Source organism: Lepidochelys kempii, chromosome 6 (assembly GCF_965140285.1).
Source record: "Lepidochelys kempii isolate rLepKem1 chromosome 6, rLepKem1.hap1, whole genome shotgun sequence".
Classification (NCBI taxonomy): domain Eukaryota; kingdom Metazoa; phylum Chordata; order Testudines; family Cheloniidae; genus Lepidochelys; species Lepidochelys kempii.
In genome coordinates this window covers 66809054-66932980 of record NC_136385.1, presented here as the reverse complement: position 1 = coordinate 66932980, position 123927 = coordinate 66809054, and the positions used below count along the sequence as shown (strand labels likewise).

At 44.1% G+C, this 123927-nt stretch overlaps 2 protein-coding genes across 3 annotated transcripts; one reads left to right on the top strand and one right to left on the bottom strand.

Moving 5' to 3' along the window:
- Positions 1-23365: 23365 nt before the first annotated feature.
- LOC140912978 (uncharacterized) lies at positions 23366-27750 on the bottom strand. Of its 2 annotated transcripts, none has more exons than XM_078853318.1 (2): positions 25713-27750; positions 23366-24745 (listed from the first exon to the last, which is right to left on the bottom strand). In XM_078853318.1, exon 1 carries the CDS (start codon positions 27260-27262, stop codon positions 25739-25741), a length of 1524 nt encoding a protein of 507 aa, XP_078709444.1. In that variant the 5' UTR covers positions 27263-27750; the 3' UTR covers positions 23366-24745; positions 25713-25738. The 2 variants fall into 2 exon arrangements, with proteins under 2 accessions (XP_078709444.1, XP_073204597.1); XM_073348496.2 differs by having other exon boundaries at positions 26537-27748.
- A 15648-nt stretch (positions 27751-43398) lies between these two features.
- On the top strand, positions 43399-121764 carry LOC140913860 (deubiquitinase DESI2). The gene is made up of 5 exons (XM_073350669.1): positions 43399-44864; positions 80640-80712; positions 84469-84562; positions 85653-85794; positions 119210-121764. Exons 1-5 carry the CDS (start codon positions 44826-44828, stop codon positions 119450-119452), a joined length of 591 nt encoding a protein of 196 aa, XP_073206770.1. The 5' UTR covers positions 43399-44825; the 3' UTR covers positions 119453-121764.
- Positions 121765-123927: the final 2163 nt, after the last annotated feature.

The window sequence follows — 123927 nt, the reverse complement described above, 5'->3', positions numbered from 1 at the left end:
AAGCGACAGTTTTATGTTTGTGAAACTTGCAGAGAGCATGAATCTATCAACTGGATGCTCAGAAGTTTGGTACTTCCAAGATAGAAATGGAAAAGCAGATGTCAAACCATTGCTGGAACAGAAGAAAATATATGGCCCTGCATCATCTGAAGGTAAGATGGTGTTACAGTCCATCACTTGCAGGAATTGCAAAATAATTCTTAGTTTGACCGGCATTTGTGTCAGCAGTCAATAGCATAACAAGGATCTAGATCACTAAGGAAATAAGCAAATAAGGAGATTATGTAGAGCAAAGGAGCTCAAAGTGTGACACAATGCCCTTCCTTCTCCTCCCTGTGGCCAAATGTGATCTGTGGAGTCTGAAATATGTCCTATGACTACTCTCCAGTTGTGTATCCAATACGTAGACTGGCTTATAGAGAGTAATAGGGCAAGCTGAAGTTACACCAGGCATGAATTGGACCCATGAACAGAGTGCTGTGCACCGCCAGTTCCTGTGGCAGTTGCTCTTTTTCCTTTTGGCTATTTTTAGTGAATTCCACCAAAAAGCAATTTCTGTTCATAAAAGATGAAGCAACTAAAAGCAGGTATGGGGGGGTGGGTCTTTAAATATGTGCCTTTGTCAGTTAGGAGCATCTATCTGGCTCCCAGTTATCTGCTAGGGAGACCTATCCGCTTCTGAATACCCCAGGGGTATATTTACACTGCAATTAACCTGTGGCTGGCCCATGCCAGCTGACTCAGGCTTGTGGGGCTGCTCAGTTGTGGCTCTGGGACCCTGTGAAGTGGGAGGGTCCCAGAACCTGGGCTGCAGCTCAAACATTTACATGGCAATTAAACAGCCCCTTGGCCTGAGCCCTGTGAGGCTGATTCAGCTGGCACGGGCCAGCAATGGGGGTTTGACACCCTGAGAGTCCAAGGTATACATCTTTATGTAGTAGTCAAGAATGCTGACTGACCATCCTGGAGAATAGAATTGCTTGTCTATCCCCCAAAACAATTGCAACATGGATAGTGCTTGTTCAAGCTACACCTCCACTGACCTTTGCCAGTATGTGTCAAGCCAGAACTGTGGGGGAAATCTCTAAAGGGAGCGAGGCCACGAGAGGAAACTGGCTTTATTTTCTGTCAGCCCTTGCCCTCTCTGCTGAGACTGGCTTACAAAAGTCTGAAAGTGGTGTCAGTTGTGTTAGGGGTGTTACAGAGGACTGGGTGGAAACCAGCAACTTCTTCTATGGCTGCTTACAAATTGAAGAGGTGTGGACTACATTTAAACTGAGACTGAACAAGCGAATAGTAGGAGCAGTGAAAAAGCAGGCATGTGAAGGTCGTCTGGTATCCTCCCCTCCCCTCCCCTCCCCTGCATGCGTGCAAACACACGAGGTGAGCTTCAAGACAGTGAGTGTGTGGGAAAGGGCCATGCAGAGTGAGGCACTGAGGGGAGTGTCAATGCTCATTTGATCTAAGTGAGGCACCCAAGGAGCCGATGCTGAGAGAAGGTGCCCTGTTTATGTAAATTGTAAAGAATTTTTTTTATGCTGTGTACGAGGGACTCTGGCAAACTGTAAAGAAAGTGCTGTGTGTATTGATTCACAGAGTTAAAAGGGGTGACGGAAGAATACTTTCTTAAAATGTTTTTAAAACGCAAGAAAGAGGAATTGATTAGGGGAAATCCAAGGGGGCCCATCTAGGAGTAATGCCAAGAAACAAGGCAACAGAAAATCTAAGGTTGACTATCATGACCAACATCTCAGTAAGATATATTCGGCTCTAGAATAATCACTCCAGCTGTGGTGGAAACCTGCTGACTGGAGTCATGTGACTTCTCAGACTGGGAGTCACTTGTTCACTTCCTTTATCAGTGAACAGGAATCTTGCTTCTGCCTACCTGGCTGTCAGCTCTGTCAGCCCCTGAAGCACTCTCTTTGGGGCTAGGCCAGCCTTTACTTTGCCTTGCAGGTTAACAGTAGGTGCACCCATGTCCCAAAGTCTCTTTGAAGCATTCCCCTGTGATAGCCAGCTCCTGGTGCTGGCTTCTCACAGAAGTACCAGACTTCTTGTTCCCAAAGGAACAGTGTACACACCAGCTTCTGAGATTCAGCTGAAGGCTAGCACTTATCTTAACACCACAGCACTGAGTTATATTAATAGTAAAAACACCATTTATTATCAAAGTCTAGAGTCAGGAGATAGTAAAGAGATTGAAAACAAGTGGCTGCCTATAAAACAATCACTCTTTCCAGAGAGTAAACATAACTAACAGGTTAACTTTTTGTATAAAGATTATCTCACCCAAAGTCCTTTTCAGCATTTTCAATCAAGGTTGAGATTCTTTTTTTCATAAAGGTAAATGCACTGCTCATTTACTTTGTAGATGAAGGATAAGGGAGTGTAGTCTTTGTCTCTTATTACCCCCCCACACACACACACAAGTTCATTGTACTCAGACAGGATAACCACCCATAGCTCGTTTGTTTTTTTTTTGGGTGGTTTGCTAATATCTGACTTAATATGTAAATTCTTTGGTGAACGAGCATGTGCAGACCAGTATTGGGATGTTCCTGTAACCTCCCTTGCCAGCTGGCATTAAGGGCCTATTGGGTCACGTCATTTAAAATGACTGCACAAAGCACTGGAGCAGGTTGCAGGACCATTTTACCTCTGCCTCTAGTGGAATAACCCCTCTCTCTCTCTGTAGAGTTGCAGCCAGCTTCCTTTAACTTCCCTCCATCCATCCAAGCATGACTGTTACTGAAGCCAGTGGAAGAAGTGACAGAATAATTTTTATCTCCATCCAAACTGGAGACTGCTGCTTTCACAGAAGTGAAAGGAAACACTCTGAGCAGGACAAGTTATTGCTCTACACGCTCTTTGCCCACGTTTCTCCACTGCCTACAGGGAAATTCAGCCCTGTGCCAGCAATAAGGCTGACCACAGGACAGAGGGGAGGTGGCTTGTGCTTCCACCATTTAGGGGCAGTCTCAGCCCCAAGTGGCCTAGAGCAGCCCTCAGGGCTCTCCGAACTGGGTCTGTGCCGCAGTGCGGAAGCACTGGAACGCAGCACTGCTTCAGCCACTCCTCCTCCCACTTACATGCGCCTCCAAAAGCCCTCTGCCCCAGCACACCCTGCAGGAGAGAGGGTGTGGTGCTGGCTCAGGCCTCTTACACTGGGAATTTTCCCTGTGTCTCTGGGTAGCTGTTTTGTGGCCCCTTAGCTGGTGCAAAGGAGCTTCAGGGCCACCATCAATGGGATTCCCTGAAGGAAAATGTGCACAGGTTTATAGTTCAGACTCAAAAAGTTACCCAGGAAGCTTGATGCAGAGCTGGGAACTTATTCTCAAGGATGGTGTAGGCTGGCAGGCTGTTTTACCACCCAGGGAAAGGAAGCAAACTCCATGGCCAAGTCCTCTTTAAAAGCCCTTTCCTCTGAGCCAGGTTTATTTATAACAAAGGAAAGAAACAGCTCAACTGAAAAGATGCTAGTCACAATCCCCAGAAGCTTTTCCTGGTCATAAAGAGCTGAGGAGGGAAGAGGTATCCTCTCCCCTGGACCCAGCTTCCTCTGTTTTATATACCCCACCCAGCCATGTGATAGGCAGGGATCCCTTAACCCTTTCCAGGCTACTGCTTTACTTTGTCTCGTTTATATATTACTCAGAGCATAGAGCTTCTCAGATACCTCAGTTCAAATCTCTACATCATTTACCCAACTCTAGAATGGGGATAGTAATGCTCAAGGTCCTTTGTCAAGTACTTAGATATCTATAAATAAATAACCACTATTGAACTCCAAAGCACTCCAAACTCCATTTTGTTTTTGTTTTGTTTGTTGTATTTTTAGAAGCGGCACTTGGGGTATTAGAGCTGTGTAGTGAAAGCTAATTCTGTCTCATGGAGGATTTTGGAATTAGATTTCACTCTGATTATGAAGGGAACTCTCTAAATTTTGAATTTCTCCATTAAAGGGAATGGAGCCCTGGCTCAGGGATGGTCTGAGTGGCTGGCTGCTCCAGGGCTACGTACCCTTGAAGCCTGGGCTACCAAGGAGGTGGGTGCACAAACTGGCAGCAAACCAGGCAGGGTTCTGTCAGCACTTTTAGCAAAACTAGGAGTGGCTACAAAATGGCCCGAGTAAAACAATGCTCTGTCAGAAATTTTCTGTTCACCTTTAGTAATCAAGGTTCAGAGAGCTTGGAGGGGATGCACTATGGCTTTGGAACCAAGAAATCTGGACTGTAGATTCAGCTCGGAGGTTTACTCGGGGTTTATTTTCTGCACTTTTTACCAGCACTTAAAAGTGAAGCTAGATTGTGCACGTATAGCAAAGTTTTGTGTAGAGACCACATATATTTTTGTCAAGCTGTGCAGGGATCATGATTAGCTTAGGCCCTGCTGCTCATGCCTGTGATTGTTTGTTACTCTGGTGACCTGTTCATCCAGTGGTGTGTAGGTTGTCCTTTTTTGTTTGTTTGTTTGTTTTGTTTAAGTATATGTTTACTGATCCTCACTAAATTAAAAAACAAGATGAACAGATAAACTTTGAAATCCCAACACAAACTTGGCTTCAAAAGCCAGTTAAGGTTGGTAAGGCACTTTTGCCAGGATAGCTTATTCCAATACAGAACCACACAACACTATAAAAGAAACAGAAATGACTTAGACAAATGCAAGTCATACATATAATTGTATTATAAGCTGATGTGTTACACTTTTCCTGTTAAACTACTTGTGATATAACTGAAAGCCCTTGCATGGGTGTAATTTATAAAGTTATATATGGAAAAGTCTAAAAATTGGGCAGTAACAGACTGCAGATCTCAGGGATGACTGAAGCGGTGATATTCTAAACAAAAAGAGCTCTCCACCATGCTCAGGGCTGTTTTCTTCACTTCAGGCTGACTCCATGGATGTTCCAAGCTTCATAGTGACACAGACCAAATCCTGGAATGTTCTTATAGCGTCTCATGAAATAGCAATTGATAAATAGGATCTATCAAGGGTTACCATAGTTGCTTAAGACAATATTTAGATAGTATAAAACAAGCCCCATAATTGGTGAGACAGTTGTGCTGTGATAAAATATAAATCTCTTGATGAGCATAAAAGCTAGGAAAGGAATAAATTAAGGACATCAGATTTTAAGTAATTGAGTTTTGTAAATAATGCTTGTGACGGGTTCGGTCAGAGACCCCCTTGGGACTGCCACCTGATGGGCTCAGAGTTAGTCTCAGCACATTTTCTTGGCCAGTTTGGGCCTCCAGAACCCTGCGTTGCTGAGCCAGACACACCAGTCTGCTCCAACACAGACCCAAGGTCTGAATCACACACCCCAAAGCTGCAGACTTAACTGAAAACAGCTTAAGAAGTGCTCCTGTCTCCAGCACCCAGATACCCAGCTCCCAATGGGGTCCAAACCCCAAATAAATCCATTTTACTCTGTATAAAGCTTATACAGGGTAAACTCATAAATTGTCCACCCTCTATAACACTGATAGAGAGATATGCACAACTGTTTGTTCCTCCAGGTATTGATTACTTACTTTGGGTTAATTAATAAGCAAAAAGATTTTATTTAAGTATAAAAAGTAGGATTTAAATGGTTCCAAGTAATAACAGACAGAACAAAGTAAGTTACCAAGCAAAATGAAACAAAACATGCAAGTCTAAGCCTAATACATTAAGAAACTGCATACAGTAAATCTCACCCTCAGATGTTCCAATAGTCTTCTCTCATAGACTAGACTCCTTTCTAGGCTGGGCCCAATCCTTTCGCCTGGAACAGTCCTTGTTCCAGGTCAGGTGGTAGCAAGGGGATTTCCTCAGGACTGCCAGCCCCTTTGTTCTGTACCACCCCCTTATATAGCTTTGGCAGAAGGTGGGAATATTGTCTCTCTGGGTCCCGCCCCACCTAAATAGAAAAGCTTCAAGTTTTAGATGGATTCCAGTACCAGGTGACATGGTCATGTATCCTGTGAGACCCAAAGCCTTCATTCTTCCTGGCCTGAGTCACAGGAAGGCTTGCAAGTAAACAGAGCCATTTGTCATTATGCAAGGCACTGCATTTAGCCGTATGGAGTGGAAATCTATCAACTGCATGAAAAAACTTGTACAGATACAGACAGACATCATCTTCCTTTCCAAATGCAAACAGATGGACATAGTACCAAAAGGACTGAAGGTAAAAAAATCCATTACAATCTACATACCACACAGACTATGCTGACAGCTTGTGCCACACGCTCTCAAAGAAACTGCAGAACGACCTGATCAACATCCTCTACAGCAAACAGGGAAAGATAAAGAATGAGCTCTCAAAAATGGATACTCTCATAAAAAACCAACCTTCCACACAAACTTCCTCGTGGCTGGACTTTACAAAAACTAGACAAGCCATTTACAACACACACTTTTGCTTCTCTACAAAAGAAAAAGGACACTAAACTTTCTAAACTACTACATGCCACAAGGGGCCACAGCAATGGTTCCCTCAACCCACCCAGCAATATTGTTAACCTATCCAACTATACTCTTAGGACAGCTGCTTCTGCTGGGCTATCTTGGGACCTCTCCTTCTGCCCCTCCACCCCCACGAACGTGATACGGTTCTGTGGTGACCTAGAATCCTGTTTTCGACTCAAGGAATATTTCCAAGACACCTCTGAACAACATACTAATCCACAGAGACGTCCCTACCACCACTACAAAAAGAAAGATTCTAGGTGGACTCCTCCTGAAGGTCGAGACAGCAGACCACACTTCTACATAGAGTGCTTCCGCCAACGTACACGGGCTGAAATTGTGGAAAAGCAGCATCACTTGCCCCATAACCTCAGCCGTGCAGAACACAATGCCATCCACAGCCTCAGAAACAACTCTGACATCATAATCAAAAAGGCTGACAAAGGAGGTGCTGTTGTCATCATGAATAGGTCGGAATATGAACAAGAGGCTGCTCGGCAGCTCTCCAACACGAGTTTCTACAGGCCATTACCCTTTGATCCCACTGAGAGTTACCAAAAGAAACTACAGCATTTGCTCAAGAAACTCCCTGAAAAAGCACAAGATCAAATCCGCACAGACACACCCCTGGAACCCCGACCTGGGATATTCTATCTACTACCCAAGATCCATAAACCTGGAAATCCTGGGCGCCCCATCATCTCAGGCATTGGCACCCTGACAGCAGGATTGTCTGGCTATGTAGACTTCCCTCCTCAGGCCCTACGCTACCAGCACTCCCAGCTACCTTCGAGACACCACTGACTTCCTGAGGAAACTACAATCCATCGGTGATCTTCCTGATAACACCATCCTGGCCACTATGGATGTAGAAGCCCTCTACACCAACATTCCACACAAAGATGGACTACAAGCCGTCAAGAACACTATCCCCAATAATGTCACGGCTAACTTGGTGGCTGGACTTTGTCCTTACCCATAACTATTTTACATTTGGGGACAATGTATACCTTCAGATCAGCGGCACTGCTATGGGTACCCGCATGGCCCCACAGTATGCCAACATTTTTATGGCTGACTTAGAACAATGCTTCCTCAGCTCTCGTCCCCTAACGCCCCTACTCTACTTGCGCTTTATTGATGACATCATCATCTGGACCCATGGAAAAGAAGCCCTTGAGGAATTCCACCATGATTTCAACAATTTCCATCCCACCATCAACCTTCAGCCTGGTCCAGTCCACACAAGAGATCCACTTCCTGGACACTACAGTGCTAATAAACGATGGTCACATAAACAGGACCCTATACTGGAAACCTACTGACCGCTATTCCTACCTACATGCCTCCAGCTTTCACCCTGACCACACCACATGATCCATGGTCTACAGCCAAGCTCTGCGATACAACCGCATTTGCTCCAACCCCTCAGACAGACAAACACCTACAAGATCTCTATCAAGCATTCTTACAACTACAGTACCCACCTGTGGAAGTGAAGAAACAGATTGACAGAGCCAGAAGAGTACCCAGAAGTCACCTACTGCAGGACAGGCCTAACAAAGAAAATAACAGAAGGCCACTAGCCGTCACCTTCAGCCCCCAACTAAAACCCCTCCAACGCATTATTAAGGATCTACAACCTATCTTGAAGGATGACCCAACACTCTCACAAATCTTGGGAGACAGGCCAGTCCTTGCCTACAGACAGCCCCGCAACCTGAAGCAAATAATCACCAGCAACCACACAACAGAACCACTAACCCAGGAACCTATCCTTGCAAGAAAGCCCGTTGCCAACTGTGCCCACATATCTATTCAGGGGACATCATCACAGGGCCTAATCACATCAGCCACACTATATCAGAGGCTCGTTCACCTGCACATCCACCAATGTGATATATGCCATCATGTGCCAGCAATGCCCCTCTGCCATGTACATTAGTCAAACTGGACAGTCTGTACATAAAAGAATAAATGGACACAAATCAGATGTCAAGAATTATAACAGTCATAAACCAGTCGGAGAACACTTCAATCTCTCTGGTCACACGATTACAGACATGAAAGTTGTGATATTACAACAGAAACTTCAAAACCAGACTCCAGCGAGAGACTGTTGAATTGGAATTCATTTGCAAATTGGATACAATTAACTTAGGTTACCTTGCATAATAACTTGGCCACTCCCAATCTCTATTCAAGCCTATTTCCCCTTGTTTTTTCCTACCCCCCCCCCCAGGCGTTCTTGTTAAACCCTGGATTTGTGCTAGAAATGGCCCAACTTGATTATCATACACATTGTAAGGAGAGTGATCACTTTAGATAAGCTGTTACCAGCAGGAGAGTGGGATGGGGGGAGAGAAACTTTTGTAGTGGTAAACACCCATTTTTTTTTTCATGGTTTGTGTGTATAAAAAGATCTTGTGTACTTTCCACAGTACAGATCAAGTGCATCCGATAAAGAGAGCTGTAGCTCACGAAAGCTTATGCTCAGATAAATTGGTTAGTCTCTAAGGTGCCACAAGTACTCCTTTTTCTATTTGCAACAAATTGTCCCAGTTGATGGGAGCCATCAAGATTCCAAACCACCTTAATGGCCCACACTTTGCATAATTACAATAAGACCTCAGTTATTTCATATTTCTAGTTTGATACAAGAATGATACATTTATACAAATAGGATGAACACACTTAGTAGATTATAAGCTTTGTAATGATACCTTACAAGAGACCTTTTGCATGAAGCATATTCCAGTTATATTATATTCACACTCATTAGCATATTTTAATAAAATCATATGGAATGCAATATCACAATGCTACCTTGTTTTCATTTATCAACTTTACCTGTGTGTGTGTGTGTTTTGTTTTTAATTAAGGTCTATGTTGTGGAAAGAAATCTAGATATGAAAACGCCTCTTAGTTTTCTAGGCAATCCTCTGCTAATTGCACCATTATTCTCTACTGGGAAGGCTAATAGAGAGTATATCTGGCTGTAGGACCCTAAACAATCTGCTCCAGAGGTAGTTTCTATTCTGAGAGAGTGTCAGAAGTTTAACATCAGACCCTGTGGGCAGCTGCTGCTATGTAAGGGCATATCTATACTAAAAAGGGGTGTGGTTCCCAGCTGGAGGAGACATAACCACCCTAGCTCTCATCAAGCTAGTGGACTAAAAATAGGGCAGCCATGGTGGTGTGAGTGACTTGCTGCCCTGAGTACATGACAAGAATGGGGGCGGGTGAGTCTTCCAGCTGTCTGTTACTCTGCTAAACATTCTTTCCCCTGCCTAATGTGTGTGCTTGACCTACATTTTTTCACTATGTTACAAAAGCAGTTGCCTTTGGAAAGCTGCTGCTGTTTTTGTTACTTGTCAGCAGATCATGATTTTCATTCATTCAGCTCTGTTCCCCCAGTGGGTTAGAGGCCGATCAAATGAAGGTGGTGGATTCCCAACCCATACTCTCAATAGGCTGCCAAACTTGTTGTCTCTAGTTTCTTCCTTTTTAGTCTTCCCCTTTGGAATGTACAAATGGGTTTGGCACTCTCTGCTTTCACGCGAGCTAGGCTACATTTAGCTTTAATCAGTTATTAAATGACCACTTGAAAGGCATGAGTTCAGTGCAGCTGCACTCTGGGGCTAGGTCTACACTAAAACATTTTGCCAGCACAGCTGTGTCAGGAGGGATGTGGAGAAAAAAAACTGCTTTCCAGCCAACACAGCTATGCTGGCAAAGCCATCGTGGATTTGCTGCTTATACCGGCAAAAGAGCCTTTTGCCAGTATATGCTCAGTCTCCACTAGCATAGCTGTGCTGGTACAGTGTTTGTAGTTTAGATTAGCCCCTAGTCCATTTAGGACCAAGCCTGAGGCTACTTGATCATTATTAGACAATCAGTCTTCTCTGGAAGGCCTCATCCTTATTATAAACTTATACAGGGTGGTGGCAGAGATCCACTTTCCCTGGGCTAGGTGGCTGCCAAGGCATGGAACGTTTTAGGCCACAGCCCCAGAGAAGTCATGGTCATGTGTTTGATGCTGCCTGACTAGTGCTCTGGTGATGGGCCTGGGGCGAGTTCAGTGGCTTTGGGTAAAGATGATGGATCCAAGTAGTATGGAGGAAGTGGGGTTTTAGAAAGGCGACTGCCCTGCTGCTTTCTTCTACCACCTGCAGGACTGCGGTAAGGGCTATCCAGTGTTCTTGGATATTTGCCAGTCCTTATATGTTAGAGGATGAAAACCAAATAGTGAGAACCATGGAATTCAACAGGCTTATAACTGAGCGGAGTTTGAGATATACCAGAAACGATAAAGTGGCAGCTGCTGCTAACTGCCCCTAGGCCTCCTGAGACCAGCCTCCTGATGGTTACTGACCTTGGAGAAATTGGGGAGGAGTATAAGTAGCTCTTATTTGCACCAGCCGTGGCTGCTGGTCCTGGGATTCCTGCGAGTCGCCAACATCTGCTTTGCGAGATGTGGAGAAAGCGGTACCTGTGTCCACTTCTTCCAGCCTAATCATTGAAGTGGAAATGATGTGCAGGAAGTGAGGGTAAGGGGAAATGACAAGTATTTTGAAAAGTTTCAGAGTAGCAGCCGTGTTAGTCTGTATTCGCAAAAAGAAAAGGAGTACCTGTGGCACCTTAGAGACTAACCAATTTATTTGAGCATAAGAAAGGATATCTTTGTAAACATTTGATCCTCCACTTCCTTTCACCTTGAATAATCACTTACAGCAGTGCAGAATGTATAACTCAAGCCAGTCAAAAGGGCAGTATTTTCAAATACACACTTTCAGATGTAAATCAGCATGTAAGGTATAAGGCAATGAAGAGTAGGACTTATACCGGGCAGGTTAGCAACTCTTTTAGGTAGGATAATTGAGATATTAGGAAATCTGACATTCAGCAGTTGTGAGTATTGGGGATTACAAGAAGGAACTGAAGATCACGTTAAAGAAATTCCTATCTTAACTGATTAAAATAGTTATTAAACATATAACTTCAGTACAAAGAATATTTTGGATCCCAAAACAGCAAGATTAATTAGTAGGGTATCAGCAATGCAAAATAATTTTACAGATTAATTATGTCTCGTAATGTTGTAGGGAAGTGTTTCCCCCCCATATGGTGAAAAGAGGGAGAATTAAAAAAATTGTATTTTCAGGGCATTGTGTCCATCTTTCTAAATGTGCAAATGCAACACAAAATAGACTGTTATGGGGAACTCATTGAAAAAGGAATGTAATTTAATTGATATTCCATGACCATAATGGTTGGTGTCTTTTACTATGCAAATTTACACTCAAGCTGTGACAGTAAATGTGATATCTTCTTTGATTTTGATGAAAGAAAGCAATGTTTAGATCTAAGATGCTCTGAGGCTAGATCCTGTGGTTTAGCCAAGATCTGGGCAAAGGAACAATTTGGGATGGGAAAACAAAGGTCCCTAGTGTAATTAGAGCAGCCTTCAGACTGCTCTATTTATGCTGTGCTGCTTCACTGAGATCAGGGGCATACAGTAGCATCCTGGTCCTGCCACTTTTACTAGCCCTACTCCCTGTGGCAGAGGCGGTGATACAGGAGCTGCTAAGGTGGTCCTGCACTTATGCTGCTCAGTTCCATAGGGTATATAGCTGCTTTGCACCAACAAACCTACATAAAACAGTGTGTCTGAGAGTCCGGCCCTTGATGTTCAAGAAGAAGAGGGGAGAGTACCTTTTTACTCTTGCAGAATTAGTACAAAATTCAAATCTGCCACAGCTGAATGATTGTGTCCTTTTTCCTCTCTGAGTTTGTATTTTCTCTAGATGCTATGTCAATCTTGTGATTTAATTAGCAGTGATGGATGAAAATTCTTTGTTTAAATTATTTTAAGGGATATGATCAAATTGTACACTTCTTCCCACTAACTTTAATTAAATTGGAATGGAGTTGAATCTGTTTATAGTGAAATGATATCTTGTGAGGGTCCATGATCTCCCTTGTATCTTTCTTCTAATGTGCAAATATTTTAAAAATCCATTAACATGAGATATGAGAGCACCATACAGTTGAGTTAGATCAAAAACTCAATTCTGAAGTTGCCCCCTGAAACTAGAAGGTAAAAATCATAGACTCACTCTCCCGCAGCACACACACTCTCTCCCCCCAACCCCTGCTCCTTGTCACACACTTGCTCCTCCCTCCACTTCAGTTGAAAAGTGGCTGGCAATCTAGTAGGATGCCCATGGAACAATGGGATTGAGAAACCTGCATCATGTGATGCTATACCTGCCCCATGAGGCATTGCAAACCCTTCGCACCCTGTGGCTAGTTTCATAGTGGGATAGCTACCCACAGCACACTGCTGTCTGTGCCTATGCAAGAGCTGCTAGTGTGGGGGCAGTCTGCCAACACAAGGAGCATAGTGTGGACACGCACCAGCACTTTAAGTAAAACGCTTTAATTTAAATGGCATAACTTTTGGTGACAAAACTCTGCAGTGTAGATTAAACAATCTGAATGAAATTATGTTGCTCAGCCATATTATGATATGCTGATAGCTGTTATTGTTGGAGGAGCCGTTTCCTAAATGCTAGCTAGCACAGGTGCTTGCTTTCTCCCGGCCCCTGGGGTGCTCAACCCCCTGCCCCCCACTTTGTCCCAGGTCTCACCCCCTTTTCCCCAAGTCCCCACCCCGTGGCTTCCTGGCCAGTTTTGCCCCCGCCCCTGAGTGGGCTCCATCCCTGCTCCTCCCTCCCCCTCCCAGTGCCTCCTATATGCCACGGAACAGCTGATGGGAATGGGTGGTAGGTGCTGGGAGGGAGGGGGAAAACTGGCTGCTGGTGAGTGTTAAGCACCCTCTAATTTTTTTCTGTGGCTGCTCCAGGGCTGGAGCACCCATGAAGTCGGTGCCTATGGTGGCTCATGCAATTAAGGGCTATCATTTGAAGGCCCTTTTCTTTAGCCACAGGTTTTCACAATGCAAACTGTTCAGTAGTGGAAGATCATTGCCATTCATTCACAGCTGCCAATACCCATTGCAATGAAAGGGACACAAGTGACTGGTCACTAAGCCAGCATGCAGCGATGAGCTCTGTTGTTTTCTATTGGCCTAGCTGATTCATATGAAGTAATGCAACTCTATCTAAAAGAATGGATAGATGATGCAAGAATAAGTGAGACCGAAGTGTTTGAGTATCTTATCATTCATATATCTGCAGCTTTGCATCAAAATTCTCTTTCCTCTTCTCACCCAGCCTCCACTATGGCAGTTAGGCTGTGTCTATACTGCAGAGAGTATACCAGTCAATATGCTGGAGCTTAGATGCAGCCTGCTCTGACAGAAGGAGTTTTTCCATCAGTGTAGGAACACCACCTCCCCCCTTTCCTCACCCAAATTAGCTATGTTGACGTTCTTCTATACTGGGGTTAATCAACACAGCTGTGTCAGTCAGGGAGGAGGGCTTTTTACACCCATGACTGAAGTAGTTATGTCAACCTAACTTTTAAGTGTAGATCAGCCTAAGATACCATGGTGATGGGCCTATTAGAAATAGCCAGTTGGCAACACTGTGGTGAAAATCCACTGGTCTCTAAGCTATTTTATTTTCAGGGGAGGGAGGATTCCTCTCTGTCCCCCTTCCCTCAGAATTTAAACAAATTTTAAATAAAATTTCTCCCCCTCTGAAGGGCCTGTATTGGGCTGATCAACCTCTCAGGCAGAAGAGGACTAGCTGTGGCAATTCTCTCAGTAGGAACTGGTGGAGAGGACAACTGCAAAATAGAGATTTGGGTTCAAACTCTGCCCAAGTTCAGGTATATTTGGATCCAGGGTTTTGGTCAAACCCATCACTAAACTGAATAAAAACTTTAAAAAACTAAATAATGCTTCCAAACTGTAGCCTGGAAAAAAAATGTTTTTGACCAAAACTATTTGGTAAATTTCTGTCAATTTGCAAATAGTTTGTTGACTTCCAATTGCATTTTTGGCAAATTAATTGTTTGTCCAAAAAATGTCTCCCAACTGATTTGGAGGTTTCTTGTGTCAGGCAGGACACTGGAAACTCTACTTCTGGGCAATCACAATAAAAAGCTGATCAAGTAGCCCTTTAGAAGCTGCACCAAGAGAACCTATGCCCAAGAGGACAGAGATTTAAACGTGTCCTTCTAGAGCCCATCTCTGGGGTGGGAACCCTACCACAATAGCAAGTATTATGTATTGAATCTGGGGAACATCTTCAGGCAAGTTCTACAGTACGAAATTTCTGCTAGATACTTGCAGGTCATTCTCATTAACAACGTAGGCTTTAAGAAGACTCCTGAGGGGCCAAGAACTTATGTTGTCTGCTGAAGCCAAATTATGAAATACATCAGACACCATGAACTTCTCCATTTCATTTCCCCAATGAGGAAAACAAACCCTAGATTTTTCAGGCTTTGGAGGCACAAATTGGCTGTAGAGTCAAACCAGAGTATTGCTACTAGATAGGCTAGCTACAGAGAGCTGTTCTCCAGTGAGACTAACCAATTTATTTGAGCATGAGCTTTTGTGAGCTACAGCTCATCCGATGAAGTGAGCTGTAGCTCACGAAAGCTCATGCTCAAATAAATTGGTTAGTCTCTAAGGTGCCACAAGTACTCCTTTTCTTTTTGCGAATACAGACTAACACGGCTGTTACTCTGAAACCTGTTCTCCAGTGTTTCAGGAAACACAGCCATCCTTCAAAGTGACTCTTGGTTACAGCCCATTGCTATTAAAAATACAAAGCTGTATTGTGTTCAGAAAGTTAAGGGGGAAGCTTATTCAAACCTGTTGGATATTTAAACAGCAGTGTCCCCATTAGAGAGAGTTAGTGGTTGAAATGGCTAAGCAATCATTTCAAGAAGGCTATAGACTTAACAGAAGGGAAAATTAAGTCTTTAACTGGAAAACCTGTTAAGAGACTTGTATATTTTTAGCTTGCCTGCAGTTTGAGTGGTGTAGGTACGTAAGCCAAATTGTTACCTGTCCCTTTCTTGCTGTGCTCCAATTTCTATTGACTTTCAAGTTAACTGATTGCTCAATAATGAAACTGAATGGAACAACTGAGCTGTGGATGCTCATTTTAGAGTTGATGTTTAGCAATACAGAAAATAGTTTTCTGGTGATTGGTGGAGTCGGCTTCTGAATCCTGAACATTAGTTTTGTTTAATAACTAGGCAAAGTCATTGCCAAATTGCTCACTTAAAGCAAGTGTGATGGTGGCGAAAGTTTGTTTCAGGGAGGGGAAAAGCCTTCTCTCTCTCTCTCATTCTAAAACAAATTCTATTTAAAAAAGGGAGACACTGTGGTATATGTTGCTATGACACTGAAAGGAACATAGGATTTGCTATACTGGATGAGACCAGTCGTTCAACAGTGGCTAGTACCTGATGCTTCAGACGAAGATTCAGGGTCCCCTGCTGTAGGTAGCTGTGGGATAATCTTCCTCAGGGATGTTTCCTCCTACTCCCCAAAAGGTAGAGGTTGTTTTATGCTCTGAAGCATGAGGGCCCTACTACAGATCCTCTAAGTCTTTTCCAGGATTGACCTACATAACTTTGTGTCATCTGCAAATTTTGCTACCTCAGTGCTCATCCCCCCTTCCAGATCATTAATTAATACATTAAATGCCACTTGACCTGATGTGGAAAGTTGAGGCACCCCACTATTAGCTTTTTTCCATGATGACAATTAACCATTTATTTCTATTCTTTGTTTTCTGTCCTTAGACGGTTTCTGATCCATGATGATACTTTGCCTCTGGCATCATAACTAACTACTTAGTAACATTAGTAGTCTCTTATGAGGGAATTTGTCCAAGACCTTCTAAAAATCTAAATAAATTATATCAACCAGTTCTCCTTTATTCATTGTTTTTTATTGAGACAGTCAAAGAATTGTAATAGATTAGAGAGGCATGATTTTCCTGTGCAGAAGCTGTGCAGGTTAGACCCTTTTCTATCATGATCTAAGTGTTTTATAAGTCTATTTTTAATTATCAGTTCGACCAGTTTATTAGGAAGATAAGTCAGGCTCATTGGCCTGCAGTTCCCCAAATCACTTCTAGTGCCTTTTTAAAATAATGGGTACATTTTCTACTCTCCAAGCCTCTTGAACAATAGATGATTTTAATGAGATTGCATATTTCTACTAGCAGCTCAGCCACTTCATACTTGAGTTCCTTCTGAAATCTTGGATGTATAAAATCTGGGCCTGCTGACTTTGTTGCTTTTTAAATGATCAGTTCATTCCAGTACCTTCTTTTTTGGTAGCTCAATCTCTGATAGTACTGTCTCTCTGTTGTTGAGCTTGATGTTAGCTAAACTTATCATGTCTCATGAAATGAAATATCTTCTCCTGGTTGAGAGTGCTGGTCTCTCCCCCTATGAAGATCTGCTCCCGCTTGAGATTTGTGATCCCTTCTTCTCTCCCTGAATGCCTCCACTTGCTGGGAATCCTCTTCTGCCTGCTTTTGGTTGAAGTACTGAAGGAGGAGAACCTATAATGTCAGGAACTATATTTTTCATTGACATTTTATTGTATGTCAGGAGTAAGATCAAAAAAGTCCCCCTCTGAAAGTCAGCGTGTTTCTTTTTAAGGGACTCTTTTGAGCGGCTGGCAGTGATCACAGTGGGAGATCACAGATCGGTTTTGTGTGACTCTGTCAGCCTCTTGCAACTGTATTGCAGTCAAAGACATCCTTTTATAATTGACAGTGCCTGCAAAAGCCCAGTAAAATGCAATCTAATAATCTCACAAAGAAGGGAGTGGAATAACTCCCATCCTAATAGCTTGTGCTTTGCCTACATAGGTGTCAAGGTTCCTTTCCCACTCTGAACTCTAGGACACAGATGTGGGGACCTGCATGAAAGACCCCCTAAGCTTATTCTTACCAGTTTAGATTAAAAACTTCCCCAAGGTACAAACTTTGCCTTGTCCTTGAACCATATGCTGCCACCACCAAGCGTTTTAAACAAAAAACAGGGAAAGAGACCACTTGGAGACATCTTCCCCCAAAATATCCCCCCAAGCCCTACACCCCCCTTTCCTGGGGAAGGCTTGATAATAATCCTTACCAATTGGTACAGGTGAGCACAGACCCAAACCTTTGGATCTTAAGAACAATGAAAAATCAATCAGGTTCTTAAAAGAAGAATTTTAATTAAAGAAAAGGTAAAAATCACCTCTGTAAAATCAGGAGGGTAAATACCTTACAGGGTAATCAGATTCAAAACAGAGAATCCCTCCAGGCAAAACCTTAAGTTACAAAAAGACACAAAAACAGGAATATACATTCCCTCCAGCACAGCTTATTTTACAATTTTATTTTATTTTATATATTTTTATTTATTTTATTGGGGCCGGCGATTTAAAAGGGCCCGGGGCTCCGGATGCCGCTGCCACTATGGCAGCAGCGGCGTCCGGAGCCCCGGGCCCTTTAAATCAACATGGGAGCCCTGGGCGGCGTGGGCCAGCCGGACTGGAAGGGCTGGCCGGGGGACGCTGACCCCCCCAGCCCTGCCCCTTCCACCCAAGGCCCCGCCCCTTCCGGGGGCCAGAGCCACCCCGTACCGGTAAGTGGCCTCAGTTACTTTCACCCCTGCCTCTAGGCAAAACCTTAAGTTACAAAAACAGGAATATACATTCCCTTCCGCACATCTTATTTTACCAGCCGTTAAACAAAAGGAAATCTAACGCATTTCTAGCTAGATTACTTACTAACTTAACAGGAGTTGTGAGGCTGCATTTCTGATCTGTTCCCGGCAAAAGCATCACACAGACAGACCAAAGCCTTTGTTCCCCGCCTCCAGATTGGAAAGAAACTTGTCCCCTCATTGGCCATTTTAGGTTAGGTGCCAGTGAGGTTACCTTAGCTTCTTAACCCTTTACAGGTGAAAGGATTTTGCCTCTGGCCAGGAGGGGTTTTATAGCACTGTATACAGAAAGGTGAGGTTACCCTTCCCTTTATATTTATGACAACAGGTAATTTAAAAAAGCCATAATAATACTGTAGCAAAAGGGGTCTGGAACCCATTACAGGTACTGTAATCTGTTATGAACACAGAGCATGAAGTAATTGGGGCCAATCTGGTTATCTGCCCTATCTTAAGATTGTTCCATTATCGTCCCCAGTGCAAGGGAGGAGAGTATTTAAAGATAGTGGCATATAAAATCCTTTTATTCACAGAATGTCCTCTCGTATTCCTTGACTCAATCTATCCCTCTTTCAAATATCAAAAGTCGTGGTCATGGGAAGGCTGGAGGAAAATAAGCAGCTGGTAACCTTCCTAATGGGCAGGAATGCACGCTGAAGTCTCCATTGAATTCAGCAGCGCTGTGGAAGCTTGCACTCGAATGGATAACATTTGTGTAGAGTACAGTTTGAGCTTATAGTGTAGCTGGATTTAATGATGTGAGATATTACTCATGCTAAGTTCTCTATCAGCGCCAAACAGTGTGGTGCATATACACCAGGACTAGTTTTTAAATGGGCTTCACTCATTCTTAAAAAATCATGTCCAAGCAAAGACATTGATAGAGACGGGCCTGAGCTGCAAAATTTAGGCATAAGTACTAATGGGGGTTTGGGGATTCTAGTTGGCTCACACATAAAGTGAGGCCCTAATTGTAAAACTTGGATCTGGATTCAGGTCCAGTTTGTAAAACTTAGATCTGGGTCAGGATTTCAGACTTCCCAAGAACTGAGGGGAATTTGGATATGAATATATTTGTTTCAGGGCTTGGTTGCAAACTCTCCTCCATTTCGGTTGCTTTGGGATTCTGTGTCAAACCCAGGACCCTCTCTAGATATAACAGCTGGTTTTTCAGAAGGCAAGCTGCATTATGTTATAACACATCTGTTAGTGTAACTACTGAGAGCATCTTCGTTTTGGATTGATCACAATTTTGTTGTGTATATATAATGTTTTACAGACAGTAAGCTAATATAGTGGAAATATTTGGTATCCTGTCAAGATGTTTTCAGCCCCAAATTTAGGTTTTGTTAAAATGAACAGGATCTGAGAAAAGTTATTCATGATGTAATTTTACTAACTTTGATAGAAAGAATGAGGCCTTATATGATTTTGTGAGTGTGGCACAATCCAAAAATCTGATCCTAATCCCAATTTTTGCCTGAAATGTAGGGGAAGTTTGGATCTGGATTTGAATCCAAACTCTCTTGTTTGGCTTTATCTGTCTAATAGTCTTGAAGGAGACCCTGAATCCAAATACCTCCACATTTGGGGAATTCCAGTTCTGAACTTCAAGGCCTTCTCTAATTATTGACAAGATTTTAATGAAATAAAAAAAACAAAGCTGCATGACTACAATAACTTGAATTAACTCCTAGACTACTTAGTAGTGATGTTAGTCAGCTGAGATCTATGCTGGACGTGAAATGCTTTGAGTTCTCCGTTTTCATACAGGGTGAGTGGGATGGGAGCCATTTTTTCCCCTTCTTTTTTAGTAAAAGTTAAGTTTGGAGGAATACTAATTAAAGACCACAATTTCAGACTCTGTCTGAAAGCACAGCCTGCAGCAGAGCCAATCTCTGCCTCCGAGCCTGATTGGCTACAGGACCCGAATGACTGGAAGAGTCAGCAGACCAGCTCTTAAGTCCAGCAGCAGAGGCGATTCAGCAGCTGCTTGAAGCATTTGCCCATGACTGGGATAGCGCTGTCTCCTATGCCTGCTTATTCCAACCTCTCCTCTGTGTTGCCTCACTCCAGGTAACCCAGGTCTGACCCTCAGCTGTGAATCCTGACTTTGGCTCTGATGCTGGTTCAGGCTCTAGTACCTGACTACCAACTCCTACTCCAACCATTGGGCATGACTCCTGCTCTAACCAGTGGGCATGACCATCCACATCCTAGTCACGGGCTGATGTTTGCCTTGCCTCTATTTGCATGCACACAATTTACATGTAAAGCTGGCTTGCATCTGCAAAGAGCAGGTGCACACAGTATAAAAATAGTAACACCTCTGTGCACCAGTTGCAATTTGTACCTGCAACCTCCATTTGTCTGAGAATTGTTCCAATCAAGGTATTAGCATGGGCACAATGTGGGAGCAAGAGAGCGTGGGGGTATAGGCATGTGTGCACATAGAGTTTTGCAGTTGCACCAGTGGAAGCTGCAGGACATGGATTTAACCCTAAAGCCATATTCATGCTGCAGTTAGACCCATGATTTGTGTAACTGCTTGTGGACATGACCAGCTTAACTGGCTTCCAGTTATATGGCTTGGTTTGTGTCAACAGAACAGCTCTTCTGCCATCACAACACCTAGTACTCTGCCTAATTGTATTTTTTTAAGAATACATTCTGGGCAGCTTTCCCGGAGTGCCCCAGGAGCTCTTGTCAGCAGTAAGGGCTATGGGCATTTTAGCAGGCTCCTTCTGCCTCTGATCAGAGGACTTCTTACTCCAAACCCATAATCCCCCCTGCTGCAGGAGTCACAGTGGCCATCTGGTATCATGGATCCTTCCTGTCACTGCAGGTTGTCTCCAGCTTATCGATTTTCATGCTTGACAGTCTGGAAGCAGAGCAGGGCAGAAAAGGTAACAGCCTTCAGAGCACTCTGAGGTGAGACCTGAAAAGGAGATTGAAGTTTGTGCCTGATTCAACCTGAACTGTGAGAAGTCCAGACTCTGGGCCTGGCCAAGTTCCCTCCACTCGTGGGACAAAGTTGGGGTTGTCTGGGGACCAGTGTGCAATCAGTGAAGCTTTTACCAAGTGGGGTTTCCTTGGTTTTCTATAGAAAGAGCTGTTACCATACAACAGGGGGGATAAACATTTCAAAATAATTAATAACATTTTTAAATTGCACAAACTGGTCCAAAAAGCTGGGTCAAAGTGCAGCTATGCTGCTTGCCTACAGCTGATGGGTCCCAATTGGTGGTGGTTCTCACTGTGCTCAAAGTACCTACAGGAAGCAGATTTGTGATTTTGGGGCTGGTAAGAGCCACCAGTTTGGGACATGAGGAAATAGAAATCATTGCTATTGCACAGGGGGTGCTGGTGACAGGAGATAGGGCTAGAATGCAGCCTTGCATCTGTGGCCTTGGACCAAATGGTGCCAATGTCTCCAACACCACTTGCATTGTATAAGCTGGGAACAAATGGTCATGCTGCTAACACCCCAGCCAAATTACCTAAATACATTAATTGACTGTATAACAGTGTCCTTATAGATTTTGAATACTCTATTTGTATGAGCCGTAATGAGGAAATGGGTCATATGCATTTGTAGGGTTGAAGGGCCCTAATTTATCATCCTTGTTGGCGGAAAGGTGAAGGATTAAGTGGGTAACAGTGAGAACTCCCTCTTGCTCCTTGGGAGTATTCCTCCAAGTTAAGGTTGAGTCACGTTGTGGTGCTACTGTGGAAGGGAAGCTTGCAGAGTTGTTGCTTGGTCTGTGGACTTCCTTTTATGCAGCTATCACTCCAGCTTCTTTCCTGGCAACTGAATTCACATTTAGTAATTAACACCCAGAAACTTTTAATACGTGAATTATACCCTATTTTCTTGATTTGCAAAGCCTTATTATTACCCATGCCAGAGGTGCTATGAACTTGTACATTACATCAAAGCTTCAGTCTACCAGCAAAACAATCATGTTTTTTTTTTCCACGGCTGTAAATGTGGCACAAAAAATGTCCCTTCAAAAACGAACAAAAAAATAAACAAACAAAACTTGCAAGTGGTCTTCGTTGTAGGTAAGATCGTTTCAGACAAAGTCAGTAAGAAGAATTTACAAAAATATCTTTAAATCCGGCTCCATGCTTCAAAAGGATTTGGTAAGTAACTCCAGAGCTGTTGGTTAACTCAGGGTATACACTCTTTTCCCCCGCGCGTTAAAGGGGTCTGAAAAAGTAGGTGGTTCTGCCGCTTTCGATAGAAATGAAAGCGACCTCAGTTCTGTCCCCAGCTCTGAGATTAGTTCTGCCCCCTCAGCCTTCCCTCCGCTCCACCTGCAGCCCCTAGGGTTCTTCGTTCCCTTTTCCCAGCCCCAGGGTGCCCTGGGAGACACAGAGGTTCTCTGCTGTCTCTGTTCCTCACAGGAGGGGAGGAGGGAGCTGTTGTGCTCTTTCTGCTCCCCCCACCCCTCCTGTGAGAATGGTGTGGGCTCCTAAAGGGATGCGGGGAGAGCTCTGCCTGCCTCCTGCAGCAGCCCTGATTGGCTGCTTTCCCCCACTGCTCCACCTCTTTGGGAAGAGCAGCCAGTTGGGGTTTTCCCTCAGAAAAGGCCAAAATGTGCACCCCTCAGTGACTTGGACTAGAGTCATATAAATGTTACTTGCTGGTCTGTGACCCCTTTTGACCCGGCGCTTTTTGAGCACGACCTTTCCCAATATCCTTTTCCACAAATATACAGGCTGGTGGTGATCCAGCTTTTCATAGTGGGAGCAGTGCCATTGCAATTACCCAGGTGCCATGGAGAGCCGTGGCTGAGACTGGTTAACTGAAGGAGTGTTCAAAGTAATTAAGAGGCACTGAGGACATGACCCTATTTCTGATAACAGGGGGTTTCAGGGAACTGCTGTTTAGAAAATCAAGGTTGTATTAATCAAGTGACATTGATTTGCTTTGATATGATGTTGTGCAATGTACAGTACCATAATTGTAGCCTGAGTAGGATCACTTTATGATTGCAATGAGGAGTTGATTGAGGGAACAGAAGTCTAGAAAAAGCAAATCACGCAAAAACGTTTTAAAAATATGAAATGTGCAGAATACTGTGGATTTTAGGGGTGGAATGTGAATTTGTGTAACCCAACATAACCCAATCTGCTCAGCATCACTCAGCTAACAGATCATCTCCTGGTGTACAAAAATCACATTTGAAAAATAAACACCCTAAGTGAAGTGTTGCGGTTCAGTGATGAGACAGAACACAGCTTTTTGCAAGCAAGCAGGCTGGTCAGCGGAGATGGGCTGTTCTGCCCCCCCTGCCTTCCACCTTCTCCTTTTATTATATTTCTCCCCCTAAGCATTACACACTGCTACACAAAGGAATGTATGACGTTGATTCATATGCTTAGTTACCATCCTCTATCTACTACAATCCTGGTTCTCAGGCCTTGAGCCCAGGCTAAAGAAACCTCCCACAGTTGCTGTCCAAACTATCAAGTTCTCAGGGTTCATATCTAGCCCTTGTCCTTGGATAGAGCAATGTGTGCATTGCTCCTAGGAAACAGTCAGGGTGTGCCCCGCCTGCTTCCAGGTGGAATAGCTAGACATTAACCCTTCATCTCCCCTTTTTTGTTTATTGAAGTTGGCCATCTCATGGTAGCCGCCAATTTGTTTGTCATGCTAATTAACTCCCAGACAGACAAGGACATAACCTGGGGAGCTTTCCAGGGCAAAAATTTTACAAAGTCTTAACAAGAAAGGAATACATTGTACACAGCAGCAACAAAAAATAAGCCCAATAATTACAAACACAAAATAACCAAAAACTTAACATCTGCAATATAATCATCTAAAAGGGGTACACTTCTTTTACTACAATTGTAACCAGCAAAAGGCAATATAAGTATCATTCTACTAAGACAGCAAAGGGTGCCATCACTTAAATTTGCAGGAATATAATTAAAGGTGCATGAACCACAAGTAAAAACCCATCCTGATGGTAGGATGATATGGCCATAATTATATGAAACATTAACAGCATGGGAACAATTTAAAAGGGATTGAGAAATTTTTGACAGCCCAATGGCACCTTTGTACTAGTGCAGTTAACTACACGCGCACAGGTGACATTGTGAGCCCCGGCCGGGTACGGTGTGTGAAGGAATATAGCCGTGCGAGGCAGAGTATAGTTGGCCGGGCCCCAATTAGCCATGCTAAAATACTGGGAGAAAAGATTAGCATAAGCAAAGAGCAGTATCTTATTCTCCTTCGGGCTTGTAACGGGGGAGGCGCTTCCGAGCCAACCCCTACAGAAAATAGCAGGCACAAAAGGCACACAATCATCACAGAATTAGCAGTGATTTGGGCGAGAATCGCCACAAACAAAGTCTTAGGAGTTTCTGGCTGCTGATCTGCTGCCAGTTTTCGTTGAGCCGTGGCGACCAATGCTTTTACTGCTCCCCCTGTCACGGGCTGGCTTGGGACGTTACGCCTCCTCCGTTTCCGTCCCGCCGTTGTCGACTCGGGGGGCAACGCGGTCTCCTCCAAGGTCAGCTGAAACTCTGGTATGGGATTCGACAGCCCCTGGTGCCATGCCATGTTGTTTAAGTGCTGGTCGCACGCACCGGGCTGGAACCCACAACGGTCCTGCAGGGAGAAACACAGCAGCATATCCCCGACCCCAAGTGATTAGAGGTGCTGGGCCCAGCCACTGTGGATCGGGCAGCTGACGGTAAAAGACACGCGGTCTTTCCAGTACCTCAGATTTGTGAAAATGCCGATCCGCAGGGGTCTGCTGATCTGCATTCAGTGTTAAATTATTTAAAGTAAACAAGAGGATATACATTTGTTGTTGAATGTCTCCTAAGGTTCGGAGATGCAGCTCCCCTTGTTTTAATTGTTTATCTAGCAAGGTTTTGAGTGTGCGATTGGCACGTTCAACAATGGCTTGGCCCGTGGAATTATAAGGGATTCCGTGTTTAAGACGGACGTCCCAGTGGGCACAAAAGGTGGAGAGGGCTGCAGAGCAGTAGGCTGGGGCATTATCTGTTTTAATTTGGCAAGGGCGACCCATAACAGAAAAGCAGGCCAGCAAATGGTGAATAACTTTGTTAGTGGCTTCCCCACGTTGTGGGGTTGCCCAAAGGAAGCCTGAATAAGTATCAACGGAAACATGTAAAAATGAATAGGGGCGGAATTGTGGCACATGAGTAACATCCATTTGCCACAGCTGATTTGCTGCGGTACCTCGGGGGTTAACGGCATAAGAAAAAGTAGGAGCAGCAGCAGCACAGTGGGGGCAGGAACGAACAATGGAACGTGCATGATCAGCAGGAATGTGAAACTGCTGGGCCAAAACAGAGGCAGACTGATGAAAAAAGGCATGGCTTTCAATGGGGTCAGAAAAAAGGGAATTTACCTGACCACGCAACGCGTGATCGGCGCGTGCATTGCCCTCAGTGAGTGGCCCAGGCAGAGGGGTATGACTGCGAATATGAGCAACAAAGTAAGGGAAATGACGAGTGGCAAGAAAATGCTGTAAAGACAAAAACAGGTGAAGGAGGTCTGCATCAACCTGAGGGGTAATGAGGGCAAGGGGTAAATGATCAATTACCTGATAAACATAATGGGTATCCACAATTAAATTAAAGGGACAATCAGCAAAAAGTTGAAAGGCCAAAATAACAGCAGCCAATTCTGAACGCTGTGAGACGGCGAGTGAGACAACGTAGATCCAAAGCCTCCTCCGCCCCGAGTTCGATCCTCAGCAGCTGGCACCTGATAGGGGACTAAAATCAATTGTGCAATTGACCGTCCACGCAGGAGCGACTGTGGAAGATGAGTCCACACCTGAACCTTAATAATGCCAGTGTAATCAGCATCAATGACCCCTGGAATGACAAAAAAGCCCTGTTTCCCAGCATGTGAGCGAGGGAGAACAAGACCTACAAAGCCGGCAGGGAGAGGTCCCATCACCTGTGTAGGTATGGCACAGACCTCCCCTGGCAGCTGAAAGTCCGTGTCCTCCTGCAATCTGTTGGTAAAATCCAAAAAGGACTCTAAGGCACCCTGACGGATACTGACAAAGCTTTTGGTAGGCTTGCCTGAATCCGGGACCTTCTTGAAGGCATGCTGGGCACAGGTGGAGATAATGGGGAAGACGGCCTGAGGGAGTTGAGACTGCATCCCAATAGTAGCAAACTGGCCCTCCCCTGCCAAATGCTCATAAATGATACCTTGCTCTCTATATACCTGGGCTTGGCGTTCTGCCATCTGCCGATACTCACTAAGCCAAATAACATACTGACTGGGTGACAACATCATGCGCAGCAGCGTTTTCCAATCCTCAGGGATTAGGGAGTACCCAGCACCCATCCCTTCAATGAGACCACGCACAAAGGTGCTAGTCAGGCCAAATTCACGAATTGCTTCCTTTACCTCTCTAACCACCGAGTATGGCAGAGTGGTCCAGGTGCCCACGGGGTTGCCCTGGTCATCATTCTGCCAGGTCACTGGGCAAACGGAGACCAGATCAGCCAGCTCCTCTGCTGTAAGATCTGATCGAGCTTTCGCTGCGTGAACCATTTGTTGCACCAGCGAAAGCTTCTGAGCAGATGCAGATGACTCTCCGGGGGGCCCCATGGGGGGAGGGTGATCACACACCGGCTCCGGTGGGGAAGGCCAGGGAGGCGGTGGTAATAGAGGCACTGGGGGCGAAGCAGGGGGAGGGATGGCTGCAGGAGCGGACGGGGGTGGCAGGATCGGCAGCTCCTCTGTTGGTGCTGAAGAGGGCCTTTCCAAGGCGACACGCTGTGTCGCATCGCCAGGAGGGGGGATGACTGCAGGGGCGGACGGGGGCGGCGAGAGCACCAGCCTCGCGAGGGAGGGTCTGTCTGAGGCGACACGCTGTACCATGTCGCAGCAGAGGTGCCAGGCATGTAAAGCCTGCACGGGTGCCCGAGGCTCTTTGTGCAATGTCTGGCCCAATCGCTCCCAGTCCGCTAACTTAAGGCTTCCAGCTTCAGGATACCACGGGCACTTGGCACGCACCTCCTGTAGCAGGAGAGTGAGTTCTCGAGCCGGGCAGTCATGCTGAGCCTTACGCAGCAAATACTGCAGCTCATTACGGTGTTGCACTTGCAAAGCAGAGAGGGAGCTTCCCATACTTACCACAATGAAAAATACTCACCGGGATCCACGAAGTGGATGAGTGACGCGTCTGAAACCCTTGCCGGGCGAGGTGAGTGCTGAGGGCCCCACGTTTGGGCGCCAGTTGTTGCGGTTCAGTGATGAGACAGAACACAGCTTTTTGCAAGCAAGCAGGCTGGTCAGCGGAGATGGGCTGTTCTGCCCCCCCTGCCTTCCACCTTCTCCTTTTATTATATTTCTCCCCCTAAGCATTACACACTGCTACACAAAGGAATGTATGACGTTGATTCATATGCTTAGTTACCATCCTCTATCTACTACAATCCTGGTTCTCAGGCCTTGAGCCCAGGCTAAAGAAACCTCCCACAGTTGCTGTCCAAACAATCAAGTTCTCAGGGTTCATATCTAGCCCTTGTCCTTGGATAGAGCAATGTGTGCATTGCTCCTAGGAAACAGTCAGGGTGTGCCCCGCCTGCTTCCAGGTGGAATAGCTAGACATTAACCCTTCAGTGAAGAAAGATGGTGGCATAGGATGCAGTCTTTAGTCTTATGTTTTGCCTCCAAGGGTAGGTATTCAATGATTTCTGGGTGGGGAGTCTTTTGTGAGTTGTTTTAAAAGAAATGTATTAAAGGAGTATATGTGCCCGAGATTTCAGTGATCAGGAGCTTGATGTTGCAAGGTGCTCAGTACCTCCTGACAGATGGTGAGTGTTCTCAGCTCCCTCTGAGGGGTCCTCAGTACTTTGCAGAATTGGACCTCTGAGGCATCTTGGGCCTGATCTTAGACTCATAGACTGTAAGGTCAGAAGGGACCATCATGATCATCTAGTCTGACCTCCTGCACCTTGCAGGCCACAGAACTTCACCCACCCACTCCTGTAATAGACCCCTAACTTTTGTCTGCCCCAAAACATGATTTAAAGACTTGTACCACTGTAGTCAGTGTTGGCTTTGTCATTCACTTTGAGTACTGCAAGATTGGGCCTTTAAATTTAAAAAGAAAATAAAGATCAGGGGCTACAATCAAGTAGAAAAAAGATAGTTAAAAATGTTACTATTTCATAGGGTTGCCAACCCTCCAGGATTGGCATGGAGTCTCCTGGAATTGACATTGATCTCCCAGTGACTATTGAAAGCAATACGAGAAATTTTAATAGGATATTTTAAGAAAATATTATGTCATGTTGGGGGGGGGAGGGATCTCCCGGAACAGCTTCAGTCAGAGTTGGCAACCCTACTATTTTCATTATTAAATACTTTAAAGCTATAGATATAAAAATAAGTATGAATATAATTTTTTTAAAAAAACCCAAAGCATAAGTAAACTAAGCACCTTAACTATAAATAAGTGCTTATGCACTAGAAGCATGCTTCCGTCTGATATGACATTTATTTTTTACTCCTGAGGAGACAGGTGATGAATCACTCATGATTTTTCCCCTTGTGAGGTACGTATAAGTCTCCTCATGAGTGAACGTAAATGTTACAGACTACTGTGTTGGAACAAGATACAAGTATTTTGTCTGGTGGGTATGGCTGATTCAGGAAATAGGCCTGTATGTGGTACACACACACACAAAATCTACTCTGCTCCTTTTAACGCATCAGTTCCTTGGGTCCCAGTCCTACAGGGGGAGTGGCTAAATATCCTCATCTCTCATTGAGATCTAGGGTGTTTACTTGGGGGGTTAGAAGTGGACACCCTACATTTGGCTCTCTGTCAGCAAACTGAGGTAGAAAAACACCTTTCTCGTTTCACCTCCAAAGGTTCAGAGGCACAATGTGAGCTGTTAGAATTCAGCTGCCCCAGGCAAAGGGTTTGTGAATATCCCCTGCTCTAGGACCAAAGGGGAAAGAGATTCTTAAAAGAGATGGCTACAGAAATGAGCATGTATCATTATCACCATAATTAAAACTCTAGGTGTGGAGTGTGGTGGCTTTAGTGTTTCATGATTACAATGGGGAACTGATAGAAATGGTAAGCTTCCCCATGTCTCTTAAGCCATGCAACTCCAGTCTCTTCTTCTGTGTCTGATTTGGCCCTCTGAAGGCTGATTTTTCACCCACAACTTAACACCCACAACTCTAATGAAAGTCAGTGGGAACTGTGGGGGATCAGCATCTCTGAAAAGCAGGCCCATCTTGACTACTCATTTGGGACTGAGCTTTCAAAATCACAAAGTAAATTATGTGAGTAGGCCCACTGATTTTTCAATGGGATTAAGTATGAGAGTAAAGTTACTTGTGGGTGTATGTGTGTGTTTTTTGTAGGATTTGGCATCTTTTGTACCTTTAATGTATCCACTAGTTTTTTGTTAAGAACACCAAACTCACTTCATTCATCCTCATAACAAAAAGCTAGTCCATTAGCCTATAGTGCCATCTAGCCTCCTTGTCTTCTCATCTTTTGGAAATTTCGTAAGTGTGGTATGAATATTTGGGAAGAAACATCTGATGATATTCATGGGGCCATTTCTTTCTTAATGAAAATATATTTATTAGTGCTAGTAAAAAAAATGTTTTATCAATATTTTGAAAAATGTTGACGCTCTATTAGCTGGTTGAAAAACAGGAAAAAAAGTGAGAAATTTACTTCAAAACTTTGAAATTTCTTGAGGAGCTCCTGTAATTCTCAAACTCCACAAATCTGAGCAAACTATAAGGAAGAAAGCGGACAAGGTGTATGACTATTTTATATTTCCAGTATGATTAATTCCTAAGTGCTTTACAAATGTGATAGGAATCACATCAGAAGCATCCATCTCTGGAGTGGAATGGTGCAGTTGTTAGTAGCATACAACCATATTTCATAGCTCTTCATAACAAAAAAAAGCAGAATAATATTATATGTGAGTTAAAGTGAAGGGAGAATGTAGGGTGGGGGGTCCAAGATTAAAACTGTCAGATGACCCAGATTAGCATCCCTACTCTTGGGGGGGGGGGCGGCAAGTGCCACAAATCTTTTAATAAGTGGCCAGAAAAAAAGTGGGTCAAATATGGTGAAACAATCCACTTCTCTTCAATGCACTTATTTACAGTTCCAACGTGTCAGAATTAACTTTCACATACCAATTAACAACATGTACATTTAATCAAGGATCCTTAATTTTCTGCAGTCCTGTGGGAACAGACATACACCTTTTCATCTTGTCTTCATTAGCCATAATGCTCCTCCATTCAGAATAGACAGAAATTAGCACACAGCCCTTTTCTGAACAGCTGCAAATGAAGGCTAAACCTGGCAGGGGGGCTGCGTCATATTTTGATGTAAACAAAATAGATAGGAACAGAAATCATGTGTGCACTGCCGCAGGCCCTCTCTGTTCTGTGGACTATCTTCCAATTAGTTTTATATTGCAAAGTAACACTGCAAAATGATCTCATGAAAAACCGGATTGTATGAGACAGTGTTACTAGGACTCTTATACAAATTTCAGCTTCCATTATAGTGGTATCCACTAATGAGTATAGACAAATATGCTATGTACACCTGGGCACACAATTTTAACTTCCTGAGGACAATTCTTTCTTTGTTCCTCATCAGGCTCTTCTGCTGGATCTGTTCCTCCTGTCTAACTCTTCCTCCTGTATTAGTGGTCTTTCTGTATGGAAGCAAATCTAGCTGGTGTACTTTGGGTTGGCAGAGAACATCTATCAGACAATCAATGTATGCATTTGCAAATTATTAGCTATACACCTGTCCACTATCACTGATTATACGTAGGCATCTATTAGAATTTCCATTATAAACCCTAGATGGCTCACTGGATTAATACAAAAGCCATTCAAAATTCTTGTAAAGCCAGACTAGTGCTGTATGCCCTGAGAGATGCTGTGAATCAATTCAAGGAGCTAGAAAATGAATGCATAATCTCATTTGTTGCCCCTAGGGAATGAGCTGCATGCTTTCTGTGGGTAACTAATCAGAAGGTGAGGTACTTGTTTTGGAGGGAGATTAAACGAGGGCTGCCACTTTGTAAATATGGATCAGTATCTCATTCCCTAAAATTAAAGTGGTTTTTGTTTGTTTGTTTGGGGTTTTTTGGGGTAAAATTGGAGGAAATATATGCACCAATTGCCTTTGACACAGGTTTACCAGCAGGTGGTGTTGGATAGGATATTTTAGCAGTCTTTAGTACATTGAAAGGCTTTTCTACAGTTTCTCTGTAGAGTGGCTAGTGCATCAACAGGGGTTCAATACATTATTGACCAGAGTCTGCAGCAGTTCAAAGATTTTTCATGTTATCTGAATGATATAACAGCTTTGTAGAAATCCATGGAAGGGCAATTGCGTAAATTGGAAAATAATCATTCAGACTAGGCTATGGGATGGTGTCACAGGGCTTCTCTGTCATTACCCTGTGTACTTCACTGCCTGGCCAGTTCATGTGGCTGCATGGTCACAAACACAAACCAGTTTGTTATCTTTCACCAAGGTGTGTATTCTTTTCTTACAAAGTAACACAGTATAATGCAGATTTAGGGCAGAGGGCTTCCCTCCAGCCTTTACTTGTCAGCCCAAACTCATTCTCTGAGCTTCCTTCAGAACTATCCCCTTTGCTGCCTATTCCTTTCACTTAGAGTCTCACAATTACCTGGTTAGCCCAGTGATTACCACCCAGGTGCTCATAATACCCCAAGGGAAAAGTTAACTCTGCCATCTGGGACCTGCAGACTTCTTTAGGCTGCAGCAATGTCAGGTGATCAGGGTGCTGCTGATCATGCCCTGTTAAGAAAGGTGAAGTAAATTGTATTATCTTGAAAAAATGAATTTGGACACCAATATGATTGTCAAGAAACTTATTCACTGAAGGGGAAAAAAATGGAGCTAGCATGCTACCTACCAATCTTACTGGACTGCAACATTTCCTTGCAAAATGCTAAAGAAAAAAATCATTTTATGCTTGCCTGTACTGGTAAAACCTCTTTCTCATACGTAAAAAATGAAAGTTAGGAATGGTCATGAGAATGCAAAACAGCATTTAATCCAACTAAAATGTTATCATCTGCACTCATGTTTTATGCAGAGATTGCAAGAGACTTTAGATGTAGTATTTGGACTAATGAAATTCTATTAATACAGCATAATACCTGAACACACATCCTTATATTTCTTGACTCAAGACTTGGTATTTTTTTCTAGAAGCTACTAGACAGTAGCAATAGTGTATGATTTTGTTTCCATATCGCTATGATGTTGATTTAATAAATTAAGTGTCCTGTCTTCTGGAGAAAACACTGGTCTTTAAAATTACAGGGAAGGAGGATAAGGAGGAATTTGCTAATAAAGGAAAGTTTAGCTTGGCCTGATTCTATGCTCAGAAGAAGAAAGTGGGAAACATGTAGAGAGTCAAGTATAGCAGATGCTAGCTAAGCAGGTGGGAGACTGGTAAATCTGCAGAGATCAAAGGGACAGTGTTAATTTGAGAAGCTTCAAACACAAAGTCTCTGAAAAGGGGAAAGGATGGTTTTGTGGGTTTGGCACTGGGCTAGGACTGAAGAGATCTCTGTTAATTTGCTGCCTGTGCCACAGGCTCTGTATGACCTTAGGTGGATTACTTAACCCCTCAGCTCCACATCTGAAAAACAGGAAGAATACTTCCTTTCTCCCAGCCTTTGTTTGTCTTAGACTACCTTTACTTTACTACTTAGCTTTACTAGCAGGAACTGTCTCTTCCTGTGTATTTGTGCAGGGCCCTTTACAATGAGGACCTGATCTTTTCTGGGGCCTCTGGGTGCTTATCCGAAGAAGCAAGTGGTGAAAGACCCTCTAGAAATACTAAAAATATATCTGCTCAGCCCAGGGGTGGGCAAACTTTTTGGCCCGAGGGCCACATCTGGGTGGGGAAATTGTATGCAGGGCCAGGGCAGGGGGTTGGGGTGTGGGAGGGAGTGCAGGGTGTAGGAGGGGGTGTGGTGTGCAGGAAGGGGCTCAGGGCAAGGGATTGGAGCAGAGAAGGGGTGTGGGGTATATGAAGGGGCTCAGGGAAGGGGTTTTGGGTGCAGGAGGGGTGCAGAGTTCAGGAGGAGGCTCAGGGCAGGGTGTGGACTGTGGGAGAGGGCTCAGGGCAGGGGTGCAACAGGGGGCTCGGGGAGCTGGGGTGCAGGAGGGGTGTGGCAGGGGGCTCAGGGCAGGGGGTACAGGGTGTGGCAGGGGGCTCAGGGCAGGGGGCTGGGGTGCAGGAGGGGTGTGGGATGCAGCAGGGGGCTCAGGGCAGGGAGTTTGGATGCTGGAGGGGTGTGGGGTGCAGGAGGGGTTTGGGCTCTGGCCCAGTGCCGCTTACCTAAAGTGGCTCTGGGGTGGCAGTGGCGCTCACCGGGGCCAGGACAGGCTCATTGCATGCCTGCCCTGACGCCACGCCGCTCACCACGTCCCTGCACGGTGCTCCACACACTGCCCTTGTCAAGCCTCCAGATACCTCCCCTGAAGCTCCCATTGGCCATGGTTCTCCATTCCCAGCCAATGGGAGCTGCGCGGGGCAGTGTTTGGAGGCAAGGGCTCAGCCTCTGTGATATGTAGTGTGAATTATTGTTACCATGCAATCTCTTTATCCATGAATTGTGATGGCTCCTTTGAAACCATTACAGTTTGTGCTGTGAATTCATAATAATTATAATATAAATTATATAAATATACATTATAATAATTCATAATAATAAGCTGTATGTAATTTTGGTGTTCAGGAGTGGGTGTTAATACAAAGGTTCAGCATTTATATGTCTATTTTCAGATTCAAAAAAATCACTGAGACCCCTTTTCATTTGGAGATATATATCTATTGATTTACAGCAACCTTATTACAATGCTGTGTTACAAATGAAAAGATAAAAGCCCAAACCTTGAAATCAGGAACCTGTATCTGGAATTAAAAAACAAAACGGAAACATCAAAGTCTGGAACTACTCAGTGCAGGTTTCAGCCAGTGCTTAAGTTGTGATGAAAGAGGTGCTGGGGCTCAAGCAATTTTTTTACATTGATAACTGACACGGCAAGCCCAGAGGTGCCTGGGCTATGAGCTGCCAAGCTTAGAGGTACCCTGCAAAGCCCTGGCACAAATTAAGCACTGGTTTCAACACAAAATTAATTCTGCCCTCTTATCCTCAACCACTGTCCTTCATTTAACTTTAAGCCACAAAATGTATCCCGGATAAAACCCTGCAAATTGACCCATAAACTGTGAAACCATCCAATAATAAAAGGCTGGGGACCTTTTTGGTATAGACCAGAGGCCACAACGTTTTACATATTGCCTTTCACAATGGTCTAGACAAACCATCCCAGTCCTTGGCTGGATATCCCACTCCCATTCACCCTTCCAATATTGGTCAGAAACCCCATACTCAAGATTCAGGTCAGAGATCAACTAGCTCCGTAAGAGATATATGGTTACACAATGGGAGGTGAATATAAACATCTCTTAAATAATCACAGTGAAGCCTGTAACACTCCAAGGGCCAGTCTACAGAGCTCAAGCACTGATCTATGAGGTGATTTACTACTGTAGATGGAATAAGTGAAACACAACATTTTGCTCCTTCACAAACACTGCAACCTTCCTCAGGAATCTGATGAAATCTTGCCTCCAGTTTTTAAACTCTATTTCATGCTGCTTTTAAAAAAATAGAATCCTGGCTAATGTACTTAGAATGGAATAATAATGACAGTTGTATGTAGGCAAGAGTATTACGTGGAATCCAAAATGACAAGTTGTCAAAAATAGTCATGGACAACTGAGAGGTGCACCTGACATGGTTATAAGACACATTAATGGTGGCTTGGTGGAACAGATGTAGAAAATTACTGAAGGCATCTTTTGCTACTGGTAACTGAGACACTATTATCTTCTCTGGATCTATGCATAAAGTCTCCCACAATGTTATGTTGTCCCTTTAGTTCCCAATGAAATAGCACACAAGTTTTTATAGTGTGCTGTAGTGCCATCTGGAAGGAACCTGAGGAAGACATCAAGTGAGCCAAATATTATTGTTCCTCTTCTCTCATCTACACTGTTAATCAGATTAATAGGTAATTACTGAAGTTCATTGTCTGATTCTTGTTTTTCTAAAGAATTTGTTAGATGTTGAGATTGATTATTGTTTATTAATAACACCTTGGACTTCTTTGATATTCATGAATGGATAGTGCTATAGCAGTTTATAAATACTGTTTCAGTTTCAAGATACAGAAACTGAACCACAAAGTCAAATTGGCAAACTTGGCTGACTAAAGTTAAACACATAAATACAATTTTCCTGTTGGGGTATATCTACACTGCAATAATAGAGTGGAGGCACAGCTGAACTGCCTGGGTCACTTGACTTGGGCTGCAGGGCTATAAAATTGCAGTGTAAAATTGCTGGAGCCCAGCTCTGGGACCCTCCCCTCTCCTGGTGTCTAGGGCCCAAGCCCTAGCCTGAAAGTCTACACTTATTACTGGGAGAATTCTGTGCCACTGCACATATGCAGAATTGATGTCCCCTGCAGATTTTTTCCCCCTGCAGAAAATAGATTCTGACAGGGAGGCACTGCAATTATATCTTTCAACCACCAGGGGCTGCTGTGGCACCAGGACAGAGGGCAGCCAGCCAAGGAGAGGGAGGGGGCAGTGGCTGTCTTCTCACAGTGCCCTGGCACAGGATATGGCATGGGAGGGAAGATGGACAGAGCAGAGTACATGGGGCTGCTGGGAAGTCACCTAGACTGGGATTCAGAAGGGCTAGTGGGGGGACAGACTGGGGCAGGAGCTCAGGAGTTAGTGGGGTGACAGTATTGAGCCAGAGGCTGAATGGGAGTGGGGGTGCAGAGACACATGAGGATGGGGAGAGGAGAGGTGACTGAGTGGGGGTGCAGGGACACATGGGGATGGCTGAGTGTGGGTGAAGGGGCACACGGTGACAGGAACAGATGTGCCTGACTGAATGGGAGAGGCCAGGGTCTGCATGGGGAAGGAACCCCAACTGCCTAACAATCCCTACCCCCCAAAAAAAACTACTCCATATCTCTCCCACACCCAACAACCTCCAGGTTCACTCCCAGGCTCCTTCCCAGCAATTACCCCTCTCCCTCAGCTCCTCTGTTACCCCGACTCTCCTAAGTCTTTGCACTACTTCTGAGGGGTGCAGGAAATATGTTTCTGTATTGTAGTTTAAATGAATTATTACTCAGAGTTCTGTATTAATATGCCTAGTAAGGAATCTATTTATCAAAAAACATTTCCTGAATCTTTTTTGTTGTCTGTATTGTTACAGACATACTTGCTTACAGGCATTTTGAAATAAATTACCAAAATTGAAAATCGTGTGATTATATTGTGTTATTTTAGCCAATAAAATATGCAGAATTTTAAAAGATTGTATACGGATATAGGGGGGCAGCTACCCCATTCCAGTAAAGAGGGGTTAAAAGCAGTCCTGGAGAGGGCTACGGCTGGGAAGAAGAGTGAAAGCAGCTGAGGGAGTGTCTGACCACAGGTGTGGCTGGCCCAATCAGGGCCCAGCTGACCCTGATAAAAGGAGCTGCAGGGCTAGGTTGTAGGAGTTTTACTCTAACTCTAGCGTGAGAAGGGCTAGCTGCCTGGGAGCAAGGTATCTGGAGCAGAGCTGTGCTGTGCTGGGGAAGGGCAAAAGGGAGCTAGGGAGCTCCAGCCTGGTAAAACCCCATTTTGCAGACCTTGTTGAAGGGCTGCAGAGATAGAGCCTGGGGATAGGACTTGCTGCCTTTGCCTAACCCCTTATCAATGATGAGTGGCCATTACACTGCAGTCTGCTGCAGTGAGCGGGGGCTAGATGATGACTGGCGGTAGCCACTGAGGCAAGGTGGGTATAGAGGGTTGGGGGTTCCCCTGGGAGGGGAGACCCAGAGTGTGAGGGTCCTGCTGGGGAAGAACCCCAAGGTAAAGGGCACTGGGGTCAGTGGCAGGTGTGACACCAGCCTGCAGAGGGCATTCTGGGATGGAATCCTGATAATTCTCTGGATAACCAGCAGGAGGTGCTGTACCGGTGAGTCTCAACCTCACTACGACAGAATTTAATGTTTTGGCGGAGAATTTCTTGCAGGAGTACACACGGCAATTTTATAGCCCCACAGCCGAAGTACCATGAGCCCGAATCACCTGACCTTGATCAGCCATGCATTGTTTATTGCAGTGTAGATGTACCCTTCATGTAGTATGGGAACTCTGGCTGCTCGGCAACTCTGAAACTTGGGTATTCTTTATTTGCCTAGGTGCCTAACTATGAATTTATGTATCTAACTTTAGGCACATTTGTTTGAAAATTCTGGTATAAATTATTTGCTTGAGGTCAACGAGGCACAAACCCAGATCTCTTGAGACCCAGTCTCAAAGGTCCTATCCATGAGTTTTACTATCTCTTCATATAATACACACTATTCATCTAAATCTTAATGCATTCAATGGGCCCAAATCAGACTCTGGTTTTAGTGAGCACAATTCTATTGATTTCAGTGTTAATTTGAATTCAACCTGAAGTCAATGGACTTGCATCCATTAATAACTCCTTCTTGGACCAGCTAGTCCTGGAACCCACAAGGGGAGAGGCAATTCTTGATTTAGTTCTAAGTGGCAGGTGAATATCGCTGAACTGCTTGGTAATAATAATGTAATTAAATTTATCTTCCTTGTGAAGGGGAAAATAGCAAAGAAACCCATCCCAGTAACATTTTACTTCAAAAAGGGGAACTACACAAAAAGGAGGAGGCTAGTTAAATGGAAATTAAAAGAAACCGTCATAGGAGTGAGATGATGGCAAGCTGCATAGAAACTTTTAAAAATCACCCTACTAGTCTCAAACTAAATGTATTCCAGAAATAAAGAACAAAACAAACCCCAAAATGCCACCATGTCTAAACAACAGAGTAAAAAATGTGGTTGGAGACAAAAAGACATCCTTTAAAAAATTCAAATCCTGAGGAAAATCCTGAGGAAGTCAAATCCTGAGGAAAATAGAAAGGAGCATAAAGTCTGGCAGGTCAAGTGTAAAAGTATAATTAAGCAGACCTAAAAAGAATTTGAAAAGCAACTAGCAAAAGACAAAAATTAACAGTAAATTATTTTTAAGTACCTCGTTTGGCTGGTTTCCTGCCTCTAAGTAGTGGGGATACTGGATGCTCCAGATGCTAAAGGACTACTCAAGGAAGACAAGAACATAGTGGAGAAGCTAAATAAATTCACTGTAGAAGATGTGAGGGAGATTCCTACATTTGAACCATTCTTTTTAGGTGATGACTGAGGTGCTAATAGAGGAGGTTTTGTAACAAATTGATAAATTAAACAGTAATACATAACCAGGATCAGATGGTATTCACTCAAGAATTCTGAAGGAACTCAAATATGAAATTGCAGAACTACTAACTGTGTTACGTAACCTATTGCTTAAATCACCTCTGTACCAGATGACTGGTGGATAGCTAATGCAACACTATTTAAAACAAACAAACAAAAAAGCTCCAGAAGCAATCCTGGCAATTTATAGGCCAGTAAGCCTAACTTCAGTACCAGACAAATTGGATGAAACTATAGTAAAGAACAGAATTGTGAGACATATAGATGAACATAATTTGTTGGGAAAGAGCCAACATGGTTTTTGCAAAGGGAAATCATGCCTCACCAATCTATTTGAATTCTTTGAATCAAACATGGGAACAAGGGTGATCCTGTGGATATAGTATACTTGGATATTCAGAAAGCAGTTGACAAGGTTACTTACCAAAGGCTCTTAAGCAAAGTAGGCAGATATGGGATAGAGGGAAGGTCCTCTCATGGATCAATAACTGGTTAAAAGATAGGAAACAAAGGGTCATTTTTTACAGCAGTGAGAGGTTAATAGTGGTGTTCCCTTGGGGTCTGTACTGTGACCAGTCCTATTCAGCATATTCATAAATAATCTAGAAAAAGGGGGGGAAAGAGTGAGGTGGCAAAGTTTGCAGTGATACAAAATTATTCAAGACTGTTAAGTCCAAAACTGACTGTGAAGAGTTACAAAGGGATCTCACAAAACTGGGTGACTGGGCAACAAAATGGCAGATGAAATTCAGTGTTGATAAATGTGAAGTAATGTACATTGGAAAACATGATCTCAACTATACTTACAAAATGATGGGATCTAAATTTGCAATTACCACTCAAGAAAGAGATCTCGGTGTCAATGGGGATAGTTCTCTGAAGACATCCACTCAATGTCCAGCAGCCATCAAAAATACTAACACTGTTGGGAACCATTAGAAAAGGGATAGATAAGAGGGGGAAAATATCATGTCACTATATATATATCCATGGTACACCCACACCTTGAATACTATGAGCAGTTCTGGTCACCTCATCTTAAAATATATATTAGAATTAGAAAAAAAGTACAGGGAAGGACAACGATTATGAGTGGGGGTATGGAACAGCTTCCATATGGAGGAGAGATTAGAAAGACTGGGACTGTTCAGCTTGGAAAAGCGATAACTAAGGGGGATATGATAGAGGTCTAAAAATCATGAATGGTGTGGAGAAAGTGAATAAGGAAGTGTTATTTACTCCTTCCCATGACATAAGAACCAGAGGTCACCCAATGAAATTAATAGGCAACAGGTTTAAAACAAACATAAGGAAGCACCTCTTCACAGTGCACAGTCAATCTGTAGAACTCATTGCCAGGGGATGTTGTAAAGGTCAAAAGTATAACTGGATTAAAAAAAATTAGATAAGTTCCTGGAGGATAAGTCCATCAATGGCTATTAGCCAAGACTGTCAGGGATGCAACCCATGCTCTGGGTGTCCCTAAGCCTCTGCCTGCCAGAAGCTCGAACTGGATGCCAAAAGATGTGGGTCACCTGATAAATTGCCCTGTTCTGTTCATTCCCTCTGACGCATCTGGCACTGACCACTGTCTGAAGACAGGATACTGGGCTAAATGGACCATTGATCTGACCCATTATGCCCATTCTTATGTTCTAATTTAAATCAAGCCCAAAATTAGCCCACATTGATTCCCATTAAAGTCACAAACACCTTCTGTTTGTTAGTAAGATGTTTTAGTACAACTGGAAAAAAAACACAAGGAAATGAAACAATAATAACTGTTTGAAGTCATTTTACGGAACTGATCTCAACTTACAAATGCAGGAAACTCAGTTCTGAGACTGGTTTCAGAGTGGTAGCCATGTTAGTCTGTATCAGCAAAAACAATGAGAAGTCCTTGTGGCACCTTAGAGACTAAGACATTTATTTGGACATAAGCTTTCATGAGCTAGAACCCACTTCATCAGATGCATGGAGTGAAAATACAGGAGCAAGTATAAATATATGAAAGGATGTGGGTTGCTTTACCAAGTGTGAGGTCAATCTAACGAGTTAATTCAATTAACAGCAGGATACCAAGGGAGGAAAAATAACTTTTGAAGTAGTAAGAGAGTGGTCCCTTACAGACAGTTGACAAGAAAGTGTGAGTAACAGTAGGGAGAAATTAGTATTGGGGAAATTAAGTTTAGGTTTTGTAATGAGCCAACCACTCCCAGTCTCTGTTCAGGCCTAATCTGATGGTATCCAGTTTGCAAATTAATTCCAGTTCTGCAGCTTCACATTGGAGTCTGTTTTTGAAGGTTTTTTTGTTGAAGAATTGCCACTTTCAGGTCTGTTATTGAGTGACCAGAGAGATTGAAGTGTTCTCCTAACATTCATTGTATCTCAGTACTACAAAGGTCTGTAAAGAGCAAATAACCTTTCAATTATATTTGTTCACTAAAGGCAACCACATGAGATTAAGGATGGACTTTTAGCTTTAAATCTGACACCCCGCACTTCCCGTTTTTCTGACCCTTAATCTAATTTAAAAATAGAACCATTGGTTTAATTTAATTACAAGATTTTTAAAATCTAAATTATTGTTATCTTTAGAAATGTCTTTAGGATAAAAATGAATCAAAGATTGCAAACCATGATCAATTTACTTTAAATCAATTTTAGTATTTCTAATAACCCATCTCTGTAATATGGCCTGCTCCAAAGTCTTTTCATTGACTTCAGTGGACTTCGATTCAGGCTCCGTGTGAGCAGCAGATATTGTGTATCAGATTATTTTATTAAGTAATATAGTATAGTGTGTAGATAAGCTATGTTACAAGGTGATGAGCCCATTTAAGAGGAAATGGGACCAGCCCCTTCTGTGCCATAAAATTAGCTCCTTCCCAACCTGAGGGGGTGGGGCTAAGAGGGATCAGTTGATGCTTTAATGGGCCTTAAAAAAGGACTCAGGGAATTCACTCTGGGAACAGAAAGATAGTGAGTAGGCATGCTGGTTCCTGTGGAAGGCTTTGAGGTAGGGTCCTGGTAATCTAGGAGAGCCAGTCTGATGCTGGGTGTTTGATACCAGAAGAAGGGGACATACTCAAAGGTAGCCCAGAAAGGGGCTGAGAACAGTGTGGTTTTAAGAACTGTTTTGTTTCTGGGACCTTCTTAGTGGAATCTTGCAACCCCTGCCAGGGTTAAGTTTGGTTGATGTGGGTGGAGGGCTAAGACACATGTCTAGCACTAATCTTTGTGTGGAGTTCATTAAAGAGCCCTGAACAAGAGGCACCCTAAGGAAGGGTGCTTACAGCCCATGAAGGGGTGCTTGAGTAGCAGGTGTCTTCCCAAGGACCTGTTGCCAGTTTAGCAGGAGTGTGATGGCTGCTTTTTGGGCCCTATCTCTTGTGAGGTTGAGTAAATAATTCTATTTGGAGCTTAGGATATGCAATAACTAGCAGGATAGAATCTTTAACTTTCATTGCATGATATTTAAAAATTTAAAGGTAAAGGGGAAATCCATATCCAAGCTCTCAAACCAAGAATCGGAACTCAAGGAAGAAATGAATGGGGGAAGGAATCTCTCTCTCCCCCCCCCCCATGGAGTAGCTGCTACGGCAGTCCAGAGGATGCAGTAGGCCTGTGGGGTGTTTGAGTGCCAAAGGATGCAGATAAATGCCTATTGGGATTTTCAAAAGTGCCTAGACTCCCATTGAAATAAATCTGGACTCTGATTTGCCCTTTCTGAATGGAGTGAAGACTTCTGCAGAGCAGCAGGTCGTCTGACTCTAGGCCTTCCTGTGCTCTGATACACAGGAAGCTTTTATGGATTAAAGGGTATCCGTCCTCCATCTAGCCTGCCCTTTCTTGCACAGCAGAGGTGCATGGGTTCTTCTGCTAGGAGACTCTTTGAAGTGTAGAGGCAGGACCAGGATTTGTCCCTAAAGGCTCACAACTCTATTTGCTTGTACTTGTATCTTTCTAGAGGGATGACTAGAAATTGCTTGTTGGCTGAGAGTTTACAACTCATCAACTCTGGCCTCACCTCTAGTCTCAGCCAGAGGGTGGCAACAGGTACATTTTAGGAATCTGCCTTTAGGCTGCACTCTTGAGTTCTTGTGCTATAGTAAAGCTGATTATATTTTAAAAAGTCCTTACTGCAGCAATAACAGGAGCAGAAAACAGCACCAACAATACCCCCTTGATGTAAATTATCCTACCCAGAGGGAAAACGGTGGGGACTTTAAAAGCAAGGCTGCTGGTGTTGCTAGAACAGGCCAGTACTTCAAACTGTCGGACGTGTTCTGTCCTCCCTTGACAAGCTGGAACGTTGTTGATTTCCTTGCAAGCACTGGGGTACTTGTGTGAAATTGATAAGCTCAGCAGTCCTTAAACACACACTGAAAATACAACACTTCCCCTTTAAAATACAGTCTGGAAAAGGTGTTAAACATTAGGCACCTCTACTGAACCCCGTTTAACACAGAATTTGTGAAAGTTTCACCTCGAAAGAGAATAATGAAGGGTGGTTAAAAGATTTTAAAAGCAAATTATTTTTTCACCCCCCCCCTTTCCCTAACACACACCGGGTTACTAATTAATGGCATAATGAACCATCTAGGCAGGCAGGTGCAGTACTTTGACTCCCAGGCCATCAGCACTGGGGATATTGTCACCCCAAGAGACCTTCTCGTTTATTGAGTGTTTCCCATGCGGCGGAGGAAAGCATTCAGCTGTTGCCTGTGGAGGGCCAGGGAATGCTGGGCTTTGCTGATGTAACGGGCTCCTTGCACTTTTCATTCAGATCTGGTTGGCTGCAAGCTGGCAGAGAGCCTGAGCGACGCCTCCAACTCCGATGAGGTCATCCCAGCTCCCTTTTTTGGCTACTACAGGCAAGGTCTGCGCTGCCTCAGCATTAAGGTCAGCTCGCTGCTCCCCCGGGAAAACTGATGCCTCTACGAAGCCCCCTGCCGCCCTTCCCCCAAGCCCAGCCCCCGCGATTCCCTTAAAGCCGGAGCCGGAGGGGATTGACCGCAGTGGATGTTCTCGTTTGCTCGGATTTGAACGCTGTTTGCGAGTCGGTTGCAAGAAATCGCGGAGCTGGTAGTGCCCGGGGCCCGCCTAACTAGGGCCAGGGCTGAGGCAACTCCCGAGCTCGCTCAGCCCGCTCCCCAATTCGTATCCACCCCACCCCATCCCCGGGCGGGGATGCATCGGCCGCGCAGGGAGCGGCGCGGGCTCCATCAGCTCTCGGTCCCCGGAGACTGGCCCCTCCGGGACAAGCGGCTCCTGAAGTAGGGGTTGCAGCTCGCCCCACACTCTGAGTGGCGGGAAGAGCAAGGGTTTCCCGCGCTGGGCGCGCTCCAGCCCGCCCTTCAGCACTCGCGCAGCTCCCTGCACGCCGGGCCGGAGACAAACTCCTACGGATGCGGTGGCAGAGTAACTCCAGGGCTCGCTGAGCAGCCCAGTGGCTGGCCTGGCCTGCGGCGCGTCCCTCTCCTCACCCGAGAGCCGGGCGGGAGCCGGAATCCCGCCGCAGCTCCCTGCCGCGGCTTCCGATGCCCTTTCGGCTCCGCAAGGCTTCGCCGCCCGCGGCCCCAGAAGAGACCCAGAGAGAAACTTCAGCACCCGGACAGCTGCCCTCGAGACGCGGGGACAGCAGCACCGCGGCGGGCTCCGCTCCCCGGCCCCGCCGGTGCGTCAAGCCACGCCCGTCCCGGGTTTCGCTCCCCGCCTTTGGGAGCGGGGACCCCGGGAGGGTGAGGGCAGCGACCTGGACCTGGTTCCACCCGCGCCAGCACAGCGATGGGGAGCTGACCTTCCTCCGCCGGCCGCGCGGCTCCGCATTCGGGTGCTGCATGTCAATGCCTTCTTCGGCCGGGAGTCTTCGTCTCTTTCGCTAGTTCAACCCCCCTCTCCCCGCAAATTTTCTGGAGAAAGGGGGGCTGATATCTGTGCAAAGAGCCTGCCCTGTCTGTCGTTTGGATTGGCAGTGCCAAGGCTGGAGGGTGCCTGGGCAGTGTATTGTACCAATGCAGCAACCCCGATGAGCTGCAGCGTTAGAAAGAAACCCAGGATTGACGCTGCTGTTGGGGGGTGAAAAAAACTTTGGCATCCGGGAAAAGCGTGTCTCTTCCCCCCTCCCCACCCCCCAGCCAAGCTTCTCTCTTCGGCGACCATAGAAAGAAATTTCCCCTCCTATGTAGCTGAGGGTAAAAGCGTACCCGGGGGGCAGCGCCACATCTGGCAGGGATTTGGGGGTTAAAATCCAGTGTCCGCCGCAATCAACAATGGCAAATGAACCGGTGATTCTGAATGTTTATGACATGGTGAGTATGAAACAATCTTAAGTTTGGGGGTGGGGGTGAGGGAGGGATGACAGCGTGCGATTGGTTGCAGAAAGACTAAGATGAGGAACGGGGCATCTAGACCTGGAGAGAGGCTGAATTTTCCAAGCTTGTCTTGTTCTGGATGACGGGGGTGGTGCTGGCTCTGGCTTTTTTTGCAGCACATCACAGCAGATTAACAGTAAAACTGTGCTGGATTTTCTGCAGATTAGGGAAATTGACTTTTCAATTTACGAAGCCCCAGCTAGAGAGAGAGAGGCGATCGCCTCTCCTATTCCTAGAACTAGATGCCCTTGACTTTCAAGGCTATCAAGCATCAGGCTGGAGAGAGAGCCCTGGGGGGAGGAAAAACAGTTTACAAAATATTCCTTTAATGTTGTTAAAACTAACAACCCAAATCCGAATGTCACATGTTTAGAACGGTTGAACAGAGGCTGTCATTAGGAAAAGGCTTGAAGAAATGACCTGAGTAATTTTTTTTTAAGGTGAATAGTAATTGCTTGAGTAATAAGCAATTTTAACTGATAAAGCTTCGGCAAGGGGGCATAGGAAGTGAAGTATTCTGCACTCCATGATCATGCCTGGGAATGTTCTCTTAAAGTTCACAGCATATTTAACAGCTCTCCTTACCATCCCTTTGTGGCAGGGGGAGGGAATTATTTGTGTAAAATCAATAAACAAAGCAGAAATCTCAAATACAACCTGTGCTACAACTCAAAACCATAAGAGGGCTTTGAAGAAACCATTTTATTTATGGTTCCCCCATACACTCATGAGAGTTGTACCCAGCTCCCTCTTAAATGATTGGCATTGAGTAGCATGCAGAGTGGGGACATTTTGATGGGGAAGCATTTCACTTGATTTGTCCTTTATAAGCCAAGAATGTGAAATTCCATCAGTCCCACAATTTTTAATCAACTTTCTGTGGAAAATACCACTTTATTAGGCCCAACATCTGACTTGATATTAACTATCCAATCCCATATTTTAAGAATTTATGGCATGACCCTTCATTTTAACTCCATACAGTGGTAATTAACACTAACTTTTAACAGAGTCCATGGAACATATAACACTCATATGCCAAATGAATTATGATGAGGAGATTCATAATGAATGCCAAAAATAGTAATAATGGAACACTTTAAGTGTTGGCATTTACAGCAAAGATTAAGTGATTCTCTGTCAGCTGGGAAGCCTTAAAGTACTCCTGTTGGGGGAGAAAAGTGCTATTTAAACTGTAACGCCTAGATCTAAGGACACAGAGGAATCCAGCTAGACTACCTTGGCATATACAATACTGAGCCTCACCTGAAGGCTCTCTCTGTTTTATGAACCACGCTGACATAAATTCATTTATTTTGGAATGCACTCTGCTGTAATCCATGTTTAATTGGTTGGCAGCCCAAAACAGTGCCTTATTTGTGAGACTGTAGTAGGCATCATTCTATCTAATGCCTTGGAAAGGTGATGTGTCAGAGGATGGTTCATTCCAGAAAGATTCAGACCAACACCACCTCCATTTTTTGGTTCCTTCATTTTTTTTTAGTAAGTGAATTCCCTGAGAAGGGTGTCAGCTTGACATCCCTGCAGGGTGAATTCTGCTGATTCTCCTTCCCAATGCTACAGCATGGGCAGCAGTGTAAGGTTTCCTTTGGTGCCCCATTCTCAGTATGCCTCAAACCTGAGCTGAAAGGATCGCCTCCAAAAGTGAGGGGAACCCAGTTTCCATGGCCCATTCAGTCCTTGATTGTTCTCCTGTGATTGTCACCAAAGATGATGCCTATTAAGGGCTTTTTTTTCCTCCACCAGTTTTGCATTGTGATGTATATATGCCTGTCCACAGGGAATTGGGTTGAGGCCACAAATTTAATTCAGACTGAACAAGTTCTGATCTCCACCAAACTGTGAAAGTCTCCATACCTCATTGTTAATCCCCTGGGTTACCCCTAATTTAATGACTTTACATACAAACCATTCTGATTTCATATTCCAACTGTTTGCCTTATTACTGAGTTGCATACAATTCCGTTTCTATATTATAACTGCTGGGGCTACATTCTTTTGACTGGTGCTATGATTTTAATGCCATACAGCATGGGATATGGCCATGCAGTTCATTCCATTGTGGTGGTAAGTTATGGTGCAGCAGGGAAACAATTGCACACACAAATAACTGTTTTAAAATTGGCATTAATAAAAGGGAGGGGAAAGGCAGCCGTGGATAACAATTAACTATAATTTAAAGCTCTGCTTTCCTGACAAAGAACATGACCCCGGTATGGCATCAGGGAGCACTTTAGCTACAGGAAAGCTTAGCTTTGGGGCAAAAGTTCAATTAAGAACCCCCTGTGCAGATATGAAATATCCACTTTGTGCAGTCTTGAGTATTGAACGATTATGGCCATTTATCTCTTACCCATTGTATATATATAGGGTGTCTTTTGAAAGTAATGCTGGTATTTAATGAGGTGCTTTGCCAAATAGCTGCAGTGTGTAGCTACGTTTAGAAGCCTTATTTTTTTCCAGCACAAAATAATTGAGCAAACATTGTTCAGTGTTTCCAAGTACTCAACTTACTATCAATAAAAGCAATTCTATCCACCTACAATATGGATGGGGATTGTATTATATTTTGTCTCTGCCTAAAGAGCACAAAAAATAGGAGGATGGAGAATGTACCTATTGAGACAGAAAACTTTAAAAATAGAATAGGTGGGCTGTTGACGTAGTGATTTAAAAACATGAATCTAAAGTGATTGCATGGCTCAGCGCCTGGTCATGGGGTTCAGAACCTTTTAACCTCCACATGCCCAGTTTGAATCTGTTTGAGAGTGTAGTTGATGGATACATGAAATGAGTTGGTTTGTGCAAGTTCTGAAGGGGTTGGCTGCTGCCTAGATAGTACTGCTCCTTTAAAAGGGTAAATCAGGGCACCTTTCAGATTCAGATGGGGAGAAAAAAAAATAAACTGTGTAGTGCAGCCCAAACATTAGTGAGATTATAAAATAACTTGGTTCAACCAGTCCATCTCTGGGTCTATTGACTGTCTGGGAATTTCCTTTAATTATTTGTGGTTTATTTTGGGATGATCACCTAAATCAACATAACTAACTTTTAATAAAGATCAAGATACTAAATCAAAGATGTAAGATTGCAAATATTTTAAAGTGTTTAACTCTAACAGGTTAACTACATTGACATGCCAAAGCATTTCTCTAAAGAATAGTCAGTTTTGCACAGACTAAGGTCATCAGACAATCTCATGATGTTTTCAGTCAGTTACAGGGCACATGTCTGCTTTTAAGTTAACAGCTGTTCATGTATATCATTGCTCTCTTGCTTTATCTTTAAAATTGTCATGATTCTCCACTGCCTTGCACCGTGTGTCTAGCAGAAAAATGCTACCAATCTCGCCTGATGGCATTTGGTACCCACTGTGCCCTGGTGTCAATGATTCACCATTGCACTGCACCTGGTGTAATCAGGCCTGGTGGCTGCAGTAAATGTAGAGCTGTAACACTTGATCTCTGTATTTCCTGAGAGCGGGCCTGAGTTTCCTCTCCGTTACACTAGTGCCATTCCACCAATTTCACTGGAGTTACTCCTGATTCTCATGGGAGTAAATGAGAATCCAGTGTGTTCTAGGCAAACTTGATCTTACATTTTCCCCATAATGAGAACCTTCAAAATGGTAGCCAGAATGTAATTATTTCACTTTGGGGACCAATTGGCTTCTTTGCATTTTCCAGATATCCTTTAATCAATTGTAATCCAAGTGGCTGATAGTCAATTGATAACAAGGGGCTGACACTGAAAATCTATGCATAGGTCTCTCATTTGCTTAGCTGATTATAGAATGACAGTGTCTTTTATCGATGTTCTTATATGGCACCCATCACTTTATTTGAGTGGCTCATGAAATTGCAAAGCGAACACACACGTTTTTTCTCTCCACTTCAGTCAGCCAGGCCTAGGGGTGTGTGTGTGTGTATATATATATATATATATATATATATATATATATAATATGTGTATATAATATTTGTGGTATTCTTGTGGGAAGCCATCACTGAAGAAGGGATTGCATATTGCTCTGAAGATGCTGAGGTTTGTGGTCATCCTCATCTTTTCCAGGAGTGAGTTCCAGCGTCACAGGTCAGTTGCCAAGAAAGCTCTGTCTTCTGTACATATGAATCTCACTCTTGTGTTCCATTGTTCCCATGAAACGCAGCTGTTGTGGGAAGTCATGATTATGCAGGGTGAGGCAGTTTGTCAGGTTAGACTTGAAGATGAGAGCCAAAACTATGAGTGATGTGGTATTCAAAGGAAAGATAGTTAAGAGATTAACTCTGGGGTGATGTCGTCTCCATGTCCTGCCTTACTGAGTAAGGAGCTGCTGTTCTATACCAGTTGCTGCATTTTTAAGGTTGTTGGTTTCATATGTAGGTACAAAAAAATGCAGCAATCAATTCTAGAGGTCACAAATGCATCAACTACTCTGGCTAAATCTGAATTTGACAGCATCGGGTGCAGTCTCCTGGCCAGCTGCAGGTGGAAAAAGGCATTTTTTCACAGCTATGGCTATTTGTGTCTTCAGAAGCCCTGAAGGGTGCAGGTGGAGACTGAGGGTGTAGACTGTCTAAACAATCTGAAGGCAGATGCCTCCAGTGGAGGATAAGTTCTTTCCACACTACTCTTACCATTTTAGTCTTTCCACCATTCAATTACAGCCAGATATTCTTCATGGATTTGCATTGGATAAAATGATAGAATGGAACTAGACATCCCTCTTCTCTCGTATATTTGAGGGAGGAAATCAATCAAGGAAAGTAAAGAGAAAGCAATGTAACTGCGTCCCTTAGTTCAAGTAGAAGGAATCAAAAGCATGTTGGGTATCTGATCTAAACCTTACAATAATAAACCAATTAGAAGGCTAAAAGAGTAAGTGACATGGTCTGTGTTAATGAGTCCAACAGCAAAATGTGTCCCTTTATGCAAAATAAATGGATTTTTGTTGTCTTAGCAACTGCCAGGAAATGTGCCAACTATCAATGTAACAATCTGTTTTGTCAACAGGGTGACAAGTTAACTACCTGTCCATGGTATATCCAGTTATACACATATCTTCTAGCTGACTGCCATAAGCTTGTACACCACCTATTTAATTTCTTGCAACCGTTCAGCTTGTTTGGACACACGCAAGCTAGATCCACAAAAGGATTTAGGCACCTAACTACCACGTTAGGCCTAAATCCAAAAGTTAGATCCTCATACCACCCTGCTCCCACCACCCAACCCAAGAGGTGCTTAAATTTCTGCCAGTGGGCATGTGCAAAGCCATCTCAGTCCTGATGCCCAGCACCTAATCCCTGGCAGAATACTCAAACTAGGTGTTACCTCTACCTATATCACCAGAACTTGCACTAAACAATGGTTAGAGCACTCACCCAGAATGTGGGCGAGCCAGGTTCCAATCCTCACTCTGTCTGATGTGGAACAGGGACTTGATCCCAAGTATTCCACACCCTAGGAGAGCACCCTAACCCCTGGGCCATAGATTGTGTAAGTCAGCATAGCTCCATAGAGCAATGGGGTTACATCAATTTACCCCAGCTAAGGATCTGATCCCATATCTCTTTGATGGGAAGAAGAGAACTCAACTCTGAACTTCCCCAAAGTTTGGAGTGTTTGGATTTGGCATGTTAGAGAGGGAGGGGTTCAGGTGGGGATTCAGATCCAGGGGTTTGATTTTGGCCCATGTGTAATGTAGAACTTGTATGAAACACACACAACCTGAGCATCTGGCCCACAAAGTTGAGCTCCAGATGCAAAATTCAGGCCTGGGTTTATGGTTTGGATCTCCCTCTTATAGTTACTTTCATTTATATCAGCATCTGGGAAGGTAGAGATTCTTTGAACATATGAGACAAATCCATGAAAGCAAGACGGACTTGCTCATACTCCATTCAATCCTTAGCTTCTGTGCTATTCAGCAACTGGTAGTATTCTGCAGAATGGTCACCTGCCCACTAGCAACTGAACTGAAGCCACCAACTCATTGCCGATGGGCCCTGAAAATCATCGGATCTATCTCTTAATATGGTGATGTATGGTATATCTGGGTATTATCTGATAATTACATTGGGTCACTAGTGACCTGGGCTGAATTTAATTTGGTGTCCTAGCCTCTGTTAGCTACTCCTCTATCATCCAGTTTTCTCTTGTTTGATCAAGGCTGGATTTTTTTGACCTTCTTGTGCTCATCAAGAACAGGATGATGCAATTGTCTGAATCTTGAGAGATGGTTTGGGGAGGTGAGAGGGAGAATCAGCCACCAAAATGGATTTATTTGTCTGTCCAGGAAGGGGAAAGAGAAAAGTAAAGTTCCTGTGTTTTTTGTATCATTTCATTACTGAGCTAGCCTATATTGCTGGAAAAAACTGATTAACCATATCCTGTGTAAATCACGTCTTCATGAAGCTGATAGATTTATTAGCAGGGTGAAGGCAGACACTTCCTTTTGTGGGTTCACATAGCAAGCCTGTGAATCGATGGCATTCCTTATGCCACAGCAAACTCTATGGCTGTGCACAATATGGGCTTTTTTTCTAAGAGTAGAAAACTGTTTAACTGATAGCTGGTAATCTAGGGTTCACTGCTGGGAAAGCAGTATTTATTTATTTAGCATTTTGTGTATTCACCGAGCCAAGCAATAGCATTCATAATGGCCAAATGGAACTCTTGGAGCCCACCGCTGAATTTGGTTCCTTGACAACGTGTATCATTGTTAGATCTGTACCATAGCTTGGATTGTCTCAAAGACCCCAACAGTGCTAGTTGGCTGTACGGAGGCCTCGCCAAGTTTAGAATGGGTTAAGAAGGGCCCACTGATGACATGGCAGGTCGAAGCTGAGTGGGTGAGCAGTAGGGTCTGTGACGAGGAACTGATTGGTGGTTGGTGAGAAGCACCAGTCTTCCTGCCACAGGGACTCTGCTATCACGTCCTGGCATGGCAACCTCAACCACAATGGGTGTTGTGATAAAAGATGTGTAGCTGGTGGGTTTAAAAGGTCTTTGAACAAGGGCAAGTTTGGATTAGCACGTATCTTCTCAAGCAGCTTGTCTGTTGCAATTTCCTTCCTGATATAAGGGGGAGCAATGTGGCTCAGAACTGGAAGTTCTGAAAGATGAGTCAGTTGGAGAGTTTCTGTGATATGCATTGTTGAGTTACATATCAACAAGTTTTGGTGTGTACCAACTGACTCCATCCTGGTGCACAGTACTCTGCTATTGAGTATAAGATGGCAAGGGCCGAGGCCCTTAGGGTTGGAGCATTTGCTCCCAATGAAAAACCTTCCAGTTTGCTGAGAAGGTTGTGGCATGTCTTGATCTTTGCTGCTATCTTGCTCAGGTGGCTTTTGTATGTCGGTGTTCGTTTGGGGGTCATGCCTAAGTAAACTGGGTAGGCTTCATGCTTTAGCCTCTGGCCATTCATTAGAATGCTTAGTTCTCTCTTAGAATTGGCATGGTGTAGGAGGAATGTGCTAGAGACTGTCTTGCTGGTGCTAGGCTGAAGGCGTCATGTCTTGCAGTAGTCGGCCAGCTTTGCAGCGTCATCATTCAGGGTCTTCTCCAGCCCAGAGGAAGTTGGACCCTGTAGCCCGCAGCAGATGTCGTCTGCATAGATGAACTTCCATTACTGGGTTGGTGGCAGGTTCGTTGCCATATAGATTGAACAAGGGAAAGCAGTACTAGGGAAGGGCAAAGTGCTGCTGTGTTAAAATGTTCTCCTAGAGCCCCCCTCCCCCCCACATTTCATTCTGGAGAAAAGCAGGCTTAGGGTGCTCAGAATGACAAAAGTATTGCAGCCTGTCTGGTAAGTGGCCCACTCCCTCAGTCCAAAATACAGGGCACTTATCAGACAGCCATGAAAGATCTGTCATTGGGAACAGGCTGGGGCAGATCTGCCAAGTAAAGACAGCATGCTGTGAACTGTGTGTAACATGGCTTCCTGGCCTTCAATCCCAGATCTGCCACTGTTTTTTAGCCTGGGATATAAGATTTCCTTTTCTACTCTCCTCAACACCTTCTGCAAGCAGTTTTTATAAGATCTTGATGTTTTAAGAAAAAAAAGTTTTCATTACCAGTACTAATCATCACTGTAGGATTTTGAGTGTGTGAACAATTGGCCAGGAACTCTTCTTAGAATATAGCATGACCTGCATCTCAATAGGTCAATAGAAAGAATTTCCCCGGGATTTGTGAGAGAGAAAATAACTCTAGTTATATACTACCAGAGTCAGTTATTTGCCCAAGGCCAGAGAGTTTGAATCTGGTCTGTTTTTAGGAACTTCTGGTACTTCTTGGATGGGGCAAGCACTTAAGACCCTCCCTTTCCCTTTCCCTGTAATTATCTCCCCCACCACACACTATTTGATGGCTTCCTGAGAGAGAGAGAGATGGGACAGGAAGCCAAGAAGTTCTGTCTTCTGACCCTGACCCTGAGTGATCTTGGACAGTTCATGCCTTGTGAGATAGTTCCTACATGTTCTAGTGATATGAGAACAGGCCTGGGAGCTAGGCACTTCTGCGTTCCAATCCCAGCTCTGAGAAACTCTCTGGCCTACCCCACCCTGCCCTCTGGCATGCTTGCTGAGTTTAGTTTTGGTTTTAATGCTCAGTGTTCTTGGCTGTAATGTCATCCGCTATGCTGTTCATTTTAATTTTGATGGATATCCGTTAGCCAAGACAGCTGGCAGTTTTCCTTCTGGTGGCCACTTGGGATGCAAAATGGAGCAACTCCAATTTACCCCAGCCAAGGAACTGGCCGTGTGTGTGTGTGTTTGTATATATATATATATACTTGCTCAGTTTAAGATTAATGAGGCCAACGCCAACCCTAAGTCATCCTTTCTACTTGGTTGCATAAGTTGCCATATGACTGTTGGATGCTGACGAGCTGCCTTATGGGCGCTTAATCATGTGAAATTGCAATAGAGTGAGTAATACGCACAGTATGTCATGATGGTTGGGAAAACTTAAAAACTGTGGGAGCATCTTTGTGATTGTGACCTAGTTTGCTGTAATTTATTGTATATGAGTGGGTTTTTTCCTCCTTTACTTCAAGAACTCTGTCTTGAATGAGTGTTCTAGTGTGGGTGACACTGCAATGCCATTCAGTGGCCCGTCCGTCATTGAAAGAGAGATCACGCTTAGCAACACTGCCTGGCAACAAATCAGCAGCATTGTGTGCTATGGAAATGTCATTTCTGCTGAAAATAATTTGATATTTAAAATCATATGGGGAGGACTCTTTCAGATATGCAGCCCATGTACTGGCTCTCCCAAAACTGCACAAGCATGTACCACACGTGCAAAAATAGGTTGTGCACAAACAAATGATGTGTGTGCAATTTCCGTAGGGCAGATGTAGAGACTTTTTTTTTTTTAAGTGTATGTGTGTGAAATAAATATTTGATCATCATTTGGGCTGAACTATGCAACTCCCTGCTGGATTAGCTGTTTATCCTGAGTAATGCAGCTATTTCAAACTCATGCCAATAAAGCTTCCAAACCAACCCACTGTATATTCTCTAAGTGTAAATACTTAGAAATATGTCTGAAATGACTCCCCTAGGAGTGACCAATCAGTTTCTTCATGGACGGGTTCATCTAATAAAGATACAGCAGAACATACTCATTATGTTGGGGGATACTTTGGTGTGACTTCTGAAGACCGGAGGTTGCTTAATGGTACCTTGTATAAGTTTCACTGTGACTATTTCTCTTCCTCTCTCATCATTGTGTTTCACAGTGTAACATGATTTTATATATACAAACTATATGTTCCATACTGTAGATATATCTTAGCTCCTGTTTATCTTAGTGTAAAGGGGCTGGCCTTATATTCATACTATGGTATGTAAATTGCCCCATCTGCCAGTTCTGTCAATACCTGGCCAAAACCAGCACCTGCGTGCAGACTAAATGGCTAAACTGAACCCCAGGGAGATTTCAGTGATGGCAGGAGGAAGAGAAAAGATCTTGGAAAACCATGTCTCCTCTAAAGCATTCCCCATTATTGAAGGCATCTACCCTCAGAGGAAGTCAGTCCACAGTTTGGAGTCTTTTTGGCCTCCTTAGTGCATCTGAATTCCCAAATGGCCATGTCAGGAAACGAATGCCCACTTCAACTGTGTCTGGCCAGGCAACGGCGCCTCATCTTATGGGCCAGGGCAGACCTACCCACAGTGATCCATGAATATGTGACCCCCAGACATGATTACTGCAACTCAGATCTAGGGATGGTGCTGCACACCCTGAAAAAGCTCCCACTTTTGTTGATACAAAACATAGTAGCCCATTTGCTTAGGAACAAGTTACCAGGCACACATCGGCCCAGTGCTCCGCTCTTGATGCTGGTTCCCTATTGAATGGTCTCTGCCCTGATGTCCCTCTGTGGGATTGGCCCTTGCTCTTTGAGGGATCACCAATCTCTTTCCATAATCATGGTCTCCACTGGCACTATGAAATTGTCAACCAATAGGGGAAGCTCCTGAGCGTGGGAGAGACAACTTTCATGTAATAATATCAGGGCTGGACCTAGACTATGGAACTCGCCCCTAGAAGAGATAAGAATGGCCATAGAAATAACAGCAAAACTAATTTCTTCCACTAAGCTTTCCCTCACGGAGTTCACACCCACCCACTCTCTGTTTGCGTTTACTTGCTTATTTGTGTGTGAGAGACCAACACAATCTATAAACTAATTAAACTATTTAACCTACAGAGTGGGAGGGAAGAAAGAGAGATTATTTCTATTTTTATATACTTGGGAGGTGCTCTGACAAAGCAGCAGTGGGAGCCATGTAAGTACCTAGTGAGATGGATAGATCTGTGCCTGGTCTCTATTCCCACACTATGTTTCTGCCTCAGTTAGATGAATGTTTGCTAGAGATAAACAATTTATCATACAAATAAGCTCCCCTGATTACTGTATTTCATCTTTCGAGACACTTTTTCTCGTGCTACCAATTTTGCATTTGGTACTTTGTGAAATTTCTCTGATCGTACTACCTATTAATACCTCGCAGCCCTGCTCAGCCTCTCTTCCAGTAAAAGAGAAACAATAGTGTATGCAGCCACTGACGTGTAAAATCAATTTATCCATCTCTACAGAGAGAATAGACTATATACAGGATAATACGTTAAGGACAAACTCCTATCTCTGCATCTGTGAGGCACATCCTTCTTGTGAAGAGTGGGGGTTGGTAGAAAATGTTATGACATGAGCTTCTCCCTCTCTTTGCATTCTTCTGACAATTCAGTAGCCTTAGCCACTGGTTGAAAGAAATTAGACTGTAAACTGTTTGGGGCAGGAACCATCTTTTAGTTCTGGTTTGTACAGGACCTAGCGTAATGGGTCCCTAGGCAATACCTTGGGGATTCCAGATGCTTTGGTAATACAGATAGTGACAGTTACATTAAGAGAGATATCTGAGTACAATATTTCTTGCATACTGTAAGTAGGAGAGGGGGGGTATCGTCCTCTGGGAGCAGATACACTTAAACAAAGATTGTACATATTTGTATGTGCATATATATCATATGATGTATAATTCAGCTTTGGACAATATCAGTTTGTATAGCTTTCTATTATATAATGTGGTGTTCAACTAATGATAAGCAGGGTGTTGAGGCTATATGAGCAAGAATGACTTGGACACCTGTTTGTCTCCACTCCTCCCCCTCACCCCATCCCCACTTCTGGAGTAGCTCCCTGGACATTAATGGAGTTGCTTCTGAATTACACTGGTGTAACTGACACCAGAATCAGGCCCAAAGCTATGAGTGAAAGAGGTTTAGAAAGGTGCAATGCCATGGTTTAACTTTGCAAATATATTCATGGAAACAACTTTCTCACAACCTTTCTCTTTCTCCCAGCATAGCCACTCATCCTCACAGCAACAGTGGAGAGTCACTGGAATCATCAAGCCCATCTCTCTCAATAGCTTATGTGGAAGACAGTGTCCTTAGGAGAGGTGAATGCAAAAGGGAAGTGCATCCTCCTCTTGGTTCATCTCCTCCCTTGTTTTGTATTTATCTTTCCTTTCCCTTGTGTTTGTAAGACGTGAGCCAGTGAGAACAGGTGCAGCAGCTGGACCTGCCCCAGCATCAGCACAAATCTCCCTATAACCAGACACGAAGAGAGATTGCTGAATGTATAAATACCAGCCGCCTACCAAGTTGCATTTCTCTCTGGCAAATGGTGATCTCATCTTCCTTTTTAACCTGTTTATCTCATCATTGCGTTAGTGTTCAAGGGAAGTACTGATTTGCACTGGGATTCGTGGGCATGTGTTAATCTGGAACTGCCTTGCTGCCTCTTCCAATTCACTCCCCTCTTTCCTTCTTCCTTACTGAAGATATATGTTCAGAGGCTTCCTCTTTGCAAGATGGGAGGGAGGAAAGAAGATGTGAAATGTAAGTGCAAGGAGCCCAAATCTGAATTAGCAGATTGGGGAGGGCATGTGTGTTCTATACAATGGTGGTGCTAATTTGTAAGAAAATGCTTGTTTTCAGGGGGAAGGAAGGGCCAGAGAGACTCAACATATTCAGTGGAGGGGTGGCAATAAGGAGACCCTCTGGAAGATGTTTGGAGGGGTGCTGAGGGAGAACCCTTTGGAGAGAGTGTGAAGGTTTCTATAATTCAGGGACTTTTTGGGGGATGCCCAAGCACTTCTGTACATTTTGGATTATGAGCGAGTTTGCCATGGTAGCAGGCCTCCACTTGAGCACAGGGACAGAAAAAGTTAAGAGTTGTGTTAAATAGTGTGGCCTAAAAAATAAGGATGGGCAAACCTCCAAGTGTTTGAAGGCTCAATTCAGAGAGACCGGGCATGTCTGGGATACTTATCTGACCTCGCCCAAGTGTTTGGGTCTGAAAAACTGTGCAGGGAACCTGGGAATCTCCTGAGGACATTGTCTCTTGTGTGGCTTCTGGTCAGTCCAGAGATAAAGTAAGAATGGCCTCTCTGGCATTTCTTATAGTTGGAGAGCTGAGACATGTAGTAAAAACATTAAAAAAGGGGCTTGCTGTCATTCAAGTATTATGTGTAACCTAAGCAAAAATATATAATTTTAGGCAAATGAATTCCCTCATCTGCACCTGTGGAGAAAATGGCAGGAGGAATTCCGCAAAATGGCAGGAGGAATTCCCCCCAGAAAGGAATGGGCAAGGAAAGCTTTCATTTCAAGCTCCCATCTGGTAGACCACATGTGTGTTCTGTGGGTGGTTGAGAAGGAAGCTGTCCCTGTCATCAAGTAGTCAGGATACAGTTTGAGCAAAGGTTTCTAGATGAAATCATAATTGACCAATTAGCTCTTGCTTGCAAAAGGGATTTTCTTGCAATTATCCATGTCCAGTGGGGTGGAAATCCAAATCTCTCTGCCTGCTGTGGATTTACTCTTCTAGTTCATCAGGATTTTTTTTCACCACCCACATAATTGTCAGGGCCAATTTTTCCCTGTTGCCACATGCTAAGGTTATAAAGATGATTGGTACTTCCTAGTGGCAGTGAAAAACATCTTTATCCATATCACTGTGTACTGACAGTTGCATTTTTTTCATTACAGTACTTCCTTCCCAAAGGGTGCACTCTAGTTGCTATTTCCAGAGCAGGTGTCTGCACGTAGCCTCGGCTATTGCACATCTCCAATATGTCCTCCCCTGTAATGCTACTATGTAAGGGCTTGTCTATACAAGCATCTTGGTTCCCAGCAGGCTGCTGGGTAAATCTATCCCGCGCCAACCGACAGTACACTAACTGTCCATGCTGCTGCTGCATACTGAAAGTTTACTAGTCCATTTTGATCTACTCCCATTTCAAAGTGCAATTATCTGTACAATGGGGATAGTAGCGTTTTCCTATCTCACAGGGATGTCGTGAAGATAAATATATTAAAGACTGTGAGGTTCTCAAGCCCTGTGGTGGACAGGGCTAGCTAGTGCTCTATGTTGTATTCTTCAATGATTTATCTTCATAGTCAGGATATTTCCTGACCACATGGCTTTGAAATTGGTCACCATTTGAATGAGTATTTTAACATGTCTCTGTGTGTGTAACACATGCATATATAAAATTTGCAGGTAGCCATCTATAGTTACTTGGGCTTTGCTAATGAAATGAAATATGCAGTGAGTTGAAACTGTTTCCTCCCACTTCCTCTACCCCATCTCATCTGGGTGTAGTGAAGTAAAAAGCTCCCCCCGAAATCAAACTTCAGCTGTCACAAAGCCAGCAGTCCCCATGCCCTAGTGAATCTCTCTGCTAATGAAAGAAATAGAGGCTGCAGCTAAATGCTTCATCTGCCATATGCGGCCAAAGGCCAATGAAAACAAGGGCCAGGAGCAGGTGTGGGGGTTGCCTCCCAGAAAATTTGATATTGATAAAAGGAAGCTCTAGTAAAAGAGATCAAAGCAGCAATGCCAAGAGGAAATGAGAATCCCAAGCTCAAGTGGTGCTATATCAATCTTCCCACCCCTAGGCAAAACTGTGGGTGGGGTGGTGAGCTCTAGTCAAAAGAATGAGTAGCAATTGCTAATTAGAGAGCTTGCTCCCATGTCACAGAGTTGGAGTAGAGTTTTAAGGGCCTGATTCTGCTCTCATTAAATTCAGCTGGAGCAGGACTGGCCCTCAGAGTGCGGTTTAATTAAGAGCACTTCTATTCTCCAGTCTGGTAAGAACTGGTGGTATGCACTGGAAAATTAGCAATGCTTTGCATTTGCAGAATCTCTGAAGAAAGGGAGTGGGAGGAGAAGAGCCACTGCCTTGCATGGCAGGCAGCTGTAGCACCTGATTCTTATGAGAATTACATGGATTTATGCAGGTATATTTTATATGTAATAATAGATAGTACTCAGGTAGCATTTTTAATCTTTAAAGCATTTTACAAATGCCCATCCCATGAGAGAGGGAAGTATTTTCCTTCCTGTTTTACAGGTGGGGAAACTGAGGTAGAGAGCGTTCCTTGATTTGCTAAAGGCATAGACTGAGTTGGAGCCAGCCTGGATTAAAACTCAGGAATTTCTGGCCCCCAGGTTTCATTTATTTTAGATTAAGGCCCAAGTATGAGTTTCATCAGTGGGGTGACACAATCTAATAAAGATTAGTAGTATTCAGAGCCATTGATTCACACACATTCTAAGCACTTGTATTTTTCTCCAACAGCCATTAAAGACAATTTTGTATTTGAAACGGTGGGAGGAAAAACATATAGCTTGTGTATATGTCTGTCTGTCATTACACACAAATTAAGGCAGATCTCTGATTATGACATTCATCTTGACTAGAGAGGAAATATAAGAGTGCTCATTTATGATTATGCCAGTCATTGGATATCTGTCATCTCTTCACTCACAAAGATAAATGTCCTGTCCGAGATCATCTATCATGGTTTTTTTTAATACATGATGATACATACAGTGTAGCATACAGCTAACTGGAGACTGTGTACATCTTGGGATCCTAATAACACCATGGGAACAATGTAGAGTGAAACCTAAATTCTGTGCACAGCCTTATTTGCAGTGTGATCATTTTATGTACTTGATGGATCACCCAAGTAGTTAACAAGGAGAATCTTTTCCCCTCATTTAAAATCTGGTTCTTACCAGAGATAGCCTTTTGAGGTGTTCTGGCAAACTTTTAAAAATGGGTCAGAGGATAAGTTTGTTTAATTGGAGTTTCTGCTGTGACAAGTGCAGACTTCAGATTACAAGACTGTTTGTATAATAAAGGTGAGAAGTTCTGTCCTGCTGTATCATCTAGGAGTATGGCATACCCTCCCATTTTAGAGTGCTTAAAAATGTACCATGTTATGAAATGATCCTACAGAGAGAGACAGACCGGGGAACAAATTCATCCCTAGGAGGGCTTGCCCCAGGGATAAGTGCATAGGATTTTAGTCTGTTTTATACATGCTTCCATGCACCATGGGGGTGTCTCCTCTTTCTCTCTTCTCCACTCCTCCAGAATAGTCCTAATTAGAGATGAGCCTGAACCGAACCAAACCAAACCACTGCATCAAAAAATACCCAAAGTTTGAGGAAGTTTGGATCTCAGTGCAAACGTTGTGGCTATTCTCTATTTTAGAGTTTACTAAATTGCCCATCTCTGCTAAATCGCTGTCTCTCTAGTGGGCTCAACCAGAACCTGAATCTGAACTCTGCGAAGGTTTTAGATCCATATCTGGATCTGAAATTTCTGGCTTGGACCCATCTCTATTTATAATGGAATGGTTCAGTGCTGGAGACAGCATTTCTGCCAAAGGCACTTGGCAAGGGCAGTGCAGAGGGGGACTTTTGGGGGCTATAGCCACCCCAAAATTTGCCTTAGCCCCTCCATAGCCAGACCTGCCAGTAAAAAGGTCAAACATGATGCAGAAATAAGGGTGGCACGGTATGGTATTGCCACCCTTCTCTGCTGCTGGCGGTGGTGCTGCCTTCAGTGCTGGGCACCTGACCCGTAGCCGCTGCTGTCCAGCTACCCAACTCTGAATGTTGGTGGTGTCCACGGCTGGTCTCAGCAAAAATGGTGCAAATGCGGGGTGAGGGGGAAGCTCCTTGTATAGTGACGACTGGAGTACGTACAGAGAAAAATTAGCAGGTGCTTAGCACCCACCAGAAGCCAACTCCCTCCCGCCCAGCGCCTCCTGCCAACCGCAGATCAACTATTCCATGGTGTGCAGGAAGAGCTGGGAGGGAGGGAGGAGGATGAGATGTGCTTGGGGGAGGGAGTGGAAAGAGGTGGGGGAGAGAGCAGGGTGGGAGTGGAAAGAGGTGGAGTGGGGCCTTGGGGAAAGGGGTGGAATGGGGGCAGGAAGGGGTGGAATGGGGGCAGGAAGGGGTGGAATGGGGCTTTGGGGAAAGGGGTAGAGTGGGGTGTGAGCAGGGGTTGAGCACTCCCAGGGAAATTTGGAAGCTGGCACTTGTCACTCTGTGCTGTTGCTACATTTTTGGGGGTCTTTTTTTGGTAGGGGGCTAAGAGGTTACAGTACTGGTCTCTTCCTAGTAGCGAACTCTCTGGTTCAAGGCGCTTGGCCGTAGACTGCACGCACGCCTTCTTGTGAAACAATCTCTCTAGGTATTTACACTGTTTTCATTGCCATGGGATCCGAGTGCCTACAATCTGTCGCTTCATGGGGCCAGCTCACTTAGCTGGGATGCATAGTTGGGAACTGAGTTCATGTGTTTAATAAACTTTACAAGCATTTTTAATGGTACACCTCTGAGTCTGCCTGGAGGATAATGATGGAGACAGTTAGAAGCACTCTTTACATTCTTATGTGCGTGAGAGGTGGAATTAAAGTTCCAAGTGTAATTTTTTTTAAAAGTGCCTGTTAGAGGCTATGAAATTGTTCTTTACATGAACTTTTAAAATTTCCACCTGCATAAATTTGTTTGATCCAGTAACAGCTTTAACTACATCTAAATTGACACAAATTGAGACAATAAGCCTGGAATTACATATTGCCAAGTAATTACGTATTACAAAGTGACATCTTGAAGTAGATCAGTAATGTGCGATATTATGAAATGCTCCTACAGAGAAAAGAGAGACATATACACGTGCCAAGGGACCAAAATCCCCCCGGCATAATGTCATTGGCTTTAATGGCACTTACAACAACAGTTGAACTTGGAGGACAGGGTTTTAGCTGGTTTTTAGTCCAATTTGCATTTTTAAATTAAAAGGAAATAGTCGCTGGCCTCTTCCCATCACTTTCTTCTCTCTCTCTCTCCAAAAAGAACTGAGGCACAGGAATTAAGTGACTTCCCTAAAGAGAGACACACAGTCTGTGGCAGAGCTGGGAACTGAACATCGGTCTCCCAAGTCTCAGATGAGCACCCTAACTACTCAGACATCCTTTGTCCCCTCTACACTAATGTCTGAACAGGATTCCACTTTCTGAATGATTCCGAGTGCTATTTCTTCCAGAGGAATTGTCCTCTATTCCCATTTATAATAATGAATGGAACACAAGAGTTGTTCAATTGCCTGTGCAATTCTTATTCCTTCCTTTAACTCACATGATGATGGAAGGGATTTCTTATCCTTTTGTGATGACTATAGTCAAGACAACTTGGTTGCTATCTAAACTTTCTCCAAGTAGTCACTCCTGACTTCTGCTGAGTCCTTAGGGAGTTGCTTTATCTGGTTATCTTCTTTCCATGGTGTTGACAGGTGCCGCCTTTTTGAAACCTTAAGAGAGACTATTGTCCCTGATGAAAATCAAGGTGAATGTAGTAAGGCATGCAAGATGAATGCTGAGGCTAATGCAGGCTTGTTGCTGAGAGACTTGAATCTTTTCTTCTTCACTAGCTCTTTTAAGGCTAGTATTCCACCGATGAAATTAACAATCTCAACACAGCTGATGAAATTGAGTTTTTTGCTTTTTACTCGTACGCTCTTTTACTCTTGCCATCTGAGGGAGGCAAGTACCCTTTGGATGGGATCATGATATTCTTGGCAAAGGAGGCCAATATGGTGTCCCTTTTTGAAAGGGTAACTACAGTAGATTGACTTCATTCTTTTGGACTTTATAGAACCTCATTATGTGTCTGTGTAAACACTTTCCCTTGCTGAGGCATTCAGTTTCCTTTTGACAGACAGTATGGATGTGTAGGTAAACACAGGCCTTTGAGTCAGGACGTCTGCTTTCTGTCCCCAAATCTGCTCCTGACTCACTGGGAGACCTTGGTCAAGTTGCAATCTCTCTGTGCCAACATTTTCCTGTTTTTAAAGTGGAGATTATAATGTTTTCCTGCCTCATGTGAATGTTGCAAAGCTTAACAAATTAATGCTTGCAAAGTGCTTTGAAACCCACAGATGGACTGCAAAATAGAGGTGAAAAGTGTTTATTTAATCCCCTACTCTGAGTGAAAAGAACCACTGACTCTCTCAGAATTTATAAAGAAGCATTTACTTCAACATTCCTCTTTTCTGTCCAGGCTGGGAATTCTCCTCCTCTTTATGATTTCTCAGTATCTACCTTGGAGTAGCCTTCCTTTAGTGTCTCCTGAGAGACTAAATCAGAGAGCTCTGCTCCTCCTTTAGAGAGAGGCAACAACCCAGATGAGGATGAACCTGCACCTTCTGTCCTTAGCACACTCTATCTTTTTATCTGGTTTTTCTTTCTTAGGTATTTGTAGCTCTGAGTCACTCGTTGCTGAATTCCCTTGGTTTAGCTGGTCTCTTTTTGTGACTCACCTCACTTCCAGAAATTCTCTCCTAATCCTCTCACAGGCCCAGTGCAGTGGTTCTTCAGAGCGAGGCTCTTCAGACAGCGTGTCTGCAAAATAATGCTGACAGGGACTTGTCCACAGTGGATCTGCATTTACCCACTCACTCCATAGGAAGACCAACTTTGCTGTAGCAGATAACACCATTGGTCTACCAAGTCCCATCCTCTAGCACTGGTCACAGCCTGATGCATGAAAGTGCTGCCTTCCTCTCTCCCCCACAAACACCTGGCTAATTACACAACTGTTTTTGTGGATGGTTTGGGGGACAGTCTCTTCTGATCCTGGCAGGTGAGCGCTGATGCTCTGAAGTGTGAGATTTGATTACACTTCCCTTAGTACAGTGTAAACAGAGGTCAGAGTGTGACTGAAAAAATCGTGAGGCAGGAGGCTGAGCAGGTTTTCCATTACTCCAAGCCATGAAACTAATCTAGATGTCAATGGGATTGCAAAGGGGCAGGCTGCTGTCATAAAAAATAGTTGAGGAGGAAGATGAAGAAATCTTCTCTTAGAGGGAGACTTCAACTTGCCTTAAAAATAGATAGCCCCTACTGATAAGATGTTACGTTAATTGTAAAACACTGGTCAGATGACAGCTCAGCTGACCGTAATGGTGAATAATTCAGTTCCTCGAGTCCAGTATCTCTGTGCTGTGGAAAGATGGGGGTGCTGTGGAGCAATTACATGATGGATAATCCGCCTGTACCAGCTATAAATTCCCTCGTTGGCTGGCCAAATTTATTCTCCTGTCTTCCTCAAACTGCAAAGGTAATGTAGTGACGTCTAATAATGGTAGGCAGGACCCATCATCTGCCGGCACTGCTCATCCGGGTCTGGGGAATGAGAAACTGCTTAGAATTGCAACAAACGCTATTGTTCAAGGGCTTCTGAGTGAACAACCTGAGCTTGAGAGGAAAGTTTTCACCTCCACCCACCACCATGACTGTGCAGAGTTCCTGGCTTCCCTCGCCTGGACGGTTCAGTGTCTGTAGCTTTGAAGGAGAGAGCTACCCTCTGAATAGCTAATGTCTCAGGTGGGCCTGCTTTGTCACTGGATCAGACGATTGGTGTCCTTTAGTTCAGCATCCTATTTTTGACTGATGCTAATACCTGAAGCTTCAGAGGAAGGCCAGAAGGCCCCATCATGTACCTATGTATGTGCATGGTAAGTGGCAGGGAGAATTCAGTCCTGACCCCCATTGCTGATCAGCCTACACCCTGAAGCACAGTATTTGATTACCCTCATTATAATACATAACCACAAATGGTGGTGGTGGCAGCCATGAAATATCCCAGTTCTTTTAAAACCCAAGATCACTTCTGTGGCCTACAGTTCCAGAGGCTGACTACATTTCTGCACAAAGCAGGAGTATTTCATTTCACTTGGTCTAAGTTTACTGACCTTAAATTTCTTTAGATGACTTTTTTTTGTCCCCTTTTTAGGGGAGCATAAAAAGAAGGATTCAAGGTAGTTTTCACTCCGCCCTTGAATACCTTTATCAAGTCCCCTCTAACTCTTCTCTTCTTCAGTCTTGGGGGTTTACAATCTCTCTTCCCATGTAAATTTCATCCTATTGCTACTCATTGTCATTGCCTTCTCTGGACCTTTTCAGTCTTTGCTGCATCTTTCTTAAGATGAAGTAACCATGAGGCCTGGACACAGGGCTCCAAAAGAAGGGAAAAATAGCATTTTATTCAATAGGAGGTAATACTGCTCTGGCCTCTGCGGCTATGGATTTTCCCTTGGCAGCAGAATAAGTACAGTTCTGTTTTTCAGGAAGGAGGGCAGGTTTCATGCAGGGGATGTACACTCTGTACAGAGCATAGCTCAATTTCACAGCAAGTGGGGCCAGGACCCACGCAAAGTCAGGGCTGCGGGTATTGTGTTATTTTCTATCCCATTTTTAAAGTGCCCAGGTATTCCATGTTTTTTAAAAGTACTGCAGCTCTGCACAGTGGTAAACACTCCCTTTGGAGTGACAGAAGTTGATAACAGTGGTGTACAACAGGAGGCATTAAGCCTGAGTCCCAGTGTCCCTGAGCCATGGGACATTGCCCCTTCTATCACAGAGATTGTTCAGGATGCACATGATGGCCCTGTTAAGCAGTACTTCTGGTAGAATCATGGAACTGTAGGCCTGGAAGAGACCTCAGTAGGCCATCTAGTCGAGTCCCCTGCACTCAAGGCAGGGCTATGTGATAACTAGACCATTCCTGACCAGTGTTCTCTCAAATTTTTCCCACCCATGTGCAGAATGAATTTTATGTGCAACAATACGGAAGAGATGTGTGACACATAACAAAATTCATGTGGTGGGGGTGGGACCGAGGGGTTTGGAGTGTGGGGGGAGGCTCAGGCCTGGGGCATAGGGTTGGGGTGTGAGGGCTTCAGCTGGGGGTAGAGATTCTGGGTTGAGGCCTTGGATGAGGGGTTCAGGACTGGGGCAGAGGGTTCTTGTGCGGGTGGGGGGTGAGGGTGAGGGCTTTGTGGTGGGGCCGGGGATGAGGAATTTGGGGTGTAGGAGGGTGCTGGGTGTTTTTTGTTGTAACAGAATGGGATCTTAAACTAATGTGATACCAAACCAATGTCAAGGTGGCCAAACTTGCATCATCACTAAACACTTCTTGCATCTGTTGGTTTGGAAAGGATTAATTTATGTTTACCTTGGGTTAAGGTTCTGAAAGTGTTAGTGAATAACCTGCTGGACACCTAACTTGTGTCAAATCCACCACTATATTAGGCCAGCAAGTGCAGCCTATCTAAGTAAAGGCAGAAGAAAGTGTTTCTCATCTTTCATCTGTCATCCCTGTTCTCTCCAAGAAGTTTCTGTGTTTATTATGTCAGGTTCTAAGGAAGTAGTCTGACACCTTTCTCTTTGCTAACATGCCCCAAATAAGAGGTGAGTGGCCAGGGGCCGATCGCTAGCAGACTCTGTCTGTGGCTCATTCTGCATTAGGGACCTGAGTGCCTGCAAAAATCTACCCCATAGCAATCACTCCTTTTGTTCTACTCCCACCTTTTATGTATGGTAACGAGTAGTTAGTCAAACGAGTTGAGATTTGGGTTCAAGGTGAGCCCTCTGGTGCTAATCAATATAAAGCAAAATACATTTGTGCCACTATTTTTTCTGCTGTCCTATTATACTGGATAATTGCAGCCTGGGTGAAAAGCATAGGTAGGGTTTATTCAAGCCAGTAAAGACCCTTAACGGAATGGGAGGGAGTGTTAAACTCCTGTGCTAGCTGTGGGGAAGAGGGTGCAGGACCTAGAGGGTTGCGGAATCTGGGTTGGAGACTGGGTGAGAGCCTGAGCAGAAAGGCCAGCTGATGCGTTAAAGCTTCTTTCATCAGGAATGTAAAGTTTTAAACAGCGCCAATGTGACTTTCACCACTATCCCTGTCCTTTGTATCTCACTCGCTCCATTCCTGACATACCCAGCTGGTAACCATGAAAAGTCTTCATCCACTGCTCTAAGTCCTAAGCAGGGACCTCCTATCTTCCCCAGTCTCTTCCTTGTCTATTGCCACACCTCCATTGCCCCATCCAGTTTTCTTGTAGACTAAGGCCTTGTCTCTATCTGTCAATAGCTCTGATTCATCAAGGAGTGTAAATGCATTGGTGCTGATACTGACCCCTAAATGCCTATGTGCAGCTTTGCACCTATTTAATTAATCAGGATTTTTGCCTTGCTTCAAGTCCTTAATTTTTTAAAAGTTTTTCCACATGGGGAACAAGTGTGTGCATGTGTGTGGCCGCGTAAGGAGGGGAGTTTGAGATGTCTAGGAGTTGGTTGGTTGACTCTATGATGCTGAAAAAAGATGACCCCTTAAGTTAAATTTTTGAAAAAGCTGATTTGTGAGGTTTCATAGTCTATTCTAGGAGCATTACTCAGTGCTCCAAATACCCTCAAAAATCCAAGGGATCCTTAGAGCTCCCCAGAGCTGAGTTGCACAGAGTTGTGAATACCCCACCAAAGCCAAATGCTTGCTGCTGTTGGGGTCTCCATTACAGCTGGGCCTAATGTCAAGTTTCTGCTACCGCCTGGGGAGGCACTAGCAATTCCTAAACAAATTGCAAATGTGTGTTGTTTTTTTTTTTTTTTTTTTTTTTCAAACTGCAAACGCATATATCTATTTTTTTCTCCTTTCATATAATTCTCAAAGCCAGTTGACTCATTTTTGCTCTGTCATTCCAAAAATTATATCCAGATTCTGTGATTCCTTTGCACATGTAGCCCAAAACTGCATTGCTTTTTCTTTCATTGCAAAATTCCATCTAATTTCCTGTACTGTGGAAATTAAGTGTAGACAAGGCCATTTTAAATTTTCTTCCCAGGTTTCTAAACTTTTCAGGTCCCTTTGTATTATTTCTCTGCCCTCACTGATATCTAGAAAACCTTCTCATAAATGAGTCAGAGAATCTTGCAGCTCTTCCTTTTCTATACCTTGTCTCCCAGTTGGATTAAAACCTGTAATTGTTAAACCTGTTACTGCTAAATTAAACCAGTTTTTTGGATTAAAATGTGTTATGAGTAGCTTCTATTATAGTTCAGAAGTGAATTCCGTGAATGGTACAGGATAGAGAGCCCTTCAGACTGAAGTCTTATATATTTATCCACAAAGGTTATCAATATGCTTCAACCCAAACTTGAGAAGTCCGCCTTCCAGGGCTGCAAAGGGAATTCAGTGTCCCTGGGATTCTCAGTAGAGAGGCCAAGAACTAACTGGACCAACATCCGAGCCAAATTAGCGTGAACTGTGGTGGTTTTTCGAAGGTGGACTTGTCTCCACTAGAAGACTGGACTGAAGCCATCAGCTATTCTGCATATACCACCAACTACCTATCAGATGTCATTGACTTTGATTCATCACTTGAACCTGAGGTGAAAGGCTCTGCAGCCCATTAACAATCCTTTCCCAGTTGTCTGTTGACTTCTATTTCTGACATTCTAAAAGTGTGGTTCCCAAGGACAGCAGAAGAGAAATAATGTTTCTGGGCCACCGACAACCAGATTTAATGTGTTCACCTTTTGTTTACAGAGAAAGAAATCATATAATGGTGGAGATCCTGGAAATGGGGTCTTGATGTGGAGCAATGAGCTTTCCTGGCTTGTCACCTGACTTAACACTGGAACTTCCCATGGCTTCTCGTCTAGTAGGACAGGCGTTTCTGTTCTTGTGTGACTGAACATTTTGGTGAATTCCTGTGGCGAATGAAGTTGTAAGAGTGGTGGTGATTCGGTTTGTGTGGTGCATTCTGTGTGGCAGAGTTCTAAAGACCTGGTAGCTCTTATGACTGCAGTTGTTTGGAGGCTGCACTCAAGAACACAGCTGTGGATGTCATTTGTAAATAAGGACCCACATATTTATTTCTTTGTTGTGGTTTGATGTTCTGATCCAGTGAAAGTCATTGTAACAGATTTTTAAAAGTATATTTCGCTTATGGGATTTCAGGAGACTAAATAATTCCCAGTTGGAATGCTCCACTGAGGGCTAACATGCCTATGTCATGCAGCAAAAGCACTGTAGAGTACACCATACATTAGGAACCATGTTGAAGACTTAATGTTGGAAGTTGTCCTCCAACCAGGTAAAATCACATTTAGCTGTTGCATTGTGATAACAGAAGCAATTTTTCCCCAGGTAAAAATACCAAAAGGAGATCTCAGTTGTCTACTCCCTCCCGAAATATTCTTTTTTTTTCTTTTTTCTTTTTTCTTTTTTTTGACAGCAGCTATTAATAGTGTCTTACAATCTGTTCCTGTTTTCCAAACCATTAGGGAAAACAAGGTTTTATACTTGGTTAATTCACAAGCTTTGTACCGCTGGAAATCTGAGTATAAAAATGACATAAGTCAGAGATGAAATGAGCCTTGGATCTCACCCAATGGCTTGAGAGAACTTGCTAACATCAGACCTGCTATATAATACCATTTCACATAATGGTAAGTTTCTGCTCCTAGGGCTTCTGTCAGGATTCCTTCCCCAGTCTGAACTCTTGGGTACAGATGTGGGGACCCGCATGAAAGACCCCCTAAGCTTATTCTTACCAGCTTAGGTTAAAACTTCCCCGAGGCAGAGATTTCTTTCTTGCTTGGGATCACTGTCACCACTAAGTGATTTAACAAACAATCAGGGAAAGGACCAGTTGGAGTCTTATTCCCCCACACTTACACCCCCTTTCCTGGGGAAGGCTTGAGCATATATCCTCACCAATTGGTTACAAAGGGACTACAGACCCAAACCCCTGGGTCTTAGAACAATGGAAAAATCAGTCAGGTTCTTAAAAAGAAGGATTTTATTTAAAGAGAAAAAGGTAAAAGAATCACCTCTGTAAACTTAGGCTGGTAGTTAATCTTACAGAGTAGCCGAAAATTCAAAGGAACCCCCTCTAGCCTTAGTTTCAAAGTTACAACAAAATAGGGATAAACCTCCCTCTAGCAAAGGGAAAATTCACAAGTTGAGAAAACAAAGATAAACTAATATGCCTTGCCTGGCTGTTACTTACAAGTTTGAAATATGACAGACTTAGTCCCAAGAGCCAACAGCCACAGAAACAAAGAACCCAAAACAAAATCTCTTTCCCCCATCTCCCAGATTTGAAAGTATCTTTTGTCCCCATTGGTTCCTTTGGTCAGGTGCCAACCAGGTTACTTGAGCTTCTTAACCCCTTTACAGGTAAGGAGGAATTTAGGCTACCCCCTATGGTTATGACCGCTTCAGGACTGGAATAGAAATAATGGTAGGATTGAAGCATATTAACAGAACTGTGTGCAAGCCCAGGACTGGAAAATTAGTGGATGATGCACATCAGGGCTGAGGTGTTTTGGCCTAGGTTTGTGAGGTAGCTTGTGTCATGCCTGCTTATAATCAGGGTAATCTTGCCCCTCCTTCAGAAGCATTACATTTATATCAAGGAAGTAAAATATTTTGTTTGCTTTTCTCTGTTTCCTCCTTCACAGACATAAGCAAGGGTTCTGGAAGCCATTAACCTATGTTGGAAATATACACTGGGTGAAATCATGGCTCGGGTGAAATCAATGGGAGTTTTGCCATTAATGTCAATGGGGCCAGGATTTCACTCAGTGAATTCCTGAAGTGGTATTCCCCGGTTTCCCCTCTGTCATCTTCTTTCATGCCATCATATTTCACATCTGGATCAATACAGCCTAAGAACTGAATGTCAAGACATTACTTTAGCACTCCCTTGACTGGCCTACTGAATCAAACTGGTGCTGCCTTGACTAATGGCTTTTGGTTTTCACCTTCATGTCATTAATGGATTTTCCCATGCTTTGTGGTGTGTTTGTGACTACATCCATGCACTTAAACATGCAAGCATGTATATACACACTTCTCCCTATGTATACCACAGCATGTGCTAAATATCCTCCCATCCTTGCACAAAGCCTAAGCAAGTGAACTTTGCACAGAGGATCTAAGAGGGGCTGATGTGGGGAGAAATACTCCCTGCCAACCTGGTACCTTTCGTGGAACATCTGTGTAGCCAATGAACTCTAATAGCAGCTGGGAACCCCTGTGTGGCCCTACGGGGGAGAGGTTAAACCTTTGTATCTGCATATTGATAGGTTCTTTCTCAGTTTGCCCTTATCCAGGGGTGAAAGTAAAATTGAGCTCTTATGGGTACAGGGCATCGGGCAGAAGGGATGGGCCTGGGGTCAGCATCCCCCGGCCAGCCTATCTGCGCTGCCTGGCTCACGCTGCCCGGGGCTCCAGTGCCAGTTTTAAAGGGCCATGGGCTCCGGCCGCTGTTGCTGTGGTAGCAGCGGTCGGAGCACCGGGCCCTTTTAAATCACGGCCCCGGGGCAGCTGCTACTTCTCCCCCCGCCCCCTCCCCGTCAGCGGCCGCGGCAGTGCTTTAACATCACTTCCCCTTTTTGCACCTCCATTGGCGGCCCTGTCGTTAGGGACCCAGCAGGGCTGCCAGTGGGGGGCACAAAAGGGGCAGCAACTAAAGCGGGCAGGTACTGGTGGCTACTTTTTACTGGTATGCCGTACTGGCGCATACTGCCTTACTTTCACCCCTGCCCTTATCATGCTACTGACTCCCGGAATTCTTCTCAACCTCACCCCTCTTTGTGATGCACTATGGAATTGTATAAGACCATCTATGCCTGCAAAGGAGGAAGGCTCAGCATTTGGCGCTCTCTGTGATTTGGCTCCTGATAAAAATGACTCTAAAACAAACCACAAACAGTTGCACGGATGGAGTCCATTTCAGAAGCTTGTGACACTTAGCAGGAAGACTCCAGAGGCTTAAGATCACTGGAGTGCAAGGTGGTCTGCCCAGGCCCCTCGTACCTCTACATGCTCCCTGCTCACCTCCAACATCCAGATCTTAGCCTTAGCTCTGCTCCCCTTTGCCCTTACTTATTCTCCACTTGCCACATGAAAGAAAGTTAAGGCAACCTTGTTAAATTACATTTGTATTGCCCCTTTAGTGTGAGGGGAATTTGACTGTCCACCAAACATGACTCTCCAGACAAAGAAATTCAGCCCATGGGATTTTGGGATACTTTTGGTGGACTCCCAGAACATGAGTCTAGTGGGGCTGCATCTACAATGTAAAGCAATAGGGCTTGAACCGTGGGTCCCAGTTTGACTCAGGTTTGGACCCTCCACCCCCAGGGCATCCTGGGAATGAGCCCTGGGTTAGCACAATTTGCGTGTAGACAGAAGGGGGGTTAGGCTTCAGCCTGAGTTTGAACCCTCGGCTTACATTGCAGTATAGACAAACCCTAAAGCAGGGGTCAGCAACCTTTGGCACGTGGCCCATCGGGGTAATCCAGTGGCAGGCCAAGAGACATTTTGTGTACATTGACCGTCCACAGGCATGTGGTTCGCTGTTCCCAGCCAATGGGAACTGTGGGAAGCCATAGGCCACAGGGATGTGCTGGCCGCCGCTTCTCGCAGCTCCCATTGGCCAGGAACAGTGAACCGCAGCCACTGAGAGCTGTGGGGAGGCTGTGCCTACGGACGGTCAACGTAAACAAAAAGTCTCACGGCCTGCCAGTGGATTACCCTGATAGCCACGTGCAGAAAGTTGCTGATCCCTGCCCTAAATAGTTAGCTAGCCAGACCATCCAGCATAGGAGGGAAGGAAATATTTCTCAAAAAGAAAAGGAGTACTTGTGGCACCTTAGAGACTAACCAATTTATTTGAGCATGAGCTTTCGTGAGCTACAGCTCACTTCATCAGATGTTTACCGTGGAAACTGCAGCAGACTTTATATACACACAGAAATCATGAAACAATACCTCCTCCCACCCCACTGTCCAGGACAGTGGGGTGGGAGGAGGTATTGTTTCATGATTTCTGTGTGTATATAAAGTCTGCTGCAGTTTCCACGGTAAACATCTGATGAAGTGAGCTGTAGCTCACGAAAGCTCATGCTCAAATAAATTGGTTAGTCTCTAAGGTGCCACAAGTACTCCTTTTCTTTTTGCGAATACAGACTAACACGGCTGTTCCTCTGAAACCTGGAAATATTTCTGTGACTCATTGTTGAACATTAGATGCCGGATGGGGGGTAGTGGTCTGAGGTAAAAAAGCAGGGTTAAAGTCCGTGATCAAAAATTGAGTTGCTGGCAGATGTGAGCAATGGTGTTAATGGGCAACTACTCCTGGGACCGGACCCCATGGGTGCTCTCATTTCCTTACACCTTGCAAAATGAGGTAATCTGTACTCACCTTCTCTACTTCTCCAGACCAGTCTTGTCTGCAGCGATCAAAATGTTGGTGTTTCTCAGTTTTTTACTTTTCTGAGATGCCCTCACGTGGCTCAGATCATGTCCCATTCAGATTTCCATTTCACGTCTGTAGCTGCAGACTAGAGTTGGGTACAGGGATAGGATTAGAATAAGAACCAGTTTGAACTTTCTCCCCAAATTTTACCAAACCAAATCACACTACAAGGCTTTTGGCTAGAGCTGGTCTCAAACCCAGCCTCTGGAACCAAAAAAATCCCTGAATTTGGACAGTGTTTAGAATCTGAATCTAGATCCAGATCCTATATTTACAGTTTGGTTAGTTTTCTCCACTGTCTCGGTTGTTCATTTTCAGGCTTTTCTCTGTGTCTTAGTTCCAGATGGGACTGAGACTGAACTGCCTAAATCCATTCACTTGGGATTTACTGCCCAATTTTGCAGACAACATGTAATAAAAGTATGAGAGAGCAATGTGCTAGTCAGAGACCAGTGAACATTATTCCCTTGACCTGGGGTGGGGTCACTGTGATGCTTCTCTGGACACTCAGGGCTGTTAGTCACCTTGATGCCACCTTCCTCCAGCATTAGTTCCCTAAACAACCAGCCTGTCAGCCACTCAAGCCTCTTCTCTGGGCTATATCAACGCTGATGATTGACAATAGAGGTACCCCAGCCTCTGAATCCCTTCACAGTGTCCCCTTGTGGTATCCAGCCACCAATCACTGGATATCCATAGAAATCCTAGATCCTCCATGCCCAAAGGAACAGTGTGCCCCAGTTTTACCTTAGACCAGCACTCCTGCTTTACACCAAGCACTTGAGTTCAATTATAAAACAAAAGGAAATTTATTTTAAGAAAGAACAGAGATTCAAATAGAAACAAGTGTGAGTGGAAACAAGTGGTTACATACAAAACAAATAATAAAACACAAACTAGGGCCTAAGCTTACTAAATTACCTTTCCTGGCTAATGAAATATATTCTCACCCCAAAGTTCAGCCTTTTGCAGCATTTACTGGCCCCAAGGAGCTAGGACCCAGTCTTTCATTAAGCAACCCCTGCTTATTCAAGGTGCCTCCTCAGTGAATGGATCCAGAGCGTCTTTCTTCACCCTGTTATATACTGAATCAGTCTTTTGTGTTTATTCCCAGGCAGGGCCATCCCCTTGCTGTCGTATTTTTCCTTTTCACTCCCAAGTGGTTTTGAGGTTTAGTTTATCTTTGATGGTTCTCCATTGACTTTTCTGGGTTGTTGTCAGTGCTTAATTTGTGCTAAGGCTTGCCAGGACTGAGCTGGTCTGGCACCTCTAGGCTTGGCAGTTCATAGCCCTGGCACCTCTGGGCTTGCTGCATCAGTTATGAATGTAAAAAAATTGCTTGAGCCCCAGCACCTCTTTCATTACAAATTAAGCACTGGTGGTTGTAATGGTGGATAACTGGGCAATACATTATGTAATTGACTGACCATGCAGGGGTGACAGCTGCCTCCCACCTGAATGGTCCATCACCGAGATATATGATTTCCTGATGACTCACTGTCACTCCAAGACCATAAGGAAATAATTTTCAATATAGTCACATTATTCCTTAAATATTACCTGTGCATGCACCTCCCAATGACTATGAGTATCACTAAGTTGTAAGCTTTCAGTAGAGCCCTCATAGGCTACCTCTTATGGATAAATTCCATGAAAGTGGTGTATTAGGTGTTGTGAGTTTGTCTCTTCTGAGGTAGGAGTTACTAGTAAAGAACAGGGAACACTTTGCCAGTTGGCACTACTGGGCCTTTGTGTCAGTTACAAAGACCAATAACCCTGTCATCTGACGGGGATCAGTATTTGCTGACTTAATTGATAGCTGTGCTCAATGGTTTGATCATTGGCCTGCTAAACCCTTTGTGGGTTGTGAGTTCAATCCTTGAGGGGGCCATTTAGAAATCTGGAGCAAAAATTGGGGATTGGTCCCGCTTTAAGCAGCGGGTTGGACTAGATGATCTCCTGAGGTCCCTTCCAACCCTGATATTCTATGATTCTGTTACACTCAGAAATGCAGACAGAATAGGCAAGTTTCTGTGTGCTTGTACAAACCAGATTTCAGATCTGACTCATTTGCTCAGCAGGAAAATAATCTGACTGATGTGCTCAGTGTAGAGCAGTCATGTCCCGAGATCTCCTAAGGACTGTGCCAAAGTGCCGGCAGGTGTTTGCTGCATGTTCAGCATAGCCTTGAGACAGCTTCTGCAGCTCTCTGGAGACAGGGATGAGGTGAGGACAATGGTAACCCTTGCTGCAAAGCTGCTTTGCTTTTTGGTGCCTCTGATGACAATCATGGGGATGTTTTTTGTATCTGAAATAGTCATGGGCCCAAACCCAATCCCCATTCCAATAAACATTCAGGATTGAGGGTGTTTGAAATCTAAAGCTTGATGCAGATTCAGCCTCTTCAAATGACTCCTACTAGTATAATAGGCAGAAGCAAAGCACCAGGGCCAAGTTGCTGTACTTCGGGATTTTCAAAATCTTTATCTGAATTTTGAGGTTTGAGCCCATTTCTAATTTAAAAACTTCCCCCTACTTCCAGGTTCCTTATTCCTCCAACCATCTGGGTTGGCAGAGCCTGCAAATGCTATGAGGCATTGTTGCTACTTAGCCTGAGGTGTGGAGGCAACACATGCCGTTGGACTGTGTGGCGAGTGACCCTCAGAAGGTTCAGAAATCAGGCTCAGTTCCAGGCCTCCTCTGAAGCTTAGCAGAATGAAGTGAGCATGTGAGCAGCCAGCCAGTGAGAATAGAGGAAGGCAACTGGGGGAAATAGGGGATGAAATTATCAGAGAGATGAACAGCAATTAGAGAATGAGGATAGCGTCACTTCCTAGGGTGCAATCCAGACCATTGAGGGGTTGTGTCCTGCAATCTTGGGTGCCTCACAATGCTTTGCTGTAGCTCCTCACCGGGGCCACTCACAACCATCCTACTAGCAAGTAGGTCACACCCTGAGTGTCTGTGTGCTAGACAGCCCTGGTTCAGCAGTTCTGACCTCAGCAGCCAGTCTACAGCCCTACTCTGGCTTCTACCAGCCTTCGTTACTACTTTCAGGGTGACCCCAACACACTCAGTCCTGAATTTTCTCCAAACTGTGTGCTCTGCAATGTCCAGCCCTGCACACTTCAGAGAAATAATATGGTTTGTGTGCTCCTTTAAGGAGTGAAAACACACCACTTTGCCACATTATCTGGAGCTGATGTTCATTTTAGTATGAACAGAACAATATTGGTTTAATAGTGAAACAAGTTTATTAATAAAAGCAGATAGGTTTTTCAGTGAGTTGAAGTATAAGAGACAATGTTAGAAAGGGTTACAATCAAATAAAAATGAAAACTCATCGAAAAGCCTAAAGATTTGATTCAAGGCTTTATTTAAGATGGTGTTTCTCACCAACAGTCTTCAAGCAAGATGGTGAATGATCCATTCCTTGGTCAGGATCTCTTCCAGAGGCCCATATGCTGGCGCCTTTGTCACCTTAGGTGAAAAGGTTTTTGCCTAAGCAGGTTTCTCACCTATATTCGGTTCCAGAGACTTCTGTCCGCCCCCGCCTTGGTTTAAGGACCCATCTTTCTCAGCCTCCAAAAGCTTTGGCCCCTTCTGTCTGTCTAGTGATGGATGCCAAAGATAGCTTCTGCCCTTGCTTATATCTCCCAAGTTCAGTGACCTTGCTTCATGAGGCAGGATGAGTAATTTTCTCTCTGTTGATACTCACACCTTCTTGTCAACTGTTGGGAATGGGCGACTTCCACCTTGATTGAATTGGCCTCATTAGCACTGACCCTGCAATTTGGTAAGGCAACTGCCATATTTGCATGTGCTGTAATATATATACTGCTACTGTATTTTTCACTCCATGCATCTGATGAAGTGGGTTTTAGCCCACAAAAGCTTATGCCCAAATTAAATTTAGTCTCTAAGGTGGCACAAGGACTCCTTGTTGTTCATGCTGGTCTGTTCTTCCTGTGGGCTTCCCATCTCCCTATATGATTTCTATGTAAATGGGTCTTCCATTGTTTCTGATTCCACCATCTTAATGTATATAGGAGACAGGTAGATAACTGTGACATTCCCCACTGTCTGGGCAGACAGTACAGCCTAATATCAATGAATATCCATAATTCCTTACATTGTGTTAATACATACATTTCACAATTATATTAATCACCCGTGTGTCATCAGATTTCTGAAAAGACCTCACTCTCTATACTTTTATAATACAGTAATATTGTGTACAATCAGTTGATTATCATTTGAGGTTAACCTGCCTCTCCCCATCTTTATAGCCCAGTAAACCTTTGAAATGAATTCTTCTGAAAAGTAAAACCCAGACCAAGCTTCTCTCTCCTGCTGGAGGTAGACACCATGCGTCTTCTCCCCCACTTGTTAGTGTCCTTTTGTTAGTGTAGATTTGCCTCCATCCCTTGTTAGCTTGATGAGTCTGTTTACTATTTATATGTAAATTGAGGTAAACACACATTCCTTTGTTTAAGATAGACAGGCTTAACAACTCCCTGGTTCACACATGCTTTAGTTATAATTCCAGCATAGATTTGTAACTCTTAATACTCATGGTGTACATACGTTGCACACAAATATTAGTAAGTTGTTAGTTTTCAAATGGTACCTCACAAGGCATATTTTGAACAAAGATTATTACAATAGTGTGTAGGGTGTGAATACAGGGCTGCTTGGTGTCACAGACAGAAACAGAAATTGGTGGAGAAGAGTAGAAACTGTGGAATGGGACCACTACTGGGGGATCCTCCCTTCCTTCCCTGAAACAAGGTGTCTGTTGCTCAAAGGGAGGGTTTGCTGTTAATTGAGACCAAGGGGCACAGGCAGAAGTTCCCAACCTTCACTTAGCTCCAATCCCATGCTCTTAGGCCATCACTTCCATAAACACTGCACTTCACAAAGTTCAGTTAAAAAGCCTGCCTAATGAGGAGACAAATGGGGATTTAGTAATGGGAAAGGTAAAAGATGGGCTGAAGGACTACAGAGGCTCATGTAGTTTGCCAGCTGCTCTCCTGAAATGGGAGCATATGTTTTAAGGCAAAGATCTGCAAAGAAGGAGAAGCACTAGGGGCTTCCTTGCAGGGGAAACAGACTTGTAATGCCTGAGAAACTGCTAGCGAGGCATTTTGGAATTAGGGGTTTATGGTATTTGGGTTGAACCTCCTCCTAGTCACCTTTGGGACTGCACCTTGTATAACAATGCAACACTTTATATAGAGTTGCGGTCAAATGCATCTCGGGATATCTTACAGAGCTAATACAGTCAGTATTCAATCATCGTCAATAATCCGTAAACAAGTAGAATTCAGAATGTGGATTAAGTGTAACAAATCTGTGGTTACCTGCCAACTGGGAAGTGCCTACTCTGCTGCACATCATGGCCATGCAGACCCCACAGAGACAGAAGGGATACAATTTAAATATTCTGGCTTCAAAAGCACAGACTCCCTACTATGTGAGTTGAGAGAGAATCTCCTTAGGTGCTAGCATTATAGAATCTGTGACAAGTTGGGGGCAGTGGTACACATATACAAAACAGTTCATTACAGGATTATTCAGGGAGAGTGACAAATGATTGAGGCTAACTGTCCTAGCAGTGCTCAAAAAAACTCTGACCATGATGTTCTGAGTCACTAGGAAGTATCTGGAGGAGGAGAAGAGAGAGTAAATATGTGCTGGACTGTAGAATTCCTCTGCCCTTGGCGGAATGAAGATGTCCTGGACTTGGAAGCAATGATCTCATTTTCACTGAATTTTCTGAGGTTGATCGCTGATTTTGGGAATCCGTATGAGACCCCATTGGGCTGGTTTTGGAGCTGCAAATGCTCAGCCCTTCTGAAAATGGATGCATTTCATATGAGCTGGCACTATGTAAAATGTTGACCTTAACCTCACTGTGTTTTTGTTTCTCCATTTGTTCTGCAAAATTATTACCTATGTAGTAGCACAGATAGTGGGGAATGGTGCTTTATGGACATGTGAGAAGAGATGTTCCCTGCTCCAAAAAACTTGCTACCTAAGTGTAAACACAAAAAATGCCTTAATACAAAAAATCTAAAATGGGGAGCGTATTTACCTAACTCACATGGGTGTTGTGAGCCTAAATAAATTGGTGTTTGTAAAGTGCTTTGAAATCCTCAAATGGATGGGTGGTATAAAAATTGTTGTTAACAAACTTAACTCTGTGTTTACTAATGTTGTTAAAATGCAGAGAGATAAATGTCCCCCCCCAACATCCGCTGCTGTAGTAGGTTCTTGGTGAGCTCATAGTACAGAGCGTATATTTACATCTAAACCCAGGGGAAAGTCCCATACTGTGAAGTCCAGATGAACAGTTTGTTAGGATATCACCCCATCAGTTGGGCAAGCACAGATCCCACATCTAAAGGGGATGGTATTCTGTCAGTGGAGAGAAAAGGAGTATTTGTGGCACCTTAGAGACTAACAAATTTATTTGAGCATAAGCTTTTGTGAGCTACAGCTCACTTCATTGGATGCATTCAGTGGAAAATACAGTGAGGAGATTTGTTTGTTTGTTTGGTCCTTGCTAGACTCCAGAGAAATAGCCTTGAGGAAAGGACACCAGGGTATATAATAGACCAAGGTCCTGTGTTTAGTTTATGCTCCACTAATGCTTCCAAATTTACCTTTCTTCTTACTGTAGTACTGGATAAATGAATACACCTCTACCTTGGGGATTGGAGTCTTCCACTCCGGCATCGAGATCTACGGCAGAGGTATGAAGCTTTCTTTTTAGTTACATCTGAGTTTGGGGGACAATCCTACTGATCTTACGATTTTTTATAAGAAATCCTGGTGTCCTGGTTTGTGCCTTTTGGGATGAGGGGGCTCTGAGGAGTGGAAATTCAGTCAATTATTTTTAGACTGGGGTGTCCAAAGTATGGTATGCATCTCATGCAGTTCTATCGTGGACCTTGCAAATAATCTCCTTTTCAATGTAGACGTGCTGTCTGCAAAGCTAGAGTACTGTTTCTTGCCTGACATCCTGCTACAGCTTTGAAGAAGGGACTGGGGAACATTATAGGCAAAAGCTCTCCAGTGAAGCAAAGCAAGAGACACGCAGAGAGTAGCTTTAAGGATAATACAGTTTCCCTTATTTTAATACATTTCCTAGTTCAGTGTCTGAAGAAAGAATCCCAGAAAAATGGCTTTCTCACTGTCCAATTACATGGTCTCAGAAACTCAGTCATTTTGCATCAGCGAGAAAAATAAAATGTCAAAATTCAACCTTGCCAAAGACTTTGTTTCATAAGCCCCTGGAATGGCCTAAGGGGAAGGAGCACTTTACTAGCTATTTAAGTTTACCACAGAGTTTTTGGTAAAATATAAGTCAGCTCATTAATTTATGCAGTAGGGAGTGAAGCTAAAAATGTTTAGAAATCACTTGCCTTCACTGAGGAATCAATCAATATGAATAACTATTACATTGCCTTTTAAAAGGGCAGTGAGTATTTAATTCCAAAAAGGAAAGTACTATATGAATGGCTATGCTTTTATGGCATTTCTAAAGGTCTTTTATGAACAAGCAGAGCATCGTGACTTTGGTATCTGTCAGGGAGAGCAGGTAAGAGAACATCTAATAGTTGAGATTTTAAACAAGGAGCTTTCAAAAAAATCACATCTGAGGTCCTCTGGAACAAGGTAATTCAACAGATATGGCCATCTGAACTAGTCAAAATGCAAGTCACCCGGCAAGGTAGCAGTCAAAGCAATGTGAAAGAAGTAGCAATGAAAAAATTCCCATGCAGGGAGGGGGAAAGAAGCCTCATAACAATGGCTTTTAAGAATGCTGAGTTCCTGGACAGAACTGTGGCAGGTGTGGCCGAGGAGAGCACAGGACAAATTTATTTATTTATTTATTTATTTGTGTAGTGTCTAGGAGCCACCGGTGGAGGTACATACAGGTTGTGCAAGAAACAGGGATATTAGCAAAACAGCTATCAAAGCAAAGGAATCAAGGAGTACAAGCAAGAGTGAATAATTTGTGTTTCTTAGGATCTGTGTCCAAAGGCAGCGTTCATGAATAGATTTGGATCTAATCTCAAGATTTGCAACATTTGTTAAATTTAAAATTAATTTCAGGGGTAGAGGTGATTATTTTGTAAAGAGACTTAAGAAGATAAGCCTTAGTCCTAATCTGGAGTAGCCCAGGACAGTGTTCAATAGCCCAGGGGAACAGATCCATTGCTTCAGTCCATTCAAAACTTACCTACAAAGGCAAGGAGCCTGTGGTGTTAATGAGACTACCGCAAGTAAACTAGACCAAGCCACAATCATTAAGATGGCCCTCATAGAACTGGATGTTGGCATGGTGTTCAACAGACAGAGCCTGCTTAGAACAGAGCCATTCCAGATCCTATTGGAAGAGGGGATGTACCCTATGTGTGCAGTACCACCTGGAGAGTGCCCATCCCACTGCTCCTGAAAGCGAAAGAAAAACTGGAAAGGATGGAGAGGAATGGCACAATAAAGGGCAGTAATGAACCACTGGAGTGATGTGCCCCTGTAGTGTCGTGAGGCAAGGGGGAAAACTATTAGCACAGATCTAAAGATGCTCAATGAAACAGTAAGAAGGAAAAGAGAGATTCTTCTCACCACAGAAGATACTATTCCCAAGTTAATGGGTGCAACAGTGCTCTCTTCACTAGGTTTCAGACAAGTTCCTCTCCACCCCAACAGTACCAACTTTTCTGCAAAGCCATTCAGAAGATATTGCTCTTTGCTACCTCCCAGTCAGGGTCACAAGCACCCAGAAATCTTCATATGGAAAAGGAGTGGGATTCTACAAGGCCTGGAGAGAGTGGAAGCTTTTCTGGATGATGCTATATTTAACTCCTAGGAAATCACAGAAAGAACATAGCATAATACACTATTGCAACAAGTTCTGATGGCAACGTTACAACAAACCCAGCAACAGTTCTGATTGATAGAAGAGGGGGGAGGGCAGATCCAGAAAAAGTTTTCCAAAATTTTATTTAGCAAATTGGAGAAAATTCATACTTAACCCACCCTCAAAAAAACAAGCTCTTTATGAACTCCTTAAAACAAAAGTCTCTATGTGGATCTGGAGCCAAGCATAAAAATAAGCTTTTGAGGATCTAAAGAATCTATTAACCACATCCCAGGTACTGATATTTTATGATGTTTCCAAGTCTACAGAGTTCAGCTGCTATTGTGGGGTGCTAATAGGAGCCTTTAGCATATTGCTCCTGACGGCTTTCAGATCCTAAAACCGAAACAGGGAGAGAACATTTGGCAAGTATATGGGCATGTGGGAAGATCAAATGGTACATATAGGGTTGTGGCAGTTTCATGCTCAAGATGGACCACAAACCACTCAGACATTTAATAAACAGCAAAGATCTAGGAAAGGTGCCCCTTACATGCCAGAGTTTTCTCATGCATTATTTGAGAATTAAAGCTATTGTAGATATGTACCATGGAAATACTTTGCGGTGGCTGAGAGTTGCCAGATCTAAGAGGCTTTCTTCTCTAACTGTTGGAATGCAGCCCAAAGCTTATCCAGCCTTAAACCAGGAGACCCAATCCTGATAAAACCATATGAGGAAGAATGTTGGACAACACCAGCTGTTGTCACTGGACGTAGCTGCAGCTTGAGATCCCACGTGACTGAAACTGATGAAAGTACTCAGTACAGAAGAAAAAGGCAGCACCTTTGGCTGTTGGAAGGAAGGTTCTAGACTGGAGCTCTGCAGTGAAGCAGAGAGAGAGAGACAGAATAGCGTTAGGGGTAATTTTGTTTTTCCTTATATGAATAAAGCTCCTTGTTCAGTGTTAGAAGAGAGTGTCTTTGTGATTTTTTTTCTTTTACCATCGCCACATGACGATTACATGTTCCAGTATGCAATGGTCCATCTTGAACCAAGCAGCTTTTACAGTTGACTTGAGATGGAGCATGACATGATGGGTCCTGTAGTTTCCATAGGTCTGACCTGCATAAAGTGCAGTTGCAATTAGCTCAGTTTTTCTAAAAATCAGGTGGAGACTTTTGACTCCTGGTAAACTGCCTGTGTATCCTTCTGCTGGGCAGTGTTTGGTAACCCTCTGCTCTACTGAAGAATAGAGGAGTTTTCTTAACTGGGTGTCAGTCCCATCACCTTCCTATATTACTTTAGGATTTCTTCACCTTAGTAATAAGCTTTGCTGCCACCTTGACTTGCTGACCAAATCCATTCAGGCCAGCTCAGAGAGCCCCACACAGGGATTGCCTAGGACTATGGCCAACTAATAGCATTAGCAGAGATGGAGTATGATCGGGAATTGGGGTTGTGAGGGTATCCTGGGGCTGATATGTAACTGGAGTAGGAGGATGGATTTTAGTGCCTGACTGAAACTGACTCTGGCAATGGCCCTAACACCATTGCTGATGTAAGCCATGCAGACAGCTGCTGTGTACTTTCCCTGATACAGCCTTCATTTGATTACTCACAGTCTCTTTCTTTCCTTGTCAGAATTTGCCTATGGAGGGCATCCTTATCCTTTCAGTGGGATTTTCGAGATCACACCTGGCAGTGCGGTAGAGCTTGGCGAGACCTTTAAGTTCAAGTAAGGGCCCTTCTTCACACACCCCTCATCTTGCCGTCATCAATGAGCCTATTTAGGGTCAACAGATCAGTCCTGCCTTGCCATTTTGAGTCTCATCTTCCTAGTACCTGCTCCCACCCCCACCATGTTTCCACCTGCTCCTGATTCAAAAGCAGTCCAACAGGACTCTTGGTGTGGGTTACGGTTGTGCACAAGGACATAGGGCAGGATATCTGAGAGAGTGCTCAGCGTTTTCCTCCTCTGTTTTCAAGTGCAGTTTGACATGAACACAGTTCTTTTTTGTAATTTGGTTGTTTTCTTTTTGTGCTCCAGTTTTGCCACTCAGCAAAATTCTGAGACTAGTACCTTGGTAGCTGCTGCAGAGCCAGTAGAAGGAGCACAAGAACATCACACATTGCTTTTTATGCTTTCCACAAAACCAGGAGCTATTGGAAGTTTTCTCTTTTGTCTGCTTCCTATTGACAGAGTGGGAATACATTACTTTCTAGAGCAGAAGTGGGAGGATTTTAGATGCCCCATTATAAAATATTCAAGGTGATCAGATTTTGGGACTGTGGCTCAGTTAATGGAAGATGGAGCCTGTCTTCCCTAGATCACTGATTCAGATTTGGCTCAGAAGAAATTGACTGACTGCAGGATTTTACCCTCTGAGATCCATGGCCTATGTCAAATGAACCTTGTGGGGGTGGAGAATTTTCAATCCAGTTCTTACCGTCAGGAGTCCACATCACAAAAACCACCACCATAAATGGCACACTTCTTGGTGGTCTCAGCTGATGGACCTAGGACTGAATGGGTAGAGAAGTGTTCCCTGCAGCTCGGAGTTAAGGCAGTTTTGCAGAGTAGTGTGTAGGGAAGGTCTCAGTGCTGCTGTCTGGGCTGTACCTATTTTTGTGGATAAATAGAGGACATTAGCTTGCAGAGTTGTCATTCAGGAACTTTTCACTAGCACTACGTACATGTAAACCAATCCTGCCAAATTTAAAGCCTAAATGACTTGCCAGTATCTTGTTTTCTCTCTCTTTAGCCTGTGTCTATTCAACCTTTTTCACGGTGTCTTCCCATGTTTCCTGTTTTGTTTTTAAACTAGAGAGTCGGTTGCTTTGGGCACCACTGATTTCACAGAAGAGGATGTGGATAAGATTATGGAGGAGCTGGGCAAGGAGTACAAGGGCAATGCATACCATCTCATGCACAAGAACTGCAATCACTTCTCCACTGCTCTGGCAGAGGTTGGCACAGCTATTTTCTACTTATCTTTACTGTTTCAAGACCCACAGCAATGCTCATGTGGGAACTGGGGCCAGCACAGCCATAACCAAATCTCTGATCTCTGGCTTTAACCCTCCTTGTGATGTTGCAAAAGTTCTTTGCTGTTCTTAAGCTTTCAAAAGCATGCAATCAGGATGTAGTGAGGTCCAATACAGCAGGTTAATCGCAAGTAGGTATTGTCTGTATTGCTCACCTCTAACTTATGTATCTGTGGTAAAGAGGTGGGTGCTGAAATAGTGCTGTAGGGCAGGAGTACCTGCACTCTGGCACATTGTATTGGCTACTCAACAGAAACTGGAAGGCCATACTTAATTAGCATTGTGATACAGGAGGGCCAGGGACCAGTGGTAGAGTGCTAGAGGGGAAATATATAAGCTCAAGGCTAATTAAGGTGTGGTTCCCTGTAGACTAGGGAAGGTGGCTGCAAGTTAATTGGAGCACCTGCAGTCAATTAAGGCCCTGTTAGGAACCTAATAAGACTCCCTGCTTCAGGCAGACAGAGAAGAGGAAGAAGGAGAGAGGACTGGAACTTGGAGGTGTGCTGTGAGACTTGGAAAATCAGAGAACTGAAGTAAGGGGGACCCTGCCCAGTAGGGGAGGGGGACAGCCTTATGATAGTATGTAATCATGTAATTAAAGCCTGTTTTTTACTACAGGACCCCAGTCTCATTCAGTAAATGGGTAGTTACTCAATATTTCTTTTTATCCTCCGCATTCCATGTTTGACCCCAAGTCTTATTTACCACACACCATCCAAACCCTGCAATGAAGACTGATTTACTGATTTCCTCATGGACTTTTCTATGGCACTCAACACTTTAGTATCTGAGTGCTTCACACATATTAATTAATTAATGTTCACAACACCCTTATCTCCATTTTACAGGTGGGGAGCTGAGGCACAGAGCGATTAAGGTAAAACAGCACCCCCTAATTGTGGATGCCTGATTTGAGACCCCCAGGACTTGATTTTTCAGAGTACTTAGCATTATAGAGCGCTTCATACGTTCAAAGCACAGCTTCAGTTACAGCTGTGAGTACTCAGCACTTCTGCAAATCAGACCCAGGGTCTCAAGTCAGGCACCCAGAAAATGAGAAACACACAATTAGTGCCCACTTATGTAAAGTTTGGTTTAACTGACTTGCCCAGCACCATACAGGATCTCTGTGGCAGAGGCAGAGATAGACTCCAGTTCTGCAGTCAACTGCCTTAACTGTGAAACTTCTCTTTCTCTTCCTGCAATCCCCTACCTGATTCACTATATGCCTTCCAACTTTTGCAACAGATGAAGCAGAGATCCTATAGACAAAAGTCTCTGTCACTACACAGTTTTGATTGATCCCCACAGCAGGTCCATCTTGTGCATTGAATAAGGCAGGGGTCTTGTGGGAAAATGGTATAGAGTCATAGATTTTAAGGTCAAAAGGGACCATGATGATCCTCTAGTCTGACCTCCTGCACAACGCAGGCCACAGAATCTCACCCACTCAGTCCTGTAATGAACCCCTAACCTATGTCTGAGCTATTGAAGTCCTCAAATCATGGTTTAAAGACTTCAAGGTGCAGAGAATCCTCTGGCAAGTGACCCGTGCCCCACGCTGCAGAGGAAGGCGAAAAACCCCCAGGGCCTCTGCCAATCTGCCCTGGAGGAAAATTCCTTCCCGACCCCAAATATGGTGATCAGGTAAACCCTGAGCATGTGGGCAAGACTCACCAGCCAGCCACCCAGGAAAGAATTCTCTGTAATAACTCAGATCCCACCCCATCTAACATCCCATCACTGGGCATTGGGCATTTACTGCTAATAATCAAAGATCAATTAATTGCCAAAATTAGGCTATCCCATCATACCATCCCCTCCATAAACTTATCAAGCTTAGTCTTGAAGCCAGATATGTCTTTTGCCCCCACTGGTCCCCTTGGAAGGCTGTTCCAGAACTTCTCTCCTCTGTTGGTTAGAAACCTTCGTCTAATTTCAAGTCTAAACTTCCTGATGGCCAGTTTATATCCATTTGTTCTTGTGTCCACATTGGTATTGAGCTTAAATAATTCTTTTCCCTCTGTGGTATTTATCCCTCTGATATAATTATAGAGAGCAATCATATCTCCTCTTAGCCTTCTTTTGGATAGGCTAAACAAGCCTACCTCTTTGAGTCTCCTTTCATTAGACAGGTTTTCCATTCCTCGGATCATCCTAGTAGCCCTTCTCTGTACCTGTTCCAGTTTGAATTCATCCTTCTTAAACATGGGAGACCAGAACTGCACACAATATTCCAGATGAGATCTCACTAGTGCTTTGTATAACAGTACTAACACCTCCTTATCTCTACTGGAAATACCTCGCCTGATGCATCCCAAGACCGCATTAGCTTTTTTTCATGGTCATATCACATTGGCAGCTCACAGTCATCCTGTGATAGACCAATACTCCGAGGTCCTTCTCCTCCTCTGTTACTTCCAACTGATGAGTCCCCAGCTTATAACAAAAATTCTTGTTGTTAATTCCTAAATGCATGACCTTGCACTTTTTCACTATTAAATTTAATTGTATTACTATTAGTCCGGTTTACAAGGTCATCCAGATCTTCCTGTATGATATCCCGGTCCTTCTCTGTATTGGCAATACCTCCCAGCTTTCTGTCATCTGCAAACTGTATTAGCACACTCCCACTTTTTGTGCTGAGGTCAGTAATAAAAAGATTTAAATAAGACTGGTCCCAAAACTGATCCCTGAGGAACTCCACTAGTAACCTCCCTCCAGCCTGACAGTTCACCTTTCAGTATGACACGTAGTTTCCCCTTTAACCAGTTCCTTATCCACCTTTCAATTTTCATATTGATCCCCATCTCTTCCAATTTAACTAATAATTCCCCATGTGGAACCATATCAAATGCCTTACTGTGCTCATGTAATTAAAAGCGGTGTCATAATTGTGAGAACCAAAGGTTAATTTAGGAGGGAGCTGGTGATTGGCTGACACACACCCAGATTCTCAATGGTTCTGGTCCATGTTGCCTCTTGAAAGAGAGAAGATTCAGTATCCATTATATAAATTTTATTAGTATTAATAAACAAAAATAAAATCAAGAAAGCATATTGCTAAAAGGGAACTTCTATTAACACTGCTAAATTGAATTAAGAAATACAATTACCAAATCAACAAATTAACAGCAATATTGGATGGTAGTCAAATCATCAGATTTATTTTATACAACAGCTAATCTTATAAGTCATAAAAATGAATCTCAGGAGGTGGTTGTCTGTTTGGTTATAAGTTCCAACTAAAGAACTTCATCCAAGGCAGCGCAAAAGAAGAAATTTGACAACTCTTATTTACCAATTTACAGCCGACTGTTTTAGTTCTCTCTACAGAACGTGGAACATGCATTCAATAAATAGCTTTTAAGAGACTGAGTTCAGGGATGTTTAAACTTTCTTTCCAGTTCCTTCTCCACATGACCTTTCTTGGCACTCTCACACACACACGCGCACAGCCACGCTTCCATATTCTAAAACGCTAAAAAAGGCCTGGGACATCTTCCAATTAATAAAATAAGACAAAACCAGGAAAAGGAAAAATAAAATACTTAACAGGGTTTGAACTCTGTAGCGCTCACGGGCCTTTGGACTAGGATGGAATAGGAGCTGGAGCTGCAGTCAGGGAACCAGATGATGATGTAGCTGGTACAGTGCTTGGTGCTGGGAGACTGGGCAAAAGTTGGTGGAGTCTTTGTTGTTCTCGTCACTTCCTTTTCCCAAAGGTGGCCTGCTTTGTACACCAGGAATGTCAGTCTTCCCTCGGCTGGCTCGTTGAGCTGGTGGACAAAGGCCCATGGCTTTAACCTTCATTCTTATAGTTTCCGATTTTTGCTCACTCCACCTTACAGCACCTCCCCCTAAGGTCTTTCGACAAATCAGGCATGAAATATACCTTGATCAGAGGTTAGGTAATTTTTAGGCCAGCATCAGTTTGAAAAAGCGCTGCTTAAGCCAGCAGTTTTAAAAATATTTATTGTTGCATACCACAAGCACTACAGGGGTGAGTTTGTCACCCCCAAAAATATCCAAAATGGAAGAGGCGCAAGACCCTTTTTGAGGAAGTTAACCTATCTCTCTCCTCCCTGACCCTTCAGGGCAGAAAGCCTTCGCTGACATCTTGTACCAACTTACCAAAAGTGAGGGCTCAAAATTCAGTAAAAATAGCTGGTTGCAAAGACCCGAGCAAAAACACCAGCCTCTCAACATCCATCAGCAACATTAAAATTACATGTGGACATCATCTGACAGATGTCTCTGACTTTTCTGGTAAACATGATAATTTGGCAACCTTCCTATTTTTAAAACGGGTGACAGGTCATGCAGCTTATCTCTTTGGAAATTTCAGTCTTCTAGGGGAAAGACTTTAAAGCTTCTTAAGATAAATCCCATTTAAACTAAAAATAATTAAAGTTTATATAAAGTCTGTATTTTCATATATGTTGTTTCTCTCTCAAATTGCACACACACAAGGGGGCCAAATTAAGGTTGTGCAGGCAACTTTTATTTTGGCATTTCCTAATTTTTGACTGCTTGACTTAATATTCATTTTATGTGGGTTTTAATGTAACTTCCTATTAAAGTTTAATAATTAAACAAACAAACTGAAAAAACTAATTCTATCATGTGGAACCATACTGACCACCCACGGGAGTCATCAGCAGGGTTTGGATCTTTGCATTCACAGCAAAAGGCAGTAACTAGTGGCAGTAGTAGGCTGTTATCTTCTGTATAGACCAGTCAGTGGAGAGTGGCAGAGAAACACGCTTTGCCAGTAGGTGTCACAGACATTAAATTGTCTGCTCTCAGCCAGAGACTCAGGATTCCTGGGTTCAATTTCAGGTTCTGAAGGGGTATGTAATCTAGGTATTATAGACCCTTATGCCCCCAGCCTGTCTCTTTCCACCGTACTGCTATCTATCACACCCGAACTCTCACCCTTCTGCTCTTATCCACCCCCAAATCTCCACCCACTCTCCTTCTATGCTCCTACTGCACCTTGCCTCCAGCTCTCCTCCCCTTATTCAAGCCCCTATCCCCTGGCTTCTGTCCCCTCACTCCTTTGAGACTATGTACCCTCCAACTTACCCCTTTTGCTTCATCCATCCCTCTCCCCTTCTGTTCTTATCCAGCCCCACCCCCACAGAGGCTCTTCTTCATCTGAGGCAGACCACAGCATCTATTTAATAATGCATAGCTACATTATGCAAAAGTGAAGGACTGGAAGTAAAGAAGAATATACAAGAAAAAAATTGATGTGGGGATTTAGGTCAGCAGAATGTAATTACTTGTTCAAACTGGGATTTGACTAGGGACACCAGGTTGAACACACAGCCCCATGCAAAAAATCCCCAGGGAGCTCAAGTGGGTACATGTGGTCAGGACCTCTCTTGATACCTCTCATCCAAGAGATGGCACTTTCAGGAGTACTGTGCCTTTACACCGCTCTTGGCATTGACTCACTTCTGACATGGAGGGAAGAGTGCTACCTACTGAATCATCAATGCCACTTCCTACAGCAGCTTGGCATTCCTTGGAGGCAGTGTGGCCTAATGGATAGTACATTAGACTGGGATTCTGGAGACCTTGGTTCTATTCTTGGTGCTGCTGCTGACTTGCTGGGTGACCTTAGGGAAGTCTCTTCACTGCTCTATGCCTCAGTTTCCACATGTATACAATGGGAATAATGATACTGACCTCCTTTGACTGGCACTTTGAGATCTACTTATGTTAAGAGCTAGATATTACTGCTGCTTCTACTACTGCTTCTATTATTGCTATCTGTCAGGCCAATACTACTTGGGATATTTGATGAGATCACAGCCTGTGGTGCTCACCGTGCATACAAAATCAGGGGTAGAACTACGAAGCTAGGGAAAGAACTATCTTATCCAGAAGGAGTGAGCTGAGACAGCCTAAAAGCCAGTTGGCAATGTAAGAGTTAATATTTAGTTTTCACAAACACAGCTGGGTGAGATGGACAGCCATGTGCTAGCTGACTGTGTCTGGCCTTCTTAATTTCCTCATTTGGCTGTGGCCCTGTTAATTAGTGTCCATACAGATGTTACTCAGTTGGCTGATTGGCTGGAAGTTTGGAGGCTACCATCTGGTCACGTGGACTGAAGGCAGACTCCATGGCACGTTAAGCAGACAGAGGTCATGTTGCCACAGAGAGAGGACAGAAAGGAGTAGGAGCTCTGTTCTCCCCATGGAGGATGGGTTAGGTTCTGAGTCCCATCTTAATAAAACACCCACTCTTCCCATTGTTTGGGCTCAGCTGATTGATTGGGGTCCCTCAGACAGAAACCCAGTTACAATCTGAGATGGGCTTGAGCTACCACATTCAGATTTGGATCCAGTTTCTGAACACTCGATGGTTGAGAGAGAAAGGCGGTATGTATGTTGATTTCAACCTCTCTTATTACAGTAGGACAGATTTACTTTTAACAAGGCCTCAGCTTGGCTTGCCTTGCCTTTTCATGCCCACGGTTGTTGGTGGATGCAAATAACTGTGGATGCGGTTGATGTAGATGTTAGGGGGCTTATTCCTTCACCCACTTACTTCCCTGGTCCTTCTCGCATGAACAGAGAGCAACAATACCCGAAGTCCAAAGGTGCAAACAATTCAATGTTTATTGGGGTGAACTTCCAGCAAGCATGATTCCAGTTTCCTTCCTTAGTGTCCCCCTTCCCAGCTCTGGCACCACAGAGCCTTACCTGTGGCCCTGTTCCCATTCCTGCCCTTAGCAGGACATGATTCCAATTTCCCCACCCCCATTCCCTGTTCCCATTCTCCCCCCGCACCCCCCTCCACTTCCTGATTGACTGCAGACTATATAGTAAAACTTGAGTTCTGCTTAGCTATACCTTAACCAATCATTTTACTGAAACTTAACTAACCAATCCTAACATATTGTAACATGATTATTTAATCAATTAGTTCACACCCAGCAAAATTAATTATACAGCAGACAGAAACAATCACAGAACCAGACAGAGATTATACAGACAAACAATAGGGAAATGGGGACTACAGTGATAGAACAACAAAGAAATGAGGATTTCACATCCCAGCTATTGATAAGTGAGTTCTTGCCAGACAGGATGCTATCAAACTAAGTTTCCTTTTACATCTTCTAGGCACTTCCCTTTCTCTGGAGGCGATAGGCGTTATCAGGACAGGATTGTATTCCTAACAGCCCAATAGCACTTTATTTCAATGTGACTAGTTTGGAATGTGAGGATGTGACCATTCGCTTCCCAGCTTATGGCTGCCTCTGCTGCTTAGCCAAAGATTTAGCCTAAGCACAGGGCCTCAGACTGTCATAGTAAGAGAAGGACCTTACACCGGCAGACAGTGATTTTGATTCTTTCTTTTATACCTCTATAACTAGCCAAGTGGTAAGAATACACCTACATTCTTAGAGTATAGGCCTTTACAGACAGGCCTGAATATACCTCTGAACAGCATACTAATCCACAGAGGTCTCCCTACCAACACTACAGAAAGAGGGATTCTAGGTGGACTCCTCCTGAAGGTCGAAACAGCAGACTGGACTTCTACATAGAGTGCTTCCGCCGACGTGCACGGGCTGAAATTGTGGAAAAGCAGCATCACTTGCCCCATAACCTCAGCCATGCGGAACGCAATGCCATCCACAGCCTCAGAAACAACTCTGACATCATAATCAAAAAGGCTGACAAAGGAGGTGCTGTTGTCATCATGAATAGGTCGGAATATGAACAAGAGGCTGCTCGGCAGCTCTCCAACACGAGTTTCTACAAGCCATTACCCTCTGATCCCACTGAGGGTTACCAAAAGCAACTACAGCATTTGCTCAAGAAACTTCCTGAAAAAGCACAAGATCAAATCCGCACATACACACCCCTGGAACCCCGACCTGGGATATTTTATCTACTACCCAAGATCCATAAACCTGGAAATCCTGGGCGCCCCATCATCTCAGGCATTGGCACCCTGACAGCAGGATTGTCTGGCTATGTAGACTCCCTCCTCAGGCCCTACGCTACCAGCACTCCCAGCTACCTTCGAGACACCACTGACTTCCTGAGGAAACTTCAATCCATCGGTGATCTTCCTGATAACACCATCCTGGCCACTATGGATGTAGAAGCCCTCTACACCAACATTCCACACAAAGATGGACTACAAGCCGTCAAGAACACTATCCCCGATAATGTCACGGCTAACCTGGTGGCTGAACTTTGTGACTTTGTCCTTACCCATAACTATTTTACATTTGGGGACAATGTATACCTTCAGATCAGCGGCACTGCTATGGGTACCCGCATGGCCCCACAGTATGCCAACATTTTTATGGCTGATTTAGAACAACGCTTCCTCAGCTCTCGTCCCCTAAAGCCCCTACTCTACTTGCGCTATATTGATGACATCTTCATCATCTGGACCCATGGAAAAGAAGCCCTTGAGGAATTCCACCATGATTTCAACAATTTCCATCCCACCACCAACCTCAGCCTGGTCCAGTCCACACAAGAGATCCACTTCCTGGACACTACAGTGCTAATAAACAATGGTCACATAAACACCACCCTATACCGGAAACCTACTGACCGCTATTCCTACCTGCATGCCTCCAGCTTTCACCCTGACCACACCACACGATCCATCGTCTACAGCCAAGCTCTGCGATACAACCGCATTTGCTCCAACCCCTCAGACAGAGACAAACACCTACAAGATCTCTGTCAAGCTTTCTTACAACTACAATACCCACCTGCAGAAGTAAAGAAACAGATTGATAGAGCCAGAAGAGTTCCCAGAAGTTACCTACTACAGGACAGGCCTAACAAAGAAAATAACAGAACGCCACTAGCCGTCACCTTCAGCCCCCAACTAAAACCCCTCCAACGCATTATTAAGGATCTACAACCTATCCTAAAGGATGACCCAACACTCTCACAAATCTTGGGAGACAGGCCAGTCCTTGCCTACAGACAGCCCCGCAACCTGAAGCAAATACTCACCAACAACCACATACCACACAACAGAACCACTAACCCAGGAACTTATCCTTGCAACAAAGCCCGTTGCCAATTGTGCCCACATATCTATTCAGGGGACACCATCACAGGGCCTAATAACATCAGCCACACTATCAGAGGCTCGTTCACCTGCACATCCACCAATGTGATATATGCCATCATGTGCCAGCAATGCCCCTCTGCCATGTACATTGGTCAAACTGGACAGTCTCTACGTAAAAGAATAAATGGACACAAATCAGATGTCAGGAATTATAACATTCATAAACCAGTCGGAGAACACTTCAATCTCTCTGGTCACGCGATCACAGACATGAAGGTCGCTATCTTAAAACAAAAAAACTTCAAATCCAGACTCCAGCGAGAAACTGCTGAATTGGAATTCATTTGCAAATTGGATACTATTAATTTAGGCTTAAATAGAGACTTGGAGTGGCTAAGTCATTATGCAAGGTAGCCTGTTTCCTCTTGTTTTTTCCTACCCCCCCCCCTCCCCCAGATGTTCTGGTTTAACTTGGATTTTAACTTGAAGAGTGGTCAGTTTGGATGAGCTATTACCAGCAGGGGAGTGAGTTTGTGTGTGTATGGGGGTGGGGGGGATGTGAGAAAACCTGGATTTGTGCAGGAAATAGCCCAACTTGATTGTCATGCACATTGTGTAAAGAGTTGTCACTTTGGATGGGCTATCACCAGCAGGAGAGTGAATTTGTGTGGGGGGGTGGAGGGTGAGAAAACCTGGATTTATGCTGGAAATGGCCCACCTGATGATCACTTTAGATAAGCTATTACCAGCAGGACAGTGGGGTGGGAGTAGGTATTGTTTCATATTCTCTGTGTATATATAAAGCCTGCTGCAGTTTCCACGATATGCATCTGAGGAAGTGAGCTGTAGCTCACGAAAGCTTATGCTCTAATAAATTGGTTAGTCTCTAAGGTGCCACAAGTACTCCTTTTCTTTTTGCGAATACAGACTAACACGGCTGTTACTCTGAAATATATCCTAACAGTCATTTACATGTCTAACTACTGGACTGCACCCGCATATTAGGCATCTAAATGATTCTAGCTGCAACTCAGATCCCACCTAGCTGCCCCTAGTGGTACCTTCATGGTTCATCTGGGAAGGGAGTGGGAAATTAGTGAATGTGGCAGCCTCCAGCAGAGACTTTCAGATGTGAATGTGCAAGCAAACTGCAACGTTATTGTTAATAACCTAGTTCCCTTTCAAATTCTTCTAGGGCAGAGGCAAGTCTTAAACTGTACAAAAGTGTGCTCTGTGATCCCTATGACAGATCATGCATGACTGCTCCAAACTGTCCCTTTTGATGATACATCCTCAAGCTGATGTCCATATAATTAGGTACTGGATTGAGAACCACAAACTGGTTTTAATTTTAAAGGGCATTTATGTTGGAAGTACACTGCAGGGCTGAGGTGACAGAAGGGCCAGTGCTCGGTTCACGTATTGGTTCTTTGCTCCCTGCTCTTGAAAGGGTAATGATTTTCTTTCTGATTTGTGTGCGTAATTTATCTGAAGTGCCACAGAAAAGGTCACAACCTTCTGCATCTTGTAGCAGCCTCCCAGCCTGGAGTTATTTATCTGTCTTACAGTTGCTCTGAAACCCTCCTGCTGCTGCTTTTTTTAAATAATGGGGACAAGCAGGAAAAGGCTGAATCAGTCAATGCAACCAGGTCAGGTCTCCTGGGGCACAGACAGAGAATCCCTGATAGCTATTGGGCCAAACGCTGCTCACATATGCCTGTGTGAATGGGCAATAATTCTGCTTAAATCAATGATAGCAGAATTCAGCTGCGTGGTTGAGAAACTTGTTCTGAAAGAGCTCTCTGGGATGCTGAGGTGAGAGTTAAGCATCCCAAATCGCCTCCTAAATGATCACATAATTTTTTTTTAAACCTAGAGAGACTATTTAAAGAGACTGAAACTGATCCTGAAGTTAGCACATTTGGTTCAAACTCCCATGCGATTATTCTTCTGAAGTCTCTATATTTCTAAGATTATCTAGATTTGATTGGTAAAAATCACTTGTGGGAAGCAGTATCATCCCAGTGCCAGATTCCCTTCTTACCATGCTTGTTTTTTCCTTCCTTTTGCACCTGCTGCTGCCTTTTTCCTCCTTTATTCCTCCACTCACAAGCCAGTAGGTTCCCCATCTGTCAAGCATCATTACAGCGTGGGCTAGTGGAATGATTAAGTGGAACCTGGCAAGGTTCAGAAGTTTGGTTTGGATTAGCACCTTGAGGCTGAACTGATTATCTGAGCATGTTGGGACAAATTCATGCACCTTCACAGACTTCAGTGGTGTTGCACTTCCTGACTCTATCCTTAGCAAAAATTCCAGTATGCTCCTCTGAAAGTTTCCAAATGCTCCCTCTTCTGTCTCTATTGGATTTTTTTGGAAATCTAGGAACCAGTAGACCAAAGAGCTGCTTTGCTTTGTTCCAAAATTGGCCAAATGGAAAAGTAGTGTGGGGATGTGGAAAGCATCCATTTCCTTCCCATGTATGCCTTGGCCACCTCTCGACAGTCTATGGCAGTGTTAATTCTCCCCTCCCTATCTGAAATTCTTCATCATGTGATCACAGCTCCCTCACACCCAAATTGGATCAGGAAGTGGAGCCAAAGAGTAGTTTCCTAAATGGGCAGTGGGGAATGGTATTGAGGAATTAGTTCTCTGCTGATGCCTGATGACTCTCGAGTTGGACAGGATCATGGAGAGGGAATTTAGAAAGATACTTTGGTTGGTGGGTCATGGGTTTATGGAGCTGGTTCTAGGGACGGTGAACATAGTGCCCACTTTGGTGATCAAAGCTCTGGGACTAAGAGTAGTGGCAATAGTTACTTTTTTTTGTTTTGTTTTTTGTTTTTTAAAGGGTTGAGAGTGATGAAAATCTCATGGATGAGGAGTGTCTTCTTGGGGAGAATAAAAGGAAGGTGACTGAAGAAACTTGTGTCCTACTAGGCAGTTCTCACAATGTCACGAGACAAAGGTTGCTCAGACATGTTTGGGGCCATAGCTACTGGCTCATGCAGACTCTGGATTCTCACTATTAATTGGTAATGAGACAATACCTAGAGTTCAGAGGTCTGATTTAAAGAAGCATGCAAAAGCTTGGCTGCTTATCCGCCAGCCTTTGGGTGGTAGCTTCTTTTGTTTTATCTGTCTTATTCCATAAAAGGAACTTAATTGCTTCTCCTATTTAGTCCGGCTAGCACACTTCTCAGCCCCAGCTAGGTCCGTGGTTGCCCACAGATCAAAGACCGGCTTGCTGGCAGCTACCAACACCAACAGGAATGGAAGGAGAGTGCGTATGAGGTCAGCAGTTAGAACGGGAAATTGTGAGCTAGGATTCCCGTGTTCTATTTCCTCTGCTGCTGACTCACTGTGCGACAATGGACAAGTTTGCTAAACCTCTGTGTCTCCATTTTCTCATCTGTAAAATGGTGATGCTAATACTTCCCTCTTTCATGGGCATAGTGTGAGGCTTAATTATCTGCAAAGTGCATCAGATCCTCTGATGACAGGTGCTGTAAGGGGCAAAGTATATATTTTTTATTAGATAGCCTTAGTTGGCTGCCAGAAGAACAAAGAGAGAGACTCCTAAGCCCCTGAGCTGGTTTAGTTCAATCTGCAGTAAAATAGTTCCATGTCCTTACTAGGGCTGAACTGTATGGTGAGATTCCAAGTTTGTCAGAACCAGTTACCACTGAGCTTCGTAGCTAAAAATCTTTTTTGTGTTCTGGTTCAACAGATTCAGCATCACCTCACTCAGAGCATCCTGCTATGAGGGTTAGCCCAGAAGCTCACAAAGGCAGTTGGGTTCTCTGAACTTTGGTAAACATCCAAACCCCAAATGATTTGGGGTTGTAATCCTTGGCAACGCTTACTTTGAAATTGCTAAGATAATGGCAAATGGAGTCTGAATGAGGGATTATGCAGGGTATTGCAACCTGCGGGCTAATGTGAGTGTTAGCATGCAGGAGTTAAGCTAGCAGCCTAGTGGATAGGGTGCTGCTAGTGGCTGGTAGCATGTTAAGATTATCAAGATTATGGGGGCAGATGGAGCCAGCTTGGGCAGGCACATCTGATGAAAGCATGCAAATAGAATCTTAGTAGGAGGAGTCTGTATGCAGTGTTGTAGCCATGTCGGTCCCAGGATATGAGAGAAACAAGATGGATGAGGGTCCAATAAAAGATATTACAACTTCTGTTGGTAAGAGGGACAAGCTTTTGAGCTACACAGAGCTCTTCTTCAGGTCTGGGAAAGGTACTCCGAGCATCACAGCTAAGTACAAGGTTGAACAGATAGTTTAGCATAAGCAGTTATCACATATTCTAAGGGACCATTCAAGGTGAAATGGCTCATTAACGCCTGTGTAATCATAGCACAGAAAGTGGGGTTAGTGGGTTACAGATTGTTATAATAAACCATACATTCAGTGTCTGTATTAAGACCATGATTTTTAGTGTCTAGCAAAGTTATGAATTTAAGCTCCCAGGCTCGTCTTTTTAAAGTGTTGTGCAGGTTTCCTCTATGTAGCTGGAAAGCTTGTCTCTCTCGCCAACAGAGGTTGGTCCAATAAAAGATATTCCCACACTTACCTTGTCTCTGGGAAGTATCTGGCGATTCCAGATGCTACATGATTTTCAGGTGGAGCCATATCCAGATAGGATACAAGATTTTGTATCCCACCCCACCCCTGTAATTCTGGGCAAAGGTCTCTCTATTAATAGGTGGTGGTGTGTGGCAGGGAGGGGGGTGTAGGTCTGTCACTGGTTGATAGAATCATGCTGGACAGGTTTGTGCCCTATGTAATTGAAGCCATGGTGGAATGGGGGTTAAGGAGTCTTAAGATGCCTGTTATGTGATTTACAGCATTCCACAGAAGCTCATTAATAATGACATTCTGTATCCATAAATTCCTCCTGCAGTTTCAATTGGAGGTGATTTTTCTTTATTTCCTGCCATAAGGTTGTGTAGTTTTTCTGTTGAATACAGCAGCTGTTTTATTTCAGGTCTGGCCACAGTAAAGCAGTGAAATGAGCAGATTTCTAGGAATAGCTTCTATTATCAGTTTAAGTTTATGAAGCATTTTAGAATTCCTTGGGATGAAATATGCTATATAAAAGTCTAAAAGATTATTCTTTCATCACTAATCTTTACACTCTTGGCTGCACTGAATGATTCTCTCAGCTCAATGAAAATGATTAACAGATAAATGGTTCAGAGAGGGCAACAAAGATGATTAAGGGTATGGATCAGCTGACGTACAAGGAGAGACTAAAAAGATTAGAGCTGTTCAATTTAGTCATAGACATGAGGGCCAGAATGGACTATGTTTCAGAGTAACAGCCGTGTTAGTCTGTATTCGCAAAAAGAAAAGGAGTACTTGTGGCACCTTAGAGACTAACCAATTTATTTGAGCATGAGCTTTCGTGAGCTACAGCTCACTATGAAGTGAGCTGTAGCTCACGAAAGCTCATGCTCAAATAAATTGGTTAGTCTCTAAGTGAGCTGTAGCTCACGAAAGCTCATGCTCAAATAAATTGGTTAGTCTCTAAGGTGCCACAAGTACTCCTTTTCTTTTTGAGAATGGACTATGATGATCACCTGGTTAGACCTGCACATTGCAGGCCACAAAACCTTACTCACTCACTCCTGTAATAGGCCCATAACCTCTGGCTGAGTTACTGAAGTTCTCAAATCTTGATTTAAATACTTCAAGTTACAGAGAATCCACCATTTACTCTAGTGCAAACCAGCAAGTGACTCGTGCCCCATGGTGCAGAGGAAGTTGAAATTCCCCCAATATCTCTGCCAAGCTGGCCCTGAGAGAAAATTCCTTCCCTACCCCAAATATGATGATTAGTTAGACCCTGAGCATGTAGGCAAGACCTGCCAGCCAGACACCTGGGAAAAAATTCTCTGTAGTAACTTGGAACCCTCCCCATCTTGTGTCCCATCTCTTGCCATTGGGGATATTCGCTAATAGCAGTTGTGGATGGGCCATATGCCACTGTATGCAATCTCATCATGCCATCTCCTACATAAATTTATTAAACTCAGTCTTAAAATAAGTTAATTATTTTGTCCCCACTTCTCCCCTTGGAAGATTTTTCCAGAACTTCACTCCTCTGACAGTTAGAAACCTTTGTCTAATTTCAAGCCCAAACTTACGGATAGACAGTTTATATCCATTTGTTCGTGTCAGTTTTGGTTCTTAACTTAAATAACTCCTCTTCCTTCCTGGTTTCAGAGTAGCAGCCGTGCTAGTCTGTATCTGCAAAAAGAAAAGAAGGACTTGTGGCACCTTAGAGAGTAACAAATGTATTTGAGCATAAGCTTTCGTGAGCTACAGCTCACTTCCTCGGATGCATTCAGTGGAAAATACAGTGGGGAGATTTATATACACAGAGAACATGAAAGAATGGGTGTTACCATACACACTGTAACGAGAGTGATCAGGTAAGGTGAGCTATTACCAGCAGGGGTGGTGGGGGGAACCTTTTGTAGTGATAATCAAGGTGGGCCATTTCCAGCAGTTGACAAGAACGTCTGAGGAACAGTGGGGGTGGGAATAAACATGGGGAAATAGTTTAACTTTGTGTAATGACCCATCCATTCTCAGTCTCTATTCAAGCCTATGTTAATTATATCCAGTTTGCAAATTAATTCCAATTCAGCAGTCTCTCGTTGGAGTCTGTTTTTGAAGTTTTTTTTGTTGAAGAATTGCCACTTTTAGGTCTGTAATCGAGTGACGTTCTTGTCAATTGCTGGAAATGGCCCACCTTGATTATCACTACAAAAGGTTCCCCCCCACTCTCCTGCTGGTAATAGCTCACCTTACCTGATCACTCTCGTTACAGTGTGTATGGTAACACCCATTGTTTCATGTTCTCTGTGTATATAAATCTCCCCACCGTATTTTCCACTGCATGTATCCGATGAAGTGAGCTGTAGCTCACAAAAGCTCACGCTCAGATACATTGGTTAGTTTCTAAGGTGCCACCACAAGTACTCCTTGTCTCCCGTCCTGGTGTTTTTCCCTCTGATGCATTTCTAGAGAGCAACCATATCTCCCCTCAGCCTTCATTTTGTTAGGCTAAACAAGCTAAGATCATTAAGTCTCCTCTTGTGAAGTAGGTTCTTCGTACCTCTGACCATCCTAAAAGCCTTTCTCTGCACCTGTTCCAGTGTGAAATCATCTTTCCTAAACATGAATTGCACACAGAATTTCAGATGAGGTCTCGCCAGTGCCTGGATAATGGTAGTAACACTTCCCTGTCTCTGCTGAAAATACCTTGCCTGATGTATCCCAGGATTGCATTAGCCTTTTTCATGGTAACATCACATTGGCAGCTCATAGTCATCCTGTGATCAACCAATACACCCAGATCTTACTCCCTCTCTGTTGCTGCTAACTGATACATCTCCAGTTTATAGCAAAAAAGTCTTGTAGTTAATCCCTAAGTGCATGACCTGCACTTTTCTTCCTAGCTCTTTTACTACAGTTTTCAAGGTCATCCAAATCTTGTATGATATTATGGTTCTCCTCTGTATTAGCAGTACCTCCCAATGTTGTGTTATCTGCAAATTGTATTAGCACACAGCTACTTTTATGTGCCAAGGTCGTTAATGGAAGTGTTAAATATGACCAGTCCCAAGACCTATCCTTGAGGAACTCCACTCATAACCTCCCTCCAGGCTGACCGTTCACCTTGCAGTATGACCTTTTGTAATCTCCCCTTTAACCAGATCCTTATCCACCTTTCAATTCTCATATTAATTCCTATCCTTTCCTATTTAACTAATAATTTCCCATGTGGAACTGCATCAAATGCCTTCCTGAAATCAAGGTAGATTAGATCTACTACATTTTCTTTGTAGAAAATTGGTTATCCTCTCAAAGAAAGAGATTGTGGCAGACCAACATAATTACCTTTTGTAAAACCCTATTGTATTTTATCCTGATTACCATTTACCTCTATGGATTTAACTACTCTCTCTTTCAAAATTTGTTCTAAGTCCTTGCTTGCAGTTAAGATCAAACTCATGGGTCTGTAGTTTCCCAGTCACTATTTTTTCCTTTCTTAAATATATTTTTCACTTCTCCAGTCATAGGGTATGACCTCTCCCACAAGTTTATATATTCATTAAAAATCCTTTGCTATTGGGGTGGCAATTTCATGTGCCAGTTCCTTTAACATTCTTGGATGGAGATTATCTGGGTTCCCTGATCTGGTTCCATTAAGATGTTTATGTTTGGCTTCCACCTCAGATGTGATGATTTCTGCTTCCATAACCTCGTTGTCATTAGTCATGCTGCCCGTGCCCCCAAGCTCCTCATTACCCTTATTAAAAAAAGGGAAAATATTCATTTAGGTGTTTGGCAGTGCCTAGATTGTCTTTAATCTTCACCTGATCCTCAGTGCTTAGAGGTCCCACTTCTTCTTCTTTCCTTGTTTTCTTTTTATTTAGTTGGCTAAGGAATCTCTTACTATTGGTTTTAATTTTCTTTGCAAGGTCCAACTCTCCTTGGCTTTTGGCAATTCTCACTTTTCCTCTACACTTTCTGACCTCCAAGAGGTAGCTTTCCTTGCTGATCCATCCTTTCTTCTATTCCTTATAGGCTTTCTGCTTTCTCTTAATAACCTATTTGAGATGCTTGTTCATCCAGTTTGGTCTGGACCCTTCTCTACAAATTTTCCCCCTTGCTTGTGATGCAGGCTTCAGATAGTTTCCTCAACTTTGACTTAAAGTAATTCCAAGCCTCCTCCACATTCAGAAACTTGAGTTCTTCAGTCTAGTCCGCTTCCCTAACTAATTCCTTTAATTTTTTTTTAATTTGCCCTTTTGGAATCAAGGACCCTAGTAGCAGACCTCTTATAAAAGAGATGATTAAGGGGAGGAGGGGATATGACAGAGGTATATAAAACTGTGAATGATATGGAAAAAGTGAATAGAGAAGTTTTATTTGCCCTTTTCCACAATACAAAACTCAGGAGTCATCCAATGAAATTAACAGGCAGCGGGTTTAATACAAACAAAAGGAAGTACTTTTTTCACCCAATGCATCATTAACCTGTGGAACGTGTTGCCAGGGGATGTTGTGATGGCCAAAAATATAACAGAGTTCAAAAAAGAATTAGATAAGTTCATGGAGGATAGGTCCATCAATGGCTGTTAGCCAAAATGGTCAAGCATGTAACCCCATGTTTGCGGCAACCCTAAACCTCTAAGTGCCAGAAGCTGGTAGGGGAAGACAGGTAGAACTTTCCAAAATGGCCCTGTTCTGTACACTCCTCCTGAAGCTTTGGTACTCCCATTATTCGAGGAAGGATTTTGGGCTAGATGGACCATTGGTTTGACCTAGTATGGCCTTTCTTATAATTGCCTGTGCTCACTCTTGGTCCAGCCTCAGTCCCCATCTATCCGCACTTGTGGGTAAGAAATTTGAATTAAGAACACAAACCCCTTACATTTCCATTTTAAAGTGGTCCTATTGTCCAGCAAATTATATGAAATTTGCAGGTATCTCATTAAAAACAAAGGCACATGTTCTCAACTGTCATAAATTGGCATAATCCCACTGTAGTCAGAGGAACTATGCCAATTTTCACCAGCTCAGGATCTGGCCTGAATTTTCCTGGTCATAGCAGCATGACATTTTTGCATGTGCAATGGCATGAAAACATATTCCTCTTTTGCACAGCTCTAGATGGCAAGGAAAAACCTAATCCTTATAACTAAGCTTGGAAGGATTGGATTTTTATCAGAAAATGTCAATTTTACCATAAACACAGGCACAAAAATATTTCCATTGATGATAATTGAAATTTACAGATAGGCAAAATAAGAAAAATGCTGCTTGAGTTCTTAGTTTGATTTAAGGATATTTATTTTGTATATTTTGACATGTGATGTTGACAATTTCTGTTTCAATGGCTGTAAAGCTTTAACTTTTTGAATCTCAATAACTACATTCATTAAATAATTTATGGCCTGAGCATCTATTGTTTGGACCCCCCATAATTTCCCACAACTGCGAAAATTTAAAACCATAAAAATAGAAGAAAATGCTTAAATATAAACACTGATAATAACCACCGAAATTACATGTATAAAAAAATCAAATTCTGCCCAGCCGACTTATAACAGAAGCCAGTTGATAAGTAAGAAGTGTCAGAAGAGTAAGCAAATTATCTAGGTGTGGCAGTTAGTTTTTGCAGGATTGGGAGTCTTGTTTGGGAGCAATTCCCCCCGCCCCCAAGAGCTGCTGGATTCTACCTCTGATCTTTCCCTGTCTCCCGCCACTCCACCAACCTGTTGCTTCTGTATAGTTGTTAGAGAAGAGCAGCTGGGAAAAGAAAAACTGGAGTGTCAGAGTCAACCCTTCAGGGAAGAAGCTCATCACAACACACAATGGGATTGGTCTAGAAGACATGTTCAGCATGGAATCCACACTCCAAGGGGTGAAACTCTGAGCTGTGGCTGTTCTGAGACATTGGCCTGGCAGGAACACCCTGCTGCGAAAGAAGAATTCCTCTGTGCCCTTGCAATAGCTTGAGTGAATTACAGTTATTCATCCATTTGGTATGATAACCATTATTCTAAGTGTCACCAGTAGTCCCAGTCTTAATTATACTCAGTCTTCCCTAGAGGGCCTTCTGTTATTAGGCCACTTGTTACCTATCTTGTCATCCTGAATCTTCTTGCTGTACTTAAATCCTAGTCTCAATGACTTTCACACAGGGGAATATCTTCACATGGCAGGCTTGGTTTACAGCTGAACAGGTTGATACCATTGGTGAATCTGACTCCTTGTTTTGTTCATCAAGATGGCCTGTAGTCCAGACTCTCAGCCTTTGAGCATCTCAACTGGAGCCCTGGTTGGCTGGGCTGAAATAGCACTTCCTCACCCACAGCCCTAGAACCAGCTGTTTCATTTGACCCTGATTTTTTTTTCCTGTCTCATAACTTCTCTGCTCATGGATTCCTATGTACATGCAGCTATATCCTCTAGCACGGGGACATAGAGATGCAACTGCCATGTTCCTGCAAGTAGGCAGAGGGAGTATGAGTGATGGTTTGGCAGACCCATCATTTCTTCCTGCTCTTTCCCTTTTGCAACCTCCTTTCCAGGTTCATTTTGACAGTGCAGAGGGCTTGTTTCACTTTACATGAGGAAAGTGACTGGGATTCTAGGGAGAATCTCCATGAGGACCATGTCACACCCAGGGTGGACCAGAAAGTGATTGCACAGGGGCATCTGGGCAGCCCTGCTTGTGCTGATTTTAAAGCTTCTCACCCCTTTCCCCATTGGCCTTAGGATATCAATTCCCTGAAAACAAGTTAACTACTGAGTCCATTCATACTCATTTACTAGTCTCAGCTGTTCTCCACACTGTGAGATGAAGGCCATTCACAGTACTGCTCCTTTAGTGCATGCACACTGAATGCAGTCTGGCCTGAGCTTTATGGTATGTTGCCACTCAGTCTATTTTGTTGATCTATGCAGGCTAGTTACACTCCCTGGGGTGTAAGTTCAAGTTTTTACACGGTAACTATAAAACAAATTTAGTCTAAACAATTAATTCCAAAGTGAAAACTTTACTAAGGCTTTTAAGGAAACTAAGCATTCATGGGATAACAGGGAAGGTCTTCTCATGGACCAGTAACTAGTTAAAAGATAGGAAACAAAGGCCAGAAGTAAATGGTCAGTTTTCACAATGGAGGGAGGTAAACAGCAAGGTCCTGCAAGGGTCTGTGCTGGGACCTGTACTGTTCAACATATTATTTAATGATCTGGAAAAGGGATTTGCCAGTGAAATGGCAGCGCTTGCATATTCAAAATTATTCAAGATAGTTAAGTCCAAAGCTGACTGTGCAGAGTTGTAGTGGGATCTCACAAAACTGGGTGACTTGGCAACAAAATGGCAGATTAAATTCAACATTGATAAATGCAAAGTTATGCACTTTGGAAAAAATAGCAATATATAATGATGGGCTCTAAATTAGCTGTTATCACTCAGGAAAGAGATCTTGGAGACGTCATGAATACTTCTCTGAAAACGTCAGTTCAACGCGCAGCAGTGGTCAAAAAGGCTAACAAAATGTTAGGAGCTATTTGGAAAGTGACAGAAAATAAGACCAAAAATCTCATGCGCCACAATATAAATCCATGGTTTAGTGTGTCTGGTTCTGGTCACCCCATATCTAAAAGAATATAATGGAACTGAAAATGGTTCAGAGAAGGGCAACAAAGATGATCCAGGGTATGGAACAGCTTCCATATGTTGAGAGACTCAGAAGGTTAGGGCTGTTCAGTTTAGAAAAGAGACAAAGGAGAGGAAATATGATAGATATATAAAATCATAAATGAGATGGAAAAAGTGAATAGAGAAGTTTTATTTGCTTTTCCCCACAAACAAAAACCAAAGATCACCCAATGAAATTAATAAGCAGCAGGTTTAATACAGAAGAACCTCAGATTACAAACACCAGAGTTCCAAACTGACTGGTCAACCACACACCTCATTTGGAACCAAAAAAATGCAATCAGGCAGCAGCAGAGACCAAAAAAAAGAAACAAATACAGTTCAGTACTGTGTTAAATGTAAACTACTAAAAAAATAAAAGGGAAAGTTTAAAAAAAAGATTTGACAAGGTAAGGAAACTGTTTCTGTGCTTGTTTCATTTAAATTAAGATGGTCAAAAGCAGCATTTTTCTTCTGCACTGTAAAGTTTCAAAGCTGTATTAAGTCAATGTTCATCTGTAAACTTTTGAAACAACAGCCAACATGTTTTATTCAGTTACAAACATTTCAGAGTTACAAACAACTTCCATTCCCCAAGGTATTTGTAACTTTGAGGTTCTATTGTAGAAACAAAAGGAAATACTTTTTCCACACAGTGCACAATTGACCTATAGAACTCATTGCCAGGGGATGTTGTGAAGACCAAAAGTATAACTGAGTTCAAAAAAGAACTAGATAAGTTCATGGAGGATAGGTCCATCAATGGGTATTAGCTAAGCTAATCAGGGACATAATTCTGTGTTTGAGGTGACCCTAAACCTCTGCCAGAAGCAGAGGGGAAGATGGGATGGATCTCTCAAAAATTGCCCTGTTCTATACACTTCCCCTGAAGCTCTGGATTTGGCTGCTGTCAGAGATAGGATACTGGGCTAGATGGACATTAGTCTGACCCATTATGGCAGTTCTTATGTGAAGTTGTTTTTCACTACATCTCAAGTTATGGTTTCATGCTTGAGTGCATGTTACCTTTCAGGAATGTTGTTTAAAACAAACAAACTCATGTTAGACAACCAGGAAGTACGGAGTTCAAGTTGCACTTGTCCACAAGGTACCCAGGCTCCCGTAACTCTGCCTTCATAGAGATGCGAGGCTACCATCTTCCCTTCTTTGCATGCAGAGCATTAAAAGCACGCACCACAGAGCATTGATTCTAAAATTTAATCTATGAATGCCCAAATGCTAATTGTGCTGCGTTGTCAACACAGTAACTCTTTCTTTTCACATGTTTGCACAATAGCATAATCTGGCATATGAAGTTTGTAAAAGGAGACCTGCCAGTCTGTGTCTTCTGGCATCTGTAGAACTGGTTGCCACATTGAATCACAAGGCCTGGTTCTGAGGGCTTGATGAGAGCCATCTACAATGTACTAAATACCTTCAGCTCCTTGCAGGATTCTGCCCTTAGAGTCTGAGTCAAAGCCCTTGGGAAGACTCACATTGACTTCATGAAGCTTTGGATCAGACCCTTAATGAAGTGTGGGAAATGATTGCCTTCACTGTGTTGTTTGTCTAATCAGAAATTTGTAAAATTCTGTGTGCACTCTAAGTATGATCCTAAAGAAGGTTGTGAAGCAGCGCAACAATTATATGCTTAATGTTGAAGCTTTCTAGTCTTTGTGGTCACTGATGAAAGGAAATTCTGTAGTGGTTGGATTAAGAATTAGGAGTTTCTGATTTCTGAGGGCCCGGGCATGGAGATAGAGTTAAGATGGTTTGGGAGTTGTGTTTGAGAAGTGTAACCGTCACTCTGCATTTTATAATGTGTGAAGATTATACAGTGTTGTTCTTACAAACTCTCATTCTTGAAAGGTAATACACACCAAAACTGCTGAGATGTGCCTGCCTCAAGTGAGTCTAGAGAGTTTATTAGGCCTCCAACAAGGCAATGTAAGTCTGTCAGAGTCTGAAAAGGCTCAGACCTCCTGTTGTCTGCAGTCCCATCCCGCTGCAGGTGTCCTAAGGTTTGCAGGACAAGGACTTCCTTCCTCAGGGCCGGCTCCAGGTTTTCTGCCGCCCAAGCGGCAAAGAAAAAAAAAAAAGAAAAGAAAAATCCGATTGAGCTGCCGCCGAATTGCCGAGGAAGAGGGAATGAAGGACTCGCTGCTGAATTGCTCCCGAAGACCAGGACGTGCCGCCCCTTTCTATTGGCCACCCCAGGCACCTGCTTCCTTCGCTGGTGCCTGGAGTCGGCCCTGCCCTTCTTACAGTCCTCCGAGGTCTGCAGAGGGAGGAGCATATGAAAATTGGATGGGGGGTGGGGTAAGATGAGAGGGGATAGGATGGGAGGAGAGTAGATGAGGGAGGCATTCCTCCTGGGATTTGCAGGATAGAACCTCCTTGCAGTGGCGAAGTTCTCTTTTTCATTAACAAGCCACTCTAGCCATCAGGTTTCACTTTAGATTGTATCACTGCAGGGGAAAGGACCAGAGACTTATTTTTTTCCATTGAAGGGTCCATTGACATGCTATAGTAATCTTGCTGAGGTTGACGTTCCCTGTAGTAACTAAAAGAGAACGTAACGTTAGGTAGGTGAGATCATTATACAAAAAATGTGGTCCATGGTACTAGATCTCAGCTAGGTGACTCCAGTGAAGTCAGTTTTATCCCTCTACTATGTTCTCTCAGTCTATGAAGCTGTGATCAGTAATGTAGCAGAAGATCCTGTGGTCTGTTACTTGCCACTGATTCATAGATTCCAAGGCCAGAATGGAGCATTGTGATCATCTAGTTTGCCCTCTTGTATAACCCAGGCCATAGAACTTCCCCACAATAATTCCTAGAGCAGAGCTTTTAGAAACACTTCCAGTCTTGATTTAAAAATTGCCAGTGATGGAGAATCCACCAGGAACCTCGATAAGTTATTCCAAAAGTTAATTACCATCACTGTTCAAAATGACAGGTTTCAGAGTAGCAGCTGTGTTAGTCTGTATCCGCAAAAAGAAAAGGAGTACTTGTGGCACCTTAGAGACTAACAAATTTATTTGAGCATAAGCTTTCATGAGCTACTGCCACAAGTACTCCTTTTCTTTTTACTGTTCAAAATGTATTTCCAGGCTTAATTTGTCGGGCTTCAATTTCCAGCCATTGGATCATATTATACCTTCTTTGCTAGACTAAAGATCCCTTTATTAAATATTTGTTTCTCATGTAGGCACTTATGGACTGCAATAGACTCCCTGCTTAACCTTCTCTTTGTTAAGCTAAGTAGATTAAGTTTCTTGAGTCTATCACTATAAGGCAGGTTTTCTAATCCTTTAATCATTCTTGTGGCTCTTCTCTCACCTTCCTGCTAACTGTGTTCCCTCCTTATCCCCATTCTCATGTTTAGGTCCCCAGTACATTTCTAGATATCCCAAATATCACAGGGGTATTTGGAGATATTGGTCTAAACCTAAATATCAGTGATATTTAGGGAACTATTCAGTTTGCTGCATAGTACCATTTAGGGACGATAGTTTCCTGTTGCGTTATTCCAAATGTTTTTTATCACACTTTTTGTCACTCTCCTATTGCATGTGAAGTAGCATTTCTGGCGTATGTGGGTCAGATTACCCAGCTGTCAGTTCCAGCAGTAGTAAAGGATGTGGCTGCCAGCAATAACATGCTTTAAGCACATGATGGATGTTATAAATTTCTGCTATTTTCCTTCATTTAAATGAATTAAACTCTAATACGTTGGAGGATGGGAATTAGGCCTAACTTCAGGGGCTCAGAGGCCCTCTCTATTTCCTGCATAACTTGTAGATTGGTGAGCTGAAGCACTGGTGTGGACTTGAAAGCTCCACAGAAATAGATTCCAGACTGTCAGTTCCCATTTCTCCCTCACTTTTGGCTTCTGCTCTGTATGTCTGAACTGTGTTTCCACTTGGCTTCCCAGACAGCAGCGGGGCCATTTGCAGCTCTTAGCCACACACCCCAGAAGAACTTCTAGTAAAGGGAAGCCACCTTCTCTACTGTAAAATGCCCCCTAGTGGCAGCAGTAAGTACACACAGCTGCTACAGAAGTTTCCTGCCTCAAATGGGGGCAATGCATGAAGTGTGCAGGTTTTAGTGTGAGCCGTTAATCCAGAAGGAAGATGGGGGAAGATGCAGGACGTACATGGGGATAAGCAGTGACTCTCAGTACCTACTCTCGCTAGCCCACAGTGTTGAATCTGTCTGTAGGAGCAGTGAGAGCCCCCATGACACCAAAATGTAGTGGTGCAAGAGGAATAGCTCAGATTGAATACAGAAGCTGTGGAAGGTCCAGGGCCAACAGCAATGAATGGATACAATTCACAGGGGTTTTGTATGAACAAAAAAAACTGTTCCTGGAATGTGTATTTTGGATTTTTTCTCTAGTAGCTGTACCTCTCAAATGGCCACTGTCTACACTACCAATTTGTGTCAACAAAAGTGATGTCAAACACCCAAAAGTCAACCTAATACAAATCACAATTTCATGTTCACACTTGCTCCCTCTGTCGGCAGATCACGTCCACAGTGGGGGCACCATCATTGACAATGTGATCAATGTACTGTGGGTACCTATCCCACAGTCCTTCTGTTGCTAGGTGTTGTGGGATGACAGAGTGGATCGCGGTGCATCTTGGGACAGTGCTAAATGTCCCATGATGCATTACTTTCTTTCCCAGCACTCCATGGGCTTCCAGCTTTCTTTCACGGCATTTTTTCAGCGGCCCTTTGCTGGGCACCCCAGCATCTTTGTGAGAAGGGATCGATCCCCCACTGCTCTGCTAAGCTCTGTTAACGGTCATGAAGATATTGTGGATGGCAGTGCAGTTAATCATGAAGTTCCTAACTGAGGAAGACTCACAGGTGCCTGACATTCTGCGCATTCTGGATAGGAGCAACTTTAGATTGCTTTTGGCATTCACAGAGCAGGTGCATAGGATAGACCATCACTTTTGGGCTCGTGAAACAAGCTGTACCTATCATATTGTCATGCAGGTGTGGGATGACGAGCAGTGGCTACAGAACTTCTGGATTCGGAAAGCACCTTCCTGGAACTGTCCGCAGGGCTGGCCCCAGACCTGCGGTGCAAGGACACCAAAATGAGAGCTGCCCTCTCAGTAGAGAAGCGTGTGGCAATCGCTGTGTAGAAGCTGGCAACTCCAGACTGCTACTAGTCAGTCGTGAATCCATTTGGAATGGGGAAGTCGCCCGTTGGGGCTATGTTAATGCAAGTGTGCAGGGCAATAAATCATAACCTGCTACGAAGGACCATGACTGGGAAATGTGCATGAAATAGTGGACGGCTTTGGAGAAATGGGTTTCCCTAACTGTGGAGAGGCGATAGATGGCACACACATTCTAATTTTGGCACTAGACCACCTTGTAATGGAGTCCATCAATAGGAAAGGGTACTTCTCCATAGTGTTGCAGGCACTTGTGGATCACTGACATTAATGTGGGGTGGTCTGGGAAGGTGCATGACACATGCATCTTCAGGATCACAGGCCTGTACAGAAAGCTGCAAGCGGGGACTTTCTTTCCTAACCAGAAGATTACAGGTGCAGGGGGTTGAAATGCCCATAGTGATCCTGGGGTACCCTGTGTACCCCTTATAGCCGTGGCTCATGAAACCTTACACGGGACACCTGGACAGCAATAAGGAGCAGTTCAACAACAGGCTCAGTAGGCACCGGATGACAGTTGAATGTGCCTTTGGCATATTAAAGGCACGCTGGCGATGCCTTTATGGCAGGTTGGACCTTACTGATGATAATATTCCCGTGGTCATAGCAGCATGCCGTACATTGCATAATCTCTGTGAAGCTAAGGGTGAACTCAGGGGTGGAATGCTGAGGCAGACTCCTTGGCCACTGATTTTGAGCAGCCAGATACCAGGGCTGTCAGAGGAGCCCAGAGAGTAGCTATTTGAAGCAGGGAGGCTTTGAGGCAGCACTTTGACATATCTCTCTGTCTTAATTGCTTTAATGTTACATTACATGTAGTTTTTCTAGGGGGCAATGGTGACATTTGGGGCCTTATATTCCTATAATAAAGTGATTAAAATGCCTGTGCATGTATTGGCAGTGCCTGCAATCTCCTCTTGTACCAAAAAAAAGATGATTTACTATTATAAAAGTTTTCTTTTATTGCACAAGAAATAGCGCACACAAACATACAGATGCTTGGCGGGAAAGGAGGAACCAGGGAAGGGCAGACTTTCACAGCTGTGTGTAGGTCCAGCTATCATTGTGAAAGTTGTCCGAGGGGGTGGAGTGAAGAGGAAACCGAGAAGTTCCAGAAGGTGGAAAGAAATGAGCGGGAGGAGGTTGGCAGGGCATGGAAAAGAGTTCTGAATGTGCTGCAGTGGAGGTCAAGCGCTGATCTACTCAGTCTGCTGTATTATGAAGGACTTCAGCATCTGTATTTGCTCCTCCATTACTTTAAACATCTGCTCATTAGCATCCTTAACAAATGCATTATTCTCTTTTCTGTCATGCTATTTGGCTTCCCAGCACTCCTTTCATTCCCTTTTTTCTGAATTGGAGCACTGCAGGATGTCCCAGAACATGTCATCTTTGCTGCGTCTTGGGCACTATCTTATCTGGTGGAGACGCTCGGCAGGGGTGCGTGGGGTGTTCCTGAAGGCCACATCTGGTAAAGCACAGGGGACAATGCACAGAAGCGAGATTGTTATATTTACACACAGCATTGAAACATTTCAATTAATACACCTTTTGCAACATTGCTGTCACTTTCTCACTGACTCTAGCCAGGTACACATCTCTGCGAACACCCAAAGCATGGTGAGTGTTGGCGGGGGGAAGAAGGGGCGCTCCACATGGAGAAAAGAGCGCACACTCTTTGCAAGGGTCATGGTGCAGCATTCTAGGGAACAAATTCTAAAATTCTCCCATACTTTTCCACAGGTGGGGATAATTCTAGCAGACAACTCACTGCTAAGGGTAAGCTGGGAAACGAGGGTACATCCACTCCATGCTCCCTATGCTGCTCGCCTATGTGCCGCTTTGGTCTCCGCACAAGTGATTTCCATATGGCATGGGAAAGTTTCCTACAATGAGGGAAGGAACAAAGCTGCTTTGCCAGGGAACTTTAAGCAGAGGATTACCGAGTACCTCCAGGAAACTTTCTTCGAGATCTCTCTGGAGGATTCCCGTGAGATCTCAGCATGCATCAACACCCTGTTCCACCATATTGATTAGCTACACAGGGAAATGTCCAGCTCACAGAAACCCAGATAGCCTCCCACATTTCTTTGCCCTGAGCCCACCTGTGCACTACGCAAGCCACAGCCACTTACCAGAAGTCTCATCTCCAGCTTCTGGCTCACTGCTGAGAGCAACTGCTGAGACTGGCTAGGTACCTCTTTAGTGGAGAACAGTTCCTGGCTGCCCGCCTCACTGGGCGACCCTGCTGGGAGCTGCACATCCTCATCTAACTCCACCTCTTCATCAGTAACTTCTTCCTCTGCGTTAGGTCCTCTTTCCGCCATTTTTGTGTCCTCCAAAGTATCCACAGGGCTCTTGGTGATGGAGGTGGGGTCACCAACGAGGATAGCATCCAGTTCCTTATAGAACCTGCAGGTCTTAGGTGAAGCAGCGGAGCAACGAGTTGCCTCCCTCACCTTATGGTACGCTTGCATCAGCTGCTTAATCTTCGCTCTGCACTGCAGCATGTCCTGATCATAGCCCTTTTCACATAAGCCTCGATAAATCTGCCCGTAGATATCCCAATTCCTACGGCTCAAGCGCAGATGGGACTGTACAGCCTCCTCTCCCCATATCCTGAGCAGATCCAACAGCTCTGCTGTGGTCCAAGCAGGAGAGCGTGTGCTGCTATAACCTGCCATGGTCACCTGGGAAGATGCAATGAGGCCTCTCCATGCCGAGCCAACAGGAAATGAAATTTCAAAAATTCCCGGGGCTTCTATGAGGGAGAGACGGATGATTGTTTACCTGGCTGCAGGGCAGTGGAGTTCAAACTGCTGATCAGAGCAGTCAGGATGGGCATTGTGGGACACCTCCTGGAGGCCAATTAAAGCAATGAAATGAAGTGTGGTGTCTACACTTGCACTTTGTCGAAAAAAATGTAGAGGAAAAAGACATAAATCTCTTGTGAGGGTGGATGTATTTTTTTTTTTGCCAAAACCAGACATTGTCCCTGACAAAAGTTGCCCCCCAGTGTGTACGCATTCACTGTTTGGGTTGACGAATGGCAGTTTTGGTGACAAAACTTGGTAGTGTAGACAAGGCCTTCATGTAATGTTCCTTAAATTGAGCCACATTTGAGAGGTACCTTAGTGTTAACTCAAGCTGTATTCTCTCTCAGATGGATGCCTAAGAATCCCCATGCTACCTCTTCAGAGTTCAGTTTGATGCAGCCTAGTCCAGCCCTCGTAGCTCCCTGTCTTCATTTTATGAGGGGGGATAAGCATCTCTACAGTCAACTTAAAGGGCTTGTTTAGTGCAACAAGGCTCCCTGCCCCAATTAGCAGAAACAGCTAGGAGCCTCAACTGCCTTCTCAAAGCTTCAGACCAGGGCCGGCTCTAGGTTTTTTGCCACCCCAAGCGCGCGCACACACAAAAAAAGGGCCAGAGTGCCACCCCTTGAAAAGTTCTGCCTCAAGCACATGCTTGGTTTGCTAGTGCCTAGAGCCGACCCTGCCTCAGACAAACTGGAAGAAGGCAGCATTCCTTATTCCATCCACTTTTCAGTACTTCTGCTCCCAGGGACTCTGTAAAGCCTGACAGGAATCCAGATGAGGATTCACTACAGATCTTTTAAGTTTCCTACGGCAGCCAGTCGGTACCTTTTGAAAGCATGATGTGTGTTTATTTTGACCTAGAAAAATCAAGACTAGTATTTCTGATACAGGACCGTTTACCTGTTGTGTCTCAAAGGACTTGCACACAGCCCTCCACAGAAGGGAATGCCCTTCTTGGGGGAGAAAAAAGTATTCCGCATTGTCTGGCATGTGTGACACCCAGGAAAGGGTTACACTGCTGGAAACCATGTCTGGCCATCAGGGTAGTTGAGTTGTTCTCCTGATGTAATGTTTCTAACTGATTATTCTGCCTAGGGAGCTACAATAGGCAGAGTTTCCAGGGATTCAGATACTATTGGAATTCTCCCTCTTCATTTTCCTTGTACAGCTTTAATTAAGTTCAGTTGGTCTAATCTCATTTTCTCTATTACCTCTGGACTGGTAAGTACTACTACTCCAGCCACAATACATTGCAAAGCAGGCAGCTCAGACCTAAGGAAAAGGCTGTACCACTGTTCGGATTTCCCAAAGTTCCCTTTGCTAGCTTGTTGAGATTCCTATTCCACTGTGGAATAGTAACAAGATGGCTTTGGTGGTTGTGAAGACCCAGACTGGCGTGTCTCTGACAGAAGGGGAACTACTCAGGCCTGGTCTACACTTAAAAGCTAGGTTGACATAGCTACAGCACTCAGGGTGTGAAAATGTCACATCCCTGAGCAGTGTAGTTATACCTGCCTAGCCCCTGATGTAGACAAGGCTAGGTTGATGGAAGGATTCTTCCGCTGCCCTAGCGACCATCACTCGACAAGGTGGATTACCTACGGCTATGGAAAACCCCTTGGTAACAGGGTGTGCTGAGTCAGGAGCTAACTTAGCACCCTGTCACTCCACTCCCCACCAGTACTGTATATATTAATGGGGACCTTACTGGAAGGCGGGTAGTTGACTGAGGGTGCCACTTCACTGAGGAGAACTACAGCTGAGGGTCTGATTGAGGGGGAAGCAACCCCAGCTCCTGGGATAAGATAAGCAGACAGGAAGGCAGTGCTGGGGAAGAGGACAGAGCTGAAGGAGGCAGAGATAGGCAAGACTGACTGCTGCTAGTACTGGTCCCTGCCCTAGAAGAAAGTGGGGAAGCTGGCTCTGGACTGTAAATGTATGTAAATAACACTGCAGGCTGTAGTCTGCTGGAAAAACACAGTACAATATGGTGGTGGCAAAGGAGACCTAGAGTGGTTTTGGTTTGTGATTAAAGCCTGAAAGGTCTCTCTCTGGATTGCCCCGTGACACCCTCCTGTCACATCTACACTACAGAGCTGCTGTAGCTGCACCACTGTAGCACTCCTAGTGTAGACGTGATCTTAGGCTTCATCATTGCCCTCAAGCTCCATAAATTGCCCTACTTGGTGAGTGATGGCCTGATGACCACGTGTCCTTAAGTACGTTTTACAGTTCCTCCTGGCTTGATTGATTTGCCCTGTGAAAAAGCTAATAAAAGCAAAAGCCCTCAGCATCATTTCCACTCAGGGAATGGCAGGAACAATTGCCACAGTTTTCTTTGAGCTGCTCAGTGAAAGGAATCAAACAAAACAGCTGCTCCAACCACTCCTTCCTTCTGCTTCTCTTTTTCTAGCACTAATTCTCCAAAAGCTCCACTACTGTGTTAATTGTTCTAATGGTATTTTTGTGATTCCTTCTTAGCTTTGATCCAGCACCTTTCCCCAGAATTAAATGCACACTTAAAAAAAAGGCCCCTTATTTTATATATTCATTTTCCAAGGAGGCAGTATGTTACCAGAGCTACTGGGGCTGGAAAAGGGATTGAGGGGCATGCAACCAAAAATGGAGGCAAGGGTACTAGGTTTGGAGGTACTGGTCAGGGTTCAAGGAGATAGATGGGTAAAATATTTGCTTTTCAAAGGTGAGCGTTGGGCTAAATTTATATAATATAATTTAAAAAATGAATTTTCTTAAGATCCTGGATGGAACTAAAGTGACCTGCTGACAAAATCTTATTCAGTGGTTCTGAAACTGTGACTTGTGGATCAGTCTGGACTATAGATCCTTTCCTGTTAACTATTCTTAAATCTATGATGTAGGGATATGGTCCATGAGAAGATCTGGCAGTGGTGTTTAGAAATTTGGGGGGAGTGGTGACTCCATGAGGAAGTCACTGATGTAGGAATTTGTCCCCAAAATGAAAATGTAGAACATTACTGATTCCTACATAATTTGGGTGTTTACAAGTAATTTTGGAAGCAAAAGAACTACTCAAGGGACATGTATTCACTTCTCTGATGCTTAGTACCAGTGCCCTGGGTTTCATACACTTATCTCTAAACTTTAAAGTAGTTCCACATGCTACTGTTATTCAGTAAAAATGTATTTGGACTCATGTCCTAGGGGAGAAAGGGTCTGTGTCACAAAAACAATCCCCTGAGCCATCCCATGCCATCATGTCAGATTTTGCGTGGTTATTAGCAAAGCAAAACAAAACATGGCAGTACACATGAGAGCATACACAAAACAATGCCATGCATGTGGTATGTGTAGGACCCACAAGACACTTGGATTTGTTCTTGGTGGTTTTTTTTTTACTATTTCAGTAGTTTATTTTAAGGAAGAATGGAGGAGCTAAGAGTTACAATAAGAAAAGGACTTCAAGGTGCTATGGCATATATCTACTTTGTAAATTAATCATCCTGACTGCATCAATGTTACAGAAAGTGGGGAGCAGACAGAATAGTTCCTCACAATCATCCATTCACCTGGTTACGGCCAACTGTCAGCTTAATGAAGCTCAGGGCAATGTCGGTCCAAATCTTTTGGCATTACAGAGTGAAAATGGTATCAGCTGTGTTCTGAGAGCTACCCGCAGGACTGGCTTTCTGATCTATGAGCCCCAAATAAGGAGAGCGCGGACCGAGGGGATAGAGCAGACAGGAGTAGTTTTCCCCACCTTCCCCAAACCTGCTGATTGAGGGACAGGTTGGGCTGGCCAGTCACTTGGGAGTTTGCCTTTGGCACCCCAAGAAGAAGCTTACATTGTTTGAGTTTATGGCTGGCTGTGACCTCAAAAGATAGCCCCTGTAATCAAACAGGAATCTTCTGAGCACTGAGGAATCCAGACCATTGACTGACTGGGGGGGAGGAGGAGGAGGTGGTGGTTATAGCAGTCTCCTGATACACCTGCCTTGGTGCTGGTAACAATGTTCCTTTTCTGTTTGCTCTGCAGATCCTGTGTGGGAAGGAGATCCCCCGTTGGGTGAATCGCCTAGCCTACTTCAGCTCGTGCATCCCTTTCCTCCAAAGTTGCCTCCCCAGGGAGTGGCTGACCCCAGCAGCCCTGCAGACCCACATCAACCTCGGCCTCCACAAGGAAGAGCAGGGAGACACGACAGATGAGGAGTCCCCATCCACTTCTGCGGCTCCCTCAGCCTCAGGCACCTCGCGAACCTGTAGGCATACCCGGGTCTAAGCTGTGCCCAACATGCTCCCTTCTCTTGCTCTCTGGGTTTCTTCTATTTCTTTCTCATTTCGTCTCTTACAGCAGCTTTCTTTCTCCCTCTTTTCTTCGCCCACGAACATTGAGGGAAACCCCCTTTAATGAGAAGATGAGCTCTTGATCCTTCTCGAAGGGTTGTCACTACTGTTGCTTGGCAAAATGATGCTGAACTATAGCATTGTGCTGACAAGTGTGGTGGCTAACCTGGATTCTCCTCTCAAGGCCCCCTGTGCTCCTTGATTCACAGAGAACTGTTGACTTTCTGGGCACGAGAGCATGGGACTAGAGGGGAACCATACCGGGAAGTTCCTTGGCTGGAACTGTTTTTATTCTTTTATCTCCCCCTCTCTCCACTCTCCAGTTCTGTCAAGGCTGCCCCCCACCTACAGCATACCTCCTGGATATACCAAATGAAGGAAGCAGAACCTCAGTTTGACTTTCTCATCTCTAAGACCAGCAACAAGCTCCTACCTATCCTCTTTTTTGTAATTACCAGGTTTCTAAATCATTCGAAGGACAAGTGAAAGGTATTGCTGTTGTATGAGCACCAGTTTTCTGTGTTAGAATTTAAGAGATTAGAGGACTGCCCCCCCCACAACAATACCACAATTACCTAGAAAACAAATGTATAATGGTGGTTTTTATTTGGTTACAACAGGGGGTGGGGGTTACTGCTTGGGGGTAGCTACTAAGTAGATGCAAAGGTGGCCTTTGATGGATTGGTTCTCTTAGTTTCCCAACCCAAGTCACCAGTTTCACATCCCTGGTTTACTATTTCCCTTCCTTTTCAGTGGGGTGTTAAATCTGTCTTCTGGCTGGCTAGCCAGCTGCCTCTGGCAACCTGTGTTTTGTGGAGGGACTTCTGGAGTGAGAGGATGGTGAGAGGGAATCCCTTGGGCAGACTGCTATTTCCTGCAGTCTTTCTTCACAGAACCAAACATATGGGTCCCTTGGCAGCCATCTACCCAGTCTACATTTAAAGCCAAGCCAGGAAGGCGAAAACTATCTAGACAGAGAATAAACCAGAAGAATTGACATTTGTTCCCCTGCCTCAGAGGCTGTTTTGGGATGGAGAGGGCAGCTTGGAATCCTGTCAGGAAGCAGAGGTTGCTGCCCCATGTACATCCCCATGGCATCTTTTGTTACATAACACTCTCTTTATTTCAGTCATTTGCAATAGAACAGGGGCAAGGCTGGTTGACCAACCACCCCAGCATTGGTTCATAGATGTATTATGCCCATGATGATGGTTTCTATGCTGAGGGGCAGGTGGAGAAGGGAGCAGGTATGCCAATTCCATTATTCAGTCACCTAGCCAGGAATTATGTTCAGTGACTACACCAGCATGGGAAGGGAAAATCTAGGTCCCTCTTCCCCCACCATGCAGCTATGCAGAAGAGGAAGACAAAAGAGCCTGAGGATGCATGTGTAATGTATTGATTTAGGGCCTGATTCTTAGAAGCGCTGCGCTCCAGCTGAAGGCAGGAGGAGCTATCGGTGCTCAGTGCCTCTGAAAATCAGGCTCTTAGAGTGAATAATCCTGTCTCCAGCCACAGTGAGAATAACAGACTGCTAATTACAAGCAGCTAAGCAAGCTACTCCATTAGCTCAAGTTTACAGAAATTGTGGGCCTGGTATTGAAAGTCCTGGGTTTGATCCCCACTGATATGCCTGGTGTCTGTACATACGTGGTCTCAGTTTGTTACGTGTGTGTGTATCCAGCACTCTATTATCCTGGGTTCCCGGTATAGTTGCATAGAGCCAGCATCACATTCTCTATTACCCTGGTTTGTTCCGCGGTGATTTACTACGATCAGCATCATATTCTCCATTATTCTGAAGTTGCCAGAGCTGCTGCCCAGACACAACATTACACAATACAGTACTGCGCACTCAGTTGTCCTGCAGTGACTCGTGTCACTGCCTAAACCAGTCATGCAATCTCCATTTTTCTGAAGTTCCCAGGATCTCTGCCAAAAAACAGCATTATGACCGCAGGTATGTGCAGTGACTGGAAGGAACTGAGTGGAGGTCTCCCGGAGCTTTCATTTGGCGAGGGAACATTGCAGTCAGATTAAGAGGTAATAGCAAATAGTCCCTGATTGACTGCCATCCATCCATCACCCCAACCTGCTATCTTGCATCTGATCTCATATGAAGTGTCACATTGGAAGTCCCAGGTGGAATCAGGGCACCAGTGACATACCTTTCCTAAGAGAACTGCTTTGTCTAAGGGTATGTTTACACTACGAAATTAGGTTGAATGTATAGAAGTCGGTTTTGTAGAAAGCGGTTTTATACAGTCGATTGTGTGTGTCCCCACACAAATGCTCTAAGTGCATGTAGTCGGCGGAGTGTGTCCACAGTACCGAGGCAACCGTCGACTTCCGGAGCGTTGCACTGTGGGTAGCTATCCCGCAGTCTCCGCCGCCCATTTGAATTCTGGCTAGAAATCCCAGTGCCCGATGGGGCTAAAACATTGACGCGGGTGGTTCTGGGTACATATTGTCAGGCCCCCCTTCCCTCCCTCCTTCCATGAAAGCAAGGGCAGACAATCGTTTTGTGCCTTTTTTCTTGAGTTACCTGTGCAGATGCCATACCACGGCAAGCATGGAGCCCGCTCAGCTAACCATCACTGTATGTCTCCTGGGTGCTGGCAGACCTGGTACTGCCTTGCTACACAGCAGCAGTTTGTTGCCTTTTGGCAGCAGACAGTGCAGTATGATTGGTAGCCATCGTCGACGTAGTCCTGGGTGCTCTTTTAACCGACCTCGCTGAGGTCAGGGGCGCCTGGGCAAATATGGGAGTGTCTCAGCTGGGTCATTTCCCTTTTAAGTTTAATCTCATGGTGATTGAGTCCTACTGGCAGTGCACTGTCTTTTAATCAGCAGCCAGCAGAAGATGATGGCCAGTAGTCATACTGCACCATCTTCTGCCGAGCACCCAGGAGATGACAATGGCTAGCGGTCGTACTGCACAGTCTGCTGCCAGCAAGATGTATAAAGATAGATGAAGTGGCTCAAAACAAGAAATAGACCAGATTTGTTTTGTATTCATTTTCTCCTCCCTTCCTCCGTGAAATCAACAGCCTGCTAAACCCAGTTTTGAGTTCTATCCTTGAGGTTTTGAGTTCTATCCTTGAAGGGGCCATTCAGTTTCTCGCAAAGCCACCCCCTTTGTTGATTTTAGTTCCCTGTAAGCCAACCCTGTAAGCCATGTCGTCAGTCGCCCCTCCCTCCGTCAGGGCAATGGCAGACAATCGTTCCGCGCCTTTTTTCTGTGCAGACACCATACCACGGCAAGCATGGAAACCGCTCAGATCACTTTGGCAATTAGGAGCACATTAAACACCACACGCATTGTCTAGCAATATATGCAGCACCAGAACCTGGCAAAGTGAAACCGGGTGAGTAGGCAACGTCAGCGCGGTGACAAAGAGTGATGAGGACATGGACACAGACTTCTCTCAAAGCATGGGCCCTGGCAATGTGGGCATCAAGGTGCTAATGGGGCAGGTTCATGCGGTGGAACGCCGATTCTGGGCTTGGGAAACGAGCACAGACTGGTGGGACCGCATAGTGTTGCAGGTCTGGGACGATTCCCAGTGGCTGCGAAACTTTTGCTTGCGTAAGGGCACTTTCATGGAACTTTGTGACTTGCTTTCCCCTGCCCTGAGGCGCAAGAATACCGAGATGAGAGCAGCCCTCACAGTTGAGAAGCGAGTGGCAATAACCCTGTGGAAGCTTGCAACGCCAGACAGCTACTGGTCAGTTGGGAATCAATTTGGAGTGGGCAAATCTACTGTGGGGGCTGCTGTGATGCAAGTAGCCAACGCAATCAAAGATCTGCTGATATCAAGGGTAACGACCCTGGGAAATGTGTAGGTCATAGTGGATGGCTTTGCTGCAATGGGATTCCCTAACTGTGGTGGGGCCATAGACGGAACCCATATCCCTATCTTGGCACCGGAGCACCAAGCCGGCGAGTACATAAACCTCAAGGGGTACTTTTCGATAGTGCTGCAAGCACTGGTGGATCACAAGGGACGTTTCACCAACATCAACGTGGGCTGGCCGGGAAAGGTACATGACGCTCGCATCTTCAGGAACTCTGGTCTGTTTCAAAAGCTGCAGGAGGGGACTTTATTCCCAGACCAGAAAATAACCATTGGGAATGTTGAAATGCCTATAGTTATCCTTGGGAACCCAGCCTACCCCTTAATGCCATGGCTCATGAAGCCATACGCAAGCAGCCTGGACAGTAGTCAGGAGCTGTTCAACTACAGGCTGAGCAAGTGCAGAATGGTGGTAGAATGTGCATTTGGACGTTTAAAAATGCGCTGGCGCAGTTTACTGACTCGGTTAGACCTCAGCGAAACCAGTATTCCCACTGTTATTACTGCTTGCTGTGCGCTCCACAATATCTGTGAGAGTAAAGGGGAGACGTTT

What these genes read in the sequence shown, in the direction of transcription:
- LOC140912978 (XM_078853318.1), bottom strand. Translation starts at nt 27,262, where the DNA reads ATGGGAAGCTCCCTCTCTGCTTTGCAAGTGCAACACCGTAATGAGCTG.
- LOC140913860 (XM_073350669.1), top strand. Translation starts at nt 44,826, where the DNA reads ATGGCAAATGAACCGGTGATTCTGAATGTTTATGACATG. An exon ending in TTCTGAATGTTTATGACATG is followed by an intron (nt 44,865 to 80,639) that starts GTGAGTATGAAA and finishes TTCTTACTGTAG; the next exon opens with TACTGGATAAATGAATACAC. An exon ending in GGCGAGACCTTTAAGTTCAA is followed by an intron (nt 84,563 to 85,652) that starts GTAAGGGCCCTT and finishes TTTTTAAACTAG; the next exon opens with AGAGTCGGTTGCTTTGGGCA.